Source organism: Microcebus murinus, chromosome 10, assembly GCF_040939455.1.
Source record: "Microcebus murinus isolate Inina chromosome 10, M.murinus_Inina_mat1.0, whole genome shotgun sequence".
Taxonomy (NCBI): Eukaryota; Metazoa; Chordata; class Mammalia; order Primates; family Cheirogaleidae; genus Microcebus; species Microcebus murinus.
The window spans coordinates 43,545,752-43,662,647 of NC_134113.1; the positions used below are offsets into that span (position 1 = coordinate 43,545,752).

Sequence of the window (116,896 nt, forward strand, 5' to 3'; positions counted from 1 at the left end):
TAGCAATAAAATACTTTTAAGATACATGCATTGTTTTTTTAGACATAATGCTATTGCCACTTAATATGCTACAGTGCAGTGTAAATATAACTTTTATTTAATATATGCACTGGAAAGCCAAAACAGTTGTGTGAATCATTTTATTGTGAAATTTGCTTTATTGCAGTGATCTGGAACTGAACCCACAATACCTCTGAGGTATGTCTGTACTTCTCCAGGAAGTCATGATTCCCAGAACAAAGAGAAAAAGTATAAAGAAAGTAAATCTAAAATCTCCTGCCTTGGCCGGGCGCGGTGGCTCACGCCTGTAATCCTAGCACTCTGGGAAGCCAAAATGGGCGGATGGCTCAAGGTCAGGAGTTCAAAACCAGCCTGAGCAAGAGCGAGACCCCATCTCTACTATAAATAGAAAGAAATTAATTGGCCAACTAATACATATAGAAAAAATTGGCCGGCCATGGTGGCGCATGCCAATAGTCCCAGCTACTCAGGAGGCTGAGGCAGTAGGATTGCTCGAGCCCAGGAGTTTGAGGTTGCTGTGAGCTAGGCCGATGCCATGGCACTCACTCAAGCCTGGGCAACAAAGCGAGACTCTGTCTCAAAAAAAAAAAATTAAAATAAAATAAAATCTCCTGCCTCTTCTCTTGTGCCTTTATCATGAGTGTTAGCACTTTTCTGATGCTAATGATAGCAGTAGGAAAATGAAAGCAGGAGAGGGACAATTTATTAGTTCACAGAACCAGAAAGTCCAAAGGTACATCTAGCTACAGGCACAGTGAAATCTGTGAGCTTGACAATGTCATTAAGACACTGTCTCATTTACTCTTCGCTGTGCATTCCCTATCTGGTGGCCCACAGAAGTTCCAGGCTCACCTTTTTCCACCTTATAATCAAAGAATAAAGTAGCACACCTCTTTCTCAGTGGTTTCAAAAACATCCAGGCTTTGACTTTAATTGACCCAACTCAGGTCATGGCCCACTTCTGAACCAATAACTGTGACCAGAAAAATATAATAGCTCATTGACCATTGACCAAACCTTGGTGATAAGCCCACTCCTGGAACTGACAGATGGAATCAGCCCCACCTCAAATATGGACTAAGTCAGAGATGGGATTCTCAAATGGAAAAATGGGCGTGCAGTTACTGGGCAAAGAAGGTATGGATGTTAGGCAAACAGCAGCTGGTCACTATGAACAGAGCGATGGCTATCCTAAAAGACATATTTCCAACGTGGAAAAATAGCCTACATCCAGGCAAGGAGTTTATAGGAGTAATGGGGCTTTTTCCCTCTGTTCTCAGGCAGAAGCTCAAGAGGCAGACTCAGTCTGGCAATTAGCTGTCAGCTCATCACCAATTCAAATGTCCTGGAGTGGGCCGTGCTGATGATCTGTACTTGCAGTAATCATTTGGCTGGGTGAATCAAATTATACTTTCCAATGCCACTTCAAATCAGGATTGCTATGTCTGCACTCATTTTCAGCAGTATTACCGCGCGAGTTATTTTCTTTGATATTGACTATACGTGGGCAAGGGAGGAATTTAGGCTTCTTTTAAGTTCTGCTCAACAGGAAAGACCAAAAAGTTTTAGAGATTTGTGAAGAGACTAATTAGGATCCATTCCAATTTAATGGCTAGGCTTTCACACTGAAATAGATAGGGAAACATGTTCTGCCCTTGCAAGGTAGAGATTTTTCTTCCAAGTAGCTATCTGATTTGGAAACCTCATTCTTTCATAATGCCATGTGCAGTGATCAATCAGATGTAATGATCAAAAGGAAGTTTGCCACAATCAATCCCGATAAACAAATAACTGCTATAGTAGCAAACCTAATGTGTTCTTCACTTCAAATTCACTTGCCAATAATTGGCCTCATTAACGTCTGTGAAGTTAGCTGTTCACTAAAATTGGGCAAGCTGTACATTAGATGTGTTCAGTGGTTTGCAAACCTTTGGGAATAATAGACCTACTGAATCAGCATCTTGCTAGTTCCATGGAAATGAACAAGCTAAAAAGTAAGGAGACTGCAAAGGATCTAGAAAAAGTGGAGGGAGCAGAAACTTCCTACCACCTTAGAATAATTAATATTATCTTTCTCAACCTATAAAATGAGGGCAAGCTTTGCATCTTTTTTTAAAGATTTGATTTTGACAGAAAATGAACTTGATTTCTTTGTGCCATCTAGCTTTCAAATTACCCTGCCCACATCTGTCAGATGCTTTTGTTGTTCAATTATAAAAACTGTATCCAGACTGGATTATGAGAATGCTGTTTACAGGCACCATAACCACAGATGCCCTTGGGTTGAACATCAGGCTCACTGCAATCTTCCCCAAGAAGGAAATATACTTCCAGCTGCTGCACCAGACCCATCCTTCTTGGAGAGAGGACGAAATCACAGAAAGTGAACCCTTCCTGAAATATCTGAAATACGCATTTGGGGAGATGGAAGACAACAAAAAGAGTGGAAATAGACTTAACGAATTCACTTACATTTATATGGTCTATTCCTATAGAAATGGCCAGAGTGGACAGTGAACACAACTATTCCATTTGCCTGGGGCTTGGGGAGCTTTTATTGTCTTGAATTACCCTATGTGTCAGCACCACCAGCATTCACCAATAATACCTCATTTTCTACTTCATTTATGCTTCTGCCATCAGTATGTGTGAGTCACAAGAAAAAAAAAATAAAGACATTTGCTTTCCAGTCTAGCTTTCTTTCCATAAGAGCTGGTCAGAGAAAGTTAAGCCTGTTATTTTGTCAAAGGAAGCTTCAAGTATCTGTGAAAGACGCAGGTAGGCACTGGATGACTGCTTTGCCAGTCAAATGAGAATCAGCCCAGGTATGAGTTATTCCAGTTTCCCCCAGTTTTTTATCTGATGGTTCTCATCCACCCACTTAACTTTGTAATTTATTTGATTACAACTAGTTTTAATAATATCCACCAAGATCCAGCAAGATACTGACTTTGTAGGGCCTCAGTATTGCAATGGCCTCTTAACTGGCTTTGCGACATCTCTCGTCCCCATCCCCCCATCCAACTCCATTACACTCCAAGTCCACAGAGCGGCCTGAGTGAGCTCTGAACAAGGTAAATCAGCCCATGTCACTTTCTTCCTTACAGCTCTCCAGTGGCTTTCCACTGCTTGGAGTACACCTGACTCCTTAGGAAACCCTGTGTTCTCTCTCATCCTGGCCTCCCTTGCTGCCCTGATATTATTCTATTCTAGACTGCTGGCAATCTATCCCTTCCTCAAACACACCAACCTCATTCCTGCCTTAGATCCTTTGGTCTTTGTGGTCTCTCTTCCAGGAACATTTTCCATGGCCCTCTTCGTGCCTGGCTTCTTCTCATCCCATGGTTCTTGGTCAAATACCTGCTGGTCAGAAAGGCCTTCCCAGCCCCCTGTCTCCAACTCCCCACTACTCTTTATCAAATCACCCTGGTTATTTTCTTTATAAAACTTGCCATAACTTCAAATTTTCTGTTTTTTTGTCTGTATCTCACTACTACAATGTTCAAAGTGGGTATAAACCTCCTCTGTTTTATTCACAACTTCATCCTCAGTATCTGCAAGAGTGCCTTAAACAGTGCCTGACATGTTCTAGGAAATGTTTGAATCTATGAATGTTTTGAAACCCTAAGACACATTATAAAGAACCACCATTTTATGTGCCAGAAGTGGTTTATTTTGAATATATGTAAAGTTTATTTTGAATATATGTAATAATGGAAGAAGCAATATCCCACTGTTAATTCCCTTGATTCTCCCCAGAATATGACCATTTGCATAAAAATCATTTCCCAAAATAAGAGAATGTCTTTGAAAATTGAAGAAGGAAAAAAAACCTCAGACACACTGAAAAACTCTGGGCTGCTTTCTTATTCATTATAAGTAAGACAAGGTTCATGAGAGTAAGCATCAGGGCTTGATTCTTTAGAAGTTGAAAATTAGATCAAATGAATTGGAGGACAACAACATCTTGTGTTAATGTTTTCCTCCTCAAATGAAGAAAATGAGATGATGTGAGCCATGACTCCATTTGAAAATGAAACTTTGTATTTCTATTTGATTCCACATTAAAGCACACTGTTTTTCATTTTAGACTTTTCATGTTGGTAAATGTTGCAATACTTTACAATCATTAGGCTCAGGCCCATTTACTATAAGCAAGCAACACACGCACAGATATATCATGCCCATAAAGCATCATTTCTAAATTACACTGTAAATAAATGAGACTAAACCAGAAACCCAAGTCCCACAACCCTTACCACAAATGTGAAAACAAACAAACAAACTTGGGTCAAAGTTCCCCACTATTAAAAGGTATAATTTATAAACAGTCAATTACAGTCTTATTATGCCAAATAAACTGATCATTCAAGAGTACATTGTATGCCTGAACCTAACTCATAACAGACAAATATGCTTCAAGAATACAGCTAGACTAATCAAGATTTTGGCTACTTTTTGCAAAGTATTATGCATAAGAAACCTGGTCTTGCCAGGAACTTTGTGTTGATTTCTGATTAACTGATTAGAGAAGTCAGCAGCAAAGCCAAAATAAAGTAACAACTCACATTGAGATGACAGTGAGAAAGTATCTTTAAATTTATAATTGCCCTTGGATCTATTTAATTTAGCTTTAAGTCATGAGGCATAATTGAGACAAATGGTTACACTGAGTAGGTATCAGATATGACAAGAAGCTGGCTGTGATTATTTTGTTGACTATTTCTATGCAGGGAATTTTTCTGCCAACACTTTTCCTATGATGACTATTAAATTTTATAGGATTTTTCCCACCATTAGCTGTAATGGCATTTGCATGTTAAATGCTCACAACAAATGAAAACCATGATTCCATTGTTTCACAGGGTGAAAACCATGGTTACTGCTATTCTGAATGGAGAACAAATCTAAAAAGAATCAGGTAATTCCTCCTCCTTGTATGATACCTATAAAAGCTCTGTGGGAAAGCCTATTTACTTTGCAACTCTATCTCTTCTATAATATTTTTGAGACAAAATAAATTTTGCACATGTAAGAAAACTGGATTCTACTATGAGCCAAGCAGAAGACACCTCAAGTGTTGTTTTTGTAGAGGGAATTTGTTTACAATTAAATATAATTCTCCCTCAAGTACATTTCACTAAGAAGCTTCCACTTTATCATGGGACTAGAAGGGAAAAGCTTAATAGCTACTTATTTTTTTAAAGAAATGAAAATATGACAGAACTCTAGGACTTATGTCTAAACAGTCTAAACAATACCAGATTATGAAAACAACATGAAAGGCATATACTAAGAGTTTCTTAGCCAATTTTTTTTCTGAGAAAATTCAGCAACTAGTTCTGAAAATTTGGGTATTTGTTGTTCTAGATTGTTACTCTGGATTATTACTTATAAATAAATAGTTATTCATAGTCATCTAGACATAGCAAAGCAAGATATGAGAAACTATATATTTATAGATCTTTAAACTATTAAAATATACAACTTCTTGATCATCCTAGATCTTTTAAATTTGGTTCAGCTTGCTCATCATTTCTCGACCATCAATAATTTTTCAAGGCACTATGTCCTTCACCTAGAATAGTATTTAAATTTTGTGACTCTCACATTCTATCCACCACATTCTTTCTCAAAATTTAGTTGTTCTGAAAATGGTTTATAAAGGAAAGATACTCAATAGTTAAGATAACCAATATTCAAATCTCTGAATTTTCATTTTAATTTAACTTTTCCCTGATGCCTATTTTAATTCTTTCTCATCTTCTTCCTGAATATAGTTAGTCCAAAGATTTCTAATCCACAATGTATCCCACATAGAGTATGAGTTAGTTGGAAATTATATATAATTTCTTATTAAAAGAACATCTTTAAAATTTGGTCAAGTAAATATTTTTAAATTGCTAAAAGTTATTTTGTCATCTTTTCCTTCTCTGCTTTTTCTTGTCCCCTCCCCTTCCCCATCCAGTTTTCTGCACTACCAAAAGCAGAATCGGAGGAACAGTAGTTGTGTTTGATGAGGAATCAGGAGATGAATTTCATGCACTCATTCAGCAGGTTTTTTATTTGTTCACTTAATCACCTGATTTTATCTTTTATGTCAGGGACCACCAAATATTTGTAGTGTATCACTACTGTTTGCCCAAAGTTGCCCAAATTTTGGGAAAGTGTATAACCTCCCTTAGATCTGGCCTGGCTTGGGGCCATGAGGGGAAACATTATATAGACTGCTGGCAACGCTAGATCACAAGCCAAGTCCTATTTAGTGATAAACATTAGTTTCGATATGCATTAGTTTCCCTTCTCTGATGACCCATAAACATATATACCAAGTTGAACTGCACAGCAATCTAAAAGGAAAAGGCAACACACTGTAAATGTAGGTGCACAATTAACTGTGCTGCTTTGGGCAAATCACTTAACTTCTCTGTGACTCAATTTTCACATCTTTGAAATAAAAGATGATCTTTAGAGCTGTGATTTTATTCTCCTCTGAACCAGAGAAGTGTTTTAAACATCTGAGCATAATTCACTTTATCCCAGCATAAAATTCATAGTCACAAGATTTATTGCCCGCTGTTTAGTTTTTCCTAATGTCCTTTCTAGAATATTATCTTCCAAAATACTTTAGGAAGCTTCTCGCAACTCAGTTTCTACAAGATCAATGCAACCTATATATTCTGTTTGTAAAATGTTCTCTTTTCTTGCATTTTATATATACTCAACCTAAAAATCATTCCAGCTACTTTGTTACCTCAACAATTTTTGAAACAGAATATTTCATCTCTTGTTACTGTGATGGGAAGTTTCCTACAATTCTAGGTTTGTCTCAAATAATGCTGTGAAAACACTGATACTATTGAAAATAGAAACAGCTTCACTGTTGTTTTCATTTTATGTAATGAACACAGAGGAAAAGGCTCAAATCTGAGAAAGAAAAGGGCATAAGCTAGGATCCTAAGAGGGTTATTTGCTACAAATTTTAAATAGATGCAGTTTGGTTAAGGACACTGAGCAGCCTTGTCAAATCTATGACACTTAAACATATTACATTCTTTCATACAAGTAGTTATTTAGGTTTCTTTTGGTGTTTTACATACTAACACAGTAAGTTACAAGTAGGTACAGATACATGGAATTGCATGCTAACTAGCTTTGACACAGAAAGTTATCAGTGTTAAATGACATTGACTGAATTGCTGCTAAGCCCCAAAAAGATCATGCAGACAACAACACCGGTTCCAGGCATCAAATCCCCAGATATTGGTTCATTTTGTTCAAGGCGTCACACACTGTGTTCAAATCACTGCGAAGGTCTTGCACCACGTTTTCAATGCTTCTGGTGTCTTTCAGAATTTCAATACTCTGTGTGTAGGGATTGAAGTATACTGAGAAGGGACGGGTAATTGACTTTGCAAAGTCCCTGCAGAATAAACAGAAATAGAAAAATATACGATCAACCCCCACTGGTACAAGAGATAAATAGAAGGAAGGAACAGAGCCAGGAAAATTAAAAGTTATTTTCTCTAGATGGGAGAAAAGCAAATTTACCTCATCTTTTCTTTGGCTTCTTCAAAACTTTCTGAAACAAAATAGGCTTCCTGGAAGGTGGTGATAAGGCATTCCTGTAAGCAAGTTGTCTTTGGGTCAAAGGCTTTCACACATGCCTTGTCAGAAAGGGCATGCTGCAAAATACACCACAAAACCTGTTAAACTCCATAATGAGACTTCCAAAGTGCCATGACATCACATTTTACAACACATTTGATAGCTCAGTAATCCTACAGGGCTGCTCAGTTACTAGTCTACAGTGAAATACAGAACTCTCCTGTACACAGAGTAAATTGGGTATTAGGATTTTGTTTGTTTGTTTGTTTAATTGTGTTAGGTACTGGGGGGAATGGGGTTATGGCATTATTGTATTTATTATCAGCTAAATTCATACTGAAGGACAGTTCAGAGCTATACTCCAACAGAAGTGGAATTTTAAATCTGTGCTATGAATAGAAACAGGGACAGCATAAATATGCTCCTAAATTTATTGCTATAAGCAACGTACTAAAATTTCACTTAAATGGCAGAAGTAATAATTACCTGCTTAGGGAGGTAATTGGGGCTGTGACTAAACTATCTGTGCGGACTCATTGCAAGACATTTTGAGGCCAGGTACTGTGTACCAACAGAGTCTGGAGTGGGGCTGGATATTTGAGGATACTTGCAAAGCATTAATTTACCTTCCACCAAGTACAGCAGAGCAATATGCAGCAGATAAACATTGCCAGTTGGGGAAAAAAACAGCTAATATTAATAGGTACAGTTATACCCAGAGCAGACATTAGGAAAACAGGAAAGCTGGGGTAATTACTCTTAGAGCCATCATTAGCTCAGAGTAGCTCACCACATGACTGGCACTAAGAACAGTAGGGAACAATGAATGACTGTATTCTCAAGACAAATTCAGTAATGTTAAAAGTTAGTGGTCATTTCCTGCCACATGCCACCTGCCTATTTATAGACCCTAGATTGATGGTTCTAGAATGTAACATATGTAAGAATCACTAAGGAGCTTAGAAAAATGCAGATATCCAGGCCTCAATTTTACTTGGTTGGTCTGCACAGAACCAAGAGATCTGCATTTTAAAGGCACCCAAAGTGACTCTCAGATAGTGGTTGTGGAGTATATTTTGGGATTATTCCTCTTAATTCTGTCTTTTCCTTAATTTAAGGGGTAAAAAGTTGGGGGAGAGAGGCAGAGAGAGGAAAAGGGAAGCAGAAACTGCCTTAAACAGAGTTAGAAAGCTGGGGTTAGAAAACCAGGTGTTGCTGCTAACTAGTTAACTTTGGCAAATCATTTAACCTCCAGTTGCCTACATTTCCCCCTACTGTATAATAAATGAGAGGTTTAGGCTGGATGATTCTGAAGACACTCTATTCCAGCCTCTGGATTCCACCCATAGCACTTTTCTACCCTCTCAAGCTCTAACTGCTAAGGTTTCCTGGAGAAATTCTGAAAACCTTTTCCTGTTCAATATTCTTGGTGCATTCCTCCAATGATTTCAAAATGCATAGAATGATTTAAAGCCCTCCATGAAGAAGTCTGTGGTTTCCTAAGTTTGAAAACGCAATTGAGGACCAAAAGACTGACATGTAAGAGAAAGGGCACCCTGAGTGTGATTGGCTTTCCTGCAAAGTTCTGTTGTCCAGATCAATGCATATATGAATCACAGAATGCAGAGGGCTGTTCACGGCGAACTCATTTTTTTGGCCCACAGAACAACCTCATTATAAGCAGAAGGTCACTACACCTGCAAATGCATTTGTGTTAGATTCAATGCAGTGCAGTGAACATCAGGGCATTTTGGTTCCACATGACCAATAATTCTGTCCACATTTTAAAAACAAATTCACAGTTTCAAGAAACAAAATGCCCTTTATGAGAGCTGTTGCTCCTCTGCAAAGAATTGGTTTGGCATGGTTTTCAGAATTAGAAGTTGCTTTCTTTGCAGCCATACACTCTGGTTACATTTAACTGTGTGTAGTATGTTGCTCTACTCATCTATTCATCCATCAGTATATATGGAAGGAAAGAAAGTGGCTGACTCAGGGCCCTTGTCCTTTCTTCTCTCTCATCCTCACATTCAGGGGCATGGACAGAGTGGTAGCAGAACAGACTATAAGAACATTTAAGCCATGGCCTCCCTGGGACACCTCTGCTAAAAGGGACATCATCTTTTCACTGAGTCAAAGACAAGCTTAAGAAGGAAGAGAAATTCATCTTCTTGGGTCTCCAATGCTTCTCTAGGACGTTAGCAGTCACTGTGTGTGAAGGAGGCCTCCAGAATGGGTATATGCAATAACAGAAGCTGAAATCAGTGTGGTTTTAGAAAAATTCATTGTGTGACGATTCCACTGGATAGTCAGATACTCATTTAGTCATTTTAACAGGTAAACGGGATTAAAGTAGATCAAGAAAAGGCCCAGAGGGGCAGGGTGATCTGCCCCAGACTTCAAGAAAAATCAGTGGGTTCACAGCACATAATTTGAGGCAAAGATCATTAGGCAGTAAGGATCACATTTGCCTAATGCCATATTTAAAGGAAAAACTAGAAGTTAATGTGTCTTAAACTCTCAAAAATGCAGTCTGTCCTCAGGAGCCTGCAGTGTATGTGAAATGCTGGTTACCTGCTGGGGACCTCTCCACCAATGAAGTATGAAACCAGTGTTGCTCCATGGCTGTTAAAGAATATGGGGGTAATGATGGTACCCATGGATTAGCTAGTAGAATGACAAGAGCATGGAATTGAGGAGGAGCCAGTGAATGGGACCCACAAATGAGGTGGAGATCACATCTATAAATGGTCTCATTTACCTGACAATGAACTGTCCTTTGTGATGACTGCCAAGAGCATCCATGCAGCCCATGAGGTTTTCTATTCCTGAATACTAACTATATAGCATGGCCCAAAGAAAGTAAAATAGCATCCATGTCTCCCTTGATTCCAAAGTCTACTGCCCAATGGAGAAGCCCTGTTGAGTTTGCTTCTTGATTCCTATCCACTCCTCTCTCTCTCCACTGAGCTGCCTCAGTTTTGGGGAGCAGCTATTGTGCTCTGTCTGTCCTCTATGTCCAGAGTGGATTCTCTATAAATATTGAGCCAAACTCTTTGATGTCCCCAGGAGAATCTGTGGTGATTCCTTCCTGAAGTGTTAACAGTCTAATACCCTGAAGTCTGCAAGAATTAATCCAACTTCCTGCAAAGAGAAGCTTTATACGGCTGGCATAACCTGGCTGAGAGTCTTTTACTCTCAAGCCACTTTAAAAGTGCAGCAATGCTTGAGAGCCACCTTGTCACATCTGAACACTCTCTAAAAGGACTATCTCAGGGTTACCCATAGTGCTAAAGACAAGGGCACAGGACTGGGAACCAGGAGACCTAAGTTCTAAATGTAGCTGTCCCAGAGGCTAGACGTATGATATCAAATGAGTGAAACTACCCCACGTTGGGTTGCAGTTTCCTCTTTGATAAACTGAAAAGATTGACCTACATGAATGCTAAGGCTCTTTCCTGCAATACAGTTTTAACCGAGCCTGCAAATATCGAGCACTCACACCAACATCGCCTCCCTCCACTCCAACCATTATAAACTGGCCATAGCAGCCTTGCCACTGGACCTGGGGACAGCCTCCACACAGGCAGCCACTACCAATTAACTGGCTTTAGTGCACAAGTTCAGACTTATTTTCCATTACAGCCTTTGTAATATAAAAATCTCTTTTCAACATCAAGTATTTCCCACAACCCAATTGTTACTAGAAAATATTATAAGGTAATTAAGAGTATAAGTCATTAAGATACAGAATTGAGGTTCAAATCTGGCTCTCTCTCTACTTAACTACAAGACTTTGGGCAAGTTTCCTCACCTTTGTAAGCCTATTCCAGTATTCATCTGGAAAGTGGGAATACTAATAGCATCTACAACTCAGAGTCATGGTCAAAATTAAAGGGGGTAATGCATGCAAAGCACCTGGTGAGGAAGTACTCAGTATACTAGTTATCATCACAAATTCAGTCAGGAGGTGATGGTTCATATACATATGTATTCAGCCACACCTCCTACCATTTGTGCAGCTCCTCTCTCTCTCAGAGGTCTGGAACCCATAGAGAAAGAAACATGGCCCTAATCACGAGGCTTGCAGGCCCTAGACTGCAATAGCGCCTGCCCTGGGTTCATTAGTTTAAAATCTTTCTTCCTCCCAGGCACCTGCTTTTGCAATGACACAGAGTTATTATCTCAACTATTCTAAATGCAAACCCTGTGATCCTCACTCTCTATATTAGGACTGGTTAAAGTTGGAAAAAAAAATCTCAAGTGTGATGTCAGGTTTATGGGTAGTTTGGGCCCTAGATTCTGAATAAGAATTTGCAAACACTCCTACGCTCACACCACAATCATCTTTTCCCACATCAGAACAATAATAAATACACACATTTATATACATATAGACACATTATATGAGTATGTATGGAATATTTTTTGGACCTTCCTCAAATGCTCATCCTGCTGACCAAGGACAACATGGCATCAATATCCCTATTGCCAAATTGGGCAATGATGCATTACACTTTTTTAAATTAGTGATGCTGAAGGTTTCGCCAGTTTGAATAAGCTTGCAGGGGCAAGAGAACCACCTCTGTCTCCAAGTAATCCTTTTGTAATGGCCAAAGACACAGTTTCCAGCTGTCATTGTCCAGTATTTGTTCTGTCATTACTATCAGTGCCAGCTTCATGAGAAGAAAGGGGAGGAGGGAGGGTGGTGTGAACCATCTGAATAGGGTAAAGCTGTGGGAGCTCACGGCAGTGAGTCCTAACCCCAGCCACACCACTGACCTACCGGTTGACCTCAGAGGACCTGCAAGCCCCTGGGCCTCTTCTCCACACCCTGGCAGAAATTCTGACCACCTCCCAGAGTTGCTGCAAGTGGTAGTAAATACAAATGCTTGTAATAAATATAAAGCTGTTCTGAGAATGCTGATTAATAGCTACATGAAGGCGATACAATAAATTCACCATACAAAAATATCCTAAAACTAAAGCCAAAAAATAATAAGTAATGTTTTAAACCATCAGTTTTGTCAAAGCTTAAGAAGCAAAACAGATGTATTTATATGTAATATTCAAGCAACTACCATGAGGTAGGTGCTAAGGCTAAATTATTTATCAAAAAACTCTGATCTCTGGCCTGAAGGAAATAAAGACCTAGACTTTACTTTTGTCCATGAAAAAAAAAAAGTAGAAATTGCCTTTTGCTTTTGAGATGGGTTAGCTTTTTGAGATAAGACTCAGCCAATTCATTGATTCGCAGTCATTTCCTTACCACCTGCAGTGAACCAACTTCATTGTTGCTTCTCCAAGAGAGTTGAGTTCAACAAAGATCCATTATCAATCCCTTTCTTAGAACTTCCCTATTAGACTCCAAGCTCCTTAAAGTCTTGGACCATCAATTTTGTGTTTGTTAAATAAAATGAATGAATAAGCAAGGAAATAATAAATGAAAAATAATAGACATATAGTTAGATCAACTCTAGGAGAGAAAAAGCATTTGAAAGAAAGATGCAAGCTAGCCTATGAGTAAATGGCAATGAATTATCCTTTTTCCAACCTTTTTTTTTCTAAGTCAGTGTTCCAGATGACTTAGCTCATTATTAATTGTTCTCCACAGTGATGGGAGATATGGAAAAGCCCGACCGAGACACACTTTTGGAATTCCTCAAAGTACACCACAGAACAGATAATTAGAACAAAAGAGAGATCAATCATTACTCAGAGGAAAAAGTAGTCTTTATGGTTATCAAATTTACGTTAGCTTTTACTAGCTTTGCCATATTTATTTTGTTTCTGTCTTCAAAGAAAAAAAATAAGCATTGTCAAAAAAATAAGAGGAGAAAATGAATGTTATCCAAACTATAGATACACCACTTAGAAGTACTTGGCCAGCTCTGAAGAGCGACATCTGTGCCTCAGGAAAATTTAGCCTCTTACAGCCGGAATTTTAGAATGTGTTCTCTTTAAGAAGAGAAGGTGAATTGTGCATACTTAGGAAAAAGTTATAAAGACTACGCCAAAACCTCCAGCAACTTAGCTGGGATCTGTGTTTGGGCTGCAGTTGGAACAAACAACATAAAATATTTTACTGCAAGAGGTAACTGCATTCAAAACTGTAAGCATGTTTACACTGGAATTATGATAATGCTATTAATAAAGTTACCCATACATCAGTCCACGACCAGCATTTGTTCATTCAAATGAAAGAAGTATGCAGGAGCTCTGTGAGAGTGCTGAGTGCTTTCACAAGCAGGGCAGGGAGATGGGGGGGTAAAGGGTGCTGAGGAAAGCGTCTCATGTTATGTACTCTCTGCGAACAATCAGAAGATATTTCTTATAGAAAGAATTTCCGAATTGTAAAAATAGCCCAATGTAGCAATCACAGAGACGTTGGAGTGTTGAAATTTGAAAGTGGAAGAATGCTAATGACTGGAGGTGATGGACCAGAACAACAAGATGCATGGCGGACAATGCCCTTCGGTGTATATATTTCTGGCTGATTTCCATTTCCAGATGATTCTGTCTGCACCAATAGGAACAAAAACAACAGATTCACCCCAGTGCTGCCTACACATGCCTCATTAACTAGATCAGACGACCCTGTCGAAAGGTGGGGCCATGAGAGAGATTTGTTTCTTTTGTTTGTGGTGTAATTTATATACCATCTGAGGAGAATGTAAATAGATGTAGCTCAAGAGCTACATCATTTTCTGACTCTTTTTTCAGGGAAATCAAGCAGCACTCTATAGAGGGCATGGTCTCATGGGGATATGACATCATGCCATTGCTGTGGGCTTTGGCCACTGCACTGAGATTAACCCCCAATGGGTTTTTTGTTGAGCAATTTAGTAAAAGAAAAAAAAATTACCACATTACATCAGGTTTTTGTTATGTTGAACATTATCCTCTATTCCAGCCATGCTGAGCCTCAGACAGTTCCCTAAATGGGCCAGGCTTAGCAGGAGTCCAGGTGGTACACACACTGCTGTCCACTGACTGACCTGCGCATCTCATCCTTTTCTTACTTATCCTTCTATTCCTCAAGAATCAACTTGGACAGCAGGGCCCCAGTCAGGAAGCTCTCTCAGGCGTAGACGAATATGTGCTAGTCACATTTGTCACATCTTTGTATTATCTGATTGGTTATCTACCTCTTGCACTAGAATGTGCTATAAACTCCTCGATAGCAGGGATCCCAGGAAGCATAGCCTAGTGGTTAAGAGCTGAGATTCCAGAGCCTAGACTGCCTGGATTTGGGTCCAGTTGCAACACTTATTAGCTGTGTGATCTTAGGAAAGTTTCCCAATGTCTTTATGCTCCAGTTTTTTGATTAGCAGTAATATCACTTATCACATTGGGTTGTTATGAGGATTAAGTGGAAGCACCAGAATACTAAGGTCTATTTAAATGCTTGTTCAGGTGGTGATTGTTATTTTCTTCTTATTCTTTATCATTCTTCTTTTTTTTTTTATCTTCAGGGCCTGGCACAGTATATAGCACATAGTAGGTGCTCAACTAAATGTTTGAGGAATGAATGAATGGATTCATAACATGAGCAGACTCAATAAAACTACAGTTAAATTGCATCTTTCAAAAATACAAACAACCGAGATGTGCACCATCTGGGGGATGGTCATGCTGGAAACTCAGACTTGGGGGGGGGGCATTTATTGAAACCTTAAAATCTGTACCCCCATAATATGCTGAAATAAAAAAATATATATCAATTAAAAAAATACAAACAACCAAAAAGTTCCAATAACTATATACTTCCCAATTGTATTATATAAAGATAATCAATGTTCAAAATAAAAACTCTAGTATAATCTATCATCCTGATCTTAGTATGAATAACCAAAGAAAGATTAAATTATTTCAGTACCATTTCCAGATTGTATGTCACATTACATTTTAAATTCACTAAAACTTGCTATCTCCCAGTGGTTAAATAGCAATTCTTAAATAATCAGAATAGTTAAATTATCAGAATGTTCCAGGTTCCAAAATTCTTGAATAAATAATCATTTAACTGCATTTTAAGGCCAAAAAATAGCATTTCCTGGGCATCATTGCATGTATTAGATGCCACTCTGATCCAATAGGTTTCTTTAGTTTGTTTCTATTATACATGCCGATAAGTGTTTTAATGCACATTAATTTTGAAGAAGCTGAAGTAACCTCAAACTCCCCTTGGGAACATAGATGTTGGCGAGTCCAAGGGATCCAGGGAGGGGACCAAAATCAGATTAGCCAAACCTCACTCATGAGTGAACTGCAATCAGTGGGATCACCGCTAGTTCATTGCTCACTATCAGCACTGTATTTAAGCCAACCATTTGTTACCCAATATTTGAGCACACATTTGTCATTCCTGTTGACTGTGCACATGGCTGCTCATCCATTTGAGTCACACTATGAACTCAGAAAGGCATGACCCATTTTCAGAAGTGCAAAACGTTAGGTCGGCACCCACAGCTGAGGTGCCAGACCCTCTATATTAAATATGTATAGGGTATCTGTGAGTAGAAATGTTCAGACAAACAAATCAATATTTTCCATGACCTTGAACCAGTTTGCTTGGGATGGATATGTTCTTTCACAGCTTCATACCTTTAATTCTCCAATGGAGGAAAGGAGTCCTGCTCCATATGCCCGCAGTTGTCCTTCTTGCTTGCAAAGACCAAACTCAATTGTGAAGAAATAGCACTAAAAAAAAAAAAAAAAAGAAATCCAACAAACTGGTCAATGAGCCCTTCAATAGAATAAAATGGCCCCCAAAGAAAATGGTGCACTGTTCATAATTTCTTAGCATTATCAATTTAAATACATTTAAATCAAGATATTTATTAAAACCTATTTTCTTGCTTAACATTCCCTCCCTAGGTTTAAGATATATGGAAAAGTATTAACTACTAAGATTCTTGTGCCTCCTGGATTGAGAAACCCTGTGGGTTAAATCATATCCCCTGCAATAACTTTAAAAATAAAAAACACAGATTTTGAAATGAATGAATATATCACAATGATAACAGCATAAGAATATGCTATATATTTACCAAATTGCATTTCAGTGACATAAATAAGTTCATATAATTGTGGAAAAATAAGTTGGAAACCAGTAATCCCAAACTGGTTTTTGCAGTTTGTTTATTCATGCAACAAACATTTGAGTCTCTATTAGGTGCCAATGCTTGGTAAAGAAACAAGAGAGAGATCAAGAAAGCGAGCATCTGTATATGCCTACCAGATTACCAAAACCAAACCTTAGTATACTTTTTAGTGAAATCTTAAATGTATCCATATGTCTATGCATGTAAAGATTGCTATATGTATCTGTGTGTACATACACACACACATATACACACACATAGAGATTTACAATAGGGTTACATCTCAATAAACTCATTAAGTTGAAAATAATATCCTATGTTGAAAATGCATTTAATACAGCTAACCCAAACATTATAGCTCAGCCTAGCCTATCTTAAACATGCTCAGAACACCTACATTAGCCTACAGTTTGGCAAAAATCATCTAACACAAACCCTACTTTACAATAAAGTGTTGAAAGAATCAAAATTTAAAATTCAAAGTATGGTTCCTTGCATTCTACTAAGTGAAGTATCTCAAGAATGGAAAAATAAGCACCACATGTACTCACCAGCAAATTGGTTGCACTGATTAACACCTAAGTACACATATAGGAATAAAATTTATCGGCTGTTGGGCAGGTGGGAGGGGGGAGGAAAGGATGGGTGTATACATACATAATGAGTGTGATGCACACTGTCTAGGGGATGGACACGCTTGAAGCTCTGACTCTGGGGGGAATGGGGGGAAAGGCAACACATATAACCTAAGCATTTGTACCCCCATAATGTGCTGAAATAAAATAATAAAAATAAAAAGTATGGTTCTTATTGAATGTATACCACTTTCACACCATTGTAAAGCTGAAAAACCATAAATTCATCCATCATAAAGTCAGAGGTTGTGTGTGTGCCTGTGTGTGTACAAGCACAAATATAAACATAAAGAAACGCTTCATTGGTCTGAGTTTTATCAGCATCAACTACTACAACTTCCTCACGATATTAAAATCTACAATTGCTTCTGTTGGGTTTGAGAAATCAACCTAGACAGACAGAAATCTCTGCACAACCAAAGAACAAACTCACTACGCTGTTGGGAGAGGCTGAAATCACACTATTTTTGCTCTGACAGAAAAGTGAGAAGCCTACAATGAGCAATAAAAATTACATCAAATTAACACTGCCCTGCATTAGTGCTGATAGAGGGCTGAAGGTGCTGAGAAAGAGGAGAATTTAAACACTCCTGAAAGGGGGCAGAAAATAATAATTATTTCTAGCCCATGGCAGTTTGCTCTATTTTTATTTGGAGGTTAAGATGTCCCTTGGTTCAGCAGACACCGGGCTACACTCACAGGACTGCTCGTTTCCAGGTTATGGAGCTTAACTTCCAGAGGCAAAATTCCCTTTCCTGATGCACCTCCCAAAGAGACCAAAACCACAGCCCTTCCTACCCGCATCACAGCCCACGGCACCTACCAGCACTCCTCCTTACACTATTCTACCTTTTCTTTCCTTCCTTCGTAACACTTTTTGACACAGTCTGCAATTTCTGTATGATACATACTGTTTATTATCTGCCTCCCCACACTAGTCTATAAACTCTGTAAAAGCAGGCATCTCTGTCTGTTCATTTAGAACAGGTTTTCCCACCCTTAGCACTATTGACATTTTAGGCTGCATAGTTCTTTGCTGTGGGAGGCCGTCCTGTAGAATGTAGGATGTTTAGCAGTATCTCTGTCCTCTACCCACTAGGTGCCAATAGCATCTCTCACACCCATTGTAACCACCAAAACTGCCTCCAGACATCGGCAGCATGTCCCAGAGAAGCAACATCACTGCTGGTGGAGAACAACTGATCTAGAAGAGTGCCTAAAACATAGTACGAGCTCAATAATTATTTGGTGAATAAATAAACAATGATCGAATGACCAATCTCTAACGTAGGCTTGTGTATGGCAGCATGACCTGGAGGAAAGAAATGTCTGAAGGAGCCTGATTTCTGACCTGGGCTTTGATTCTAATCAGCTATGTGACTACAACTTCTCTGGACTGTAGTTTTCCTGCCTGGAGCATCCATCTAGTCATTCATTCATCTGTTGTACAAACACATCTTGGGCAACTACTATATGCCGGACTCTGCTCTAGATGCTAAGGATATGCACTGGAACAAGGCAACGGACGCTGTGAGCCCATGAAGCATATATGCTGCCGGGATGATACGGGCAAGAACAACAATAAAAATCAGTAGACAGGATAATTTCAGGTGAAATATGTTCTGCAGATAGTATAACCATGTAATGTGTCAGATATTAAGCACGGGACGTGACCATTTGAGAGTAGTCAGGGAAGGCTTCTATGAAGGGGTGATATTTAAGCTGTAACCTACTTAAAAAGCAGATTTTCATTAAGCAATAAAAAAGGGAGATGTAGAAAGATCTGGGGGGGCGGTGGGGGAGTACTCCTAGCAAAAGGAATAGCACGTGCAAAGGCCCTGAGGCAGGAATAGATTTGTATTTCCAAGGACAATGGGAAGTCAACCAAAGGTTTTAGGCAGGAAAAATGCATGTTCTGTCTTAGCTTTCAAACATCAAGGTGGTGCTGTGTGAAGAAGAGATCACTGGAGGGCAAGCGTGGAAGCAGAGAGACCAGTTAGAAAGCAGTGGCAGCCAAGAGACAAGAGTAGTGAGTGAACGGTAATATGACATGGGCTAGGGAAGGCAGGGGGTTGGGAGAAGTCAGTATCACAGAGGATTCACAAGAAGAAACAAGTTAAGAGATATGAATACATGTTGAAAAGTTAAAATACAACCCTCAAGTCTGTCCTCCAAAATGTTTTGCATAATCCTGAGCACAATGAAGAGAAGTAATATGCAGTCATAGAACAAAAAGATTTGGAAGCGACGTGGGAGTTCAGCTCTCCTATTTTACCAGAAGGAAAACTCTAGTCGAGGAAAATAAAGTGATTTACCCAGAACCAATATAGACAGTGACATTTAAGAGATCTAGAGCTTAGGATTTTAAAGAGCTTGACATCAACATCTGTCACATTTTAGAGTTTCTAGATAAAAAATTAATAGATGAATGATTTTACGTTACAACCAAATAATGGGGAAATAAAAGTCTAAAATGGAGAAAAACTAGAATCTCATGGCATCTTCTTAGTGTGCCTCTGGCTGATTTCCCTAATTTATATTGCATTTATAGTACCTGACATGAAATCCTTGGAGCCTTAATGTTGAATATAGAAAAGCTTGTGGAAAAAAAAAAAATGTGCTGTCATGTTCCAAAGCATCCAAAATACACATTTGGAGCCAGCTACAGGAGCATATAGGTCAGCCTACTAAGCGCATTTTTAATTTTCCTTATGCTACATCAATGTGTACATAATGCATGGTCACAGTTATGATCCAAATCAAAACAGGCTGAGAGAGCCTCTGAGAAAATCTGTTGTTCCATACACACAGTATTCACATACATTTGGCACCCCATCCTATTTTAAGGCAGGAATTAAAAGGTCTGCATCAATTCGGCTGAAGATTCAAGGCTAAATCTCTCACCCAGTGTGTCTCTGGTTAACGTGCTTCTAGAAACAGGGCAACCTCAGAGGAAAGAGCCGCTGTGCTCAGAATGCTGCCTGGCCCCAGACCTCATCCGGGAGCCCTTCCAGAAACTCTGGCCTTATACAGCACCATCTGCTCATCCTGAGCTAAGTTTTCCTTTGGTTTCCTGCTGTCCTCTACACCAAGGAAGGCCCCTAGATGCTGCTTCTACAGCCCACTCTCCTCTGAGAATTCGACCTTTTGCTTTGAGACAGTTTTCCATTTGCAGCTCTATGTGTGACTAACAGAGCAAGAGAAACAGTAAACTGCACCTGAACCTCGGGGGCTGGCAAATTTCGAATTACAGACTTGCTTGCTCAAGATAATTTTTCTCTTTCTATTTTCAATACTGATAAAGACCTTAAAATGAACAGGGCATGATCACTGATCGGGGGAGGGGAAACCACACATTTCTACTGCCTGGTTTTAAATGCTAAGCCAACTTTCAGCCGAACTGGATGACCTCTTGAAGACCCTTTGGAATTCGAGGATAATTAATTGCTTCATGAAAATTTAAGAAAATATAATTTTTTTCCCTCACAGAACTCTCCAGATGTGGATCTTTAATATATTCCCCAGAGAGTACGAAACAAATATCCTACCTATTATCAGAAAATTAAAAAAAAATCCCGAGCCTTGTAAGAACACCTGCAAAAGAGAACAGCACATTCTTGGCCACTGATGTCTTTTCAACAGAAACAAATAATAATACTAACACCTCCCAAAGTGAAAGGTATCTTTCATCAAAGCTGATGTTTTCTGAATTCCAAATTGTATATACCATTAATAACATGTAATGATTTATAAATATTTTATTTGAATATAATTACATATAATCATTAACTGAAAAACAAAACAGGAATGATAGATCAGACCTTTTCCATAGAAGAAAGCAGAGTCATTTACATATAAACAGTCATTAAGCAGAAGAAAGTCTGAGTGACACTCTGAAATCCAAACACTGCCATGGAACAGGGAGTGTGCTTAGAAAATGAGATAGGTCGCCCAATGCTGCCATCTTCAGATTGCTACTGGTAGTGCACCATTCTCACAACAGCTCTGGCAGAGCCAAAAGGGCAGCGGTAAAAGCTTGAGGGAACCAAGTCTGCAGACTCGAATCACACCAACAAAGTGTGTCATGGTCCCACATGGTGATTTACAAAAGCACTCCATGCAGCACCCTTCTTATGTTTGGCGTTAGGTATCTGGAGCTCTTGCTGAGTTCACATACTCCAGTTAAAAAGATACATGACTTTGTCAAGGAACTCTTGATGGGAAAGAAATTTACTGTTCCAGTTTCCCTCTTAGACGGTTCTTTTGCCTCTCTCCTCTCACACCTCCTGAATTCCTTGAAATAATGACATAGCCTCTTCTGGAGAGTCATTCTATATTCACAAATTAGCTTAAAATGGTACATACAACTTCTAGGAGAAAGCCCCAGTTTCCTATTTCTCTCACTTTCTCCAGGAAATGGGCTTACACACATCACTTCATAAATGCCTGCGTGAGCAGGTGAGTGCAGGGGTGATACACCTGCTCTATCACCTTTCCTAAAAATTTGATTTTGCATATTGGTAGCATGTATTTTAAATAATCACATACATCATTTCACATCTACCGTGTTTCCCCAAAAATAAGACAGGGTCTTATATTTAGTTTTCCTTAAGAAGACACCCTGGGGCTTATTTTCAGGGGATGTGTTATTTTTTTAAGTACGGTACAACAATCTACATTTATTCAAATATAGTTAAGTCCTCCTCTTCTTCTGGAACATCATCATAACTCTCCAAACCCCGAATTCCATCCTGTCCTTCTTACGACTCTATTTCCTTTAGAACCATTGGCCCCAATCTCTCATGTCAAGCCATAGAGCTCTCATTAAATGAGCAGGGCTGGCTTATTTATCAGAGATCCAGTGAGCACTGGGTCCAATCTACACAGTGGAGCAGAAATGATCTCTCTGAGCTTACTAGGAGGCTGCTTGCTGAAGCTTTTCTTCTATCCCCTGGTGTTTGTGGGGGGTCAGAGAGGCCCACAGTGCTGAGTAAAATGGCAGCCACAGCTTTCCTTCTTACCCCTGGGGACACACACTACCTAAAGCTAAGTGTCCCGTTCCTTACTTCACTGAGACTATCCCCTCAAAGCCTCAGCTTGCAGCATGCACAGGATGGCTGGGACCTAACAGAGGGAGCCAACCTTGTTGGTGGGGCTGCCCACACCGTTCCAGTCACCTCTGGGATAGTAGCTGTCAGGATGAGACAGATGAAAAGGGCTGCTCATCTCCTTTACTGCTCCACAACAAAATGCATGGGTTGTGCAGAAACGCTGCATAGCCACGCCCATCACTAGGTCTTATTTTCGGGGTAGGACTTATAATGCTCAAATGCTTAGAAATCTTGCTAGGGCTTATTTTATGGGTAGGTCTTATTTTCGGAGAAACGTGGCAGAATTCTATTATTTGCATATCCAGCACACAAACAGGAAGCAAGAAGTTATCAAAGAGAACTTGAAAGAGCCCTGACTGAGATATGCCAAACATAACAAAACGTTATGTGCTAAATTTGGTGTATTTTACTTATAAGAGAATCCCTCAGGCTGTCCGTCAGATCCCACTGCACACAGTTCTAACAAAGCTTCCAAAATATGCCCTCACATAAGAGGGCAGCAAGAAAAATATACAAAAAAACACTCAAAAACTCAAAAAGTGCTGAAATATAATATTTGGTGTTTGAATAAATAATTCTACATGTTTCCATACTCAAAATCATCACTAGCCAACAGAATTCAACAATGATGCTAAAATATCAAGGTAATAGGGAAACTTAACCAGAAGAAGGCTTCCTAGTTTAACAAAATGTTCTCAAATACATTCTCTTACTACACACATTCTCTTCACACACTTGTGAAGTAGATACAGCAGTTATTATTATTTCCACTTTACAGATGGGAAAACTGAGACTCAAGTTCAAGTGATTTATCCAGGTTTCCACAACTAATGACTGCCAGAGCTAGGAATCAGACTTAAGTTTTCCACTTTCAAATCCATTATTCTTTCCACATCAGTAACTGTTGATGCAGAGCTGCTATCAGCCAAACTGGCACAGCAGCCCCTGTTCTGGAAACCCTGAAACATTTCTAGAATGGGTGTAAATAGCTATTACCCCACATTCCACAAGTGCCCCCAGCTACCCACACTGCCCCAACCCCATTCTGAGTTTCATCTCCCACACCCTCCCCACCACTTCGTCTTCATGATCTAGCAAACAAAGGCTCAATGCCTGCAGAGCTGAGACCTCCAGGAACCTGCTCCGACACACATCTAACAAGCATCTGTCCTATTAGATGCCCATGTCATAACAAAAGGATAAATCCCAAAAAGGAAGAATGATACTCAAAGATGTTCTAACATCAGGGGTCTTCACCTCTGGTAAGTGCAGATAAAAACACATAAAAGGGGCTCTGTGACTCACAGACTTCTTCTCATCGTATTTTTGCTAACGCTTTTCCATCTTAGTTCAAACAACTGGCATGTCAATGTCTATACTTGCATCGGTGTTGAAAAGGTGGAAACCACTCAAGGTCCCCACCCACTCACCTCTCTACCACCCACCCCCAGCTACTAGAGTTGGAATTTTAGCTGCAACAAAATTTCAGTTGATATGCAGCATGTTTTTCCCCACCTTTAACCAAGATCCTTTAATCTTGATTAAATCGCAAATGATAATAGGATTGAATTAAAATCAGGTTTGATAGCTAAGCAGAAAGCTTTGGAATAGAAATATTAAGGCAATAAAGATCAACACTGGGAAACAAAAGTGAAAATGGAGTCTGTATTGCTTAAGCCATGGAAGTCTCATGGCTCCTAAAATGCCCACTTCGCTGATCACTCATTCAAACGTCACAGGGCAGGAAACTTCCCACTAGACATCCATTTTTATTGTTGTTTCTTTAACCGTTTAAACTCCAGATACTCCCAAGAGCCACACACAAAGCCAAATCACACTAGGGTGTCATTAACTTCCTCAATGCTTTGTTTTGCAGAGCAAGGGTTCCTAAATGGAAAAATTCTTTGAGACTGGACTTCGAGAGATAACATAAATGAAAAGGGGCTTTGCATTCTTCATTATTTTGCCCTGGGCTAGTCCTGTATAAAATAAGAGTATTAAAAAATGCCAGAAACTTAGAGCTGGAAGACATTAGAGCTGGTCCAGTGTTCTTTCGAGTCTGCGTCAACATGGTCCTCTGAAGTCCTGGGGCTGCAGCTGCTCTGCAATCACAAGCCTCTCACGCCATACCCTGAAGCCTTCTCTTGGCAAAAGGAAGCCACTAGTCAAGCATTCACAGATTTGGGAGACAGTCGCTGTGCAGAATCCAAGCACCAGCTGTCCAAATGCCTTATGGGACTATAGCTACTCCTAGATTCCTATTCTCAGATTTCACCATATACTTTCCTTGAGTCTCTAAATGAAAACCAGCACAGCTCTCAGCAGGTCACAACTTAAACAAATCACATTTTAAAAACTTGTATTTATTAAATTCTACTGTACTAAAGTCTACTTGCGTTTACAAAAGTAGCTAAAGAGATGGTCTCTATGATCAAGAAAGGTATAATATGGATGGGAAGAGTAGACTAAAAAATAATAGTAAAACTCACAGGGTTTGTTTCTTCTTTTAAAGCACAACTAGTAGTTGACAGAGCTAGCAATCAAGCTTAAGTTTCCCAACTTCAGGTAACTTTGCTATCTGTCTTGGGATGTGAGGAATATGAAGCTTGTGTTGAACTTTGTAGGAGAAATGGAATCTTAGATGGACTGCAGAAAGAGAAGTTTCCGGAAAGACTAACATAGTTCATGGTCTATGACTTTGAGGCCTGAGGTGTTGGGAAAGGGGGAGGTAGGTTAAGGGAACCCAAAATGTGCATCATTTGAAGGTAAAGGTAAGTTAAATTACAGATCACAGGCTCCACTGGAACCAGTAGCAACTGCTTCTTTTGCTAGTGATTCTCCTCAAACCAAGGCAGAGAAAAATAAATGAAGAAAAGGAAAAGAGTTGGGATTTGAGTAACGGCTTGTCAGCTAGAAAATGATGACCCTGAATTGTGAAAACAGCATACATTGTCTTAGGTTAAGAACAGCCGTCGAATGAATTAAAATGTAAAAACCTAAGCTCCAAGGAAACATTATGGCAGACCTTGTGGAAAATTGATCATCAAATATAAGAGGAACATCCACAGGAAGAAAAAAAAAAAGTGTCAGCAGAAAACAACTTTTATTAAAGAATACGTCGACATAGGCGATTTTCAGCGGCACTGTTTAAGTCGGAATTTTTCTGTGTGATTCTTAACTACTGCTTCCTATATCTTTTTGGTTGCTTTCAAGAATAAATGGATGATTGCATTTAAGTGCCCTCTGGCCATTTCAGTTTTATTGCCCCTTTCCCAGCTTGTCTGTGAGCATTTTCAACTACAAAGAAGGCCACCTGACTTATTATTGTTTAACATTTACTAGTTCCTACACCAGGCCATAATATTTTCTAAAATGAAAAAAAAAGAAAAAAGAAAATAGAAATATCCTCCATCCTCTTCCTCCCACTTATAGACTAACAGGAGTGTCCCACATTCATTTAAGCAGTGGGTGCCCGAACTCTGACAAGATCCATCTAAGACTCTCCCATCTCCAGGGCTCAGTGTCAGGTCACGATGGCCACGTGGTAACCCAATCACAAACCTGCATTGTTTCCAATACCTTAAAGGTCCAAGTGTCTCATATGCCAGAAAAGACTCTGTGGTCTTCTACTGCCTTCTCCAGACTCATCTCTCAATCTTCTACCTCCCGATTACGCACCCCCCCAGGGAACTAGTGGCAACTGTGCAGACCGACCTTGCTTTCAACATATTCCCACCTTTGCACCCTTGGAATGCTCTTGTCATCACCCAGCCCCTTTGTCTGATTCCTGAGAGTCTGCCAGCTTAGATGATCCTCTTCCTAGACCCCGTGTAGCGCTTACAGACTCACACTGAAATTGCCAGTCTTCTTGCTTGTCCCCTCCACCAGACTCCAAGCTTCCTGAAATCAGAGAAAGGGTCTGACTGCTGTTGTTGCTGTTGCCGTTGTTGTTTCCTGTCTGGTCTCTATCACCCTGCCTGCGGGTGCTCAGCAAATAACGAAGGAAGAAAAGTAGGGAGGAAATGGCTAAGCAAGAAGAGCTTCCTAGTCGGTCATGCCAGTAGGGTCAATTACTAACCTCAGCCAATTTTCCAGTATTACAGACATTTAAAAAAATGAAAACCCCTCTACAGTGCTCATCAAATTGGTTTTCACTTAAAGGTTCAGGAATAGATCCGCTCCTTGACCTCTTTCTAAATTCCCTTCACAACAGCCAATGGGCCTCCCAGCCAGTGAGGAAGGGTGGCGCTGGCCTCCTTGCCACTGTCGAGCCCTGAGACATTACAGGCCTGCAGGAGCAGGGATGCAGGTCAATTGGCTGTGTCTCCTTCAGAAGCTCAGTGGTCTTGCAGTTAAGTGGCTTCTGGCTCCCTTCAGCACAAGCAGCAACTCTGAAAACCCATTGATTCTGACATCTGGATCCTCATCTGAAAATGTCAGGGGGAAAATTTCTCAGTTTACTGCTTCTGAAGGTGGGAGCTGACTGGAGACTAGCCAGGAAAATGCTAATTGTGCTGGTCAGGGTACAGAGGAGCCTGCGACAGACCCAAGAACTAGAGTGCCTCCTGGCCCAGACTGCTCAGAATTTGCAGCTACGAGGAATTTCTATCAGCACCACCACCCAGATCTTCATTTAGCAGATGATGACAGAAGATCACTCAGATGCTACTTTTTCTTAGACATGAATCTGTGAGATGTCCATCTAGCCAGTTGTTTTCCACAAATCCCATGGCTCTTTAAAAAGGGCATTATGAATACAAAGAGGCTGCTTTGTATTCCTTCTGGAACTGCAGGTGTTTTGAGCTTCACAAATCAAAAGCTGGCTTTTGTATTCAGCAGTATCACTCCTTGGACTCTAGAAGTAGCCCGTGAGCAGCCTCAGCACAACATTCCCCTAGCAAAGCAATTCCCAGGGGTCGGCTCTCCTCTTAAAGCAATTCCATCTTTTTCCAAATGACCCTTTGCTGAACTTATTATATCACCAGTTGCCCTGAAATGGCTAAATTTCACTGTGAGGACACACACGCACACACACACAGCATTTTCATACCCCGTGCATGGATCAGTGTTCCATTTCTATATTGCTTAATCTACTTTGCACAGAAGACCTACTTAAGCAAATGCTATCAGTTTGGAAGTGCCCAAGAACTGACTTTTATGACCTAAGCAATTCTGAGCTCCTTGGAGGAGAAGAAAACTGATGAGCACATCGTCCGCCATTCATCCTTTGGCATGCCCTAAAATGTTCTGCATCAAATCACACATTCTCCCCAGATGTGGTGATTTTAAAGGTCAGCTCTTGAATGCCTGTATGAAAAATGAGATTTTTACTGACTCCCACATGAGCTGCGGTAGTGACCACTGCCTTTAGAGGATCATTTTATTTTTATCCCTGAGTTACTAAAAGCAACACCCTCTCAGACATTAGGTCCAAAGAGCATGTACTTTCTCACCTATTTCTTTCCAGGCAAGACAGAGAATCCTGGAAGATGATTATATGTCTGAAAACTGACGAGAAAGGTATGTTTGGCAGGGAGAGCCATTCTCAGCACTCCATTGCACTGAGCAGTCTTCTATTTTAAGTTTTTATTAATGAAGTCATGTTTCTTTTCTAGTCACTAACCATCACCACTACCATCATCATTTCTCACGCTCAAGAGTCGACATCGACCATCTATATGTGTAAATGGGGCTGAAAAGATTTACCTGTGAATTGGGGTCCCTGTCACATTGAGGGTCTGTAGGTAATTGAACCTCTAGACAGTATTTAAGCTCAGTTGAGCTCTCCTATCTCTAATGATAATCACTGCCAGTTATTGAAGCCTACACTCCACCAGACACAGTGTTAAGCACTTTATATCATACTCACAACAACCCTGAGAAGTAGGCACTGTGAAGGCAATATAACATGCTAGTTTGAGCACATGGACTTCAGAGGGAGAGACCAAGGTTCAAGGGCAGGCTCTGCCATTTACTTGACCTCAGGAAAGTAATTTAACCATTCTGAGTCTTAGTTCCTTGTCTGTAAAATGGAAAAATAAATAACTACCATTTATTGAATTCTTACTATGTGCCAGTGCTAAATCCCCCATGTTAAAGATGAGGAAACTGAGACTTAGGTTGAGTAACTTCTGCAAGTTTAAGATGTGCCTGACCCCCAAAGTCCATGTTATTTGTACCATACCATATTGTCTTCCTTCTGTTCCCAGAGTGACTGGACACTACAAGACCCTAGAACTGACGTTTACATCATGTTCTTGTCCTCTGAGCTTGGTGTATGCCAGGAAAGACAGGGGTTTGTCTAGATTTCCTGCAGCTATCTTGTCATGGCTTATCCTGGGGTAGATGACCCCTGGATCAGCTAAAAATAAACACAGCACGGGACTGTCAGAAGCTGGGGAGTATCACACACTAGAAACCAGTCATAAAAGGAAGCCACGTCCTCTGAGTCTTACCAGTTAGAAACAACACTGCAATCAGCACAGCTCACGAGGGCTGAGAGTACAATATGTGAGGCTAGATTAGAAATATAATAAACTGTGTTTGTATTAAAAAGTCATATTACAAAGCACAAAACTAAATACTATATAATATTACTTTAAACTACAGCAATCTACTTACATTTGATTTATTTACATTCTTTGATAGACACAAAATTAATTTGATGAGAGAGTGAAAATTCATGAGACAGTAAAGAATGGTATGACTTGAAATATTTCTGGTGTCTCATGACAAGCTATGTTGCCAACTTACTCTCCGGCTATCAAGAGAGCTAGTATGTTTGCTGCTGCTTAAAACAACAATCCCTCTTTTCTCTTTCCCTTCCCCTAATCAGTAGAGCCCCCTACTCAGTAGAGGAAGGACAGGCAGGTGACTGAAGATGAAGTCCCACTTCCCAATTGAGATCATGAACCGCATCTAACAGAACAACAGCGACTCATCTCTGGCTAATTGCCCCCTGCACAAAGACAATCTAACTGCCAGAGAGAATGGTCTTTTTAAGACAAGCTAAGAGTAGATATGTAAGAGTGTTCCTGTCTCTCCGCATCCTCGCCAGTGTTTGTTGTTTTGGGATTAAGGGAGAGGCAAAGAAACACACTGTAACCAAAATGTCTAAAAAAAAAAAAAATTTTTGTTAATGGGAGGTGAACAGGTGGAAGGGGGGAGAAGGGGAAGGGTATGCACTTTCATGGTGGGTGCAGGGTGCACCACTTGAAGACTAGACACACTTGAAGCTCTGGCAGAGCGGGGTGGGGAGGGGGAGCAAGGGCAAGATATATAACCCTAACAATATTTGTACCCACAGACTTTGAGAAAAATAAAATAAAATTATATAAAAAAACAAAAAAATAATGAGAAGCTAAGAATCTGAATGTTCATGTGATAATCCTCTGATGTGCAAATGTAAACAATTTTTAAAATTTTAACCAAGATACAGGTAGATACAGATACACACACACTTCTTAGGCATTAGCCAGACCAGAGATGCCAATTTGTAAACCCTTTAGAGGATAATATAATTTAAAGAGCTTGAAATCAATAAGCTTCTGTAAAACATATTGTCTCCCCAGGATAACAAGCACATGCCTCTGCTGTTTCACCTGGTCACAACTTACCTTGACACCCTAAACTCCTGAGAAGTGGTTCGGTACACTGGACGAGGTCTCAGAAAACCTAGTAGCTCAGCGCCTGCCATTGTTTTACTGTATGGTCTTGTGCAAGTCATTTAACTGGTCTGAGCCTCCTTTTATTCATCTATAAAATGGGGATTTCTTTCCTCAACAAATACTTATTGAGCACCAGTTGTGTGGACAGCACCACGTGAATACCAGGACTGGCCAGGCGTGGTGGCTCACGCCTGTAATCCTAGCACTCTGGGAGGCTGAGGCAGGAGGATTGCTCAAGGTCAGGAGTTCGAAACCAGCCTGAGCAAGAGTGAAACCCCTGTCTTTACTAAAAATAGAAAGAAATTAATTGGCCAACTAAAATATATATATAAAAAAAATTAGCCGGGCATGGTGGCACATGCCTGTAGTCCCACATGCCTGTAGCTACTACAGGAGGCTGAGGCAGGAAGATCACTTGAGCCCAGGAGTTTGAGGTTGCAGTGACCTAGGCTGATGCCATAGCACTCTAGCCCAGGCAACAGAGTGAGACTCTGTCTCAAAAAAAAAAAAAAAAAATACCAGGACCATGTCAAGGGATAATATGAGTTCTATCTATCTTGAAGTGCCATTGTGAGACTCACATGAACAAACACATGTCAAATGCTAAATAAATGTAAGATCTATAACTTAGTTGAAGTTTCCCTGCTCTGAGGCAATAAAGGACAGAGGTATTTGTGTGGCTGACTCATCCCATCTTAGGGCTCTGATACTACAGAAAAATTACATTCAGGTAGACAATCCTGAGCTTAATTATAGGTCAACAGTTCTGAACCTCAGTTCAAGGAGCTTTCCAATATGGAGACACCACATTGAAATACAAGTTTCCTGAAATATTAACATCTATTCAATCAGTAAGTACATGTCACAGTAAATTAAAAATTACCAGTTTGACTGCTGAGACAGCCTTCCCCCAGGAAGCCACCTTTGATCATCCATCCTCCTCCCTGAACCTAGGTGCCCTCCTTCTCCTATCTTTGCACTTACCAATTTTTTTAAATCCCTGTTCACTTCTCTATATCCATCACCAGATTGTCAGCCCCTCAAAAGAAGGACCGCATCTGCCTGTTTCCCAGTTGAATTCCTAATGCCTGACACATAGTAGATGCTCAGTAAATATTTACTAAATACGCTGGGCACAGTGGTTCATGCCTGTAATCCTAGTGCTCTGGGAGGCCGAGGCGGGAGGATAGCTTAAGGTCAGGAGTTTGAGACCAGCCAGAGCAAAAGCGAGATCCCGTCTCTACTAAAAATAGAAAAAATTAGCCAGGCATGGTGGTGCATGACTGCAGTCCCAGCTACTCAGGAGGCTGAGGCAGGAGGATCGCTTGAGCCTAGGAATTTGAGGTTGCTGTGAGATAGGCTGACACCATGGTACTCTAGCCCATACAACAGGGTGAGATTCTGTCTCAAAAAAAGAAAAAAAAATTTACTAAATGAATAAATGAATGGGCCATAATTGATTCTATCAGACCTGTGGAAAAGATTTAGTAGGAATCCAGTAATATCAAGCCTTTGCTAGAAAACCTTTGGCAAAAAAAAGCAGAATACAATGCCCCTTTTCTTGCTGACTATATCCTTGAACTTTTATCTTGGAAGACTTAAGACTTCTTAATTAGACTTGAGAGACGAAGCAAACAGCCAAAAAAACAAAAGTTTTAAAAGTTTTTTGTGAGAGCTTAACTTTAAGTATTTCTAAAGTATGTCATTTTAAGATGCCTCCCCTTGTTTTATTACAGAGAACTTTTAAACCTTGTTAGTTAGACACCAACATAGGACCCCTGTATACAAACATGGAGAAATACCCAAAACACATCAGAACTACAGCAAACATCACCTTTTGGAACTCTTCCAATGGCTTCTTTGCATACTTCTATGTTAATGAAGCCATCTTACAGCCAAACTGCAAACACCTGGCTGGAGTTCTCAGGTGCTTGAACTCAAAAGTAAGAGCAGCCAAGATTTGAAACCCCAAGTTTATTGCTTTATTTAGTTATTAAGGGAGGGCGGCATGTAGCCATGAACAGCATCACTCCTAAGCTGCTGGAGAAGTTTAGTCAGGAATTCATCCTTCATGTGCTCTCACTGGCACAAACAATATTTTCTCATTTGTTTTCCTAAACTATTTCCTGCAACTTGCCTTTCTTTATGTGCACTCAGGGGAGGTGTGCTATTAACTCAGGGGAGGCCTCCTCCATCTCCAGGGAGAAACTTGACATCTCTTAGGGGAAGCCTTACCTCTATTATTTATGGTTAAAACACTTTGCATTGCAAAGTAGCATGCTATCTCCATCTAAAACCCCTTTGTAATATAAACTGCATAGACTGCATTTCAGAAGGGAAAACTTGAGTTGTTGAAAGGTAGAGAATTACCTAAGGTCACATGGAAAAGTAGAAACTCTCTCCAGGGGCCTCTCCCTCATGCTAGTGCTTACTGATGTGGCCACCTAGAAGTCTAAGAGCACAATCGGGTAAAATATACTAGCTGGCATTTTTTTGAACACTTAGCACCATGCTAAGCAGCTTCTCAATGTATTATCTCATCGATTCTTACAACAGCTTTACAAGATTACATAGTATTATTAGTTTCATTTTAAAGATAACAAAACTGGGGCACAAAGAGGTTAAGTACTTGTCCAAGGTTACTAAAGATTCCCTCCTTGACTAAACTCTAGTCTGGTTCCTCTGAGCTCTTTTTCAGCTACACCTTGACTTTGGGGCTTCCATGTTCATCTCTACATTGTCTAATTTTAGCAAGAATCCTGCTGAACCAGTTTAGCCAGAATCCCCCACTTTTGATGCCTGATAATCCTCAATATCTGGTCAGTACCGTGTTTCCCCAAAAATAAGACCTACCCATAAAATAAGCCCTAGCAGGATTTCTAAGCATTTGTATAATAGAAGCCCTGCCCCGAAAATAAGACCTAGTGAGGGGTGTGGCTGTGCAGCGTATCTGCACAACCCATGCACTTCGTTGCAGAGCGATAAAGAGGACGACAAGCAGCCCTTCTCATCTGCCCCATGAGAGTGCTATTGTTCAACATGAGAGATCGGGGCCAACGGTTCTAAAGGAAATAGTCACAAGAAATTCAGGATGGAATTTGGGGTTTGGAGAGTTATGATGATGTTCCAGAAGAAGAGGACTTAACTATATTTGAATAAATGTAGATTGTTGTACTGTACTTAAAAAAAAAAATAACACATCCCCTGAAAATAAGCCCTAGGGTGTCTTCTTGAGGAAAACTAAATATAAGACCGTGTCTTATTTTTGAGGAAACATGGTATTACCCTTGATATCTGATCATCCTCTATAACTGATCGGGTTTCTCATTCCCCCTTCCCCCAGGTGATATCTGGTCATCTCAACCTGCCTTCCTTAAGAGCTCTGTTGGGTCAGTTTAGCCAGAAGACCCCCTTGCCCCTGACGTTTCCTCTTGTATATTCTCCATGCACTGACCATTTCCCCCCACCCCCAACCCTGTGCCTTGGCTATAAATTCTCACTTTTCTTTGTTGTGTTATAAATTGAACCCAACCTCTCTCCCCACTGCAAAATCCTATTGCAGTCATTTCTACACCTATCATGATAGTCCTGAATAAAGTCTCCATTATCGTTCTTTAACAAGTGTTATGAATAATCTTTTCTTTAATATCACCCAGCCAGCAAGTGACAGGGCCTGGATATGAACCCAGGTAATTGGACTCCAATGTTTGCACTCTGAAGTACCCACCTTGGACTAGACGATACTGCCTCACTAGCAGGTCCCTAAGGTGCACAGGCTCAGGAAAACCACATAGTGTCGTACACAATAGTGTTCACTTTATTTTATGGATTCTAGTTTCTCTTTTACTACCTACCATTTTGAGAATCCAGGAGCAAGTACTGTGGGGAGGCTTTCAAATACTTCTGCTACTGGCAGATGTTTGTGATCTTACTCAAAAAAAGAACAATAGGAGGGATAAATATTGATTAGACTAGAAAAAAGTAGCATGAATGGGGACCGAACTAATGGAAATTTGAAGATTGAAGAAAAATGTATGAAAACCCATTTTTTAATTTCTTTTTAAAAAATTTTTTAAATTATTTTCAGATATGAAGTCTTGCTGTGACACTCAGGCTAAAGTGCAGTGATGCAATCCTAGCTCACTACAGCCTCAAAGTCCTGTGCTCAAGTGATCCTCCCATATCAAAACCAATTTTTTAATAAAAAAATGTAGTATCTGCTCATTTTTTTTCAAAAACAAAGAAGATACAGCAAACAAAACTCATTAGCCACAGAAGATGTTAACTAAAACACTTTGCAACTCAGTTGAGTTAAAAGTCATAAACCCTGAATTTCTAGAGTACTTCCAATTTATTCTTTCTTCTGTAGATATAAAAGATAAAGTCTCTCCTGACAATACAAGTGTTTGATAAATGCATGCACACCTCATTGCTCCTTTTTCCAAAGGCAAGACTCCCTTTTACTAAGATTTCATTTGATGTGGTAAAATGACTTTACAGAAAAACTAGAAGACAATATGCCAAAATGTTAAGAGTGGTCATTGTTGCTGTAATATTAAAAAATGATCTTTATTTGCTTTTCCTTTCTTATCCATTTTTTAAAATTTTCTACAATGAGTAGGTGTCACTTTTGTAATAAGAAGGGGAAACAAAGGTTTTTGTAAAGACTTTTCAGTAAAGAAGACTCTGAGTCACCCTGTATCGGCCTCCTCTCATTGCTGAGATGATTTTTTATGGACACTATAAAGGACAGACTTTCAGAGCCTGAAAAGAATGATGAGGCCCCCCAGGGTGATTTATTTCTCCCAACCCTAACAGCATTTCTTACTTACACCTAGTCTGGATTTAAGCCCTCAAGTGACAGCATTTCCATTTTCTGGGAGACCTTTCCCCAGTGTGAAATCCACCCATCGAAAAGATTCCAGAAATGCCCATCCCTACAGTGACAAGCATGTAAAACTCTAAGCAAATTGCAATATTTCTAAGAAGAGAGCAAAGAGATTTTTAATCACTGTGTGTTCAATCTCATGTCGTGTTTCTTATTGTGCTACCATTCATTGTGGTGGCTCATAATGTACAGTAATACATTTTACATCTACTAAATGTATTCTGGGTTTTTATATCAGAGTTCAGAAGAATAGCTTTAGAAATTCTTTTGATTCCTTTATTTGAAAACTACATTTGTGGAATGGGGTAATTAAATTCCTATAGTTTGATATAACATTACCTCTGCTATTCTAGCTCATAAAATATCCCAACCGTCTTCTTTCTGCTTTTGCTAGAAATGGAATTACACTACAGATATTTCTGTTAATACAAGTCTAGGATTTTGAGAGCCTACCCCATTGTAGTTAAACCAGAGAACTACTTCTTTTGTACATCTTTATGGAAATTTAAATGACTGTAGAAATCTTCTGTGCTAAATGAATACATCCTAGCTTACTTTGAGAAGAAAAAGTATGAAGGGCTCAATGTCAGGACTTTGAATCATGGGAAGAAGTAGAAAATTTGGGGGCTTAAAATGACTTTGGAATTACTTATCCTACAACACAGCTCCTTTGGTACAGTTAGGATTTCTTAGGTAATGGTGAGATCAGGCACTATCAGACCTCGGTGTGATACAGGTAATATCATGGCCTGTATCACAAACAGAGGTCATCTCATTTGCTCCTTCTTCAGCACTGGGTGGTAAGACAGTATCCCATGTTAAAGAAGATATTTGAGAAAGAAACAGGTAACATAATTTGTATCTTTGTGCCTAACCTGAGCACAAGTTAGGAAGTAACAAAACCAGCTCTCAGACCCAGCTGTGCTAACTTCAAGTTCAGATTCTTTCCACTACATTGTACCACACCACATCCTGCCCATCAACCATCCTAAGTAGCATCTTCATCAAGTTCTGAGGAGTGCTGAGAGTTCCCAATCCTTGACTGTGCTGCTACCCCAGGGAGAAAGTGAAGTGGTCACAGCACGGTGGGTTCGGCGCTCACTCAGCATACTAACAGAGAATGAAGAGTTATCAAAGCAGTTCTATGTGTATGAGTTCCCAAATATCTAAAATACGTTTGTTTTGGTTGGTTGTTTTATTTCTCATCTACAGCTATATAATGGCTCCCTGAGGCCCCTAGCATACAGTTATAAATGACAACAAAAGATTTGAGGTGCATAAATGTACAAGAGCAAATAGATTTGTTTCTAAATATAGTGGCCGATCTGGGTCTCATTTTTAAAATTTCAAATAACTGTGGTGGTCTCCTCATAATACAAAGAGATGGCAAACACCTCATAATGGCAACAACAAATACCTTAAGTGAAACATACACATACAGATATAGCAAAACATCCACGGCTATAATATCAAAATTCAAGGAAGAGAGTTAGAAAGAAAGGTAACCTTGAAGCACCTAGTTGAAAAAGATCAAGGGAAGGTAGTGATGAAAACAGTATAAAAAAAAAAAAAAGTTAAACTCAATGAGACTAGTTAAAGAATTAGAGTTTTCCTTGCAAAATGTTACTACTGTTCTATATGCACAGCAGATATAAAAGTGAAAGTAATGAGTTGGGGTAGACATTATTAACTTTTAATTAAGTTACTCTTAGAAATAACACACAAACTGATCATCCACCTAAACATCTCAATTAAGAATGTATAAAAGTTCATTCCTTCCAGGCCTTTGTCAGCTTTGTATCAAATGATCCAAGGAGCTGAATTAGTTCAAAGACATGGAATAAATAACCCTGAAGCTTATTTCAGGCTTTATGTAGAGATACTAAAATGGTCATTTTTAATGTCATCCCTGTTCAAAAAGAACTACAGCTGAACATAAATCTTTTAGCATCTGAAGGTTCCCTACCTTCAGCCAGGTAGGCAAAGGCAAGAGGAAACAAGCTAATGTCCTCAACAGGCAGGAAAATATTCATTAGCAATTTATAAACTAAGTTTGTCTTTACAATCACACTTGTAATGTGAATTATACTTGATTATTAGTGTAAGACTAACTGTACATTTCATTACCACTCTCAGCCTGAGAAAGTACTGGTTGTACCTGAAAATTCAAATACACTTGATTTGGGCCAACAAAAGCCCCAATCAATGCAAACTCTTTTATTTACAACAAATACACTATTTGTTTTGATAAAGGAACATACAGAGCCCTATCTTATTAATTTACTGACACTTCTTTCCTGAAAAAAAAAATTTAGCTGATGATCAGGTCTCTGGTTCACAATGAATTCTACCCTTCCAAAAGATATTCTAGATTTGTATCTTCTAAACTGTGCTCCTTGGGCTATTAAGAGATTGAGATGCTGATATGCATATCATAAAAAGAGACTGTTACAACCACATAATGTATTTTCTTTTGTTGTTGTTGTTTCATTTTGTTTCTAAGATTTTTATTGCTTATCGATTGTGCTCCATAGCACTCAGTATCAAAATGGTTAGGATTCCAGTTTTACCATTATCAGAGCTCAGATGTAGCCATGGTTCTCCTACCCTTTGCCTGGTCAGATGCAGAACAAATTTACGATCATAGTTTATTCTCTGTGTGTGTGTGTGTGTGTGTGTGTGTGTGTGTGTGTGTGTGTGTCCTTCTCTTTCCCCTTCCCTTTCTCTCTCTGTCTCTCTCCCCCTCCCTTCATCTATTAACATCTGTAGTTCTACTTATAACATTAGGCACTGGCCACCCCTCCTTTCTTGGCTGGGAGTATAAACAGCCAGATCCTCTTTGAATGGCAGTTATCTTTTTTTCATATTATTTTTGATTGACAAATCAGAGTTGTATACATTTATAGGGTACAATGTGATGTTTTCATATTTGTATACAATGTGGCATGATTAAATCAATCAATTAATACATCTGCCATCTCATTTACCTATCTTTTTTTATGGTAAGACATTTGAAAGTTACTCTTAGCCATTTTGAAATATATATTATTATTGACTATAGTCACTCTGCTGTGCAATAAATCTCAACACCTATTCATCGTATCAGAAACTTTGTAACCTTTGATCAACAATGCTCAAGCTCGTTTTTTTTTGTTGTTGTTGTTTTGTTTTTACATTTTAACATTTCCAAAGTGGAGCTTCATCTTTCCAAAGTTTTGCTAATCTTTTTTCCCTTAAAAAACAAAAAGCAAGCCACTATGAAATTAATAGTATGTTTTCCAACCAATGCCATCTCGGAATGGAGGAAATATGATAAGTTTGGGAAAATAACTTTTTTATCACTTTTTTATCACTCTGCATATTATCTTATTAAAGGTTATGAAAAGTCCTATGCAAAGCTTACTTAATCCAGTGTTTTCCAAATGTTTTACAACATATTTTTATATTTGCCCAGAACTCATAATGCCATTTCACGAGGCTGACACTCGGGGAACATGTTCTGGGAAAGGCTGCTCATTCCTTCATTACCTAGGCTAAGGCTCTCGTGTCATCAGCATCACCAGGGCATCCTGACAGAATCCCTTCAATCAGAAAGTGAAGGTAAACACGTTTCAGGGTCAACAGAACTAAATGGATGACCTAAAACTCTCCGTAGAGGAAAAATTCCAACTGGGCCAGGGGCCGATTTATTCTGCTTGGCAAACATCTGTGGTATATTCATACTGATTGCTTTCCCCTACAGATGATGCACAGCTTTGTCTGTTTCAAATGCCTCTGTGATGTGAGAAATGAATAGACTGAATTGAAGCCATCTGCATCATAGGACGGGATGCACCATTTGATGAAAGATGCCCCTTTACATTTTCTAACATTTGAGGGAAGGGAAATCAATATATTTCTGGGCCCAGTTCTTAAAATTCACCTGATCAGTAAATTTCTGTTTGTGCATTCCTATAAAAATAAAAAAGTCATATGAAAAAAAGAGCAGATGACGGGGTGGGGGGAATGGGCATTTATTGAAACCTTAAAATCTGTACCCCAATAATATGCCGAAATAATAAAAAAAAAAAGAGCAGATGAAAGAGGAGTGTGAAAGCAGATATACAAAACAGAACCAAATGGCTCTCACAGATACAAGGGTCTGTTTTCAAGCCTTGAATAAGTCACAAATAAACTCATCTCACAATGCAAAATATTTATCTGGTGATATCCTATTAATTTAGTTTTTAGAAGAGTATCAAAAATATGGAAATAAGGATGAATGATTACCATGTGCCTTTTGAAAGATAGAGTATTGTAACAGGCCCACATGGTTAAAATGTCACCTGCTTCTCCTGCCACCAAAATGTGGGCCTTGAACTGGCAGCATCAACATTACCTGAGATCTGCCAGAAAAGCTGAATCTCAGGTCCCACCTCGGACCTACTCTATCAGAACGTGCATTTTAACAAGACCTCCAGGTTATTTTATATACATCACAGTTTGTAAAGCACTGATTCAGCAGATAGAATCTTTTGCTGACTTCCTATTTACTGTTGATTAGGGCCTACACACTGCAAAGTTAAGTGTTAACTTGTGAGGATTAATAAACTGCAAATTATTTTTTGCCCACTAGCCATGCAAATAATTTTTGCCTAGTAGAAAAGATAACTTCAAGGTTATAGTTTTATTCCCCTGTCGATCATAAACCATTTTTGTATCTTATTTCAGGATTCTTTCTTTCAGTAACTATATATTCTCAGTCTCTCAAATTCTTCTTTGAACTAGATGTACCATTCTGCTTTTCCCTCGTTAATGAGTTAAATAAATCTTTGACACGTGCTCAGTGCATATGTGTGAGAGTCACATTTGTAACATGTTTAAAGTCACAATTCAGGCCGGGCGCGGTGGCTCACACCTGTAATCCTAGCACTCTGGGAGGCCGAGGTGGGTGGATTGCTCGAGGTCAGGAGTTCGAAACCAGCCTGAGCAAGAGCGAGACCCCGTCTCTACTATAAATAGAAAGAAATTAATTGGCTAACTAATATATATAGAAAAAATTAGCCGGGCATGGTGGCGCATGCCTGTAGTCCCAGCTACTCAGGAGGCTGAGGCAGGAGGATTGCTTGAGCCCAGGAGTTTGAGGTTGCTGTGAGCTAGGCTGACGCCACGGCACTCGCTCTAGCCCGGGCAACAAAGTGAGACTCTGTCTCAAAAAAAATAAATAAATAAATAAAGTCACAATTCAAAACCAGTCACCTCGCAACAGCAATAAGATCGCTACTGAACACTGTAGTAGCCATCTTTTCTTAGGGGAAATATTCTATTGTCTAACAAATGGTAATTGAGAATGTACAATGTGATATAAGGATGAATCTGCATGGGCTTGTCCCTGAAGGATGGTATAGTCTAAATTAAAATCTGGAGCAGGCATGGTGGCTCGTGCCTATAATCCCAGCACTTTGGGAGGTTGAGGCTGGAGGATCCCTTGAGGCCAGGAGTTTGAGATCAGCCTGGGCAACATAGTGAGACCTTAACGCTACAAAAATTAAAAATAAGAAAACTCAGCTGGTCATGGGGATGCACACCTGTAGTTCCACTACTTGGGAGGCTGAGGTGGGAGGAATAATTGAGCCCAGGAGTTGGAGCTGTGATTGGACCGCTGCACTCCAGCCTGGGTGACAGAGGGAGATTCTGTCTTTAAAAACATATATAAATAAAAGGTAAAATCTAACTTCAGATATGAGGGCTGGCAAATGAGAGCCTATAGTTTTGTTTCAGCTTACAGATGTGATTTGTAGCCATAGAACTTTTTGTTTTAATTTTTTAGTTTGAAGGTCTTTAGGCATAATATATGTTCTCCAGTTCTCCTCAGGCTCCAATACTCCTTATTATCTTATATAAAGCTGTTTCACATGTTTGCTACCTACCTGGACACTGAAAGCATTTAAGTTTACAACCCCTACCATACACACTAATCTATGAAATATACTTTAGTCAGCACTACAGTGGAAAATGACTGGTCTCAAAATTATACACACTCTAAGCCAGGCATCTTCAAACTATGGCCTGCGGGCCACATGTGGGTGTTTTTGCCCATTTGTTTTTTTTATTTCAAAATAAGATACGTGCAGTGTGCATAGGAATTTGTTCATAGTTTTTTTAAACTACAGTGCAGCCCTCCAACAGTCTGACAGACAGTGAACTGGCCCCTTGTTTAAAAAGTTTGAGGACCCTGCTCTAAGCAGCCCTTATTGAGAACACTTTTGCATATCTATCACACACAGACCTCAGGAAGCTATGATGAGTATGAAAAGAGTACAGCTGCCAAAACCAGTGGCCTTATTCATTATCCACCAGAGGGCAAATTATTTACATGTCTAAAAATGCATTTGTGATATACTTTCCAAGCATTATCATCAATTTCTTCAAATACAACAGAGTTTCATTTAAATGGTTCTCAAGGTTTAGAAACCATTGCCTATATAAAACAGCAGAGATAGCTTCATTCTCAAAACTGAGCATTATTAAAATGTCGAAATAAATATCCTTCAACAATACAGCAAAGAGATACAGTTGGCACAGGCAACATAGCTGGGTACCTCTGAAAATCAAACCCAGAAGTTCAAAAGCTGCTTTGGACGAAACAAGAGTTTGGTGGTGCCAATCGGTCCTAGTGGAGATTGTTTTCTTTCTTAGATTTGTCTACAGTACATCACAGAAAGTTATTAAGTGTCTGCTTTCACTAGGCATGACTGTTTTTCATAAGTGCTTAAATTCACTAAACAATGAAAAAACAGGCACTATATAAACAGAGTCATTAATAATATAAATCTCACCTAGAGTAAAAGAATAATATGGCCTGTCTTGTTGTTCTGCATAAATAGTGATTTCCATGGCTTTCCATTTGTCCTTTCTATGGATTTTTCTCCTTTGGTGCATCTCATCTTTCATTTTCCTCTCAGTGCTTCCTCACAGGGCTTAATGCCACCAACTTTAAGAAAATCAGCTAATACTACCTCCATTTGTCACCTGGCCTACCTAGCCACCACTACCCACTCCTGAAACCACCACCACAGGACTTTTTATCCCTGCCAGCAAGACCTGAACTCTTAATCTCTTAGTCTTTGCAAATAAGTCATTAAATGTGCCTTCTAACTTCAGTGTATGGCATAGGGTCATTAATACACATGTTGTCCCACAGGTTTTTTATTCTGTGCTGTGAAATTGCCTCATTGGAATCTAACTGTGTTTTCTTTCAAGAGCATCTCCTGGCAGTTTTCCATCGCCTTTGTTTTAAACTGAGGAATGGGGTGTGGTTCTAGAAGTCAAGAGCAATTTTAGTATCATTTCAGGAAAAATTTCCCTCACCTCCTCACACTCCTCCATACTCCCCACATCACAAAGAAAAATCTTTCCGAATTTCTCTTTGATCTGCAAAACCCTATTAAAAGTAAATGGGCAGTCTATGAAATTGAAGAATTATAACTGCAAAGCTTGTGAGGGACAGAAAATCATTGGAAGTTGGGGTAGGGGCTCAGACAATGTCAAGAAAAGAGAAATGAGTAAATCAGGCGGAACCATGGTGAGACACAAGCACCCCCAAGTTTCTCCACTGCATTTAGGAGAGAGTCAAAACCTTTTTCATTAAAATCCTTTGCAAGTTTACACTCTGGTTTTTTTAACCATCAAAACCACTGCAAAACTGCAGGCAGGTTGGCCTCCCTAGTGGACACCTGATCCTCCCTCACCTGTCACCTATATAGAGAAAACCATCTCTTCTGGTTCTCCCCCAGCCCCTATGCTGAATCCCAGTTTCCAACATCAGACCCAGAACTCACTCACACACACTGGGAAGATTCATCTAAATCCTCTTCTCCCATGTATATAAGTAAAAGAATGATACTGAATCCAGGTTTTCTGTTATTTTTGTGTACTAGATTGTGAGTTCCTTGAAGCAAGTACTACTCCTTTTTTCCCCAGCCCTGCCTCATGGTACCTAGAATCCTTTAGCCATTTAAAGAATATCTGTGAGTTTGAATGGGCTTTTGCTGAAAAGCAGGTAAATTCCAGGAGAAAACAAAAAAGGGGGAGAAACAGAAAGAGAGAGAGAAATGAGATTAATAACCTAATGATCTCTACCAGGTGGGAAGTGTTTTTAGCTGTTGGAACAAAGGCAATCCAAGGCCAAGTGTATTGGAATCATGCTAAGGAATGTAAGTTCCTAAAGAAAACTTACTCATCCTACAAATTCGTTGGCCCTAGTAAAATAGGCTTCAAGGCACAAGTCTCAGTTTTTTCGTGCAAGTGTGAAAGTAGAAACAGAGAATAATGGCTCCCCAAAGATGTCCATGCCCTACTCCCCACATCCTGTGAACACTGCAACATCCTCTGCAGATGTTGGTTAAGGCTTTAGATCTTGAAACGGGAAGAGGATCGGTGTTACCCAGGTTGGCCCAATCTAATCACACGAGCCCTGAGAAGCAAAGGATCTTTCCCAGCCTTAGTCCTCGAGAGAGAAATGTGACAACAGAAGAAAGGCAGAGAGATGTAGCCCTGCTGGCTTTAAAGACTGGGGAAGAGAGCCACGAGCCAAGGAATGCAGGCACCTCCAGAAGGAGGAAGCAGCAACGCAACAGATGCTCTCCCAGAGCCTCCAGAAAGAAACTCAGCCCCGCCAACCCAGAAAGACTCCTTATTCTGACTGAAACTCTTCCTCTATTCCTCCCTTTCCCTCTTCTCCACTTGGCTAACTTTTTCTCGTCTTTTGAGATTCAGCACAATCTTTCTTTTCTGAAAAAAAATCTTAGCTTTATCTATACAGAGTATACAATTCCAAAAAGTGAGGAGGACTATGTCTTATTCTTCGTGAATGTAATTTGAATGATGGGATTAATTCATACTTTGATGCAGTGTAAAGATAAAGGACAATAGAACTGCTTTCTTCTCACTGCTTTTGAAAAAGGAAAGATTGAGAGCACTCACTAGGATCCACCTACATTCACATCCATAAACTCCGACCTATTCCTTCTCCTCCTCTGAGTACACATGTGCACAGGCACACACACACACACACACACACACACACGTCAGCTCCACACAGAACCTGGCTGTTGAATCCCAGTTTGCGGCTGTTCTGAGTCAGACAAGCAAGCAGCATATCTTGCTCCCTGGTCAAGAGTATAAGCTGCGGAGAGTCAAAGACTAAAATGCAAAAATTTCAAAGGAAATTCAAAAGGCACAGAAAAGTTTCCAAAATAAGGAATTTAAAACCAGAGCCAAAATAAGGAATTTAAAACCAGAGCCAAGGTTGAGAACTAAATAACAGGTCCCATGGTGTGATGGTTTTAAAATATGTCTACAAAAACTTTGACACTTTTTCTTCCAAAAGATGGAAGCTAATTCATCTGCCCTTGAGTGTGGCCTGAAGTCTCCTCCAACGAATAGACTATGGCCAACGTGAACAGCATTGGATCAAGTCACAAAAGACATTACAACTCCCTCCTTGCTGTCGCCATCTCCCTCTGTCCCTCCTATCGCTTGCTGTGGAGGAGGCCAGTGGCCGTGTCATAAAGACACTCAAACAGCCCACGGAGAGGCCCACGTGGTAAGGAACAGAAGCCTCCAGACAACAGCCACGTGAGCCGTCCTGGAAACAGACCCCCGAACCCTCGGACAACCACAGGCCTGGCCAACACCTCCACTGCAACCTCGTGAGAATCCCTGCGCTGGAACCACTCAGTAATTTCCACATACAAACTATGAGATAATAAATATGTGTTGTTTTAAGCCACTGTGTGTTGAGATCATTTGCTATATCCTGAAACATAGCTAATGCCCATGAGATCCAGATTCAGTCTACAAATATATTTTCCTCAGCTCATAATGGTAGGATGTTTTTAATGAGCCAAAATGTTAAAATCATTAAATTTCATTTAAAAATATAAATTGCAAGTCTCTCCCCAAAATTGGGGCGATCTGGCAAGACAAAGCCCTGCATCCCATCTGGCAACACTTAGCAGCGGCTGGGAACCAGCATTCTGCCGCAGGAGAGGCACGTTCTCCCCGTCCCCCACGGTGCCCTGTGCGTCCCCATACTGACGCTAAGGGTCACTGCCATTTCGATGGCTTGCCATTTATCTTTCAGTACAGAAATGGTTCTCAGCTCCCATATCTCTATCAAAAATAAGTAGGAAACAAAAGGTACACTGAAAGAGCTATGTCTTTTAAGAAATCTAAGGAAAGCTTACTTCTTGGTGGGAGTGAAGAATATTCCTGCATATTTACTATGTCATTGATGTGTTTCTGTGCCACCCACATACAACTTGAGATCCCATTTTTCTTTCCCTGGTGGTTTTGCCCATTAGGCTGACTGGTCTCTGTAGGTAGGTGAGTTTGCTAAACTTGCTTTCTTTTCCTTGGCTCTTCAAAATGGGGCTAAGGTAAGGCATGTGAGCATGCTAGATCTGGCTCTTGTGCATCTTAAAGGTGGCAGCCGGCATTACACCTTTCCTCTCACTTTGCTTGTTTTGAGAAGAACCTCAGTTTTGAGAAGATAACACAGCATCTATTAAATTGGAGGGGGGTGCACTTAGAATAATTGTTGAGCCTGAATTTCTTACTGCTGACTGAAATTATATCTGATCACAACCATACAGATGAATCAAAGACATAATTCCAGGTACAACCCCTACTTCATCATAAATGTATACCTTTTACTATTACTAATATTTCTATGGGAGTCAGCAAACTACAGCACAAATCTGGCCCACCACCATCTTTTGTAAATAAAGTTTTATTAGAACACAACCACACTCATTCATTTACATATTGTCTGAGGTTGCTTTTGTACCACAGTGGCTGAGCTGAGTAATTATGACAGAGACCTTATGACCCACAAACCTAAGGTATTTACTATCTAGCCCTTTATATCTAGGTAACCCCTGAACAAGAAGGATAAAATACAATATTTTGGTGGTCAAGAAGCCAAGAACTCACTGTGCTTCAAAAGAACACAACATGAAAAGGGATAAAATCACCATGCTCTCTCTATAACATTTGTCTATAATTCATAGTCAGTAACTCTGAAGCATCTTACCTTACAAATGGACATAAACAGAACAGGTTTTAAGTTGAAAATGAACTCACTGTGGCTAATTTCTGAACATCTTCATCTGATGCTCCCAGGGACGCCAGACCTATTTCTTGTGAAAATTGAGCAAACTTAGGATCCGCAAGTAGTGGAACATGTCCCAAGAGTTCATGACATGTGTCTCTGACAAAAAAAAATAATCATCATCATAAAGACATGTTATACAAGAAGCTTTAAACTATAATTGGTAGAATAAGACTTAAAATCCTAAATATAACCTTTTTACTGTAATTGGTTACTATATTTTATCAATTCTAAGACTTTTTAATCATACTTTAACATCTCTGAAATCCAGATGCATCTTACAAGCAATAGCATCATATCATTAGATGATATACAATATTTTAATAAAATAATAGCAACTACTATTTTTAAGTGCTTACTTATTTTATACCAAGCCCATGGTATTTTATTATATATATTATGTCTTTTAATCCTCAAAATAATCTTAGAAAATGAAAGCAACTTATTATTACAAGATCTTATAGATCAGAGGTGGGAAAACTACAGCCATGATCCAAATCTGGCCCACTGCCTGTTTTTGTAAATAAAGTTTTATCAGAACACAGCCATGCCCATTCATTTATGTATTGTCTACAGCTGCTTTTGACTATAACTGCTGAGTTAAGTAGTTGTGACTGAGATCATATGGCCCACAAAGCCTAAAATAATTACTAGCTGCCCTTTTACAAACAAAGTTTGCTGATTCTTGCCATAGATAGTAATGAAGCCAAAATTGGAATCCAGATGGCCGTGATTTTTAAACTCTCACCCTTAACCCTTAAGTTGCACTCAACCCTGTTACACTTTGCCAGGCACTGGGAAACAGCAGAGGATCATATTATCATCATCAAAGTGGCTTTTCCCATAGATAATTTGTCTGCTGTAACTCAAGCAGCTCCTTTGAGACAGCACATTGGAATAATCTCCCAGTTCTCTGCTTTGGTTAGACTGAACTAGTTAATAATAGAAGCTTCGGGCCGCTCTCATTTGCTTGAGCTTCCACTTGGAGCCAAATAAGTGGGCAAAAGACAGGTATGTGTCACAACAAAACAAGGCAGATGCCTTCCTGAGTCACTGCCATGAATAATGAACTATTCCATGAAACCAAGCTGTAATGGAGTGAATTCCCCTATGACTCCCTGGGAATGGATGGAGATATAGCAACATTTTATTTTCTTGGCAAAAAACTAATTGGCCAGGTAGTAATTAGAAGATATTTTTTATTTCATCTGTACTTCTCTGAAGTGCATCCCTTCAAATAGATGCTATAATCTACATGCCAGGTGCTACTGCCATTATTATAAGTATAAAGTAAGTCGGACGGTCTTATGGTTGAAGCACACGAATGATGGCCAAGGGCACAAGGTCAATGCCCAGATAACAGATGGCATCACTCAATCACAAAACTTGTTCCTGCAACTCAAACCACATCCCAACCTTGGCCAGTCACTTCATAGATACATCAGGTTGAAAGGGCAGCCAAGTAAGAATACGTGAACAGGATACTAAAATAAACTCCAAATTCATCCCTTATCAACTGTTTGCCAATAGCTTCCTTTTTTGCACATAAACTGAATTTGTTAAAAAATATATATATATGGTGTGGTTATTCTTTAATCACATTGCTTAATGCAAAGAATCAAATTCACTAGATTTTACAGCATAAGGGGTATTTAAATGTTATTCTACCCCCTCATTTTAAAAAAGAAGAAATGAAAAAGAAAGGAGAAAGAGAGAGGAAGGGAAGGAAAGAGGGAGGGGGGAAGAAGGATGGAGGAAGAGAGAGAGAGAGAGAGAAAGAAGGAGAAAGAGAGAAACAAAAGGAAGGAAGGAAGAGAAAGAAAATATACTGAGCTCCTACTATGTACTAGATACTGTACTAAATGTTTTCATATCACATTAGTAGTTTGATCTTCCTCTACAAGGAAGATTTATTATTCAAATTTAACAAATGAGGAAACCAAAAATCAATAAATTTAAGAATCTTTTCCAAGATCATGCTTTTCATAAGAGACAAAGGAAAGATTTGCCTCCAATGCTATGTTCATTCTGCTCTCTAATTTGCAGGTATGGTGCAAGTAAGAAAAGGGAGGGAGTGTGCATAGCTTGGGGTATAAGACTTTAACCTAGTTGGTTCGGCACAAGTCAAAATGTAGTTATTATATCCTAAGTCTCTTTTCCTGCCACTCAGTGGTTCTCAACCTTACAAATCACTTGAGAAGCCTTTATAAAAATATCGAATGGCTAGGCCCTACCTATGACAAATTCAATCAGGCTGTCTGAAATGAATCTGAGCATCTTTTTTTTTAAAAGCTCTCCAGGTACTAAGAAGACACAGCCCAGGTTGAGACCCACTGTCATAACTGATGATGCTAGGAACTCTCCTAGCAGGCTTCATGAAACTAGTACTTAAAATTAAAAGTGAATGTGATTGTATAATTTTGAGCCACAATAGTTTAATTCCACTAAAATTTCATCATGATACTGAAGAATAACAAAAGGCACTCACCAAAAAGTAAATAGGTAACTGATTACTCCTCCACTTGCATTTGATTCAGTTACTGGTCCAATACCTCTATACAGGGATGGACCCTACAGATGCACTCTTGTGATCCATTTTTTAAAAGATCACGTAGCCTGCACCAATGTTAGAATTAAGATCATGTGGCCCACCATGGAAAAATCTGAATACCCCCATTGTAGCCATAATTCCAAATTAGACCATATATCAAACTCAAGAAAGTACTGAAGACAGTAAGCATTCATTCATAGTATGAATAAACAAAGCGAGCAGAAAATAAAATAACAATTATCATAAATGCTTACTATGAGCCAGGCACTGTGCTAAATGATTCATAATGTAAGAAGCAAATAGAGTAAGTTGTGTCTACAGCAGTGTTAAATTCTTGGTGCAATACTAGATTTACTTTTGAGCTTGCTAAACGCTTGAAGAAGGCTGATGCAGAAGTCAGTCTTCTATCCACCTAGTTACTAACGGAGTCTGAAAGCTTATTGATAAAAGGTAAAATGAAAAGTTGGCAGTTAAAAAGGAAAATACTAGAGATCCAAAGACATTAAGGAGTCAATTCTCCATGGTAGAAAAGGAGCCACTGGCTGAATTTCAAATCAGGATGTAATTATCAGAAACCTGTAACTGACTAGCCAACTTAAGAACCTTTAATAGCATTACAATGACAAAGTAATCTATACATAGAAGAAGACAAAATTATAAATCTGGAAGAAAAAAATCATACAATACAGAAAAATAAGTTACATTGTTTCATTTTAAATGAAAGCCTGAAGCAAGATGTCTAACAGAATTATTAATGGAACCTTAGGGATGCCCTTTGCTCTGTTACAAGTAGAAATGATCACATTGTATTTCTCTAGTTTCTGCCCTTCCCTTCTCTCAGCTCCCTCTTCATGCAGAGACCCTGAAAAAGAATTCTCGAGATTCCTAAACAAAGTGTGGATGCGGTATATGCAGTAACCTTACTTCTTCTCATGGGACCAAGGCTTTAAGCACCTATATTTCAAGGCCAGGAACAAGGTTATTATCTTTTATATCTTTAGTGGAACATCTCAGAAATAAACACTCTATTGTTCTCTAGCCCACTCTCTTTGGCTAAGGCACATATAGACAAGGAAAACTAAAGTGCCTGGAAACTCTTCTACCAAAGAGAAAAGAAAGATATTTAATGTTACTAATAAAAGCAATTAATTAACTTTTCTTTAGTTCCTCTGAGACCAAAGCACTTAGAATCTGAATTGACCACCACTCTTCGGGGCTAGGAGAGGTTCCAGGCTTTGAGGAGCCTGAGGGAGAAAGCAGACCACAAAGACTTGCCTCCAATCTCTGAACCAATTAAGGTCTGTTGGGCTGGAATTACACTATTAAGCCCTATTTTACAAAGTGCAAATGCCACTGCTGCTATGTTTTGCATGTAGAGTAGTTTGAGATCCCTACATCAGTTGTATCATTACAGCTGGACCCGTAAGTATATAATTACAAACAGGTTTTCAATGTGAGTCCACAACGATTGCTTTATCTCGCCAGATCTCTCCTAAAAGATTCAATTATTTGGCCATAATTGCACCTGTCAGCACATGCTCCTTCCAATCGCTACATCGGCAAACTTTTCTCTTTTTAACTCCCATCCCTTTGATGCACTTTCGCCTGAATAATGCCTTTCAGAGCCCTTTTCACAAAAGCGCTCTGTTCACTGTAAATGTAAGACCTTTCAAAACTGTTAACACTATAAAACATCATGTCTCCTTTAAAAAAAAAAAAAAAAAGCAAGAGCTGATATCAGGCACTAAACTTTTGCTGCTCTAAATTGGAATCTTCTCTGATAAGCCCTGTTAGGGGGCTTCTAGAGCCTGGGCAAAACGTCTCCAGGGAATTCTTAAATCATTCTAAGAAAGTAGCGATCATTTTGCTGCGGGGAAATAAGGGTCCTGGTTGTTAAGTTCAAATTCAAAATGAGTCTGGCATTTTTCTCCTCTTATCGGTTTTCAAAGCTGACTCCCCTCGCTACATGTTGAACAACTCCTTTTTATTTTTGCTGTAAATTAAAGCCTGTAAGAGGCATTGAGTGAGCATCCAATGTTTGCTTCCCATCCCAAAACAGCGCATCTGTCTTTTAAAACATATTTCTATAGGTTTTGTTTGTTCTAAATGACACAGAAGCCAACACTTCAGCTACATCATGAAGAGAAGGCAAGGAAGATGAGTGGGAGGGGTGGAGATGTTGCATTAATAAAAAGAAACAGGAGGATGAGCTGGGAGCCAAATTAGGGTATGTTTTTCAGCTTTCACACAACATTTGGTGGGTAAATGCAAGTAATCTGGGATAACACACCGGGATGCGTTGCAGGCGGGTGACTTAGTTTGTTTTCACTGCATAAGATGATAAGGGGAATTAATTTGGTACTGTGGCAACTTTTTCTCAGGGCTTCCTTTGGAGCCATATACAGAGTCTCTTTAGTTTAGATTTAAAATAGCATACTGTAAAATCTGACCCACATAAGATTTAAGGCAGCTCTTATGATCGCTTCCGCTTCTATCCCTATCACAGTATAGATAAATACAAATGTGCTCTTTTTTTTATGAAGCTGAGCACCTGGATGCTGCCCTGGAGAAAAATCTTCTTTTCTTTTTCCCCCTAGGAATCATAAGGAAGTCCAGTGATGTTCCTCTCCTTTACTACAATTCTTTTGACACTGGCAGATATTATAGTTATCTTTCTTAAAATTTAGTTCCAGAAGTGTTTATTGTGTGCCTATTATGTACCAGGTACTATTTTAGGAACCAAGACTTAGAAGTAAATAAGGCACACTCTGGGAGTGACTCTTAGCAAAAGTCACCTTATGGTTCCATAAAAGGGCAATCAAATAGCAAGTACTAACTTTCCTGATCCATGGAAAGAAATCGTTTCCAGTTTTTACAACTATCACAAAAATACTGCAATGGAAATTCTGTTGATATGTCATAGTTCCCCGCCATTTCTGAGATATTTCTTATTTCTTGGAGAAATAAGAGATATTTAACTTCTTTTCCCCTTCCCCAATTTCACTAAAATTAAAAAAGCAATATAACAGTCAAAAGCATCTGCTCCAGAGGTAGATCTAAGTCCATTTCCCACATCCCTGTGTAGACAAATTACTTAGAGCAGCATTGTCCAAAATGACTGTCTGCAATGATAAAAATGTTCTAAATCTCTACTGTCCAATATAATAGCCACTTGGCACAGGTTTCTATTGAACACTTGAAATGTGGCTCATGCTACTGGGAAACTGAAGGTGTTGTTTTATTTAATTTTAATTAATAAATGTAAATATCCACATTGGAGAACACAGACACAGAATTTACTCATTTATAAAATGAAGATTATAAGTTTCCTTGTCTTTTGGCATTCTTTCGAACTCCTGATGTTGAGCGATCCTCCTGCCTCAGCCTCCCAGAGTGCTAGGATTACAGGTGTGAGTCATCTCACCTGGCCCTCTCTGGGCATTCTTAAACAATGTAATAAGATAATGCATCCAAAATATAAGTTCCCATAAGTTAGGTATCATTATTAACATTCCACCAAATTGTATTTATATTTATACCTAAGTCTATTGTACTTGAATAAGGTTTGCCCTTTTAGAAGGTGCTTTGTCACCTGTGAAGCAGCAAGCTTCTCCAGGACAGAGGCCAGGCCATGTTCATCTTTGGGTTCACAGTGCTTAGAAAAGACTAGCACATGAGATATGCTCAATAACTGCTTTTTGAACTCAACTGAATAGAGCAGGTGATAATGGGCTCTATGGCTCCAAAGAGAGGTGAATCCAAGTGAAACCCAAGTATGGGCTTTCTAATTTCCAGTGTCTCATAAAGGCTTTGGACCAGAACTTGGTTTTTTGCTATTTTCTAGTTGTGTAACCTTAGGGAAATTACCTGACTTCTCTGAACCTTGGAATTGCCATCTGTAAAATGGTGACAATCCTGTCTTCCTCACAGAGATGAGTGGAATGATGCCAGACAAACAGAACGTGTGTGGGAAATGTCAGGTCCCTTTTACCTTCTCCCTTATAGTGGCTTCTGTGCCTGTGCAGAGATGTGACTCTCTACACAGGAGTGAAGAGGCATGAACAGTGATTACCTCTTTCTTGCCCAAAATTCAATCATTTTGAATTTCTTCTTCTGAACTTTCAATTTAAAAATGCAAATACTCCCGGGGAAAAAAATGTTTCCCTGATCATCTCAGTCTTCCATACCCGAAGGTACATAATGAACTTCTTTCTCCCTGACTGCAGGATGCTGAGGGAATATGAATTTTGATTCAGGTTCTGGTGCTTATGAGGGCTAATTTTGGATATGGACATCACACAAGGAAGACAGAGCTGGATGCGGGGGCAGGGGAGAGTGACAGAAGGAATCCTGCTTTGAATCTGCTAAAAAAAAAAAAAAAAGGGAAGGGCAGCTGAAGCCTTGAAGCTTTATCCCAAGTCACTGTGGATAACAGCCTAAAAGAACAAAAACAGGGCTCCAGCAGGCATTTAGGCACAAATTTGGTTTCAAAATGCACAGGTTTTAAATAATATATAGGATTCTTTTAAATAGAATGTGTATTATTAGAATTCTTGTAGCTCTTGAGACAAAAGGCTTTGCGAAAAGTCTTAGGGGTTATTTTTGCTCTTAGGCAATTCACAGAACTAGACACAATATTATGATTGAAAACTCGGGAGTCCAAGTCTGAGAACGTGGCCTTGTAACTAAGGACACTCTGGAATTTTATGAGGCACATTAGCCTCCACATGAATTTAAGAGGTGCTGAGTAAGAGTGGACTTATTTGGTATTTATATAAAGCTTTTTTTCTCTCCCAAGATCAAAGCGTTATTTCATCATCCCTCACACAGGGAGGTTAAATGGCTTGCCCACAGTCACACTGGGAGCTGAGAGTGGGGCCTGCACTTCTGGCCCTGCAGTCCATTGGGCTGTCTGCCTGGGGACATAGCTGTCTCCTGTCTGCTAACTGCACTGCAATGGGGTGCTAACCCCTTCCTTTCCAGTGAAATAGCAGGCGCTTCCTCTTGGTAAGTGGGCCAGGCCTGCTGTGGCCTGCAAAGATCAAAGAAGAGAGTGGGCCTCTAGCAAGCCTGTAAGTTGGGCCAAAGATTGGGTGAGACAGCCCAGCACTAGACTAGCCAGTCCGCGTACATGGTTTTTAGGGTTCTGGCAAAGCAGGGCTACCAAATAAAAGTAAGAAAGTGGCACTTTCAAATGGCTTATACAAAATTTGTCATTTGGAATTCTTAAAAAAACTATTCAGCTTCAGTATATATTTGAGTTTTGAGTTTTCCTATTTAGTGTTACTGTTTAATGTAGCATAGTGGTTAAGCCCACGGATGCTGACACTACTGCCCAAGTTCAAAGCCCGGCTCCGCCACTTACCAGTTGTGTTATCTCAGGCAAATTATTTTACCTTTCTGTGACTTATTTCTTCACCCATAAACTGACAATAATAATAGTAACAACTGGGGCGGGGGGCGTAGTATTAAATGAGTTCATCCATATGTAACACTTAAAATAGTACCTAGTGTTGGCATACAATATACATGTTGCTATTAATAGTAAACAAGTATTGTTGCTTCTGCTGTTATGGTTGTTGTTGTTGAAATTGTCTGTGTTGGAAGATGGAAAGGATGATAATAATATTTCCAGGTTTTAGGGCCTCTAACATCTTAACTGGCCCCGGGTGTAGCCCAAAGCAAACTTCTCCTAAGGGAGAAAGTAGGTACCAAGCTAGGGGCGTAAGCTCTGGGTGAAAAAGCAGGAAAGGGAGGCCAGATGGGATTGGCTTTCTGAGAACATGCCATTTCCTGAGAACCACGAGCAATAACGCTGCTCTGCAATCCTGAGCAGCAAGAATGGTAATAGTTCTATGGAGGAAGCCCGTTGGCTGGGCAGGAAGCCTGGCACTGAGGTCGCATGTCCTATGGGAAAGAACGAGTTTAGGCTAAACAGAGCTCGCAGGCATGGAGGTTAAATTCTGTAAAGCTCTTGTTTATCTTCCCAGCTCTACGGCCAGACCATGCCGAGACTTGACTTCAGCAAGACCCAATGTTTAAAACATCCACAACAGCCAGGGCTCAAATCAGATAGACCCAAACCCTCTCACATGGGAGTAAGGAGAAGTTGTTGGAAACAGGAAGATCATATTTTCCTCTCATTACAGACCTAGTGAGAGGCATCTGTTCAATCAAGAGAGGAGCAGTCAACCTTCTCTATAAATCTGAAACCTGTGTCTTTACCTGCTGATATTATTACTTAACAAATGAGGATTAATGTCTAAGCCCCAAGAAAAGGAAATAAATGATATTTCCTGCCAGTTTTAGAGAGGGTTCTGTTCTAATAAGCAAGGGTTAACCATAAAATTCATTTACTTTACTTAGAAACAGATGGAAAATATGGTCAGAAATAATTCACTTTTATTTTTCTTGTAAAATTGAAACAGCGGCAATGATAAGAAAAATCACCTGACTGCAAAGCCTTTAAAACAGTTATATTTAAAAATAACGTTAATTGCTTCTAAACTGTTCAACTGTAACAAAAAAGATTTTCCTTAATGCAAATATATTTAGTTGTATTATGGCAATAAACATTGCAACATTAGTCAATGGCGTCCTGAATTATTTCCTAATGGTGAAAGTTTGCTCTTTGATTTGAAAAGTGATACTACCAGAAAAAAAGCAGAAGATATTTGGAACAGGAATGACACAGCAAAAGTTGCAGCCTAGGCAACAGAAATAGAATACCATACCCAAATGGCCTAAGCCAGTGGCCAGAGATAAGAACTTGTAGGTATCTTTCTCACCTAGTAGACCGGGATCCCCCGTTTTCCCATTACAAAGACCATTGAGGCATTTGCCCATGAACTTAGAGTGGCCCACACTCTGCTAGATGCTAGTTCACACTCTTCTCTCTGCTTGACTCTTCATCCTGATTCACATGACCCATGGATGAAGGAGGACTGCCCTCCTGACTCACTGATCTGCAAGTAAAATTCTTTTAACTTGTTTTCTTGTTTGAACTGTGGTGGTGTATTCAATTTGTGTTTTCCATCTGAGGAATCAGGGGCTACCCTAGGCCAGGTTTTTCCTGGGACAGAGTGGGTAAGAGGAATACAAGTTTGGGCTCCCAGTGCCAGAGCAACAGTCAGACAGGCTAAACTAGACACAGGTCAGACAAGAACTGGCATCTGCCAGTACAGTATAAACAACTTTCCCATGTGAGGGCTTCCCCTGGTCTTGGATTGGATAACTAGGCATTAGGCTATCCACCAGGTAAAAGAAATATCTCCTGGAAGGCATATTGTGAACACATCTAACTCCCTTTCACTTCCTGTCAGGGCAGGTTGCTAGCCACTCTGTTACTGGAAGCCCAGTTCAGCTGGGGGCTCTCAAAACAATATCCCCCCATTAGCATGTGCTGAATGACCCATCAACCCAATGCAGCCCTGACTCTAGAGCTCCTTGACTTAATAAGGTTATATACTACACTGTGCCAAGTACATTTTTGTTACCAGTATGTTAAGCACAACATCTGAAACATAAAATAGAATTTTTTTTAATGTTTTCATGAAGATATTTTATAAAAAGAAATTTCTGGTGCAAACTGCTTTATTACTTTGGCAATAGCTCTTCTATAAAGACAGATACTATACCAGTTTGCCTCAAAGAATGATCTCGAAGAATATATGTTTATATTTCAATTTCCTGGTTACTTAGAAATCTAGACCAAAGTGAGTTTGGCCTAGATTGAAGAGAACATGACTGGATTGTCCTATATATAAGAATAATGTGTTAGAAAACAGGATCTTCTTGCCCTATCCTCTTCCATTTCCTAGACCTCAGTCAGTTCATACAGTCTCCAAAGGAAAGCATGAAATTTGGCCCCAGGAGAATACAGTTTTATTAAAATGCATTTCTTATTAAAGAGCTCTGCATTTCTAAGGTCTCACTGGCCTTTGGAATCACAGGTATAACTGCAAGCCACATGCACCAGTACATGTGCACATGCAAATTCAGTTAGCAAGTATTCACCATCCACCTTGCACAAAACACATTGAAGGAGTCTGTAGGAACTATAAGGAATAAAGACCACATTCCCAACAGAAGGAAGGAAGGAAAAGGCAAACAAACTAAAGTAGAGCTATGGAAAGTGGGGTAAGTAAACATATCTGAAAATCCAAAGCACTCTCTGAGAACTAGAAGCCTGATATCAGAGACCAGACCCAGCCAAAGCAGGCCAGGGAATGAGGGAAAGATCCCTCCCTCCAACTGCTTTCTCTGCCCTTGATGCTCAAAAATTTCCTGAACTAAATCAACTCTCTAACCCAACCCTTGCAAAAAGCCTCTAGAGATAAATCCAGAGACACTCCTATCTCTCTGATCTACTCCTCTCCCTGGGAAAGGAACATCCACACACTTCAGACATTACTAACACACCTACCAATATGACAGCCCCTCAGGGACCTGGATCAATGCTTGGCAGAAGTTGCCAACCTCACAGAATTTCTTCTAGTGTAATATTTAAAATAGTTCAAATGTAATTTGGAACATGTCACAGAGTAACATTATTTTTTAAGATGGGGCAATGAGCTTTTCTGCCTTTTAGGTCCAACAGTATTTAGTGTTAGGTGCCCAAAAGGGGAAGGAAACAAATGTACTTTTTTATTAATAACAGTATGTGAAGTGCAGTTGAGTTTTTCTCTTTCTCTTACCTTCCCTGCCTTTCTCTCATTTTAATAAGGTAGAGAGATAGAGACAACCTTTACATTTTCTTTAGCTCTTCTTCACTTTCACAGTAACTAATCATGCAGCACTAGGCTCCAAACCCCCTCGGGGCACCTCCATGTGCACAGACCAGATCCGCGGGGCAGGCACCATATCGCTTCACCCTCCCCTCCCCCATCCCTATCCGTGGCTGCCAAGAGAGACAATATAGCCAGCAGATGGAGGCATCTCCAGGGAATGGGACTTTCCCTTTGGGGGCCCTATAGCTGACTGAGGGGTACTCAGACTGTGAGCTCCCTACCCACAGCCCTCCCAGGTGCTGCCAGCCTGGTGATTCCAGGAGAACGGGGCAGACCCTGAGGCTGAGAGACATCGACCCAGCTTGGGCTCCTGTGGGTGAATTGGGACTGGTACTCCTCTCCCTGGTGGGGTTAGGGATTGAACTCCCAGGGCTCAGAGGTCACACCTGCAGACCAGATCCCATACACCATGTCTTGCATTGCCCAGGGCACAGAAGGGATATACGAGAACAGCCTACTGAGGTGTGTGTGCCCTCAGGGGCAGATCAGCGTCCTAGAGTGCAACCCTTCTCCCAAAGGGGGGCCGTGTGCCCAGCTCAGGCGGTGATCCTCCCCACCGGCATCACACCCAAGGGAGGCCCAGTGGCATGAGATCTGGCCTGCTGGCAGAGGCCCAGGAGTAGCCGCAGAGTTGGGGAGGGTGGAAAGGAGCGAGGCCCGCTCCAGAGGCCTGCTCCAGACTGTGGGTCTCAGATGGCCCCACTCCCACAAGCAGACCTTCTGACTGAGCCAGGCCATTCCAGCCCCTCCCTGACAGCTTTTCCTGGAAGCAGAGAACAGAACTTTGACCCCTGCCAACAGCATTTGTGGTGTCTGAGGGCAGGCTTACCCAACCCAGCTATGCCCAGACTCACTCCAGAAAAGCCCTCACTGAGGTGGAGAATAAGGACATACCTGGAAGTCCCAAGGCCCCACCCACCAACTGAGGCACCAGAGTGCCTCTCCAGAGGAACAAGAACTGGATACAAGACCCAAAAACAACAGTGTAGCCTATTCCTCTGAGCAAGTGCCACCTACTGACAGGGAAGACATTCTGCACACCCTTTCCACGGTACCTACTGGCTCATGATACAGGGTGTGGTTGAATCTCAACCACAAACACCACCTACTAGCTCAGAGACTAAACAGGGCATGTCATTATCCAAACAAAAACCTAAAGGCAAGAAGCAAAAATTGATCCAGATGGGAAGAAATCAGCGAAGGAACTCTGGAAATATGAAGAACCAAACCGAAAGCATACCCCCAAAGAGAAGCACCAGCACCTTAGAAATGGACACAAACCAAAATCAGACCACTAAAATGACAGAAGAGGAATTTCAAACGTGGATCATAAGAAAATTCAACAACTTGCAAGAACAACTGGATAACCAACAAAAAGATTCCAGGACCTGGAACAAAAATTCACTAAACAAATTGAAACAATGAAGGAAAGTCTAACCAAACTTGTGGAAATGAAGAATCAATTCAGGGAACTACAAAACACAGTGGGAAGCCTCAAGAACAGGGTAGATCAAACAGAAGAAAGAGTCTCAGAGATTGAAGATAACACCTTCCAATTAAATAAATCAGTCACAGAGATAGAGCAGAGAAAGAAGAGAAAAAAGCAAAGCCTACAAGAGACATGGGATTATGTGAAGAAACCTAATGTGAGGATCATAGGGTTATCAGAAGGGGAAGAAGGAAACACTCAAGAATTGGACAAGCTATTTGAAGATACAATAGAGGAAAATTTCCCAGGCCTTGCTCAAAATCTCCAGATACAAGTTCAAGAAGCTCAAAGGACTCCTGGGAGATTCAATGCAAACAGAAAGATGTCACAACATGCAATCATCATACTGACCAAAATATCAACTAAAGAGGCCCTTCTATGAGCTGTAAGATGAAAGAAGCAAGTAACATACAAAGGAAAGCCAATCCGAATAATGCCAGATTTCTCTACTGAAACTTTGCAAGCAAAGAGAGACTGGGGCCCCATTCTCACTCTTTTGAAACAGAATAATGCCCAGCCTAGAATCTTATTCCCTGCAAAGCTAAGTTTTGTATATGAAGGAGAAATCAAGACATTCTCAGATAAGCAAAGACTGAGGGAATTCACCAAGACAAGACCAGCCCTTCAAGAAGTACTCAAAACAGTGTTACCTACGCATCAGCACAATAAACACTCACGAATGTAAATCTACTCAAAAGCTAAAGATCAAAGCCCAGATACCACAATGGCTCAAAAGAGAAAACAAAGCAATAAAGTTCAACCCAACATAATGAACAGAAATCTGCCCCACCTATCAGTTATCTCAATAAATGTGAATGGCTTGAACTCCCCACTCAAGAGACATAGGCTGGCCAAATGGATAAAAAAAACACAAGCCAAGTATCTGCTGCCTTCAGGAAATGCATCTAACCTGCAAGGATGCAGTTAGACTAAAGGTAAAGGGATGTAGAACAATATTTCAAGCATACAGAAGCCAAAAGAAAGCTGGTGTGGTGGTGCTGATTACAGATAACTTACCTTTTAAATCAACAAAACTAACAAAAGACAAAAAAGGTCACTATATAATGATGAAGGGTACAGTTCAACAAGAAGACATAACAATTCTAAATATACATGCACCCAATCTTGGTGCACCCAGATTCATAAAGCAAACTCTACTTGATCTAAACAAATGGATAAACAACAACACCATAATAGTTGGAGACTTTAACAACCAACTGAAAGCACAAGACAGATCCTCCAAACAGAAAATCAACAAAGAAATAATAGACTTAAACAGAACTCTAGAACATGGGCCTGACTGACATTTACAGGACATTTTACCCCCAAACCAGTGAATATACATTCTTCTCATCAGCTCATGGGTCATTCTCTAAGACTGACCATATTCTAGGACACAAAGCACATCTCAAACAATTTTAAAAAGTAGAAATTATACCATGTATCTTTTCAGACCACAATGGAATAAATGTAGAAATCAATTCTAACTGGAGTTCTCATTTCTACACAAAGTCATGGAAACTAAACAACCTTCTTCTGAATGATCACTTCATAAATGAGGAAATCAAGATGGAAATCAAAAGATTCTTTGAACTAAATGACAAAGGAGACACAAGTTACCAAAACCTGTGGGATACAGGTAAAGCAGTCCTGAGAGGAAAGTTTATTTCCATAAATACCTATATCCAAAAGTTGAAAAGAACACAAACAGACTACCTAATGAATCATCTCAAAGAGCTGGAAAAAGAAGAACAGACCAACCCCAAATCCAGCAGACAAAGTGAAATCATTAAGATCAAATCAGAACTAAACAAAATTGACAACAGGGAAACCATATTTAAGATTAATAAAACAAAAAGTTGGTTCTTTGAAAAAATAAACAAAATTGACACACCTTTGGCTAGACTAATGAAAAGCAGAAAAGAAAAATCTCTAATAAGCTCCATCAGGAAGGAGAAATTACAACTGATGCTCCAGTGATATAAGGTATAATTTATGAACACTACAAAAACCTCTATGCACACAAACTGGAAAATGTGGAAGAAATGGACAATTTCTTAGAAACACACAGCCTCACTAGGCTCAACCAGGAAGAAATAGAATTCCTGAACAGACCAATATCAAGTCCTGAAATTGAAACAGCAATAAAAACCCTTCCTAAAAAGAAAAGTCCTGGACCAGATGGTTTCACACCCGAATTTTACCACACCTACAAGGAAGAACTGGTGCCTAACATGCAAACATTATTCCACAACATCGAGAAGGATGGAATCCTCCCCAACACATTTTATGAAACGAACATAACCCTGATACCAAAACCAGGAAAGGATGCAACACAGAAAGAAAACTACAAACCAATATCCCTTATGAATATAGATTCAAAAATTCTCAACAAAATCCTAGCCAATGGAATCCAGGTGCTTGCCAAGAAAATAATCCATCACAACCAAGTGGGCTTCATCCCACGGATGCAGGGATGGTTCAACATATGCAAATCTATAAATGCAATTCACCATATAAACAGAAGCAAAAACAAATACCATATGATCCTCTCAATAGACGCAGAAAAAGCATTTGACAAAATTCAACACCCTTTTATTATAAGAACGCTCACCAAAATAGGCATAGATGGGGCTTACCTAAAAATGATACAAGCCATATATGATAAACCCACAGCCAATATCATACTGAATGGGGAAAAATTGAAACCATTTTCACTTAGAACTGGAACAAGACAAGGTTGCCCACTATCTCCACTTCTGTTCAACATAGTGCTGGAAGTCCTTGCTACAGCAATCAGACAAGAGAGCGGAATTAAGGGTGTCCAAATGGGAGCAGAAGAGATCAATTTCTCACTCTTTGCTGATGACATGATAGTATACCTAGAAAACCTCAAGGATTCAACTAAGAGACTCCTTGAACTGATAAATGAATTTGATAAAGTCTCAGGATACAAAATCAATACACAGAAATCAGAGGCATTCATATACGCCAACAACAGTACAAGTGAGAACCAAATCAAAGACTCAATTTCCTTCAAAATAGCAACAAAGAAAATAAAGTACCTAGGAATATATTTAACTAAGGAGGTAAAAGACCTCTATGGGGAGAACTATGAAACACTGAAGAAAGAAATAGCAGCAGATGTAAACAGGTGGAAGAATATACCATGCTCATTGGTCGGCAGAATCAACATTGTTAAAATGTCTATACTACCCAAAGTGACTTACAAAGCCAATGCAGTCCCTATTAAAATACCATCATCATTTTTTACAGATATAGAAAAAATACTTTTATGCTTCATATGGAACCAGAGAAGATCCTGGCAAAATCAATCCTAGGCAATAAAAACAAAATAAGAGGTATCAATTTACCAGATTTCAAACTATACTACAAGGCTACAGTCATTAAGACAGCTTTTTACTGGCACAATAACAGGTACATTGACCAGTGGAACAGAACAGAGAACCCAGATATAAAACCATCCTCATATAGCCAACTAATCTTTGACAAAGCAGACAAAAACATACACTGGGGAAAAGAATCCTTATTCAATAAATGGTGCTGGGAAAACTGGATAGCCACATATAGAAGACTGAAACAGGACCCACCCCTTTCACCTCTCACAAAAATCAACTCACGCTGGGTAACAGACTTGAACCTTAGGTGTGAAACTATTAGAATTCTAGAGGGAAATGTTGGAAATACTCTTTTAGACATTGGCCTAGGCAAAGAATTTATGAAGAAGTCCCCAAAGCCAATCACAGCATCAACAAAAATAAATAAATGGGACCTGATCAAATTAAAAAGCTTCTGTACAGCCAAAGAAACTGTCAAGAGAGCAAACAGACAACCCACAGAATGGGAGAAAATTTTCCCAAGCTACACATCTGATAAAGGGCTGATAACTAGAATCTATTTAGAACTCAGGAAAATCAGCAAGAAAAAAACAACCCTATCAATAAGTGGCAAAGGACATGAACAGAAACTTTTCAAAAGAAGACAGAATAATGGCCAACAAACATATGAAAAAATGCTCAACATCTCTAATCATCAGGGAAATGCAAATCAAAACCACAATGAGATATCACTTAACTCCAGGGAGAATGGCCTTTATCAATAAGTCCCTAAACAATAAATGTTGGCATGGATGCAGAGAGATAGGAACACTCCTACACTGCTGGTGGGACTGCAAACTACTTCAACCTCTGTGCAAAGCAATATGGAGATACTTTAAAGTGATACAAGTAGATCTACCATTTGATCCAACAATTCCACTACTGGGCATCTACCCAAAAGAACAAAAGTCACTCTATGAAAAAGACACCTGCACTCGAATGTTTATAGCAGCACAATTCACAATTGCAAAGTTGTGGAAACAACTCAAGTGCCCATCAATTCATGAGTGGATTAATAAAATGTGGTATATGTATACCATGGAATACTATTCAACTTTAAGAAACAATGGTGATATAGCACCCCTTATATTTTCCTAGATAGAGCTTAAACCCATTCTACTAAGTGAAGTATCTCAAGAATGGAAAAATAAGCACCACATGTACTCACCAGCAAATTGATATTAATGGATCAACACCTAAATAGGAAAAACATTTATCAGGTGTGGGGGGGGAGGCGGAGAAGGGGCTGGGTATATAGGAATGCAATGAGTGAGATGTGCAACGTTTGGGGGATGGTCACACTTGAAGCTCTGACTGGGGGGGGCATGGGCAATATACGTAAACTTAACATTTGTACCCCATAATGTACTGAAATTAAAAAAATAAAAAGAAAACCAAAAAAACACAAAAGGTTCACAATTTTGCCTGAAGATATTGAGTATGTAAAAATGCCTTCTTCATGAAAGGATGTCTAATGTCAGTCCCTGAAATCAGAGTAAAGCTGTCAGGATGAGTGGAGGACATTCACCAATATAGACAGGGCTGTAGCCCTTCAGCAAGAGGTCCTACCACCACCCAGTATGCACAAGGACTTCCTATAGACTTTAAGCATGAACTTCTCCTGTGTACCCTCACTCCACAAATCTCAGAGGCCCGGATATCTCAAACCTGGCATTTCCTCGTGGCAGTGTCATTCACAGCTCTGGGTCACTCTGGAGTTAATTCTCGCTTTTTATGCCAGGTTTGGGGATCCACTACAAGTTCAGTCTGGATCTTCTCGCTCCTGTAATGACTTTGCCAACTGGCCTTAAGTATTTTACAATCTTATGAAGAAGATTGACACATGAACAAATAATGGTCCGGCAGTGCTGGAAGGACTAAAGCAGAAGTAAGGCAAAGTGCTACAGGAACATTTAACTCTGGAAAAGTCTTCACTGAAAAGTTGGCAACTGAACTTAATCCTAAAGGATTAAAAGGATTTCACCAGAGTCATTCCAGGCAGAATGAGCCACCCATGCAGAAAGAGGGAGGCATGAACGTGCAGGCTCTTGGGGACGGTGAAAAGTTCGGCATAGCTGGAGCAGAGAATTTTGGAGGAGGCAGAAAAAGAGGCAGAGGATGTGGTTTGATGAAATGAGACTATTTTTTTCTATATGTAACAGGAAACCAACAAAAGTTAAACATGAAATGATATTTTCAGATTTGTGTTTTAGAAAAGAACAATGCCTATAGATTATCTCCAAGTGGAAGGAGCACAATAATTGCAGACACAGCAGCAGTGTTAACATGACCTGTCAGAGTTCTTATTCTGGAACAGTGATTCTCAACCAGAGGAGATGCTGTCCCCCTCTGCACATGTTTGGTTGTCACAACTGGTGAGGGTAAAAGTGTGCTCTTGACATCTAGTGGGTGGAGGCCAGGGGTGCTGCTAAACAGCCCACGATGCACAGGACATCTCCCACAACAAAGAATTATCTGGCCCAGAATGTCAGTCGTGCCATGGTTAAGTAATCCTGTTCTAAAAGAAGATGACGTGTTCACAGGTCATAGCATGACAAACCCACATGGACTTCCCAGAGAGACAAAAAGGAGATCAAAGAGATTATAGGACTTCTTGAATTTTAGTTCTGCCACTGTACCTGTGCCAGGTGACGTTCACATGTCCAACTCAGAATTCTGTCTTTCCCTCAAATTCTGATGAGTGAAAGGAATGGTATCATTAAAATAACCTTGAACTGATTGACCCAACTGATTTTTTTTTTTAAAGGAAATCATTCACAAACTTCGATACCTGATTAGGAACAACTTTTTGATCACAGCTGATCAAAGCACACAGCCAGGTAACACTGGAGTGCAGAATCACTGCTTCAGGCACTGCTCAATGGGAGACAGAGCATAAACACATGGAAACACATAAACACACATGGAAAAGCAACTCCTCCCACCAGGAAAACCAGGAGTTACTGATGGCCAGGACTTTCTCTACTGTCCTCCAGGCCAGAAAACTTTCCCCAAGGAACCAATCAAATCTGCCACTACTTTTTAAATTCAAGTCCCATTCTCTGGCCAAGTTTGGAGAACCCAGAGTCTTTAAAATTATAAAACGTAAAAACAAGCTGAAGACATGTTTAAATGTGTGCTGAAAGCTGTGATAGCAAAATATATTCTACCCAGAATGAAAAGGAAAGTAAAAGTCTTTTTTCAGATAATGTCTTTTTTGTTGGTTTCACTCTCATTTCTAGCTGGGTCTTCAGGGCTCACCTTTGTCTCATTATTGCCGCCTCCACTACAACAGTTCAGCAATCAAAGGCAGTTATTTGGAAGCAGAGTACAAGCACCAAACACCATAGCCAAGTTCAACTTCACAAATTGGAGAATCTGCCCTCTTGTTGCTTTTCAATTGAGGAAATGGGATTTCCTTACAAAGACAATGCCTGTGAAAGCGCTTGGGCAGGAAACAGCCCTCCCAGTAAAGTGTCCCATAGATTCAAGCTATGTGGCTGAGAAGGGACTTAGGACTTTGCAATACACAAGGATTCAAGGGATCTTTACAGAGAATTTTGTCTGCATAGCATATTTCTAGAAGGATGCAATGGAAAGTAGTAGCAGTGGTGACCTCTGAAAAGAATGAACCATGTGTTAAGAGGAAAGAGATGGAAAGGAACTCACTGTTCACAGTTCACCCTGTAGTACTCTTTGAATTCCAAACTGCTAAATTAAGTTTAGCCTAAAGCTGCCTTTTTATATATTTTAAGTTCAGTCTAAAGGTTTCTATGTACATAGTGAACTGTACCCTAACTGGATGTGTAAACAGACTGTAACCTACTCTTGTACCAATCACCAAGTTTCAGTCAAAGGCAGCCAAGTATTCAAACTGTGTTCACATAAGGCCAAGGCCAAGCTACAACCAATCCAGCTGTTTCTGTATCTTATTTCACTTCCATTTTCTGTACATCACTTTCTTTTTTCTACCTATAAATCGTCTCTGACCACACAGCAGTGCCAGAGTCTCTCTGAACCTATTCCGGTTGGGGGTTGGGGGGTGAGTAGCTGCCTGATTCAGGAATTGTTCGTTGCTCAATTAAGCTGTTTAATTTGTCAAAAGTTTTTTTATTTTTTTTATACCTACATAAACAAATGTTTATATTGGTTTAAAAACAAATGTTTATGTTTTTATACCTACATGTGAACAGAGTTTTTCTTTTAAGAGAACCATGTGCCTATAGTACCTATTTATAAAATAATACTTTTTAAAACAAATTTAATGATATGAAACAAAAAATAAAGGGATTATAAAAACAACCCTAAGTTAGTGAATCCCAACTTTTCATCATCTGACTTAGTCTCCACTTATCTGTGTAGTCATAGGAGTCCTGGAAGAAAGATAACTACTGAAATCTATCATGAGAACTTTAAATTCACTTTTGAACTCCCAACCCTTATTTGCAGCTACCAGGGGCTTCTTCCTCTGGAGGTCCCACCCATGGGTACCTCAACGACAGCATACCCCAAACCCAAACCTTTTGCTTCCTTCTTTCTTTCCCTTGTCCCTTCCCTCCTCCCTCTAAGCCTGATCCTCCTCCAGTATTCTCAATCATTATTGAAAATGATTTTCCATTCAGTTTCCCAATATAAAACCTTTAGCAGCACCCTCAGGGCCCTTCCCTCTTCTCATCCCTGTTATAGTCACCAAATGTCAATTTCATTTCCACACTGTTAAGAGAGTATCAAATAGGTACCCTCATACTATTCCGCTGACCTTTTTCTAGCTCCGTACTTTGTAAATGATATTCCTTCACTAGAATGTGAGCTCCCCAGCTGGTTTTCCATCTTGTTCCTTCTTCACACTTCCCCAGCTCATACCCCAGTCATCTTTCTCAAATATGACTAAACATACCCAATTACACTTAAGAACCTTGGATAGCTCCCTGTTGCCTACAAAATTAAGCCTAATGTCCTAGTTTGATAAATGTCGATTTATAATGTGGCCTTGAAGATACATGTCATCCCTAATATATATACTGTGACTTGGCCACCCTGGTCTAACAAGTCTTGCTCATTTATGCCTCTTGCATGCCTCCACAACTTTGCGCTTGCTGTTTCCTTGACTTAGAAAGCCTTCCCTTCTCTCCCCACCTGGTCTTGTTCAAAAATAAAATTTCTATTCACCCTTCTAGACTTTGCTCAGTTTGTACCTCTTCTGAAAAGCCCTTCAGGACTTCTCCCTCTCCTGTGCTCCTCCAACACTTTGTACACATCCCAATTATAGCCATAACTACACTCTTTTCTAATTATTTATGTTTCTATTTCCCCTGCCAAAATGTGAGCTGCTTTTAAGAAAAAACAAACTGCTACTATATTTTATTCATCTTTGAATCCACTGCGCCTCCCTGCTAGCATTGCACATAAATGTTTGCTGAACGAATTGGCTGAAAGTACTTTGGTAAAAATGTAACACATTATCCCCAAATTTTATTGACCTCTGTGGCTAAAATCTCATTTCTCTGCCTTCTCTTCCTCTCTGCATACCTATTGGCACGCTATCACTGGTCTCAGGAGGGCCAGTTATTCAAAGGGAACTAACGAAGTGCCTGCTATTTGTAAACAGGGCCATTTGTAAACCCTCTGGGCCAGATTTAGAGATTGCCTTTCTAACTCTGACAATGCTCCTTTGAGCACTGGCTCCACTCTAAGAAGCATTTCTTTTCCAAATGTCTTGAGTCCTGTAAGTAATCTTTGTTTACCCTAAAAATACTTTCAGGGATGCTGAAAAGAGCTGAAAAACCAATGTAGTGACCCTATAGAGACCACCCGACCAGTGAGCCTTATGCCAGCCTAGAAGGGGTAGGCGGGCTTCAGAGACTGGGCTCTCCTCTCTGCCCACTTCTGCTGACAGCAGCAACTTAACTGCTTGAACCTCAGAGGGTTCTCTGCTCTGAGGTTCATGTGTCCTGAGAATGTGTCAATGTTTATTACACCTCTCTATACCTTCCCTTCCTCATCAGAAACGGAGATCTGGCTGAACGGAAGGTTCAGTGTTGGGATAAAGTTAGAGAAGTGAGCCAGAGCTAGAATACCAGAGGCCTCAAGTACCCAGCTGAGGAGTCTGATCCTTGAACAAGCCTTTCCTTCTTTAGGTGAGTGTTGTGACTCTCACTGCTCTAAAGATGGAATTACTTTGGAGGTAAAAGAGGGCCTGAGTCACTTTAAAATACAGTGAGTACTGGCCACTCTGTAGCATAGTGGTCTCTGCCCAGTCTGGGCTTTGAATGTGGTACTTACGGTTCCGGGGTGTAGAGGGGGTCTGAGCCATGCCGGATGTACTGCGTACAGTGGAACACTCTGTAGGCCAGTCCTGCCAGAAAGTCTCGTGGGCTCAGGTATCCAGCCACCGGTCTCACCGTGAAGCCAGACCTTTCTAAAGAGGAAACAGGAAGAGTCATATAAATAGTAACCCAGTAGGACTGCAGGGCCCAAGCAGGGGTTCCTACTATTTATAAGGATGTTCCAGAAACAAAGTAATCAAGGTCCTTAAACTCTTAACAACTGAGTGGCATATATTGTTAATAGCTGTCATGTTTGGGGCTTCTGATTACTAAAACACACTCTTGAATGATGGTTTCCAAGGGAATAAGACATTCATTAAAATGAAAAGAAAGGTGAAAAAATTATTTAGGGATTTAAATTCAGGAGCCAACTTATGATAAGGTATCTTAAATACACGTGTTCAGTAACACACAGCTGAGTCATCCCGCTCCCTAGCACCTAGGAATCAGTTCACGCTGCAGCTTTCTATTGCCCATACTGCCTAACTCGTTCATTCTACATTGTTGTTTTCTGAGATGGTATATTAATTACTGTGATTTGAAGAGGTACACTAAAACTCTACATGGCCCATTAGTTTATGGTAAGAGGAAACAAAATAAGAATACACTAAAATCTATGAAATCATCCTATGCTACTAACTTAGGTAGGATGTGGGCCATCAGTGTTCTCACTCTAAGGGCTACCTAACACTTCTTTCTCATGAAAGCCCAGAAAACTTACAGAAGGGCTATTCTTTTTCAAATATACATTTTACAAAAATGTCATTTACAGTCACGCTTTGCTTAACAAAGGGGATCCATTCTGGGAAGTGCGTTGTTAGGCAATTTCACCATTGTGCAAATATCATAGAGTGCACTTATGCAAACCTAGATGGTATAGCCTGCTGTACACCTAGGCTATCTAGTATAGCCTACTGCTCCTGAGCTACAAAGCTGTACGGCATGCAACTGTACTGAATACTGCAGGCAGTTGTATAGCACAGTGGTACGGATTTGTGTATCCAAACATATCTAAATATAGACAAGGTACAGTAGAAGTACAGTATTATAATCTTTGGGACCACCATCATATACATAATATGTGACTATATCTCAAAATGGTTGCTTTATGTTCTCTGTCCTTTTCTCATAAGTAACCTAAACATTTGTACCCTCAAAAGATTCTGAAATTAAAAAGAACAACAGTTCCATTTTTTTTAAATAAAAATTGCTTATATTTAAAGTGTATAGCATGACGTTTTGATATACACAAACAGTAAATCCTTAGTTAACATTATTGATAGTTTTTTGGAAACTGCAACTTTAAGTGAAATGACACAGAACAGATCCTCAAATGATGTGATTTCCTTCAACATTTTGTTAAAATATTTCCAAGAAAAAAAATTGTTTTGTTATATATTGTTTCTCTTAAAGTCACAGTTTCCAAGCAACTATCAGTGATGTTAAATGAGGACTTGTTGTACATAATGAAATGATTACTACAGTCAAACTAACATATCCATCGCTTCACATAGTTACCTTTGTATGTGTGTGATAGTGTGTGTGCTAACAGCCCATAAAATCTACTCTTTTAGCAAATTTCCATTATACAATATAGTATGATTAACTATAGTCATCACACTGTACATCAGATCTCTGGACTTAGTCATCCTACCTGACTGCAACTTTGTACCCTTTGACCAATATCTCCCACCTCCCTGCCCCTAGGAACCACTGTTCTGCTCTCTGCTTCTATGTATTCGACTTTCCTAGGTTCCACATAGAAGTGAGATAATGCGGTATTTTTCTGTGTCTGGTTTATTTCACTTAGCATAATGTCCAGGGGGGGCTGTTTTTATCCCTGATATCATCGTTGGAAAGGTTCCCATTCTGAAAACTTCAACTCATTAGAAGAATACCTCAGAATGGTTGGAAATGATCTTAAAAAGGAAGAACCAACTAAGCTTATAGAATAAGCCCATTCTGGGATCCCTCGTACTTACATGGAAATAACCCTATTCTCAGGCCTCCTCAGCCCATAATTCTAACAGTATTATGTTCATTCCAACAGCTTTCGAAATATCAAAAAGATAAGTGTATTTTCTTCTTTTTCTATATTGCATCAATTAAGCCAGTACATCCCACATGTGGGCCATGAGTAGCAGTACACAGTACACAGAGGAACTTTTTAAAAATAGTTATGTATTTTATTTTTATATAAATTTTAAAATATATGAAACTATAATGTTAAGAAATTTGAATTTGAGAATACCATTGCTTTAAAAGTTTCTTTTTAAAATAAATTAGGTATTTTTAAGTGTCGATTTAAAAAATTAAAAACATACATACTTACATTGTACTTGCCATGTGCCAATGAGTGATGCAAACTGAGCTTCCTATCTAGTTCACCAAGGGTGGAGGGAAACAATGATAATAATCATAATAATGATAATAGCTAAGACTCTGCTATCCTTAACGTACATCAGGCACATTCGGGCTTTAAAGCATATGAATTAGTTTCCCATCCCAACTACCTCGTGAGATAGATAAAAATATTACTTCCATTACAGAGGAGGAAACTGAGAAACAGAGAGGTTAAGATGATTCTTCTAAGGTCACACAGCTAGGAAGTGGCAGAGTGGGGACTCAGTCTCTGACATTCTACATCTACAATCCATGCTCCAAAGCACTACACTCACTGCCTCCCTTAAAAATGTTAATTTAGGGGACAGTTACAGCAAAAACTAACAGATGACATTCTAATTCCTGGGGTTTGAGAAAGAACACAGTAAAAAGTCATCTCCGTGTATGGAGCCCTTGGTATTAATAAATATATAACATGCGCATAACTGTGGGAAACACAGAGGAACATGACAGGGGAGAATATTAACAACATAAGGTGTGATGTAATTAGGTGCTAATTAAGTGATACTGATCAGTGGTTCTCAATCTCTTTTTCTCAGAAACAAATACAGTGGGTGAAGTTCACACTTGGATCCTTCTCCGTGGGCGCACTCATGGCGCTGGTCGCACCAGCCAGACAGCTGTGCCTGCCTCTTTCCTGATACACACATGATATATGAAATCAGAGGGGGATTCAAGGAGGAGGCAGGACTTGCTGAGTCTTGAAGAATAGGTAGAATTTGACTAGGTGGAGAAGAGACGACTTTTCTAGTAAGAGACAGGGCTGAGCAAAGGTGTAGAAAACCCATGGTGGAGCAGCCAGAGACAAACTTGGAAAGCTGGGTCAGGACCCTGGCTTGAGGCTGAGCCATTCAGACTTAATCATATAAAACAGAAGGCAGCAAACTATGGCCTGCAGGCCGAATCCAGCTCACTGCCTGTTTTTGTAAACCTCATGAGTATGAGATAGTTGTTACATTTTTTAATGGAAAAATTTAAATGTCTATGTAAGTACCTACATCATAGCCTTGGTTTTACCTCTTGGCCCACAGAGCCCAAAATATTTACTATCTGGCCCTTTACAGAGAAAAAGTTTGCCAATCCCTGTGAAAACAACAGGGCGCCACCAATAGTTTCTGAGCAGAGATGTCAGGAAGAAAGTAATATTTTAGGTAATGTTTTAGAAAGGAGTGTTTATGTGGACGCCATGGGTGGGAGAGTAAAGGGAAGAAAATATGGGCATTGAGGTTGTAAAACGATGGGAACTTCAAACTGGATGGTGGCAGTGGAATGGGAAGAAAAGGACAGATTGAGATACCCACATCCTAATCCCCTGAATCTGTGAATACGTGGCTTCACATGGCAAAAGGGATTTTGCAGATGTTATTAGGTTACGGATCTTGAGATGGGGAGAGTATCCTAGATCACCAGGGTGAGGCTGGTCCTTATCAGAGGGAAGCAGGAGCATCAGAGTCAGAGAAGGACACGTGAAAACAGAAGCAAGAGGTTGGAATGATGCAAGGAAGCAGCCACGAGCCAAAGAATGTGGGTGGACCCTAGAAGCTGGAAAAGGAAGCAGCCCTGCTAATTCCTTGATCTTAGACTTCTAATCTCTAAAATGGCAATATAATTCATGTTATTTTAAGTCACAAAGTTTGTTGTAATCTGTTACAGCCACAATAGGACACTAATTGAAAGACTAATTATGGGAGGGAGGGGAGAATATGGGTGAGAATTCAGAAGAATCCTTAGACCAAGGCTGATGAGTCTAGAGAACAAAGCATCACCAATGGAAAAAAGGCAGGCAGGCAGGGAAGGGAATTGCAGGCAAGGAAGCAGGCTGTTGCTTTTCAAACTGTTGCACTTGAAAGGAAAGAAGAGAGAGAAAACAGCAGAGAACCCAGAGACTCAACCACAATGAAGAACAGAAGAGAAAGTTGGACCACCATGAAACTTTGCCTCACAAGACCCCTAAGTTTTCCTAGCTATTGTCCCGGGAGAGCGATCACACAGAGAATGTGAAATGAGGCTGCTCTGTGATCCATTGTGTTCACTACTGTAACGCCCGCAATGAGTACAGTCCCTGACACACAAATTATACTTTAAAATATTGATTGATTGGTTGATTGATTGACTGAGTGATTTACCCCAGAGGAAAGTCACCAATGTTCAACATTATTCACAGTAGTTCTTCATCCAGTACATAATTTTTAACAAAGCAAATAAAAAGACACCTTTGAAGTCATTCCATATCCATGCAGCCCAGCAGAGTAGTTCCAGGATCAGAAAAAGCCCAAAGCTGAACATGCAAACATCCCTCGGGGCTTACCATTTTAACAGCCGACCACAGAGAGGCCTCAGCAAGCCCCTGAACTGTGTAGACAGCTGAGGCCCTCTCCCCCGACCAGAGTCCCAGCTCTGCTTCCCACAGGGGGCCTCAGGTAACTGTCGGTTCAATGCCTCTTTTTTAAAAATCACAATCTTTTCTTTTTAGAGAAAGAGTCCTTGCTCTACTGTGACCTTGGAAAGCAATTGAGGATACTGGCTGCAGGAAGAGACAGCCCGTGTGAAGCCTTACCTTTCAGAAACACAGAGACGTCTTCCAGTTGGGGCACATTGTCCTCCCTGTAGCCGCAGTATTTAGTCAGCAGGGGGAAGTTTTTCAAATACTCTCGGCAGGCGTGAGTGGGATACAGTTTGGAGAGCTCCCGGAATACGACGCCCCAGGTTTTAGTTTCTTCTTCCGTGTACTCCACCCTGGGGATGGGCTGACCACTACGCAGGAGAGAAGACACGTAAATGAATCCAGTTTGGGATCACCGAGTCAAGTATATTCGCATCTTAATATCTACAGCAAGTCAGACTCATACAGAGGAACACCTGAGCGTCTAAAAGGATCCCGTTAAGTATTGCTTTCTAAAGTAAATGCTAATCTTCCAATTTTGTGTGTGTGTATTTGGGCTTACATATAAATTATTTTTCAATTAAGTTCCATCTTCACACGTCTTTACAGAAACATGTTAAGATTTATATTCTTAAACTGAGGTCAGTAGCAAGTAAAAGTTTCAGTTATAAGTTCTGGTTTGGAAGGAACTGGTTTAGGTCCAAAACTGCTCTGAGAGCCTACTCTGCAATCACCTGACAATAGTAATAAATAAATGTTGTCTCTTGAAAATAAAATTGCCTTGTGAGTTCTCTTTGTCCCTTGCCCGGACTTACCCCAATCTCCAAGTGTAATTTTCTTCAGTGCCCAAAATGTCTGGGAAATAATAAAATACTATGCTGAATTTGAAAGTGAGAGTTTTGTGAGCCACAAAATAAGGAGCATTTATCACAGGTTATGCTGAAAGATACACACATTAAGACTCTCAGTTTAGGACAGAGGAAACTTTTTTTTGTAAAGGACCAAAAAGTAAATATTTTAGGCTTGTGGGTTATACGGTCTCTGTTGCAACTGTTCAAGTCTGCCACTGTATCTCAAAATTAGCCACGGGCAATATCTAAACAAATGAACGTAACTGTGTTCTAATAAAACTTTATTTGGTCCACAAACAGTGGTGTGCTGATGATCAGTTTGGAGTATTAAGAGGTCATCTTGGACTGGAGTGATCAGAGAGAGCTTCCTGGAGGAGGCACAACTTGAGCTGAGGTTTGTTGGCTAAGGTAGGACCTGCAGGTTCATTGACAAAAAGAAAGGTGAGGAGGAAATGCTGTTCTAACAGCAGCCAGCAGCCACAAGCAAAGAACATAGCTCTTGGTACAACCTGGGACTGGTAGAAGGAGGGGAATATGGACATGTGCTTTTGCAAACTTGAGGGACCAGCATCTGACTTTAGCCTCTGATGAAGATACCTATTCTGAAAGTGAATGAGAGTTCGAGAAAACCTCTCATGATATGCTCAACAGCCTTCTGCAGTATGCCCTCGCCACTCACCCTGGCCACTCATCAGAAACTCTGCCCCTGCAGTCGGCAACTTCACAACACGTGGAGGTCCAAATGTATACACATAAAACTAGAATTGTATCCCTACAATCTATTGATCCAGCCTATGGCGGGCTGTCACCACAGGCGCCCATGCACATATAGCAACTGTCACTCAGGGTTCCTGCAGCTACAAGTCACCTTCCAGGAGTGAGGACCATTCAGGAGCACCCCCTGAGGTAGTGAAAAAGAGAAAGAGGACAATGACAAGACTAGGCTATCAAACAGGAGAGCTGTACTCTCCTCCACCAACCCTCGACATATTTCAGTGTTCTCACCAAAATACTTTCTGTTTTAAGTTCAGGTCCAAATGTGGTTTCTACTGCTCCAAATTATTTTTATTTAAAGAATAAATGAACTGCAGTTCATGAAGGATGAAAGAATAACACACACTGAAGAAAGAAGCAGAAATTAAGATTTATTTTCTCTAAGTACCAAGACTAGGGCTTATATAAACCAAATTAGAACAAGATTAGCCTTGTTTAAATTTGGTTGCTGATAACAAATAAAAAATTACAACCTGGCAAATATTTGCTAGGAAGATCAAGGCTTCTAAGACCTCATGTCTGTGATCAATTTAGAATGAAAGCTTGAAATGAAAAGATAAAAATAGAAAGTATGTAAGGAAATAAATATATAAATGGTCTGTCTCTGGTTCCAGAAAATTCAACTAAATCAATTTGAGGTTGGTAAGCCAATAAAGCTAATAAGAGCTGTGAACAATTAGAAGGTAGGAAAGTGATGAGGCTGAATTAAAGGAAATATTGAGAAGCCATTCAAGAAGAATCGTTAGGTCAAACTTTTCCCTTTATTAAATATCAGTGGGCAAGCATGCAGCATTTCAAAGAGGAGCTGAGTATACAAGATGCAGAAGGAGACCCAGTGTGAATTAGGGTAGGAAGAAAGAGCTATACAGGTCTGTTACTTAATAATGAATGTCCAGCCTTACAGTCTTAGGAATCCGGATGCTCATGTATATTCTCATCTGTTTCTGCTTGTCTGCCCTGCCTGGGTAACTAACTGGCCTTCTCTTTGAGTTAATGACTGCTGCAGTGCACCACTGCTACCCTGAACCCAGGGAAGTCTGCCTCCGGTCCTATTGCCCCCACCACCCTTGCCCCCAACACTAGGTAACTCTGCAAAGTTTTAAATATTTAAAAATCAACTACATCATAAAGGCTAGTTTTATCCATTTCATTTCTATTGAAAATATCTGAAATGCAAAAAATAAGAAACTTCCGATTTTTCTATGTTGTTAATACAGGCATATAATACTAGCTAATATTTGAGAACTTATTATGTGCCAGATACTTTTTTAAGGTTACATTTTTTTATATGAATTAACCCATAAGATTCTCACAACCACTCTATGAGGTAGATACTGTTATCTCCATTTCACAGATGAGGAAAGTGAGGCTCAGAGAGATTAAGCTACTTGCCTAAAATCATGGAGCTAGTCTTAAAACCTACTCAGTCTGGCTCAAGACTGGCTGTAGTCTTAATTGATTAGTGCATACAAATTAAATTAAAAATTTATTCCAGATGCCAACTTATTTTCATATACCAAACTTTTAATAAATAAGGCTTATAGGTATGTGTATTCATATATGGCAAATCTCATATACAATTATAAGTCATCATAATACTAGCATGTATTTGTAGGTCACAAAGAGTATTTTCATATTTATTCATTCATTTAATGTTTTCAGTAAGACTATGAGGTTGTGCTGGGTTCCCCAACAAAATAAACATGCATTTAGGGCACCAGGAATGCAGGGGCATCCATATTTTTTAAGACCTTGAAATTTGACATTTGGAAAAAAATTATAGTCATGGAAAATATAAGAATGTGTTGCATGTTTTAAAAATGTTTTATGGGTTAGTGGGGTTTTTAATGAATTGCATATGAGAAGGCAGCCAGAGGGATTTCCTGGTGTTATTAGGGCCTGCAACAGAAACTTGTATGTGATTATGCATCTATCTATGGGTACATTGTTATAATGTCTATATCACAGGAGTTGTATTTCAGCATTCTACAACTCTGCTCTGATCCACAACTAAAGTCACTTAAGGATTCCACATTCTAGAGGAAGCCCCCAGAATTTGGAGCCAGTCATCTCCTTATAGGGCTTGTTAAGAGGCAGCAGAAATGGCCCAACCCCCAATAAACTCCTCCTGTACCACCCTTCCCACCCCACTCCAAGGCCTGACCCACCAGTTAATGGGGAATAAGAGATATCAGCATTGTTCAAGAGAAAGAGCAGGTTCTTTCCTCTTCCCTAAGTCGGGAGGGCAGGCTGCTCCCCAAGAGTCACTTCCAAGGACTACAAATATCTGTGCGAAGTAGGGTCAGGCATCTCCTGTCTCACCTGCACCTTTGCTGAGCAGCAGGATCACAGACCCTCCCTAGTGCTGCCCTGGTACTATCTGGAAGCCTAGGAGGATAGAGCACCATGGGGAAGAAAAGGGGACCCTTGACATATGTCCTCTAAGATTTGAGGTTCACGTTAATATGGAGTCTAATGCCCAGTAAAATCTAGACATTTCTGTGGGACCCAATATGGTGTTCCTGGGAGGAAGATGGGGAAGCCCCACCCCACCCAGTTCTGGTCAGTTCTCAGGAGCCAAAAGAACACCCCAGTGGCCCCCATCACCCCTCATGAAGAAGCTCTAAGGGCTGCCATGGTGTGTCCAACCCAGAGGAGGGGTTGGTAGTGTGGCCACCAACAAGGCTGGGGGGAGGCAGGGCACATTTAGGCAGGGATGGAGGTAGAGGGAATGGTCTGTCCCAAGAAAACTATACATAACACTATGTAGAGACCACCATTTGAGCAGAGAACAGCCTATCAGAAATAATCTGCCTAAACTGAGGTGAGTCTGGCCTGACACCTGTCCATTTCTGATATTTCAGCAATCATGTAAAAACACCTTGGCCTCCTTCTTCCCTCCTCTCAGCCCCCAACTCCAGAGGAAGTAAGTCCTAGAAGAGGGAAGGAAGGTATCTGAGAACTAGAGCACCTCCCCTCCAAAACTCACATCCACACACATTCACTCCAAATAACTGTGGGGGCTGGGGAGGATAACATTTTGAATCAAGCTTGAGATTAATCTTTTTTAAATGAGCAAGACCACGTCTTAAATACCCATCTGAGACTATACTAATAATTGAAAATGACAGGAAATTATATGTTGCTAAGGAACTTGCTTCCCAGTAGGAAAGTGGGATTCAACACAACGCAGTTGAAAGCAGTGAGTGGAAAAAAATAAAACCAGTTTATGTTAGTATAAACTTCAAAAAGATGATACTCCTCAAAAGACTAATCACATGTAAATATTATAATTGGATATCTAGGGAGTCTCTTCCATTTATATGGAATTAATTTGGGCCATGGGATTCTCAAGAACCGCCAAAATTGTTATTCACAGATTCTTAATTCACTGATGAAAAACAAATGCGACCTTCAGTAGTTTCCATTCACTGCAGATTCTGCCTTCTGGTCAAGGAATGGCAAACTAAGGCTTTATCAACAGTGATAGGCAACCAGTGCGCAGTGAGGACAGTACTAGACACAGGCTACAGTGGTCACCATGGGGATTTAGGCTTGACAATAGGAAAAAGTCCCCGGTGGACTATGTTACCCAGAGATGACTAAGAACTTTCTTTGGAAATATTGAAAGCTGTAGGAGGCATCTGTCTGCCTATATGGTTAAATCCTACTCTTCCTAGAGACAGGGGATGATTCTGAAAAACCTGCCTTGCCCCTGCAGAGAGGAGAGAGTAGAAAGTGCACAGACAAACTTAATTGAGGGCAGGTACAGACACAGTTATTCTGTGCAAATTCTGAGATTGTTAAAGCAAAGTTATTTAACAAATACACTTTTGACTCAGAATCCAGGGACATACACCCCACCGAGACCAAAATTGTGGGAGTTCTTTCTATAGTCAGATGAATAAGCAACAATGCTTTCATTTTATTTAACTATATGTTTGATCTTCTCCTCCAGCGGGTCCAACAACAAGCTATTTTCCTTATACAATTTTTTTTTTTAATTTGGGGAAGTGGCAACTACTTGATTGTGGTGATACGTCCTGGCTGCCTCCTGGAGTCCTTGCTGCTAGAATTCCTGGCGTGAGATGCAGTTTCTCAGCTGGTGTTATCTTTAGAGGAATTCCAGTGTGGGGAAGCAATTCACTTATTCAGTGGAGGAAGAGGTGACAGGCTGCAATTGATAGTATTTACATCAAGATGGCAAGACGGGCTGAAACACAAACCCGATTGTATTCTTTGAAAACAGTTGGATTTTCTCTGTTTGCAGGGACCAAACACAGCAAAAGATAACAGAGAATTGGGTAAGAAGATGGGGAAATCTGATAGAAACAGTTAGAAATGAACTCATTTTCTATTTTATTTTATTACATGTTCCTTAGGGCAAGAGATGCCTCACTTATTCAACAGCTGTTTATCTGCCTGAAATAGACTGTCCCTCTCATCTTTGCTTCATCTTTTCTCTCCTTCCCCACCTTTGGCATTTCTCTCTTGATTGACACTTCCACCTGGGGGTTGCAGAAGGGAAATGAGAAGAGATGAAATGTAAAATCCATCAACTTTGCAACTCATTAGCAATTAGCAACTCCTCTAAGGATTTAGACAGGGCCTTCGGAGAAAGATTATGGGAACATCAAGGCTAGCAGTCTCTATCTTTGTTCCTTCTTGACTTATGAAATGCATTTGTTACAATCCTCAATAAGCACACCCAGAATTCTGCATAATTTCCAGGGGGCTATCTGTAATTTTTCCTTTCCTTTCTATCCAAGAATGTGCATAAGAAAATAGAAGACTGAGATTGGTGTGTTTCTAACATCACTGTAAGAGTAATTTTGATTTTGATCTAATATAATTTTTTAAAAAGAAAAACAGTCCTCATTCATAAAATCTATTATTAATTGTTAAGGCACTTGTTACACCTCTCACATCTTACACTGGTGACTCACCTGTGTGCAGAAATTTCAATCAGTGATTGATGACTCTCACTTAGAGCCAGCGACCATACTGTTACCCAGCACTATACTGATTGGTACCATCTTTAGGAAATAGTGTCACCTGCATCCAGGTGTCTCCAGAGTGCAGCCATATCATCAACAAGTGTTCAAATAGATGACTGCTTATGCCTGTGAGACTAGAAAAATGTTGCCACAGGAAAAAAAATCTTAAGTGGAGTTGACAAATTCATTAAGGTTTAACCAGAAAGCAAATGTCATTTTTTTCTACCAATTTCCAAGAATCTATTTTTAAAAATTCTGGGGCTCCTGCATTTGATAAAATTATACTTTAGGATTCAGACCATAAAAGTCATCCAATAACGTTATAATAAAATATCATCAGTAATACCCACGGTGAAAAAATAAGAAGTAAAATATTCAAAATATTACTTTGCAAAATCCGCCTCCTATTAGAATATACACTTTGTGAAGGCAGAGATTTTTGTTTGCTTTGTTCATTTGTAGATCCCTGCCACCCAGAGTAGAGTCTAGAAAATATAGGTGTTCAAGAAATAATACTTGCTGAATGAGTATATCAACAAATCCGCCTAAAACAAGACACAAAAAAATACAGTTTCCTGTCAGAAACTCTGGCAGATGGGTATTTGTCATGCCTCATCCTGACTCATATAGTTCAATTGCTATGGAAAACACAACCCCAAAGACTTTGAGATTTTAATAAATGTTCTGGTAGCTTCTAGTTATTCCTCTGTACTATTTACACGTAAGGGTTTCTTTTTTCTAATTTTCTTAACTCAAGTTTCCTGGTCCCTATCTAGATATCATCACTCAGTCACACTTGTAGCCCAAATTCTCCCCAGGAATGAAAGCAGCATATATAAACCCAAGGGGACATAAAAGTCCAAACTTAACTAAATATAGAGATATTTCCCTGGCTGGACATTCTAATGAATGAACTTCCAAAGATATTTTCAAGGCCACAAGGCACAATGAGTTAATAATATTTTTAGCAAAAGGCAAGTCACAAATCAGTACAGCAACTTAACAACCATCTGAGTCACACCAAGATTCCAAAACATTCAAGTTATCTGAGGTAACGTAGCTTGTTGGGGGCACATTTGGGGAAGAGGCTGGGAGGCCCATGACTGCTAAGCAGCATCAGAGAGTAAATGTAAAGGCACAAATACATTTTCAGCTAGTCCCCTAGGCCAGCCAGGTAAAGAGCATTTGTGATCACATATTTATTTGCTTTTGCAAATGAGTTTTGCACACATGAATTTTCATAAATGAGTCTATGGACCCTAAGGAACTTTCAGATGGCAGCAAACAAAAACGTTAGTTTGTTTAATTCACATTGTTAATATTGGTGCTGCCTTTACAAGAGACATAATGAAAATAAACTACTGTACCTAGGGAGCCTCAGGGAGAGTGAAATTTAACTCCTGGAAATTATTTGGTTTTATTTTTCCTGTGTATCACAGGATAGGGCTTCCCACCATTTTCTCACCTTGCAGAAAGCCCTCTTCATATTCTAGAGGAGTGATTTTCATTGGCAAAAACTATCATGGAATTAAATATCAACAGCAACAAGGGGCCTAACATCCATCACTATGTGCATGTTCAACATACACAAGGAGGGTGAGCTCAATGAACTTGATACAGAAAACAGCTAAAATTCCCAGTCACAAATGGCAGCCAACAATCTTAGGCCACTAGGATGAAGAGACCCAGAGCTAGGTATCTAAGAGCTCCAAATGTAATCATAATCCTGCACCTTGGTCAGCAGGAACAGAATGTTGTTAACTCCTGGGCCCCAACCTTTTTCAGTGGTGGTTGAAGCAGTATGGTTACCCTACAGTTCATGGCCCTATGCAAATTGATAATAGCATTTATCTACCCATCCATTTAACTATAAAAAATAATAACTCATTACATGAATTATATCAAATAGAATGTTCATCTTATAGAGTGATTAAATGACTGTGTCCCTATTTTATGGTTGAGGAAACTGACACTTACATACATAATCTGTCCAAGATCATATAGCTAGTAAATGGTATAGCAGGAATTCAGATCTAGGAAGGCTAAATCAAGACCCCACTCTTGACCAGTACACCTCAGTGCAAGGTATTGAGTACCCAATATGTACCCAGCATTGAGGTTTGGCCTCTGTCTCCTCATTTAAAACAGAAGGAAATAAGAACACATCACAACATTGTGAGGCTCAAACGAGATGTCATCTGTAAAGCACCTCGGCCAGTGCCTAGTACCTTCTAGGTACTCGATATAGTTGACTCCCTGCCTCCAGATGTACAAAAATGAATAAAATTTCATCACTTCCCTGCAGGGCTGGGAATAGGTCTGGAGATGACAAAACAGCACTGTTCCATATAAATCCATTCACCTCTCAGACAGGACTTGTGGAAGTAATCTGAATCCTTCATGTTCATGAAAACCATTTTAAAGTAAAAATACCCAAACCTCTTCCCCTGTGGAACATTAGAATTTGGTGCAACCGCTGTCTTTGTCAGTAAGTGATACAGGACCATACTGTGTTAATGTTTTCCACAGCTGCGGGAGCCATGCTATAATCAGACAACATCCTACTGAGGCATTCACGCACATCTAAAAAAACCCACCAAGCCCAAAAAATGAAAAGAAGAAATCTTTTCCAAATCAATTTTCCCTTTTGTCTTTCTTTGCAACTCAAAGGCTCCCTTCCTTTCAGCCATTGAGCTGCACTTCAGGTAGAGAGAAACATTTGGCATGAAAATGATTCTCCCAGAAAGCCCAAAGTCTTTTAAATACTTACAAGAACTATGCATTTCAAATATACCAAGAATTCTGTAAAGAGCAAAATAACTTCTTAAAAATCCAAGTCGTTGAATTCTGTTGCTCTTGTTTTCAACTCATGTGTGATACTACTTATGTTAAATGGAAATTACTGGAAAGAAAGAAAGAAAAGGAAGGGTGTGGCCTCTTAGGCAGAGAAAGATATTTAGATTCTACAAGGGAGGCACTCTTAAAACCCCTAATGTGACCTTCCTCCGAAACTATTCCAGTCATCTGGGAAATGACCCCAGTACCACAAATATTTGGTTTTGTTCTACTTTTCAATTTGCCGCTCCATTTCAGAGAAATTAAAGCATCAACAACTGGTGTTTATGCAGGAGTCACAAAGTACCCAAATAGCCACATATATCTCAGTTTCATTCAAAACCTGGGAAAGCAAATCAATGGAGGATAATGGAATGGGATAAAATTAGCTCAGTCAAGGAGAAAACATATTTGCCTTCTAAAGTGCCTCTTCTGAAAAAGGCAGAGAAGGGGAAAAAAATTAAAGCTTGGTCCCACATCACAGTAGAGCCCACAAGTCATCAAGTGACCATCTGCCAATGAAACTGACAAGGAAAATATCATTAAGGATAAAAACTTGCAACCCCCACTTAAGCTTTTTCCCTGTTAGCAAAGCATAATCTTCCCTTCCATTCTTTCTCCGCCTTCTATTTGTTATGTTTCCAATTAAGATTCGTCTATCTAGAAATAGGTAATGGGGCACTCACGACTCCTGTTAGTAATGTGTTCCTTTAAGCTACATTCTGAAACCCAGCAGGATCCATAAATCATGCCTCTTCTCGCATGAAATGAGAAATGCTAAGGTCAACTGAAATTTCTGGAAAGGTGGAGAGGTAGAGTCACCCCAGTTATTTTTCTGCAAGTTGCAATAATTACAAATGCCTCCTAGGAAAAACTCAGCGGCAGTAATCCTCCAGCTCAAACACAAAGCTAAATTATCCCAGCTACCTACGAGTAGGGGAAACACCAGTATGCACGGTCCTGAGCACTGAGAGGTGAGAGGCAGGGTGGCTAAACAGCTCTACCCAAGGTTTGCAGACTACCCTTGTCTGTCTAATCATCTGTCTCCTTCCTTTACTTTCCAGACCTATGGCTGCCTCCAGCTGAGTTATCTAGTGAAAGAGGAAACTGAAAAGACCTCCTGAGAAGTGAGATGCTGGCTTGGGAATCCAATATGTCCATTCCAAGGCACATTCCATTTATATGTATCTATTCAAACATCTTAAAATGCATAGCATATTACCAAGTCTCAATCCCAGAGGGCTTTATTTTGACATCAGAAAGCATTTGGCAGTGTGAGTGGGGAAAGGAAGGTGGCAAAAAAAAAAAAAAAAGAGAGAGAGAGAGAGCTTTGATGGGGATAGGAGGTTAGAATCAACACCATTCCATGTTAAAAAAGAAAATTCTCTCTGTCTGTGGTAGAGCTGAGTAGAATTTTCACAAGCTCACCCAAATTGAATGTGCCTGCTGAGCTGATGATTGCACTTTGCAAATATGCTAGTACCCATTTGGGGCTGTTTTGTTTTAGGGTCTCTATGTAGCTATGCACTTACACTCAGAGCAAATGAATCAGAAAGGGTGCAGTTTTATAAATCAAAAAAATCAAGAAATAAATAGGTTAGCAACTAGTAAAAACCAGAGTGGCAAATCCCTAGCAATTGATTTTCAAACCTCAGACCAGCTGTGTTTATTCCCATCCATTCTGTATCCCATGAGGGTCAGGCTTTGGGTAGGAGGAGAAGAGCACAGGGCTTGAGAGCAAGAGGAAAACCACCATGCAGGATTGGGACTTGGCTGGGCTTGCCAGACACAGGCAAATGTCCCCAGCAACCCGCAAGAGATAGCATAGCCTTGAAGTCATACAGGGCTTGTTTGAGTCCTGACTCCACAAAGCCTATCATGTACTTACAAGAACTATGCATTTCAAATATGCAGAGAATTTTGTAAAGAGAAGAATAACTTTGAAAAATGCCAAATCATTTAGTTTTGTTGCTATTTTCAACTAGTGTATGAAATCACCTATGTCAAATGGAAGTTGCTACAACCACTTAAAAAAAAAGTTTGGACTTTTGAGCAAAGAAAGACATTTAGACTCCACAACGGAGACATTCTTGAACTTTCTAAAAGTGACCTTACTCAGAAACTATTCTGGTCATCTGGGAATGACCCTAGTACTTCAAATATTTGCCTCGGTTCTGCTCTTCAATCTACCACTCCATTTCAGAGGAATTAAAGCATCAACAACTTGTGTTTATGCAGGTGACGCAATCAGCTGTGTCACCTTTAGTAAATTTCGTACTGTCTCTGAAACTCAGTTTCCTCATCTTCAAAATGTGCACAATGGGCCAGGCACGGTGGTTCACGTCCGTAATCCTAGCACTCTGGAAGGCCGAGGTGGGCCGATTGCTCCAGGTCAGGAGTTTGAAACCAGCCTGAGCAAGAGTGAGACCCCGTCTGTACTATAAATAGAAAGAAATTAATTGGCCAACTAACATATATATAGAAAAAAATCAGCCGGGCATGGTGGTGCATGTCTGTAGTCCCAGCTACTCAGGAGGCTGAGGCAGCAGGATTGCTTGAGCCCAAGAGTTTGAAGCTACTGTGAGCTAGGCTGATGCCACTGCACTCCCTCTAGCCTGGGCAACAAAGCAAGACTCTGTCTCAAAAAAAAAAAATGTGCACAATGATGACACCTATCTCAAAGGGACATTGTGAGGTTAAATAACAAAACACAAGTGACACAAAACACAAGTTTAACACAGTGCCTAGATCAAGGCATACATTTAAAAAAGGAAGCCTATTATCAAAAAATCTCCAAACAATAAATGCTGGCGTGGTTGGGGAGAGAGAGGAACACTCCTACACTGCTGGTGGGACTGCAAACTAGTTCAACCTCTGTGGAAAGCAGTATGGAGATACCTTAAAGCGATACAAGTGAATCTACCATTTGATCCAGAAATCCCATTGCTGGGCATCTACCCAAATGATCCAGTGACACTCTACAAAAAAGACACCTGCACTCAAATGTTTATAGCAGCACAATTCATAATTGCAAGGCTGTGGAAACAGCCCAAGTGGCCATCAATCCAAGAATGGATTAATAAAATGTGGTATATGTATACCATGGAGTACTATTCAGCTCTAAGAAACAATGGTGATATAGCACATCTTATATTTTCCTGGTTAGAGCTGGAACCCATACTACTAAGTGAAGTATCCCAAGAATGGAAAAACAAACACCAGATATATTCTCCAGCAAACTGGTATTAACTGAGTAGCACCTAAGTGGACACATAGGTACTACAGTAATAGGGTATTGGGCAGGGGGGAGGGGAGGGGGGCCAGTATATACATACATAATGAGTGAGATGTGCACCATCTGGGGGATGGTCATGCTGGAAACTCAGACTTGTGGGGGGAGGGGGGAAAGGGCATTTATTGAAACCTTAAAATATGTACCCCCATAATATGCCAAAAGAAAAAAAAAATCAAAAAAAAAAAAAGGAAGCCTAAAACAACCTGAAAATGTGAGCTGAGAGATCAACATATGATGAATATTCCTACCACCGTCAGCCATCAGGGCTGAGTCCAGCATAGCCCAGTCCCAAGCTACAACCTCCAACCTTATCCTGGCCAAGGTTCGCTCGCCTGGGAAGGCGTTTGAGAGGGGCAATTTTTCAGATTGAAGAAGCAAACTGTATACATGATCTACATAAACTGAAAGGTGTCCCCTCATACACATGCATATTTTTTTAAAGCTCCTAAAATTTTGGAGCCTGAAATTCCTTAATCCAATCACTCCTTAAGATCCTTGACTCATTTTAAATGAGCTCAGCAATTGATTATATGGAATCACGGAACTGTTAGCTACTTAACATGTGATAATAATAATCATATCTATCATATATTTAACATTTCCTTGTGCTAGTCAGCAATCTGGCCCCTGTAATCATTGCTAATCCTCCCAACCATGCAAGGTAGAGATGGTGCTGTGTTCATTATAAGATGAGGGCACTGAGAGTTAGAGAGACTAGGTCACTGCCCCTGGCCACAGAGCTTATAAATTGTGGAACAGGAATTCAAACCTAGTTCTAGAGCTTCAAAGCCTCTACGTGCTGCCACATGTTCTACTACACCATGCTACCTCGACCTTCACAGGGATTAGTCTTGCAGATAGCATATTAGCATCCACTGTGGGAGAGCAGTGAGGGAGCATCATGAAGAAATGAAATGGAACACAATTAAATGTATGTGGTAGCCAGCCTCCAAGATGGTCCCCAGTGACCCCTGCCTCCTGGTATTCATGCCAATGTGTAGTCCCCTCCGACATTGCGTCAGGTTGGTCTATGACACCAACAGAACAGGACAAGAGTGATGGTATCAATATGTTGCTCCCAAGGCTAGGTTCTAAAAGGCATTGTTGATTCTTTCTTGCTCTCTCTCTCTCATGGATCACTCGATTAGGTGGAAGCCAGCTGCGGTATCTTGAGGATACTCAGGCTGCCCCATGCAGAGGCCATGCTGCTAGAAACTGAGGCCTCCTGACAACAGCCCTGGGAGTAACCGTGCTGGACGCGGATCCTCCAGCCCTGTCGAGCTTTCAGATGACTGCTTCTCTGGCCAACACTTGGCCTCATGACACACTCTGATCCAGAACCAGCCAGCCAGGCCGCTCCCTAATTCCTGATGCTCAGTGACTGTGTGAGATGAATGTTTGTTGTTTTAAGGTATTGAATTTGGGTATAATTTTTAATGCGACAATAACTAATATATTGTAAAAATCAGACATTAGTTAGGCATTTAAAAAAGCCTTGGCCAAGGGAAGTTGGAAAGGCTGGCAAACCAAAGGTGGTAGAAAGATTTGGAGCATGAAGACAGGCAAAAAGGAGAGATCAGTTGAAGTGAGAAAAATAACAATATTAACAAATATTTATATAGTACTTTCTATGTAGTGTTCTAAGTTTTGTTACGATGTTAGCTCACTTAATTACACAATAATCCTATAAAGTAGTAGTAGAATTATCTCCATTTTACAGATAAAGAAATCGAGGTACAGAAGATTTATAAAATGTTTTTTCCTTTGGGTAGATGCCCAATAATGGGATTCCTGGGTCAAATGGTAGTTCTATTTTTAGCTCTTTGAGTTATCTCTATATTGCTTTCCACAGAGGTTGTACTAGTTTGCGGTCCCACCAGCAATGTAGAAGTGTTCCTATCTCTCTGCATCCACGCCAACATTTGTTGTTTGGGGCCTTTTAAATAATTTGCCCAGGTCAATCAATGGGTAAACGGAAAAGATGGGATTCACTCAGGCAATGCAGCCCCAACTCTGCCTCTTAGACACTTCACACACTGTCTTTCGGATGTAAAGAGAAACTAGGGGGAAGCAACCAAGGCCCCATGAGCTGGTCAGAGGTCTGAGTAAACCCCATGCCTTCAGTGGGGTGGGGAACCTGTGACCTTCTGATTTTAAAATTGTTCTTTTTTAAGCACCAAAGGAGGCAAGAAAAGCTTCATCTTTCTCTGCTGTATTCCTTTTAATAAAAGGATTTGTTCTGTGATATTTGGATTCAGTGAAAAGGCTGCACTTAAGGACTTAGAAGGCCACATGTGGCTTTAAGGCCTCAGTTCCCCACCCTGGGCCAGCCCATTTATTTCATTTAATCCTTAAAATACTCCATGAGAGAAGCAGAAGAGATATTTTTATCTCCACTTAACAGAGGAGAAAACCGAGGCTGAGCAATGTTAAGGAACCATTTAGATGCCTGAATTTAAAATCAAATGAGTTTTCTTGGCAAATTAGGGAATTTTCCAACTCTAATTTAGATCACCAATTCTGACATGTTGAAACTCTCCTGTTTACCTTTCCTATTGACATTTGCATTTACCCATTTACTTTTCAGATTCCACGGATAAAAATCAATCAATCAATCAATCAAAGAGAAAGTAGACCCAGGAGAAGAACATGAGGTTCGAGTGCCACCTTAGTTTCAAGCAGAAGAAAGTACATTCATAACAAAACACGATCACAGTAATATTCAAAATCAATTTAAGCAAACAAGAGTGGCATAATTAAAGTCAGAACTCAGGGCCTTTTTCCAAGAGAACAAGATGGATTGAAATAACTGCCACCACTTCCACCCAAAATATAATTAAATTAAATATGCATGCATGTTGTTGAGGAATAATCATTATAATAGCCCCCTGAAGAAAAATGTGTTTATTTCTAGTCAATTGGAAAAAAAAATGTATTACTGATTTTCTTCCCCCAACAATATAACAATTGCAAAGTGCAACCACGTTAATGGCGAGGTTAAAATATGAAGGTGCCAGTGACAGAAAACTGGATAGTTTCAGACAAACCTAACAGCTACAACATTACAGTCATAATTTCTCCTTCTTCCACGTGCCATCTGTCCCTACCCCCACGCACTTCCATGGCAAGTCTATATGCATATCACATTATCTAATCACGGGGTACTCTTTTTTCTGTTTATCTTAGAGTTTCTTTTATCTGGGTGAGGGGGGACCAGGTGCGATCTGTGTGGCAGACCTAAAAATCACTCAAGGTGATTTTAGAAACAGTGCCCTCTCGATCCAGAGCGTTCACTCTCAGGTCTTCTATGAAGAATGATATTTGCACTAATGAATGTTTCTTCTGCTATTACTGGGGAGGCAATTAGGCCTTGCCATGCTTGTACCGCCGAGCACGGGCATGTCTGCGGGCAGCGGCGGGCCTCTGGGTAATCAATCATGTTTCTTGGCAGTGCTGTCAATCAGAAGCTCTCCTGAGTGGCATCTATTGACAGTTCTCAGCACGCTGATGCTTTCCTGCTCCCTCTCCTCTTTCGGGTTCATGGTAATACAGACTTTGAGCCTGCTGTTTTTTCATCATAGAGTGGAATTTTTTCATTTTTCTCTGCTTGTGTTTATTCTTGCCCCCTGCTTTATCCTTTCAAGACTATCACAGAAAATATAGTATTCAACACGAATCCCAGAGGGGTTCTTCACTGTGGTTTCAATATATATTATTCTGTATTGCAGTTCTTTTCCTCCTCCTTATCTTTAGACACCTCAAACGACATCCTCCAACCCCTACTGCAACCCCAAAACCTCTGTACTCCATCTTTTTCTATATTTCTGACCATATCATTGACTTCTCCTCAGTGTCTAGAAAGCTTTAACTAATTATCAACAGGGAATTGAATTGTTCTTCTCCTATCAGAATGGTCCCTAATTTTATCGCCAAGCTATGTTTGCAAGGACCCTCATATGCTGGATTTTTCAAGACTACCCCAATCTCAAATAATCTGCTCCTCAGACCAAGTGGTTCCAAGCTTTGGTTTGGAAATTCAAGTTGTAACACACTTCAATGAGATTATTTTAAATAATTGCGGTATTGACATTTTTCTCCTTTGTATACTCAGACAGCCATCAGCACTAGAAAAATCTCTATTTCGCTTAGAAATTGCATCTTTATTTTCTGTACACTAAAAGGAAACCTAACCCTGATGCGTAGCAATCTGGGGACAATAGCCAAGGCCCATTTGGAATTTGTTAGTATCTGTGCCCCACTCCCACCAACACCATAGCAGGCACCTGCGCCCAAAAGTGAGCTAGCAAGAACATACTCGCACGTGTATACACACATACACACACATACACACAACTGGTTATCCCTTATCTATCCTCAAACTCATGCTCAGAGAAACCTCAGCAGTGATAGCATGAGGGGTATTAAGGAATGATCCTTTGCTCTCTACTTTCTACAGCTCCTGGGTTTGTGTTTTCCTGATTTAACCATTTCAGGCATCTGCCTCACCCCATCCACTCACAAGAAGTACCCAAGGCAACTGGTGATCTGTTATCTATATTTTGGCAGCTTCTCTCTCCCTCTCTCTCTGTCTCTCTCTCTCTGTGTCTCTCTCTCTCTCTGTCTCTCTCTCTCTCTCTCTCTCTCTCACATACACAAACATGCAAAAATGGGAATATGCTTTTTATGAAATCTCTCCATAAAGAGGGATGTGGGTCAGCATGAAAAGCATCCATATATGCCACAGTCTTTCAACAGGAAACTAGAGTTTCTTCCAAGGATGACTTCTAGGGGTGTTTGAGCTACATTATTTGTTCAGATGGCAGCATAAACAATGATATTAACCTCACTAAAGAAGAAAACAATAGGTCAATTGGAAATGGAAGACAGCCAGTAGAAAAGGTGGGGGGAGATGTAATGAGTGACACCGCCACTGGTCGTGTGTTAGCCACTGTGCTAGGCACAGTACGTGCATTCTCTTTTTTAAGCCTTACTACAACCCTGTAAGATGGGTTAGATGAAGAAGCTAAGGCACAATGGGGCACGGGGCTGATCTCCCAGTTAGGAAGCAGGGGAGCCAGCACTTGAACACAGATTGTCTGACTTCAGTGCCCCAGTTTTTAAGCACTTTGTTATTCTGCCTCCTCAGTTTAGACTCAGCACTGTCCAGGGGAGAGAGTTATAATATCCTGGATTACACATGTCTTAGGTAAACACCCTTGGTCTGACCCTACATCCATCAAGTAGCCTTCAGGTTATAATTTAGCCTCCTTTGCTATCATGGCAGTAGGGAGGGTTTTGTGAGTCCTGTGAGAGTTCTCACTATACAATGATGAATTGGCCATTTCCTGCCTTCGTTGGCCTCCTGAACATGCAGTTACCAAAAGCCAAGCCCCTTGAACCTGAACACTCCCCAGCCCTCCAAACTGGGCCCAGATCCTGAAATGGCCTGGCTCCATTCAGCCCTCCTTTATATACAGCCTTCACCAGTTCTAACCTCCAATTTCTACTTTCTCTCCCCATTACATTACACCTTTCCCCATTACATTTCTTTCCCCATAAACATTACACCTTAATTTCACTCTTTAGCTATACAAAGGTGACAAATGCAAACTCTTGTTAGCACTCTGAGAACCTCGTCCTCCATCATTTTGACTATATGCTCTTTTCCTCTCCTCTCTGTGTAAATGTATTCTTTGAAATCAATGACTCTCCACTACCAATGCTCCTTGAACCTGGTTGACTCGTGTACACCCATTCTATTAGTGGCACCACAGCATCAGCTTGCCTTTGTCCAGTTTCTGGACTCCATCAAGAAGAAACAAGTAACATTTGAGCCAGTCCTTTAGTTATTATGCTAACAAAATCCTACGTCAAAATCATGCATATGTGTGTCTATATATGTGTGTATATATATATACATACAGATATATTACATATAGCATCTACATGTAAAATACATTTTACCTATCTACTTTAAAGGAAAAGGCTGTGCCAGGCACTAAGCTTTTACCACATCCTGGACAAGCCATGCCCAAAGGACTGCCCTGCCCACTCCCCTTCTGAGGGGGCCTGATTCCACAGAGAGGGCCCATGAACCTGTGGGAGCCGATCTTAGGGCTTTCAACTACTTATCAGGTCCTGACATGAAAAGTGAGCTCAGCCCATCAGAGTTTTCTCTTGGCGATTTGACTGGGAAACCCTGGGAGATGGGACCAGGGAGTCGTGGTGCCAAGGATGAAAGGAAGGCATGAGTCTGGGCTTGGGCCAGGGCAAGCCATGTGTACGCAGATGTCATGAGGGGTAGAAAATCAGAGTAGAGAGGAGGAAGAAGCTGCTTGGGACAGAGGAGATGAGAACAGAGGAGACGTATGTGGAAAAGCATGTGTTATGTATTCCTCGTTTTTAAGAACATGGTTTTCATACACATGGTAGAGAAAGGAAGAAGGACGCCAGGGGCTTGGCAGCACAAAGGGAAGAACACCAAAGCATCAAGGGAAGACAGGGATGAGCAAACAGTTGGCCCAATGAGGAGTGGGATGAAGAATCCTCTCACTTAAGCACTTGCCTTAAGTACATGTGTCTCGTATTCCTTAAAAAAAAAGAAAGAAAGCAAACAAAAAGGTAGGAAAGCAATTTATGTAACCAAAATGTTTGTACCCCCATAATATTCTGAAACTTAAAAAACAAAAGAAAAAAAGGCCAACACTTATACCCTCTATAACATACATAATATCCTAAATTTTCACCAATAATTTAGGACAGTCTCAAGATAGTCAAGTTCTCACCTCGTTTCCACTTGAGTAAGAATCTTTCCCCTAGTAGGTATGGATTTATTTACATTTTGTTCTGATGACAAGTTTCATGTAGCTAATGATATACCAGACAAAGGAAAGAGAGCATTGTGATGGTCTATAAGTTATGCCAGTGTGAATAGAACAAGCAGGGGCCTAACATGCACCTGTGAGTTTCTAGGCACGGCCTGCAGATGACACCCTGCATTACTGCCAGCCCCAAATGCATCCTGTCATTGCCTCTTAGCATCATATACAGTCCTCACCCCAAAAAGTGAGGTTCTCCCGTTTCATTCCCACCCTGACCTGGAAATGAAACTTTTCTATACCCCTTCCACTTCACAGAAAGTTTTCCTTTCCACATAAAACAGACACATATCTTTTCTACTGTGACTGTTTAAATAAGCTTTTTCACCCATTCTCGCCGAATCCTCTAGTTTCATTGGAGGAGTTGGGTGTTGAAGGGGCTTACTGAAAAGTCAAGTCAAAAGTCAAATTAAATCACAGTGTCTAGGCCCTGCAGAAGGTATAAAAGCGGTTCCTTGCCTTAGCGGAGTTGAGAACACAATGTTGTAAACGTAGCACTTTGCACGTGGCCCACAGGTCTTATTATTTTACAATTATACCCAGATGTCAATAGTAGTGGCATTTAAGACCTACAGAACCGGCGAGTGTTTAAAATGGTTCACGTCTGCCTTCTGCAAAAGTTAAAGTGAAGAGATGACAGGTCTGTTTAATACAGCATGTGTTTTGCCTAACCAGCCAGTGACAAGAAAGAGTTATACAGGTACTTACTATTTATAACCCATGGCCACATCCACAAAATACTTTCTTCTCTGTCGATAGACATTGTCCTTAAATCCCTTAAACACAAAAGAGATTAAGTTATTTAACAAAGTGCTGAAAAATTAGCTGTAGAAGGCCTAAAAGAAAATCACTGTGGTGTTTATTGAGTGTTTAATTCAAATGTAAATTTTATCCTTGGATGATTATCTTGATGACACAGACAGAAGCAAATTGCACTTACAGTAAAACCTCATTAAATTGGGGCTGTACTAATTTAGGATGTGTGGGAATTCAGGCTAAAGTTTACCTTTCCACTAAGTAAGTAGAATGGCTTAGTTAAGCAAATTGATATATTGAACAATATCTTTTGGTTTTTAAGTATCACGTGCACATAATTGATTGTAATCACAAGTTAATTTTATCGTATTCATTAAAACAGGTCCTTGTAACATGGCTGTTCAGTAAGTTAACGTAATTTTAATTGCTTGTGTAAATAACTAATAAATATAGCATTTATTAAAAATTCTGGCCAGACACAATGGCTCATGCCTGTAATCCCAGCACTTTGGGTGGCCGAAGTGGGAGGATTGATTGAGCTCAAGGAGTTCAAGACCAGCCTGAGCAATACCGAGACCCTGTCTCTACAAAAAAATTAAACAATAAAAAATAAATTTAAAAAAATTCTACCACTCAGAATAATCATCACGTTCCCAAATTAGTATAAATTAAAGAGGTTTTGCTGTATTTTATGACTACTAGCCACATAATGCAAAATCGATTTTAAGGGATTCATGCACAGGGTAGCAGCTTAGCACCAACCCACTCTGAGTTCCTATAATTCTAATTAGTCTTAGCCAACTTTATGATTTTTATCCATCATCATCTACTTGGGAAATTAAACATCATGTCTGTCATGTTTCAGTCATAGGGAATCCTTCTGAGAGGACTTCCTGGTTTATTCAAAAATCTTTCCCCTTGTCCACAGACTTTCCATTTTCCTTTCCTTTAGGTACTTTCAGACAATCAATTCATTCCAGGGTTGTTTCTTCAAGCTGCTGGAAGCCCAGAAGGAATTGTTTCAATTTAACTTCTTACCTCTGCAACCCCAAAGGACAAACAGGAAGTGGCAGCTCGCTGAAAATGGAGGCCAGGGCAGACAACAAGCCACTGGGATCACGGGGTTTGACAGTAAAAACAGGGCGAGGCCCACAAAGGCCTAGACCACCTCTGCTGCACCTGAGACATTTCTGCAGGGTGGGCTGTTCACGAAGAACCTCAAACTCACTAGAAAATCAGCCCATTCTCTTGTCAGGCTGAAAGAGAACTGGCCTCGAGGCTAGAAATCTTCACAGGTCTGTCTGCTGGACAGAAATGAAGAACTTCCATGTCAGTGACCTTTCTTTCAGGAATGACAAGAGAGTTACTAACGGGGAGGAGAGAGAAAAAAAAAAAGTGCCCTGAGATCGTCCTAATACCCTGTAGAAATGAAGTATCCTCTGCCCAGAAGCTAGCACTTTCTTTCTTGTGCTGGGAATTGGGAGTTTTTAAACTGGGGTTCACAGACAGGCTTGTGAAGCCCTAAAATATCTATAAACAAAATTTGTGACCATAGTTACCACACTGACAAGTAGGTCAGTGACCTTAAAAGGGGTCTCTTGCTGTAGAAGGTAAATATAGTCATGCTAGAAAGTACATGTTTCAACACTCACTATTAAAACCAGGCGACTTGAGATGATTAAACTGAAGAATTTCAAGCACCTTTATTATTTGAAAAGAAAGCAGGACATGACAAAAGGAAAAGCGTCCTGTGAAAAGCAGAGCATCTGTTTCCGAGTTCCTGCCAGACCGGACACCATGGTAACAGCATCATGATCTGCTGGGCCTCCAGAAGAATCTCAACTCTCTCTCCTTGGCAAACACCTGCACCTTTTCCACAGACGCAAGAGAGTGATTTACTCATCATGCCTCATTAGCTTAGTGTGGCAGTGATTACGCAAATGTTGTGGGCGATTCAGAGCTTCCAGGATTGAACCATGGACTGGCAAGGTAAAACAGGGACGCTAGCTACACTAGCGATCACAGAGAAACAGCGTTCCTTGCCCATTCATTCTGAACCAAAGCCAGGGATAGGGTCACCAGATAAAATACAGGAGACCCAGTTATATTTGAATTTCCGGTAAACAATAAATGTTAGTATAAGTATGTCCCAAGTATTGCATGGGACATACTTATACTAAAAAAATTGTTCATTGTTTATTGGAAATTCAAATATAATAGGTCATTCTATATATTTATTTGCTAAATCTGGTAACCCTAGCACCCAGAGAGTACCTACAAGCACAAACCCACATTCCCTCCCTCAATTTAAATCAAAGGAAACCACTCAGACTTGTAGGGGGAAGGGGGGAAATGGGCGTTTATTGAAACCTTAAAATCTGTACCCCCATAATATGCTGAAATAAAAAAAAAAAAAGAAAAAAAAATCAAAAGAAACTGAAGACCCCGCCTGAACCTTAAAGTGCTCAGCTAAATTTACATAGACACTCAAGTAGCTATCCCAAGTAGTTCAACCCTGGCAGAATATCAGAATCAACTAAAGAGCTTTAAATAATACATCAAACCTGGCTGCATTCCCAGAGGTTCTGAGTTAAGCTCTCTGGGGTGAGGCCCTGGCATCAGTATTTTTTTAATTCTCCGCAAGTGATTTCAATAGAAAGCTAGGGCTGAGAATGACTGAGCTAAGGTAAGAGTTCTCAAACTGTAGAGCTCATCAAAATCTCCTGCACATCCTTTTATTTTTATTTTTTTTATTTTTTTTATTTTTTTGAGACTGAGTCTCACTTTGTTGCCCAGGCTAGAGTGAGTGCTGTGGCATCAGCCTAGCTCACAGCAACCTCAAACTCCTGGGCTCAAGCGATCCTACTGCCTCAGCCTCCCGAGTAGCTGGGACTACAGGCATGTGCCACCATGCCCGGCTAATTTTTTGTATATATATTTTTAGTTGGTGAATTAATTTCATTCTATTTTTAGTAGAGACGGGGTCTCGCTCTTGCTCATGCTGATTTCGAACTCCTGACCTTGAGTGATCCTCCCGCCTCAGCCTCCCAGAGTGCTAGGATTACAGGTATGAGCCACCACACCCGGCTGCACATCCTTTTAAATGCAGATTCCTGGTCTTATCCCTGAGACTCCTGATTCAGTAGGTTTCAGATGAGTGTCAAGATATTGCATTTTTAACAAGCACCTTATGAATGGACCTTGGACCACACTTTGAAACACCCTCCCTGTCTGGATGCTGGCGACTCCAAGTGTGGTCTCCAGCCCCTTCAGTGTAAGCCTGAACTGGGAGCTTACTGGAAATGCTGAACCTCAAAGCATACAAAACCATTACCTTCATTTTTAAAAGATTTCAAAGGTGATTTGTTTTTCCACTAAAGTTTAAGAGGCACTGACCTAGATATTTGACCCTTTCTAGGGAGCCTCAGCAACCTGACTCTTCAATTCCAAGCCCCTTCTGAACTGTCCTATCACAAGGGTCCCTATGTCTGTCTCAAGACTGGGATTATTCCCAGGCATAAAAAGTGCTTAGACAGCCTTTTTCCATCCTTATCAAATAATAACTTACAAAACACCAATTTACCAGTATCAAATTTTGCATAATGAACATTTGGTATGCTTATAAAAGAAATATATGTGGTTTTAAAAATGACAAGAGAGAGGATTGCTAAGTACTTGCAATTATTTCAAGTGGCTGCACAGAAAATAAGAGAAGTTATCATAAGGTGGGTGTAATTAGGAATAATGGAATAAAATTAAGCACAGGAAAATTTACACTTGCTATTGGAATAAACTTTTTCTCAGCAAGGTCAGTAGTTCCTGTGATTGTTCCATTGAAATGGCTGAACTCCTTCTCCGGGTTGAGTAATTTTCAAACTAGACTAAGGGGAGCATTAGGAAATAGGAGGTTATCGAAAAATCCTTTACTGTCCAGGCATTGATCTGGATGATTTAATACAGCACTTCCATTACTAGAATTAAGCATTTACTCTTGCCAAAATTCCTTCCAGTTGTTTTATTAAGTAGGCTTTTCAAACACTCCTTTGAGGTCAATAACAATTTTATTTCTACTTTTTACATAAAAAAAGTGAGGTGCAGCGGTAGAGGGACTTAGCCAAGGTCATTCTGCAAGTTAACAGCTGGTGTCAGTGCAATCCTGGTACTACTAAGCTCTTAAATCAGGTTTCTGTGCTAATTCTGACTTCCGTGAGGTTGGGAGAAGAGAAAGATAACAGTGGATGATTACTAAAAGTGAAGCACTTTTCAGTGTTTTCTGAATATTCAGGAGTTACTGGAAAATATTCTGAAATTTTAGGCTATATTGGCAAATGTAACATACTGTGTCTTTGAGTGAATTCAGCTTTTTGAAAATAATGCAATTGAATTAGGTCTGTTTGACCATTTGTTTGAATTGGTCTGAATTGGTACATTATGCCAAATTACTGGTTTGATTGAAAATTCCCCTTGTGTTAAAGTTTCCATAGCTTCCTTTAAAACAATGGTTCTCAAATTTGTGTGAATTGTTAAAATAAGTCTCCAGATGATGCTGATGCTGCTAATCCTAGGATGACACTTAGAAAGCCACTGTACAAAGCATAGTCACACTATCAGATTCCCAGATTTCCTCCATTTAAATAGTATGAATATCTGTAAACTATTACCCTCAGACCACAAAGGTTTCCTATAAGCATTACTGGTCTGCTTGGGTTTTACTCTTTTATCTGTCCATTTTCAGATAAGGGGCACTGGGGGAGGGGAAAAATGCCTGTAATGAATGAGTGCATTGCTTACTTCTCCCAGACTATTAACTGTACTTCATTCTGACCATAAAGAAGTTCTAGGTCTCTTGTGTTAAATAAAAACTGATGTAAAGGGGAGAAGTGGAGAATAGTGGGAAATGCTTACCCAAGTATCATATTTCTTTAAAGATGGTCATTTTTATTGGAGTAGAGGAGAGAATGGTGGCAGATAGATTCAGGGTAGATGTGAAAAGAGATATGTCTTCCATCACAGCCCTATTCTAAAACCCTCTGCCTTTCCATTGAGACTGAAGTCAACCACATTACTCTACTCCTAACTACTTCCAGTCAAGAAAAATAGCAAGAAGAATTTTATTCTCTCACCGAGCCCCATAATGCCTAGTCCTCCCTACTTTCCCAAAGGTGTGATCAATTTCAGTTCATCGTTTTTCCAAGGGTCACCATCTGCAAGTATATTTCAGACTGTCTAATTCCACAGAAATATTCTCCAAGGTTTAGAATCTCCTCCTCTGTCCAACCCTTTTAGAAATAAATGCTATGTGAAAATGCCATCCCTCTAACCTGCTTCCAGCCAACACATGTATACAGGAAAGCTTTATCATTTGGAAGCCTGCTCTCAGTTATGGGGAATGAATAATAAATTATTCTACAATAAAGCATTACAGCACAGAACATGGCACGCTGCCTGGCATATGGGCGGAGCTGGGAGAGCATGTGCAGAATGGATTTTACGGACACTTACTGGGTGGTCGGCATCAAGCTCAGAACCATACATGAGAACTCTGTGAGAGCATTTGTCTAACTCAGAGATCTTCCGGGGGAACCAGGGCACATCCTCTAGCTCTGTTGAAAACACAGTGCAGGTTCAAAAATATTAGCTCACAGATTGCGTTTCCACTTTGGCAACATTTATGAGATTGTAAAATCACCCAACAAACAAAGACCACCCTTGCCTTCTTCCTCTGTCCAAATGTTCTCTGGCGGATTCAGCGTCACAATTGTGGTTTGAAATTTCAGCAACTGAATGAGCTCGTTGAATTCTGTTTTGCCACACTCACAGTCCACGAAGATTTCAACCTCGGAACTCCTTCGTCGGGATTTCCTAGATTCGATGTGAACCATGTTGACATGTTTCTCCTGTGGAAACATAAGCAATAGCTCTAAATCATCTTCAGGGCACAACAAAAGGGAGGCCATTAGCTTTTCTTGTTCGATTCTTAAGCAAAAAGGTGCTAAGTCCCCACAAAAGCAAGAAAGAGAATTTCCTTGTTTTTTGAGTGACTCAAACATGGAAATGTTTTCAACCATCGTCTGTAATAAGAAAGCTATATATTTATTCTTCTGTGTGTAGGCTGTACTATCTCATTTTAAAAAGAGAGGGCATTTAAGATAAATAAAGGCCCCTATAAAATGTATTATAATTGTGAACATTGTCATTTCCCAGAGTGGTCTCTACATCCCATAGGTGGTACATGATTAAGTTTGGGAAAAAGTTCACTTGTATTATCATGTAATACTCAGATTGATATTTGTTTCTGGAAAACATAACAAAAACTCAAGCCCCTGATATAAACTTTCCTTTCGAAATAAACTAAAGTTTAAAAATAATCTTTTTAAAAATAAGTAGAGAGCCGTATGCAGTGGAATGCTCCTGTAGTCCCAGCTACCTGGGAGACTAAGGCAGGAGGATCACTTGAGCCCGGGTATTCGAGGCCAGCCTGGGGAAACAGAGCAAGACCCCATCTCTAAAAAAAAAATAAATAAGTAAACAGTACAAATGGCAGGCAAAAATTGTAAAGGTGGCATAAAAATGACTAAAGTTTTGGAAACATTAGTTAAACTGGAGCCCACATTGTAGAAAAAGAAAAGGAAACAATCAAGAGAGAATCTCTGAAGACAAAAGGAAAACAACTTTTTTAGGGGACAGTGAAGAGGGGGTAAAAGGATAAATAAATAACCTTTAAATGGGACTCATTAGTAATTGTTCTCTTTTGGCAATTACTCTGAGAAAGCTTCATCCAATGATGTGTTGCTGCAACTATCACTCCATATAATATGATGGATCTCAGATGTAAAAATCTTTGAATAAGATATACAAGGAGGGCAGTAATTTAATATTTAAAAATCAGATTTGAATTTCCCCAGCGATGTACTTTTCATTTCTTCTTAGTTAATTGAAGACTAAGTTCTCCTCTCCACTCCAACCCATCCTCAAATAGGCAGACACCTCCCCATCACTCCAGATGGTACACCCTGATTATCAGCACAATTTTTCTGATACAATCCTGGATGGTCTCAGAATTTTCAGCATAGAAACAGAAGAGGTAGTTTCCAGTGCCAGAATGGGATTAAATGAAACAGCATTCTCTTCTATATAAAGAAACTAGTCCTGTGCCCAGGAAACTAAATGTTCTATTTCTGTTTTTATTAACCTTTACAATAATGCCATGTTTTCTAAATTGGCTGATAATAATAGTAAGATTAAGTTCAAGATTCAAGAGACTTCACATACATTGTGTCACTTTGGGCTTATAATGTCCTTTGGTTGAAGCAGAGTAGATATTTTTAGGGGAACTGAGGTCCAGATGGATCAAGTGGTTTAGCTAAGGCCTCATGACTAGCTGATGGCAGAGTGAAAATTCAGGGCTGCTAACTCCTTCTCCAGGGATTTTTCCACTGCACCCAGATGTCTAATTGAATTGGCCTGCCTTTGGCACTATATGGATACAGCCTTGGATGACATAATTATGTGTAAAATATTTCCCCAGATTTCCATTATCACTGTTTATGGTGCCTGATCCTTTTTTCAAGGTCAAAAGAGAGCAAGGAAATATTTGCCAAATCAGAATGCTAATTCCCCCTCTATGATCATCATAGAGACATCATAATAATGCCTTATATCTGTACACTTTGCAAAGTGCTTTCACGCACATTATTTCATCCCAACAATCCTGTTAAGTAGGAATTATTATTGCTATTTTACAGATGAAGAAATTGAACCTTGGAAGCAGCTAGTGATTAGCCAAGCCAATTGCAGTCTAAATCCCCTGACTGCAATTCCAACTATCTTTCCAAGGCACCAGTAGCCCCAGGCACCTCAAAGGACCAGCCTCCTTATCTCACAGCTCTCATCAGCAGCCAGTGCCCCAAACAAAATGCATTTTATAAGGGAAGGTGTTTGCTAATGGGTAGAAGAACCATTAGGAATATGCTGGTAAGAAGGCAATAGCTTTTCTCGGCTTTTCTATCCTTACCCCTACCCAGAATCTTTCTTGAGGGTTCAAACCACTGATTGATGGGAAGATGATACTGCATTTCTGTAAGATAAGGGGCAAGTTAGCCCAACAATTTATGTATAAGGAGACTGACTCATCTTTACAAAATGACACATTAAGTTCCTGAAATAATGAAGCTTTGGGGAATACCAAGTACTTATACTCTTGTATCTTTATGCAACAAATGTGTTCTTAGGACAAGTATAACATTCAAATGTGAACAAATCAAATCAAGCTGCAGGCTCTTGATATTTAAGATACCCTATTTGGCTCCTTTTGTGTTTGCATTTTCAAATGTGAAGCTCACATTTTGACTTCCTCACCTGGCAGCGGTCTGCAAAGTTCCTAATAGGCTAACTCTGAACTCGTAAATCATAGTTCACGTGAATTTGCTTATTTCATTGTTTGGCAGACAAACTCCTGTTTGTAAAGCCTCATGAAATTTGGTTCCCTTGAATCTTTCACTGCATTATATAGAAATTGATTTAGTAATGTTTGATAGCAGATGACAGGTTTGCAACAGGCACACAGTCATTTTTTAAATTATGTAATGATATTTTATATTTACCTGAAAGAGCCTCAGCGCTTTTACCAATCCACCAACTTCATTTTTCAAGGAGAATACAACTGCTGTCTTGCCACTTTCGGTAGCAGTTTCACTTTTGCTGCTTCCCTTGTTGCCTTTCTTGTCATCATTTTTGCCAGAGTTAGCTTTACTTAGCTTCAAAAAGGCAGAAGCACAAAAAGAATATATTAGTTAGGATTCCAGAGTCCTCCATAATTAGATATTTTCCCCCAAATATTCTATTCATATGCTAGAAGCCCCACCAATCATGCAAACTTAAGGTGAAGTTGCCATGTCACCTATAACTTTTGACCATAAATATTGGTCTAATTTACTCTGGAACACTATTTTCCAGTGGTCTAAGACATCATCTAGTGGCTGAAATTAAAGGAGAATCAGATTTGCTTCATTTTAATAACAACAAAAATCTGACCATCATAAAGTATGAAGTATCATATATGAATAATTCCTACCTTTCTTTCTAGGTGTATTTTACAGCATAAAATTTGAAATGTTAGCCTAGTTGAATCACATGGAAACGATATTCATTAGTAAATGTAATAAAAATAAAACCCAATATGTATTTTTGACAATAATTTGAGTTTCAATTAAATCTTAAAGATAAAACATCCATTTCATTCTGAAATATGTTAGGACATGGCTAGAAATTAATTGATAATCTTACTTTCTGCAATTAGACCCAGATTGTTAACATGAATTGTCAATGTGAATTTATATGCAGCAGTTCAACACAGAGGAATGTATGTAACTATGGCCATCTGTGTCAGAAGATGGTATCTGAAAAGTGACTATTAAAATTCAGCCACAAATAAAAGAAAAAAAAGAAAGGAAGGAAGGAAGAAAACTAGCTAGTTAATCATGAGGTGCGAACAATAGAATTTGAGAAACTGAAAAAGATTAACACTTCATTAGCCATTCAAGATCCTATAATATGGGATAAAGTAATGACTATTAGTCCTGTTGGCTAAAGATGAAAGTGACAGATTCCAGTAACTCAGATCACATTGTCAGAAATGCAGAATAAAAAAGCTAGAAACTTTCATGTGATGATGCAAAATTATGATGGTCTGTTTTGTGTTCTTTATATGCAAAGCAGAGTTGGGCAAACAGATCTCCCTAACAAATGGTGATGTAATACAATTTCACCGATCTATTACATCCTCATGAAACTGAGAAATTTAAGTTTGATTTGGAACCCAGTGAATAGTGATTTACCATTGTCTTCCTCTGATTTCTCTACTGGCTTTATTTTCACACATTAGTATTGCCTCACTTGCTAGATTTATATATAATAGAAATGGAGATTTTATTATTTATGACTTGAGGGAGAACAGTTTATGCAGACAGTGACATTTGACAGTATGTTTAGTCATTAAAAGCTCAAATGTCTTAGTACTCTCAACATCTGCCTCCTCCTCACCATACAACACAGAGATCTCATATATTTAAGTAGCATTTTTATATGAAAGGGTCATACATTAACCATAACTCTAAGCTTTCTTTGTTTTCCTGCAAGCAGTTCATTATGACTTCAAAATTCTTCAATGTAATATCTCATCCAAATATTCATGATATTTAAATGTTAGAAAATCTATTTATGTTTTGGCCTCATTTTTGCAAATTGATTTAAATAGTGCTACAAAAGTTGCCATGTTTACTTTTGAACATTTTTAGCAGTAATATGTGACTACAATGCAACCCTCTGGCACATATTTGGAGCTACAATATTAAAACAGATTCTTCTATGATACAGACTGAATTGGACTTAGTTGATAAACTCTAATAGTGCAGTAAGAAAATACCATTTAATATTTTTAATGACTAGGACCCCTAATACAATTTTGTCTTTTTTTAAAACAAGCTTTGTTTACTTGAAATGAATACGTTTTTATTTCATTGTTTTTATTAAATACTATGATAATTGCCTCAAATCAGGATCTAAAATTCCACAAATGTTACTTTTTTATTCTTTAAATATGTTAGACATAAATAATCCTTTAAATACTAAAACAAGTGCATATTATTTTCATTATTTCATCAATTAAACTGAAAAAATTGAGTAATGTGGAACACAGGAAAACATTTGAAAAGAGCCTGATCTTTCTTTTATTCCAACAACCTGTATCTATACCCAGTAATAGAAAATAATAATTCTGTGTTTAAAGACCAAGCTTTGTAGACTGAAGGGGGTGCAGGAGACACAAGGATCTTCTGGGAACATGGAAATTTGATTTCTTCTCCCTATTTCTTCTCATAATAGTAGCCTTTCAAAATTCTACATACTTTTTTTGGTTGTGGATTTAAAACATTGGTTCATACAATCTCTCTCTCTCTATCTCTATCTCTATCTCTCTATCTCTCTTTGAGACAGGGTCTCACTCTGCCACCCAGCTAGAGTGCAGTGGCATCATCATAACTCACTGCAACCTCAAACGTGGGCTCAATAGTGCACCACTATGCCTGGCTAATTTCTTTCTTTCTTTCTTTCTTTCTTTCTTTCTTTCTTTCTTTCTTTCTTTCTTTCTTTCTTTCTTTCTTTCTTTCTTTCTTTCTCTCTCTCTCTCTCTCTCTCTCTCTCTCTCTCTCTCTCTCTCTCTTTCTTTCTTTCTTTCTTTTGTTGTTGTTTGTTTTTTGGTAAAAATGAGCACTTGCTCTTGCTCAGGCTGATCTCAAAATCCTGGCCTCAAGCAATCCTCTCACCTCGGCCTTCCAAAGTGCTAGGATTACAGGCTTGAGCCACTATGTCCAGCCAACTTCTCATTCTTCATATTCAGGCATTGCTTAACTTTCAACTTGTAAACTTCAAAGAAAGGAAGTTTAGCACGCAGCGATCAGTACACCTGCTTTACTTTACAGCTATAGGAGGAAGACTGGAGGCAGACAGGAGGAAAGCAGGATGGACAGATGATAAAAGAGGAGTGATCTGAGGTGTGTGTGCTTACTATACACCAGGTGTTCTTAGGGTGAGAAGAAGATGACCACCATCCAAGAAAACACTCCTAAAGAGAGTACCGGGTACTCAGTACTCACTGTTAAGCTGCCAAGTAGCTGATGCTCTTCAGGCACAGCTGAATCCAAGGACAACCCTCTCCTTGCCCAGTATTTACTTGAAAACATCATCATTGCCGGCTGCATGGATCCGATGTAATTTCCTTTCTCTGCAACAGGGGGGACTAGCTGTGCAGTAGCAGCAGGTCTGGCAGAGATTGAGAGAGGAATGGGCGTGGGATCAGCAGCCTGCTTGGGGCGCTGTCCACAACCGTGGTGCTGAAGAGCAATGCGAATCCTCCCATCCCCGAGCTCCTTTATATGCGTGACTGGCGATTGATGGAAGGCTGATTAGAAAGAAACTCATTTCTGGTTGCCGATGGCCACGATCAGATTATAGACCTGAAGCCTGGGGTTATCTGTGCTCATGGTGCGATTTGTTTCTAGGTCGAGTAGCTGTTTGGGCGGGGGTGGTAAAGAATAATACGTAGGGAGATATTTGTACAAGAAATCATCTATCCCTGACATTGGCTGTCATCTCTCAAGTCTGTTACTGACAAGTTAACCTCAGTCTTTTAAGTATCTATGAATTCAAAGATTTTGTGCTTTCTTTACAATAGTAGAAAAATGTGTTTTAAAAGATCAGCACTGCTGAATCCTTAAGCCATTTTAAGTGTTTTTTCATTTGTAATTTTGATGGATACATAAATAGTTGTACATAATTATAGGGTACATATATTTTGATACAAGCATAAAATATGTAATGATCAGATAGAGTAATTTGGATATCCATCACCTCAAACAGTTATTTCCTTGTGTTAAGAACATTCCAGTTCCACTCTTCTAGTTATTTTGAAATACACAACAAATTATTGTTAACTATAGTCTCCCTATTGTACTACCAAATATTAAATCTTGTTCCTTCTGCCTAACTGTATTTTTGTACCCATTAACCAATCCCATTTTATGTTAATAAGCATTTTCTGACCTGATGTGTGATGCTTTTGTCCATGTAAATTTGTGGGTATGTGTGTGTGCACAAATGTATATGTGATAGCTTTCATAAAAGGTATTGATTCCTAATCCTGTGATGCCTCTATGCAGACTAATGTTCAAGCAATTGTATTGCAAAGGGAATGTGAGGCTTTGATTTAGCCACATGTAGATACATATAGCTCAGACACTAATTCTAGAATCTTCCTCACTAAGTGAGAAGTAAAAGGAAACTAAATACCTATATATCAGTCATTGCTTTAATGCTCTTGATGGCTACTGAATTTTTCCTCTTCACTTGTAACCATTAATAAATCAAATCCAGCAATTTTTTTTTATTTTGGCATATTATGGGGGTACAGATTTTAAGGTTTCAATAAATGCCCATTTCCCTCCCTCCCCCCAAAAGTCTGAGTCTCCCTATCTTCCAACATAGGAAGTTAATGGTAAATGCCTAAAACTGAAAATCAAAGCAGTAGCAAAACACAAATATTACCGCATTGAGACATATGGAAGTAAATATATCACAAGAATCAGCTGACAGTGGAAGGTCTTGCCACTGAGAGGACGATTTGGGTGGTGGAGAAGAGAGGAACAGTTTCTTATAACACATGCACATGTGTGACATTGATTACAAAAACATAGACTTTAAAAATAAATTATACTGCAAAGAAATAGGGCATTTGTTTGTAATAAACCTTTGTTTAAACCTTAGCTCTGCTAATTGCCTAGTTGTGTTTAAGGAGGACACATGACTTCATGTTTCTCAACCTCCATTTCTGCAATACAAGAGCAATAATGCCTAAACCTTAAGGGCTCTTATGCTGATTAAATTGGATGTGTATAAAGTGCTTAACACGGTGGCTGGCAGATATTGGATGGTTATAGTGCCCCACTGGTTCTGAAGCCAGAGTGATATCAAATTAGGCATTGATTTAGAATCTCTGGCAGAAATTAGAGACACCTGGATATCTAGCTTTTAATGAGGTGGTTGTCCTCATAATCCATGATAAGCAGGAAACCAACAGTTATAAGGGGAGCCAACAGAATTGGTTTGGATCAAGAAGTTAAAGAGGCCAAGAAGCAAAAAGTGGGAAATGGAATGGGAAAGTATAAAGTGGATATTGTCACAGAGGGAGCCCTGCAATACAAGATCTTACAGGTAGAAGAGGGTTATTTACTGTGAATTGCCATGAAGGTGAACAGCTGAGATGGGAGGCGGCGTCCACAAAATTAAGGAAGTTTTACATTAAGGATGTCAATGAGTCCTCAACATAGGTATCTGTTGTCATTGAGGATAGTAGGGAAAATGAGAGAAATACACAGACCAGTCCTTAAATCATGTGGAAAACAGAAGCAGATCTTGAGAGGTTGTATCCTATATGAACAAAGAAATGGAAAAGGTGATATTAATGTAAATAAGAAAACCAAAGAGATGCTGAAGCATCCATGGTCCGTAATTGGAAAAGACCAGCCTACTCACCCCTAACAATTCCATTTTGTAGGAAAAAAGATCAAAGACCTGAGGATTTCTTATTCCTCCCTGCCTACCCCCACCATCCTGGCTAAATTAGAAGCCAACCGGAAATGCAATGTCATCAAGAGAAAGCTAAGTTTCAGTGATGCCAAGAAATGTGTTTGAGGGAAAGAATAAAAGGAAACAGACTTAAAGTAAGGTAATATTTGCCTGGCAATTCCCCAGTCTGAATGGAAAAAGCATGTGTGAAGTTTAAAGGATAGATATAGGATGTGAGAGTATGAAGATATGTAAAGAGATAAGCAATAATGATTGTTTTTGAGATTGGGATTAGAAAAAAATGTCTGATTCCTTTTCCTTGGATAACTTGCCTTTGTGGTTGTATGCCATCATTCCAGTCTATCAAATTTGTGTCTCAAGCAAATTTGTTACATATGTCTTCTATGCTTAAACTCATGTTGAACAAGGCAAGAGAAAGGGCTGAATTTTATAGCACACAACCAACCTATCAATTTGACTGGATTTGTTTTTCCATCGACATTGACTCCTAAATCTTACAAGGTATACTTTAGGTTCCTTGGCAGGAATTGTTCACTATTAATATAAACTATTCCTAACTTCTTCAAATTAACCATATGAATATCATACCAAAGTAAGTTTATACCCTATCTGAGGTATGTCCTCGATTTAGTAATTTATCAATAAAAGGAAATGAAGTAAGCCTGCAATGACTTACTTTTTAGAAAACTCAAGCAGGCTCATACATAACACCATTTTCTTTTCAAGATATTCACAAACATTATACATAGAGTTAATGAAGTGCTTGTCTATTCTGGCACTTTAATATCTACAAATAGATTTTAAAAATAAAGCAGCAGTGTGGGAAAAAAAAATAGGTTCACTTGGAACATTAGAAACCCCACTCTCCTTTGAGCGAAAGGTCTTAAGATTATTAGTGTTGATAGCCAATGTGAGTGATGTACTTAGATGAAAACATCCAAACTATACCATACTCAAGTGGCTTCCACCACTTCAACTCATATTGCAACAGGTGAAGGTGTTTGTGACACAATGGAAGTGTATTTATTCTTATTGACTACCCTTAAATACTACATAGCCATAATTTAGAGGGGAATGAAGTATAAACAAAGATTGAGTGGACTTGAACTTTGCATGGAGGTAGTGTCAACCATCCAGACATCTAGACAATATAATCTGAAATTAAATCAAGCAGGACAATTTGGTATCAAAGTTTGACTGTCTGACTGAACTGACCTAATGTTGAAGCACAACCAAAAACAGCTGCCCAGAACCTTAGGTATCAGTCTGTTCCCTAATAAAATGTTCACTGACTGTCAAATAGACACTGTATTTTCCCATATTACTAAAAATGCTTAATGCAGACATATCTTGTTTTTAATTTTTGTAATTGTTGACTTGAGAATGATCACATTTCATTCATAAGCAAAATATCAGATACATCTTACACTCATGTTCTCATTATCATGTTGTTATATAACAACCTTTACTAAGGGAGAATGGATAAAAGGAAAGCACATTTAAGTCCAATTTGAAAAAGATAAAACTGAAGTGCAAACAGTATAGCAATTTATGTTGGGGTCAGTGAGGCAGTGGCTTGGATGAAACCAGAATACACAGTTCAGATTTGAAATCAAAATGACCTCAGTCAATAGGAAGCAAACCAAAGGGCTGCCTCAAGGCTATTTCTGCAGGATAATATATTTTGGGAGGGAAACCAAACCACATAGTTTTAAAATTTTAAAAAAATTGCCTGTGACTATCTATTTGGTTGCCATCAAATAATCATAATCATGCCAGGCACCACATTAAACATTTTATATCTACTCCTCATAATTATTTTTTCTTTTCTTTTTTCTTTTTAGAGATGAGGTCTCACTCTTGTTCAGGCTGTTCTTGAACTCCTGAGCTCAAGGGATCCTCCTGCATCCCAGAGTGCTAGGATTACAAGTGTGAACCACTGTACCCCACCCTAAGGTAAGTATTATCCCTACCTAAGGATGAGAAACTGAGAGCTAAGAGGTGATGTTCACAAAGCTAAGAAGCAACCAAACCAGATCTCAAATCTGTGACTGACTCAAAAATCTGTGCTTTTACCCAAATAGTCTAACCTGTTTCACATTCACAGGTATGGTGGACATTTTCTAGTATGAACAATTCAGTCAGTTTGACTCAGTATTCTTTTCCTGACATTTGACTCCCAGGGATTATAGGATAAATGTTATATCCTTTGCAACAATATAAAACACCCTATCAAGTGGCCCAAGCATCCAGACTCTACCCTGAAGCCACTTTGAACTTCTTAAGAAAAAAATCACCTAAAATAAGTTGTATTATTTGTCCAAAAGCACCACCTTTCAACACAACTCACATTATTCGTGTTTACATAGATATGAAACTAAATTATGACCAAGGAACTTTGGATCAGTGATAGCAAGTAAGTGATAAGAAAGCAAAAAGAAAAATAAGGTATGTGACACTTCTAAGGTTTTGAAAAGAAGCTTAACAATGAAGACCTTTCTTTTTGTTTTTTAATCCATGATGATGCTTTCAGACAATGTGAGCCCTGGACAATTTGGCTATATATTCTCATTCCTTAAATTCCTTCCCTAAGAAGAGATGTGCTTCTGCCAAGACTCAATCTATCCATTTTATATGCTGTAGTTTATGAAGCCCTTCTCAGGTATGAAATGTCAGTAAAAAGGGTTCTTTTCCCTTCTAATTTCACTGGTCAATAAAACTTTGACAAGAGTCATACTAAACAGGAAGACTTTTATTATTAGTTAATTGGATGTGAAGAATGCTAGTGAGAACCATAAGAGTTTCTCCACCTTTGGGAAGTCCATTAGCCTTTATATAAAATCCTTAGAGGCTCTGTTAACCAAAGAAGAATAAATATTTGTCTTAAAGTTATTCAGAAATTTAATTTATACTGAACGAGTTAAAACTGAGTTTTTAGACTTCATTTCTTTACCCCTGACATGTGCCAGAGAATATAATCTTGGATTCTGTCCTTTGGGGGGAAAGAGGGGAAAGTATAAGAGCATAGGATAGGAGCAGGTGTCTTTTTCATAGAGTGACTTTTGTTCTTTTGGGTAGATGCCAAGTAATAGGATTGCTGGATCAAATGGTAGATCTACTTGTATTGCTTTAAGGTGTCTCCATATGGCTTTCCACAGAGGTTGAACTAGTTTGCAGTCCCACCAGCAGTGTAGGAGTGTTCCTATCTCTCTGCATCCACACCAGCATTTATTGTTTGGGGACTTTTTGATAAAGGCCATTCTTACTGGAGATAAGTGATGTCTATGGCCATACCACCCTGAACGTGCCTGATCTTGTCTGATCTCGGAAGCTAAGCAGTGTCTGGCCTGCTTAATACTTGGTTGGGAGAAATTATTGTTTTCATTAAAAAAAAAAAAAAGTACCTTGATGGCTCTTCCACTGGAGAATAATTTGCTTTGTAAAGTGATCAGGGACACTCATGAAAGAGATTCTAGTCCCTATACAAGAGGCCATACACGTAAAGCCATCTAAAAACAGCTCCATTTGTATTTTTTAAGCAGTTACTGGCCCTTGTGCCTCCAAATGAGTGTGTTGGAAACATCTATTATTGACTGTCACAGCAAAAGTCCATCTCTGAAGTTAATAAGTCTTTTTAATTAAAAAAGCTGAGCCAGACTAAACTGCTCATTGATCACAGCTAAGCTTACTGGAATTTGTTTTTATTCTGTCATCTTTTGCACATAGAGCAATATACTATACAGATATTTGAGAGGAAGAGGCATACTTAATAAGCTTACCTCCCATAATCCTAACATTCTGATGTTATCTATAGAAACTGAAGCAATTAGGCAAATATGATATTCCAGATTCCTGATAGTTCTTAGAAGAGACTTTTGATTACAGTAAGTTATTCTTTTGTTACATTAAGTTCAAAAACAATGTAATTTCCCAGAGGCTGAGAGAAGTGCTTTGTATATCAAAAAAGAGTTGTAGAAGTTATATCCAGCATGAGTGTCCCCCTCTCCTCCACCTTTGCTTCTAAGAACAACACACTGTTTTTTCCCTATGTTAAGATGGATAATAAATAAGAGTCTACTTATGGAACAGTGAGAAAAACATTTGTAATTACAACAATCTTAAAAAATCTACAACTCAAAAACCCCATATGATAAGATCCCAAGGGGAGAACAGGCCAAATATGATTGCATCATTCGAATGGCAGTATATAAACACTATAAATACAAGTATACTTAGTATCAGATAATGACATTAGATTCTGATGGGAACCCTTCAGATTCACTTTAAGTAATTTAATCCTGTTCCACATTCAGAAGGAACACTTAAAGCTTAATTTTCTTCAAAATATAAGATTTGAGGGAAAAATCTACAAAAAATGAGGTTGAGATACTATCATCACTTTTAACAAAAAATGGCAACCAGAACTAGAGCAAATCCACCTTAGAAAATCAAGGAACTTTTAAAAAAAATTAGGGACTTGTCTACCTGACAATAAATCAAAAGATGAACATATGAAATACAACATATATAATATATAAGTTCTCTAACTTCAATGTGACTCAGGAAATTGCCTGGATGACTATTAAAATGCAGATTACTTACTTCATTGATCCAGTAGGTCTGAAATAGAATCTAGATATGTATTATGAAAATATAGACCAAAGATCCAGAAATAAATATTCTGAAGATATTATAATTAATGGAGGCTCAGCACATAAAATCATTAGCATGAGTCAAATTGTTACTATTCTCACATTAAATAATTTATAACAATGGTTCTCAGCCTTTTTAAATTTTTATTTCAGGGTATTATGAGGGCTCAAACATTTTAATTACATTTTATGTTTTTGCCTCACCCAAGTGAGGGTTAGAGGCATGCCCTTCCCCTCAACAATGTTCACCATGCCCTTTAGTTGTGAGTTAACCACCCCTCAACCCCCTAATCCCTGGAGAATATTACTACCATGTGAGCACCATAGCATTAATCAGTTAGTGCCAATTTGATGGCAATACAAGTGGAGCCTATTCTTCCGATCTTGTGATATCTCACTTTGGATAATGAGCTCAAGCTCAAACCAAGAAAATATAAAAGGTGCTAGATCACTGTTGTTTCTTAAAATTCAGTAATATTCCATTGTATACATATACCAAATTTTAATAATCCACTCATGAATTGATGGGCACTTGGGTTGTTTCCACGTTCTTGCAATAATGAATTGTGCTGCTATAAACACTCGGGTGCAGATGTCTTTATTATAGAATATCTTTTGATCCTTTGAGTGGATGCCAAATAGTGCTATTACTGGATCAAATGGTATTTCTATTTTTAGTTCTTTGAGGTATCTCCAAATTCTTTTCCACAGAGGTTACACTAATTTGCTGTCCCACCAGCAGTATAAGAGTGTTCTTGTCTCTCCACATCCTCACCAGCATTTGTTGTTTTGGGATTTTTTGATAAAGGCCAATCTCACTGGGGTTAAGTGATAGCTCATTATGGTTTTGATTTGCATTTCTCTAATGATTAGAGATGTTGAGCATTTTTTTATATGTTTGCAGGCCATTATTCTGTCTTCTTTTGAAAAGTTTCTGTTCATTTCCTTTGCCCACTTATTGATAGGCAATTGTTTGATTTTTTTCTTGTTGATTTTTTTAAGTTCTATATAGATTCTTGTTATCAGCCCTTTATCATATGTGTAGAGAGCAAATATTTTCTCCCCTTCTGCAGGCTATCTACTTGCTCTGATGATAGTTTCCTTGGCTATGCAAAAGCTTTTTAATTTGATCAGATCCCATTTATTTATTTTTGTTGCTGTGGTGATTGCTTTGGGGGTCTTCTTCAAAAATTCTTTGCCTAGGTTGATGTCTGAAAGGGTCTTCCAAACATCTTCTTCTAGAATTCTTAAGGTATCATGCCTTAGGTTTAAGTCTGTTATCCATCTTGAATTGATTTTTGTGAGAAGTGAGAGGTAGGGATCCAGTTTCATTCTTCTGCTTGTAGCTATCCAATTTTCACAGCACCATTTATTGAAAAGAGATTGTTTTCCTCAGTATATATTTTTGTCTGCTTTGTCAAATATTAGATTACCATATGCAGATGGTTTCATCTCTGGATTCTCAGTCCTGTTCCAAAGGTCTACATCTCTGTTCTTATGCTGGTACCATGCTGTTTTAGTTATTATAGCCTTGTAGTACAGCTTGAAGTCTGGTAGACTGATACCTCCCAGTTTGTTCTTTATACTTAAGATTGCTTTGGCTATAAAAGGTCTTTTCGGGTTCCATACAAAGCATATAATTATTTTTTCTAGATCTGTAAAGATGGATAATGGTACTTTGATAGGGATTGCATTAATTCTGTAGATCACTTAGGTAGTATGGACATTTTAACAACATTGATTCTACCAATCCATGACCAAGGTAGATTTTTCCATCTGTTTCCATCTTCTACAATTTCTTTTCTTAGTGTTTCATAGTTCTCCCTGTATATGTCTGTCATGTCTTTCATTAAATATATTCCTAGATATTTAATTTTTTTTCAGGCCATTGTAAAAGGTATTGCATTTTTTATTTGAATTTTGGCTTGACTGTTATTGGCATATATGAATGCCTCTGACTTGTGTGTTGATTTTGTATCCTGAGACTTTATTGAATTCATTTATCAATTCTAGGAGTCTCTTGGATGAATCCTTGGGGTTTTCTAAATATAATATCATATGATTGGCAAAGAATGAGAGTTTGATCTCATCTGCCCCCATTTGGACGCCCTTAATACCCCTCTCTTTTCTAATTGCTGTAGCAAGGACTTTGAGCACTATGTTGAATAGAAGTGGAGATAGTGGGCAACCTTGTCTGCTTCTGATTATGAGTGGGAATGGTTTCAATTTTTCCCCATTCAGAATATTGGCCATGGGTTTCTCATAAATGGACTTGATAATTTGTTTGTTTGTTTTTCTTTTTTAAATTTTTTTTGTTTTTTATTTTTTAATTTTTATATCTTTGTTTTTTTTCAATATGTGAGTGGATTATAGACTTGATAATTTTAAGATATAAGCCATCTATGCCTATTTTGTTAAGAGTTTTTATCATAAAGCTGTGTTGGACTTTGTCCAATGCTTTTTCTGCATCTATTGAGAGAATCATATGGTCTTTGTTCTTGCTTTTATTTATGAGGCGAATTGCATTTATAGATTTGCATATGTTGACCCAGCCTTGCATCCCTGGAATAAAGCCCACATGGTCATGGCAAATTGTTTTTTTGATGTGCTGCTGAATTCTATTTGCTAAAATTTTGTTGAGGATTTTTGCATCTATATTCATTAGGGATATTGGTCTGTAGTTTTCTTTTTTTGTTGTGTCCTTTCCTGCATTTGGTATCAAAGTGATATTGGCTTTGTAGAATGAGTTAAGAAGGATACCATCTTTCTCAATGTTGTGGAATAATTTCTGTTGTATAGGTATTAGTTCTTCTTTGTATATTTTGTAAAACTCTGAAGTGTAGCCATCTTCTCCAGGACTTTTCCATTTTGGAAGGTTTTTAATTGTTGCTCCAACTTCTTAGCTTGAGATTGGTCTATGCAGAAATTCTATTACCTCCTGAGTGAACTTAGGGAGGTTATGTGTTTGCAAGAATTTGTTGATTTCCTCCTCATTATGTATTTTGGGGCATAGGTTTTTATAGTAATCAAAACTAATGTTTTGTATTTCTGTGGTGTCTGTTGTGACCTATCCTTTTTCATTTCTAATTGAGTTTATTAAAGTCCTTTCCCTTTGAGTTCTTGTCAATCTAGCAAGAGGGCTGTCAATTTTGGTTATCTTTTCCAAAAACCAGCTTTTGGTTTTGTTGATCTTCCATATAATTCTCTTGTTTTCAATTTCATTTAGTTCTGCTTTGATCTTAGTTACTTCTTTTCTTCTACTAGGATTGGAATTGGTTTGCTGTTCCTTTTCCAATTCATTTAATCTATTAGGTTGTCAATTTCTAACCTTTCTGTTTTTTTGATGTGAGTTATTAGTTTTGCTATTAGTTTTCCTCTCAGGTATGCTTTTGCTGTATCCCACAGGTTTTGATAACTGTGTCTCCATTATTATTTAGTTCAAAGAAACTCTTGGTTTCCCTCTGTATTTCCTCCTTGACCCAATAGTTATTCAACAATAGATTGTTTAATTTCCATGACTTTGTGAGGTGGTGAGTATTTCTGTTGGAATTGAACTCTAATTTTATACCACTATGGTCAGAGAAGATACATGGTATAATTTCTATTTTTTTTTAATTTGTTGAGGTCTGATTTGTGGCCTAGTATGTGATCAATTTTGGATAAAGTTCCATGGGCTGATCAGAAGAATGTAAATTTGGCTTTATTTGGGTGGAATGTTCTGTAGAGGTCTGTCAGATCTTTTTGTTCTAGAGCTCTGTTTAAGTACATTATTTCTTTGCTTATTTTCTGTTTGGAGGATCTGTCCAGTGAATTCAGTGGAGTGTTGAAGTCCCCTTAAACTATGGCATTATTGTTTATCATGCTATTTAGATCAGACAAGGTATGCTTTATGTAACTGGGTATTACTGCATTGGGTATATAAATATTAAGAATTGTTAATTCTTCATGTTGGATCTTCCCTTTCACCATTATATAGTGGCCATCTTTGTCCTTTTCCACTTTTGCTATTTTAAATTTTATGTTATCTGAAAATAGTATAGTTACCCCTGCTTTATTTTGACTTTCATTTTCCTGGAGGATAGTTTTACACCCCTTGACCTTTAGCCTGAAGGCATCTTTGTGGGTTAGATGCATTTCCTATAGACAGCAGATACTAGGCTTGTGGATTTTTATCTACTCTACCAGTCT

At 39.4% G+C, this 116,896-nt stretch overlaps 1 protein-coding gene across 1 annotated transcript; it reads right to left on the reverse strand.

Moving 5' to 3' along the window:
• Positions 1–5,786: 5,786 nt before the first annotated feature.
• Positions 5,787–105,819, reverse strand: TPH2 (tryptophan hydroxylase 2). The gene is made up of 11 exons (XM_012738836.2): positions 105,569–105,819; positions 102,521–102,673; positions 99,631–99,814; positions 99,420–99,520; positions 93,870–93,937; positions 73,706–73,902; positions 68,702–68,837; positions 46,165–46,291; positions 16,237–16,332; positions 7,573–7,706; positions 5,787–7,444 (listed from the first exon to the last, which is right to left on the reverse strand). The coding sequence occupies exons 1-11, from the start codon at positions 105,671–105,673 to the stop codon at positions 7,270–7,272; spliced, it is 1,476 nt and encodes a 491-aa protein (XP_012594290.1). The 5' UTR covers positions 105,674–105,819; the 3' UTR covers positions 5,787–7,269.
• Between the last annotated feature and the right edge of the window lie 11,077 nt (positions 105,820–116,896).

What these genes read in the sequence shown, in the direction of transcription:
- TPH2 (XM_012738836.2), bottom strand. Translation starts at nt 105,673, where the DNA reads ATGCAGCCGGCAATGATGATGTTTTCAAGTAAATACTGGGCAAGGAGA. An exon ending in CCCCTCTACACCCCGGAACC is followed by an intron (nt 46,292 to 68,701) that starts GTAAGTACCACA and finishes TTTTTTTGTCAG; the next exon opens with AGACACATGTCATGAACTCT. An exon ending in CCTCCATTGGAGAATTAAAG is followed by an intron (nt 7,707 to 16,236) that starts GTATGAAGCTGT and finishes TGTATTTTGCAG; the next exon opens with CATGCCCTTTCTGACAAGGC.